At 45.6% G+C, this 144,179-nt stretch overlaps 4 protein-coding genes across 6 annotated transcripts; 1 reads left to right on the forward strand and 3 right to left on the reverse strand.

The window, feature by feature from the left end:
- The first annotated feature begins 2,276 nt into the window (after window positions 1-2,276).
- LOC123068742 (glyoxysomal fatty acid beta-oxidation multifunctional protein MFP-a) lies at window positions 2,277-10,528 on the forward strand. 2 transcript variants are annotated; one of them, XM_044491369.1, is made up of 18 exons: window positions 2,277-2,388; window positions 4,882-4,953; window positions 5,126-5,191; window positions 5,291-5,347; window positions 5,442-5,509; window positions 5,590-5,671; window positions 6,975-7,030; window positions 7,125-7,427; window positions 7,530-7,616; window positions 7,689-7,863; window positions 7,973-8,094; window positions 8,178-8,341; window positions 8,417-8,671; window positions 8,810-8,931; window positions 9,048-9,169; window positions 9,644-9,792; window positions 9,909-10,047; window positions 10,249-10,528. In XM_044491369.1, exons 1-18 carry the CDS (start codon window positions 2,292-2,294, stop codon window positions 10,285-10,287), a joined length of 2,175 nt encoding a protein of 724 aa, XP_044347304.1. In that variant the 5' UTR covers window positions 2,277-2,291; the 3' UTR covers window positions 10,288-10,528. The 2 variants fall into 2 exon arrangements, with proteins under 2 accessions (XP_044347304.1, XP_044347303.1); XM_044491368.1 differs by lacking the exon at window positions 2,277-2,388 and adding an exon at window positions 3,734-4,024.
- A 1,237-nt stretch (window positions 10,529-11,765) lies between these two features.
- On the reverse strand, window positions 11,766-15,977 carry LOC123068743 (protein AATF). Of its 2 annotated transcripts, none has more exons than XM_044491370.1 (14): window positions 15,776-15,977; window positions 14,773-14,974; window positions 14,580-14,683; window positions 14,403-14,475; window positions 14,205-14,279; window positions 13,991-14,101; window positions 13,717-13,756; window positions 13,580-13,643; window positions 13,132-13,234; window positions 12,933-13,028; window positions 12,817-12,846; window positions 12,484-12,583; window positions 12,310-12,394; window positions 11,766-12,233 (listed from the first exon to the last, which is right to left on the reverse strand). In XM_044491370.1, the coding sequence occupies exons 2-14, from the start codon at window positions 14,944-14,946 to the stop codon at window positions 12,107-12,109; spliced, it is 1,182 nt and encodes a 393-aa protein (XP_044347305.1). In that variant the 5' UTR covers window positions 14,947-14,974; window positions 15,776-15,977; the 3' UTR covers window positions 11,766-12,106. The 2 variants fall into 2 exon arrangements, with proteins under 2 accessions (XP_044347305.1, XP_044347306.1); XM_044491371.1 differs by having other exon boundaries at window positions 14,773-14,965; window positions 15,773-15,961.
- Window positions 15,978-29,750: 13,773 nt separating this feature from the next.
- Window positions 29,751-41,025, reverse strand: LOC123067342 (uncharacterized). Its single transcript, XM_044490177.1, has 14 exons — window positions 40,468-41,025; window positions 40,033-40,131; window positions 39,136-39,239; window positions 36,690-37,489; window positions 36,475-36,597; window positions 35,939-36,027; window positions 35,647-35,847; window positions 34,941-35,348; window positions 34,479-34,562; window positions 34,361-34,381; window positions 34,211-34,269; window positions 34,105-34,127; window positions 31,880-32,856; window positions 29,751-30,198 (listed from the first exon to the last, which is right to left on the reverse strand). Exons 1-14 carry the CDS (start codon window positions 40,645-40,647, stop codon window positions 29,902-29,904), a joined length of 3,465 nt encoding a protein of 1,154 aa, XP_044346112.1. The 5' UTR covers window positions 40,648-41,025; the 3' UTR covers window positions 29,751-29,901.
- A 339-nt stretch (window positions 41,026-41,364) lies between these two features.
- LOC123068744 (cysteine synthase) lies at window positions 41,365-44,931 on the reverse strand. The gene is made up of 10 exons (XM_044491373.1): window positions 44,587-44,931; window positions 44,181-44,290; window positions 44,022-44,079; window positions 43,486-43,749; window positions 43,247-43,384; window positions 43,107-43,158; window positions 42,912-42,991; window positions 42,469-42,528; window positions 41,858-41,938; window positions 41,365-41,739 (listed from the first exon to the last, which is right to left on the reverse strand). Exons 1-10 carry the CDS (start codon window positions 44,827-44,829, stop codon window positions 41,647-41,649), a joined length of 1,179 nt encoding a protein of 392 aa, XP_044347308.1. The 5' UTR covers window positions 44,830-44,931; the 3' UTR covers window positions 41,365-41,646.
- Between the last annotated feature and the right edge of the window lie 99,248 nt (window positions 44,932-144,179).

Consider the following 144,179-nt stretch of genomic DNA (forward strand, 5'->3'; position numbering starts at 1 on the left):
TGGTTTTTTCTGTCATGGACGGCCCAAAGAATGTCATGCAGCTGCGTCTCCGGCCCGCCTAGGACGAAAAGCCCATTTCCTGTCATGATTTTTTATCATAGAAGTAGGAGCCCACCACATCTATGATGATACCGGGTTTTGTCACAATTATCGTCATAGAAGTGTCATATGTATGACAGAAATTTTTTTCGTTCAGCCCAAAATGTCACGGATGTGTCTTTTTTTGTAGTGTATGTTTAAGTTTGTTGCTGTTATAATAATATACATGATGCTTGTATGTCCATATTTTGTTTTTATCGACACCGGCATGTTTTTCGATTTCAGTTTTAGTTTGAGGACAAGCGAGGTCTAAGCTTGGGGGAGTTGATACGTCCATTTTGCATCATGTTTACCTACTGTTATTTATGATGTTTTATGCATAATAATATTTTTGGAGTAATTCTAATGCCTTTTCTCTCATAATATGCAATGTACACACAAAGAGGGAGGATTCCGACAGCTGGAAATCTGGACCTGGAAAAGCTACGTCAGGCCACCTATTTTGCACAACTCCAAATGAGATGAAACTTCACGGGAATTTTTTATGGAATAAATAAGAAATACTGGAGCAAATAGCCACCGGAGGGGGCCACCTAGTGAGCACAAGACACCAGGGCGCGCCTGGCCCCCCAGGCGCACCTTGGTGGGTTGTGCTCAGCCCAGCCCACCACCAGTGCCCGTCTTCTGGTATATAAGTCATTTTGACCTAGAAAAAATAAGGAGAGGGCTTTCGAGATGGACCGCCACTGTCTTGAGGCGGAACTTGGGCAGGAGCACTTTTGCCCTCCGGCGGAGTGATTCCGCCGGGGGAACTTCCCTCCCGGAGGGGGAAATCATCGTCATCATCATCACCAACAACTCTCCCATCTTGGGGAGGGCAATCTCCATCAACATCTTCAACAACATCATCTCCTCTCAAACCCTAGTTCATCTCTTGTGTTCAATCTTTGTACCGGAACTATAGATTGGTGCTTGTGGGTGACTAGTAGTGTTGATTACATCTTGTAGTTGATTACTATGTGGTTTATTTTGTGGAAGATTATATGTTCAGATCTAATATGCTATTTAATACCCCTCTGATCTTGAGCATGTTTATCACTTGTGAGTAGTTACTTTTGTTCTTGAGGTCACAGGAGAAATCATGTTGCAAGTAATCATGTGAACTTGATATGTGTACGATATTTTGATAGTGTGTATGTTGTGATTTCCTTAGTGGTGTCATGTGAACGTAGACTACATGACACTTCACCATATTTAGGCCTAAGGGAATGCATTGTGGAGTAGTAATTAGATGATGGGTTGCGAGAGTGACAGAAGTTTAAACCCTAGTTTATGCGCTATTCCGTAAGGGACAGATTGGATCCAAAAGTTTAATGCTATGGTTAGAATTTATTATTAATAATTTTCTCGTACTTGCGGATGCTTGCGAGGGGTTAATCATAAGTAGGAGGTTTGGTCAAGTAAGAACAACTCCTAAGCATCGGTCCACCCACATATCAAATTATCAAAGTAGCGAACACGAATCGAACCAACATGATGAAAGTGACTAGATGAAATTCCCGTGTACTCTCAAGAACGCTTTGCTTATTATAAGAGACCATTTTGGCCTGTCCATTGCCTCAAAAGGATTGGGCTACCTTGCTGCACTTTTGTTACTACCATCGTTACTTGCTCGTTACAAATTATCTTGCTATGAAACTACTCTGTTACTTACAATTTCAACACCTGCAGACATTACCTTGTTGAAAACCACTTGTCATTTCCTTCTGCTCCTCGTTGGGTTAGACACTCTTACTTATCGAAAAGGCTACACTTGATCTCATATACTTGTAGGTCATCACCGCGGGCCTCTTAAATTTGTACGTAGACATGAAATGGGTCGCTTGCGTTGGACGCACGGCCAATCCAAAAAGAAAATAGGGCGGACGCCGAGCGGACGGCCGACCCAAACGGACGAAAAGTGGACAAAATCGTCGTTTGTTTGGGTCGGCGCATTGGAGTTGCTCTAAGTGAGATGAGATGGAGCGGATCGGCCTCCGCAACCGCACTCCAAAGCTTGCAAGGGAGGGAGGTTTGATGGCGCCAGTGCAGCGCAACAGCCTCTACAGTAGGCCACTATAAATGAATTTCGGAGGATAGTAGATAAATCCTGCAACCGCAAGCTCCCAACTCCCCCAAGCAACCTCAGTGAGACCTGCAAGAAACAAATACCAGGTGGCAGGCGGGATGTATCTTGGGAACCAGCGGAGTCGATGGCGGCCAAGGGGAGGACCGAGATGGAGGTGGGCGGCGATGGCGTTGCCGTCATCACCATCTGCAACCCGCCAGTCAACTCCCTCTCCATCGATGGTACCATACCAGCAGCATCCATCCTCATCCTGTACCCCATCCCAATCTGTTGCTCCGCCTGTTTTATTTCTCTTTTCTGTTGAATTCTCCGTGCGTATGATGGGGAGCAACTACAGTGGATAGCCCCACCACTAAAATAGGCTGGTTTACTAAAGAAACTAAAATAGATTGGTTATAGCCTCACTATCTCGATCTTGTAGGCCTATTAGCTGGAATACAAGCTGTCACAACGGTATGGAAAGAATTTTTTTGATTGCTAGCTCAATGTATTATTAACCGTCAATGCATTCTTTCAAATCCTGAGCAGTATTTCTTTTGGACAGATCACTCTTTTTAACCAAAATTGATCCCAAAAGTCACGTCAATCATTTTTTTACTAAATTTAAAGAGGTTATATAGAGAGGGGAAAGATTTGATACGAACTAATGAATTCTTTCCAAAAAAAAAGAAATTCTATTTTTAGCCATTTGTTGGCAAAGCAGCTAGGCCTAGAGCAATATAAATGCCCCTAATCGTCATGTGTTATTTCCCCCAAGCAAATACAACTTGCACCTTACAGATACAGACTTGCAATACTTAGCACCAAGGCGTCATCCCAAGCCAAAACCATGGGAAATAGCCTCCTATTTGCTGCGGCCATCGTAGCCATTTGCGCCATAGCGGTTCTTGGTGCAGGTCCACCAGTGGACATCAACAATCCACACATTCAATGGCTTGGCAGGTGGGCGGTGGAAGAGCACGTCAGGCTGGTACAGGACGAGATCAAATTCAACAAAGTGGTGAGAGCCGAGAGTGACGATGAGTCGGAACTAGGCGTGCTCCTCCATCTCTTCATCGATGCAACCAACAGAGATGGCAAGGACGCCAAGTACGAGGCGGTGGTGGACCAGATTTGCGGGATATATAAACCCGGTCTCTTGGAATTTAAGTCGGCTAACTGAGCAAAAAAAAAAGCATGATGATCATGTTGATGCAATAATTAATTATTTGACGCAATAAGCAATGTCTAGGTGCATTTCGTATAGTACGAATGTTTGTGGACTCGGTTTTGTATCTTTGATGTTTCACAGTCATATAACAAATTTCTCCACGGTCGTGTTTCTCTCTTCTAGACTACCTTTTCTAGATTACCTAGTACTCCCTTTGTATAAAGAAATATAAGAACGCTCTTATATTTCTTTACGGAGGAAGTACTTATTTTACTCATTTACTCATTAGCAATTCATCATAGAGAGGATCATGTTACTCAAAATCCAATGTCCCTGCCAGATCTGATCGTCACGTTTAAGTGAGATGAGGTGGAACGGATCGGCCTCCGCAACCGCACTCCAAAGCTTACAAGGGAGGTTTGATGGCGCCAGCGCAGCGCAACAGCCTCTACAGTAGGGCGCCATAAATAAATTTTGGAGGATAGCAGATAAATCCTGCAACTGCAAGCTCCCCAACTCCTCCAAGCAACCTGAGCGAGACCTGCAAGAAACAAACACCGGGCGGCAGGCGGGCGGGCGGGATCGATCTTGGGAACCAGCGGAGCGCGCGATGGCGGCCAAGGGGGCGACCGAGGTGGAGGTGGACGGCGACGGCGTCGCCGTCATCACCATCTGCAACCCGCCAGTCAACTCCCTCTCCATCGATGGTACCGTACCAGCAGCATCCATCCTCGTCCTGGATCCCATCCCAATCCGTTGCTCTGCCTGTTTTATTATCTCTTTTTCTGTTGAATTCTCCTTTGTATTTGATTGGAAGAGCCTTCTTGGCGTGATTCGCTACCAAGAATTGTGCTTTTTAGCTGTCGCTAGGCTTAATTTTTCACTCCTTGAGGTTGAGGGAGGGTGCCTGGTTCAACAGGATTGAGGGTCTATGTGATATTGGGGCAACTTTCTGGTGGAGGCGCGCACACACAGCCACAGTTATTCAACTCCGGCGTCCGGGCGGCGAGATTCCAGGTCGGAGACGCACACGTACACAGCCAAGACAAGGATTTGGTCCTTCAACGTTGGGGATTTTTTTCTCCTCTCAGCTCACTCTGCTTTGCTGGGGCAGAGGGCCTTAGTAGTAGTACAACTTAGCGCTTTACAAAATCAGAAATTCAGTACTATCTCCTTTGCGCGTGTGTGCGCCCGCGCGTTGCTTTTAGCGTGATCTAACTGCCGCCTCTATAGCCAAAGCTGTTGCTGTCACCTGTTAGGCTGCTGTTACAACAACTATGCAATGAGTAACATTTAAACCCGACTGTTTTGCCAATTTTTTTGTACCAAAATCACATGGCGTTCTACAAGCCGTAAGCACTGCGTTTGTATCTGATGACCACATGTTTATGCACCAAACAATTGGCCAACATTAGTGCAAGTTCTTCTCCTCCTAACATAAGCATGTGTAGGATAATCAGATGGAATGTAATTAGAAGCTATTGCCTCTGAAGATTATGTAAAACATTACTTTCAAATCTTTTGGCGATAGTTCTTTTTTTCACCATGACTTTTTTTCTTTCAGTACTGCTAAGCTTAAAGGAAAGCTATGAAGAAGCTCTTCAGAGGAAGGATGTCAAAGCTATTGTTGTTACAGGTATTTGCCAGTTCAGTTTTTTAGCCAATATAAATGCCACAGCTGGGGGCGCAGGCCCCTCCCACCTTCTCCATGTCCGGGCGTGCTAGCCGTCCCCATGTTTGTGCATTTCAAGTACAAAACACTATTTGTTCCAGTGAGGAAACCGTTTCTTATTTCAAGCCTTTGACAGGGAAAGGGGGGAAATTTTCTGGAGGATTCGATATTAGTTCCTTTGGTGATCTTCACAGTGGAAAAAGTATGTTATACTCGTCTCATTGTGCAATTCTTGTCGTTTCATTACTATTTGAATATTAATTCTGTAAATCTCATCATTTTATATATATGTTTCTAACAGTTGAGCAACCAAAGGTTGGTTACATATCAATAGACATTCTCACTGAACTTCTGGAAGGTATATGATTAGTCTGCCTTGTCTCTTGATTTATTACTGCCATTATGTTAAATATTTTTGTTGAATATTTTCCTGTACTTATTGTATTAAACAGGAGCAACAAAGCCATCGGTGGCTGCAATTGATGGTCTTTGTCTTGGCGGAGGATTAGAAGTTTCCATGGTACTTTTCTTTTTTATCCTTCCCTAGATCAGTTAAATCAAGAGGTTTATCTTATATGATTTTTCCCCATGTTATATTAGGCATGCCATGCACGTATTTCAACTCCCACTGCTCAATTAGGTCTTCCAGAACTTCAACTTGGGATCATTCCAGGATTTGGAGGTAAAATTATATCTTTTAATATCTCATTTATGTGACATTTTGTTTATGTTATAGGTAGCAGCAATTCATTATTTGAACCCTTTTATGCATAAAGTGAAGTGGCTCTTAAACCATGCACTTTCCTGTTAGTTTTGTAGCATAGAAACTGCTTGATGTAATGTTTGTGTTCTTTTAACACTCAGAAATATATTAGGGGCTAACCAACATTCATAATTGCTAACAGCCAATTCTTCCAATTACAAAAATTTGGCAATAGCATTAGCAGCCCCATTAGCATCCCACTTACTCTTCACCAGCTTATGATTTGAAGACACCACCTAAGTCCAAGAACCTCCTTTGAATCAGAAAAAGGTGATATGTTCATTGTTGGCAGAGAAAGGAGACAATGCACATAGAGGAAATCAGTTTCTAGGATTATTGGAAGGTGCAAATCAAGTGCCAACTGAAGACACCCCCATCCCCACTTGCAGAATTCAGCGACACATTACATCCTGCATTAACGATCCCAGAGCCCAGCTCCATGGTGGGGGATTCCATCTCTCCTTGACCAAATATCCTAGAGCCTTATGATTAGCAATCCCCATGGGTGAAACAAACAAAGGAGCTTTTCATTCCGGTTGGAAAAAAAGAGAGCCTTTCGTTTGCCGCCACTATAATAGCCATCCCTACTCGACAAACCGAAGAATGAAGAAACATTGCTCTCAAGAGAAAGAACCGATGCTGAGATTGAAGCCTTTCCTGTCTGAAAATCACATCATTTTGAAGGTGCCAAGCTCTCTAGAAGAGGAAGAATAACTTACAGCCAGTGCATGTGTTTTCATTCATCTATACATTAAGGAACCAGTCTGGGCCAGAATTAAAGAAAAAATTCTCACCTTGAAGCTCCTATGCTGAACTGAGCGTGTATCTGAGCGCAGGAGACTTCGTATAATTGATCAAAGGATGGAAACCATCCTAATCTTCACTTCTTCAGTACCACAAGACTTGTCTGTGGCCACTTTCCAAGCAACCATTTTAATCTTCCGAGAGACATTTGTTAGTCAGATTGTATTCCAATTTTTTCTATCTCCATTGGTTGCCCCACTGTTTTGCCCAGGATCATCACTTCTCATAATACGAGACGAGTACTGAGCACCACATCCGCATCATGAATGTTTTGCTTTTCATCCCTAATTTATTTAAATATGAACTCCACTGTTGTTTGTATCTTTTCTGTCATATGCTTACCCCCCAATATGAACTGGATTATATTCGGCCTTTTTTTTGGCTTTTCAATGTGATGACCCATATACATAATTTATAGGAACGCAGCGACTCCCACGTCTTGTTGGATTGACAAAGTCACTGGAAATGATGTTGGTAAATACTGCTTTCGAGCCTATGGTTTTCTTTTCTGTGACTTAACTGGTTTAATTCAACTACTTCACTTAACTAAACAACCCGTTTGCATCAGCTATCCAAGCCAATTAAGGGCGAAGAGGCACACCAACTGGGTCTTGTTGATTCCGTAGTTTCTCCTAATGATTTGGTGAATACTGCTCGTCGTTGGGCTTTGGATATCTGCGAGCTCAGAAAGCCATGGATCAAAAGCCTTTACAAGACTGACAAACTGGAACCCCTTGGTGAGGCTAGGGAGATTCTCAAGTTTGCAAGGGCTCAAGCTCGAAAGCAGGCTGCAAATCTTGAACACCCACTTATTTGTATTGATGTCATTGAAGAAGGTATAGTTTCAGGACCTCGAGCTGGGCTCTGGAAGGTACTTGATGCTACTTATGCTGTTACTGCTAGTCTGCTACTTTATTTAATTTTCCTGTTGTGGATACAGAATTTTGGATTCACTTCTGTAATGTAAATGCAGGAAGCAAACGCATTCCAGGGCCTTCTTTTCTCAGATACATGTAAAAGCTTACTTCATGTATTCTTCTCTCAGCGTGCAACATCAAAGGTATGAAGGACATTTTTTCTAATTGTTACTATCAAATTACACCATGTCTTAATCCTCTAAAATATGTGTCAGGTTCCTGGTGCTACAGACTTGGGTTTGATGCCTAGGAAAATAACGAAAGTCGCCATTCTAGGTGGTGGGCTTATGGGTTCTGGAATTGCTACCGCAATGATACTGAGTAACTATCCTGTGCTGCTGAAAGAAGTAAATGAGAAATTTTTGATTGCTGGAATTGACAGGATCAAAGGTACTACAAACAGGATTAAGCCTCGTCATATCTATTTTTTCCTGGGAATCTTTTACGCTGCATCTTTGTAATAAAAAGACAAAATTATCTCACTGGTTCGCTTCACCAGCCAATTTGCAGAGTCGTGTGATTAAAGGAAAAATGACAGAGGAGAGATACGAGAAGGCTATGTCTCTTCTCAGTGGTGCCCTTGGTTATGAAAAGTTCAAAGAAGTGGACTTAGTTATCGAGGCAATTCTTAAATCTTATTAATGACCCGCAATTAATTGCAGTTAGCCATTTATGCTTAATTCTGTTATTTCTCACAATTGCAGGCGGTTATTGAGAATGTGAAGTTGAAGCAGCAAATATTTGCCGACTTGGAGAAGTACTGCCCTTCCCATTGCATCCTTGCTACCAACACATCTACAATTGATCTTAATCTAATTGGAGAGAAAACAAAGTCCCAAGACCGTATTGTTGGTGCACACTTCTTTAGGTAATGCAGCGTATATTGATTGATGCACAGTAATTCTGGATGTACATCCATTAATTGATTGCACTACTTATGCAGTCCTGCGCATGTGATGCCGCTCCTGGAAATAGTTCGTACCCAGCACACTTCAGCACAGGTTGTTGTTGACTTGCTGGATGTCGGGAAGAGGATCAAGAAGACACCAATAGTGGTTGGGAATTGTACTGGTTTTGCCGTCAACAGGATGTTCTTTCCTTACACCCAGTCAGCACTCCTGTTTGTTGATTATGGTATGGATGTTTACAAGATCGATCGTGCATGTACCAAATTTGGAATGCCCATGGGTCCATTCAGGTCAGATATATAATTCTGTATTGTTTTCCTGAATATATATAAGCTCCTGTGGCATTCTTAACGTTTCGTATGATAGTTTTCGTGCGATGCTAGATGGACTCAGTCTAGCTGCTAACTATTTTATGTATATATATGCAGGCTTGCAGATCTTGTTGGTTTTGGTGTTGCTGTGGCTACTGGTATGCAGTACCTTGAAAATTTCCCGGAGAGAGTCTACAAGTCCATGTTAATCCCTATTATGATGGAGGACAAAAGAGCAGGTAAAATTATCAAACATCACCAGTATATCATGCATATTTGTTCTTTTTCAGTTAATGTTTGTACATTGTACTGGTTTCTGAAATGTGTTACCATGATTGACCAACCATTCATGTAGGCGAAGCCAGTCGGAAGGGATTTTACAAGTACGAGGATAGGAGGAAGGCAACTCCTGATCCTGAAATTATGACGTATATTCAGAAATCTAGGAGCATGGCAGGAGTTACTCCCGACGCTGAGGTTTGGTTTGGTTCATCTTTTGATTTTTGGCTAATCTCTGTTGTATTTTCCTAGAGAATTCCGCAGCTTTCCGGTGAAAGCATGTGCAGTAATAGAATGACTATAGTGGTTCATGCTTGGCATATTTGCTTTTCTGATCTGCTCTTATGATTCTAGCATTGAGAAGGGGACATTAATTAGGAACAATTTCTCAAAAAAAAATGCCGTTACATTTTTTTAAACAATGTTGCTGTTTATGTTTGTATTATGGATGGCAATTGTGTTTTGTGGAAGAAGCAAACCAGAAGTAGATGTTTATAGTATCTCATGTACTAGATGAGCGAATATAGCTTGGTTTATATTGAATGGATGGTTATATGTATTGGTAAAAATATCCAGACTAAATCGACAAGATCCTTGTAGTGGTTAAAGTAGCATTTCTTGCAAAAGAAACAAGTTGCTCTAGTGCTGAAACTTTCTGCATAAACATGCCAGTTGATGAAGCTAAGTGACAAGGACATAGTCGAGATGGTGTTCTTCCCGGTCATAAACGAAGCATGCCGTGTCCTTGATGAGGGCATTGCGGTCAAGGCGTCGGATCTTGATATCGCCTCAATCTTCGGCATGGGTTTCCCACCTTACAGGTCTGTTTTTAAGATCCCTGGTCAAATTTGCCTCTTATTATGAACCTTACAGGCCCTGATGTAGAGATTTACTAGCAACTACTTACTCGCCCGTCAATTGTTGCAACGTATTGTAGGGGAGGGGTCATGTTATGGGGAGATTCAATCGGCGCAAAATACATCCACGGCAAGTTGCAGGAGTGGGCGAAGCGGTACGGCAGCTTCTTCGAGCCTTGCTCCTACCTCGCCGAAAGAGCAGCGAAGGGGATTCCTCTGGTGAGCATGAGTGGCATTTCGTTTCAGCTGAAAACTTTAACGCCTAGCTATTTCCTTCACTAGTAGAAGTACTAGTAGTTTCTATTTGTTTCAGCCAGAATGAAAGCATGTACCTCAATATTAGACCACCAAGTAATTCATCTTGTTCTGATACAGTGAAATGTGATACAGTATATGATACCACTTAATTTTCATGCGCAGAGTGCACCAGCAGCAAGTCAAGTCAAGGCCCGGCTATAGGTGATGGTAGGCCTGGTATTTCTGTCAGCTGAAGGAAATTATGTCACCGGGTAATAATGCGTGATGAAGGTGGTGATTAGTGGAAGGGGCTGAATAATAATAACAACACGTGAGCTGTATATTAGGAAGCAAAGGAAACCGTAACTAATTGCGGTTGGACCCTTGGAAGAGTTTTATGTAATATGTGCAATGATTGTTATATAATATTGCAAATATGCTCTGTCAATTCTTTTGTTACACACCGAATCTGTCCCGTAACAGCGTGAATGTCTAAACCTGAATTTCTGAAACAATGTGTGCTCAATGTGCTGGTGTGATGAACCTGAACTGCACAACCTAAACCTGAACTCCTTTTTTTTTATATTAGACAATCCTGCGAAGCTTTGTTTATCCAGTCATGATGTTTACAGGAACTAACATAGGATCACAAGAATGGCCTAACTAGACATGGCGGCCAATACAAGAGAAAGAGCTTGCGGCGACTCGTTGTGAGCTTCAAAATTGAAGTTTCTAAGCTCATGAATAAAACTACAGAGAAGGAACATATCACTGCCCGCGACCACCAGGCCACGCTGAGAGGCCCGTCCCTTTGCATTGAGTTGCGACCCTAGGCGACTAGGGTTTCTCTACCTGTCGGCTCTGAGGTTCGGATGATCACGTGTGGAAGGGAAAATGACAACTGACCGTGCCATGCGCTCCTTTCCTGAAAATTTGCATTTCTCAATCTCCCCGTTTGGATTTGATGAGGAGGGTGTATTGGGGAAAGGAAAGCCTAGAACGTTTTCTTCCCATCGCCCATGGCCAATAAGATTATCTCTTGATCTGACCCTTTTGGCCTACAATGCTTTCTTTTCATCGCCCACGGCAGAATATACTTCCTTTGTTTTTATTAGCAAAAGAGCCCGTGCGTTGCAACGGGAGAGAAAACATAACATACACTCTTAACTCAACAACCATCACTCAAGACCACAATAGGTTCATCTTCTTTATTTTTGCGAGGCATCATATTTGTGTTGCCACTTATCCTCCTTCTCATCCTCGCCAGCGATGGCCTCGATGTTCACACAAAATAATAAAAAAACATGTGTTGAATATGGTTAATTCTAAGGCGTCTCTCTCTCCCCCCTCTCTCGCTCGCTTTCTCTCACTCTCGCGATGAGCAAACTGTTGTTTTCTCTTGCGACATTTTTCAGAGGTATGCACGTGTAGTTATCGATGTTTTCTATAAAATTGGTCAAAATTTATAAAATTTGATTGAAGACAAAGAATAAGTAAAAACGGAGGACATAATAATCCCCATGATGTTGTTATGTCAAAATTAGTTGCTTAGACAAGAGACTTGCACCATCAAAGCTATACTTGTTAATCTACAATTTTTATGGTTAACATTACACAACTCAGATAAGAGGGCGTTGATGTTTATTGCTTTGCAGAAGCAATGCTATGACCTTGCTTCCATACCCAAGCACAAAAAAAGGGGCAAAAAGAAACTTGGCTTCATAGTCCACAGTTGAAGAATACAGCGACAATTCTCTTGCTAATTCTCTGTTATGTTTAACAGATGAAGAATTCGAAGGCATCTTACTAATCAGATCAGCAACTACTTCCTCCGTCCCATAATGTAAGACGTTTTTTGACACTAGCATAGTGTCCAGAAACGTCCTATATTATGGGACGGAGGGAGTAATATTCATGACACTCATCCTCATACATAGGCCAGGCATGTCTGGGTACAAGTTTTGTGGTATTACTTCCGTTTCACATATTACCACCCATCACGTGAAACTAGCTTTAACAACATTTCAGACATCTCTTAAAATCAGACCGCGGCTGACTTCTGCAGGTTGCCCATTCCAAACAAATTCTCGAACAATTTCGAAGCCATTGGAGGAACCGTCATAGGCACCGGGGCCATGAAATTAGCAATCTTCTCGTGAACGCTGTACCTGAAAACTCACATAATAAACAAGTTAATACACAATTGCCTGCAAGGAAAACCAACTGTACCGAAAGTAACTCTACCTTATCTTTCTGCTCTTTGAAGCGCGGCGATCGACGAGTTTCCTCTTCTTGTTCTGCTTCTTCCTTAGAGCATAAAATGCAGACTCTGCAACAATTGCAGCAGCATGGCTCATATATGCATTCAGGGCTTAAAAAAAAACAGCGCAGATACACAATTGTTGGATATGAACTAACCAGATGCTCCATTATCACATGACTCGAGAAACTCCTTGAGAAGTTGATGGTAAAATTCAGAATCATCAATAAGTTCAGGATCACCTTCCACATCCTTCCCCTGTGTTGAAACAAGGGGTGAGCATATGAGACCAGCAAGTGCACTACACATACAGTATATATATAATTCGATTGGTGGTGGAAATATCCCCAAAATTAGTCTAACTTAATTAATCGGTTAGGTTGATAACCGAGTCTAACTGGTCTACATAACGAAATTCGAATAGAACAAAATGAGAGACAGGCAGGCAAGCTTGAAATTATTCCAAGTAAAGAATGAAGTATTGCTCAAACCTCAACGGTAGTAGCAGGCTCTGCTGCACTCTGCAAATTGAATGAGAAGACACAAATTATTCACTATAAAGCAGAAATATGACTGGTGGCCCTCATAACAGATGCATATAAAATACCTCCCCGAATACACCAACATCAGATTTCCGCAAGTACATCCGGTGAATCATCCTGCTTGGGTCTCTCATGTAACCAGCAACTTGGTCACTTATGTTCTGTTCTCATACAACATGGAAAGCAAGGGTCTTAGCTTTTTAAATCCAGGCCTGTTTCACAATAAAAAATTACTAGAAGTAGTTAAATAGGCATTCAACCAACCTGATTAAATGCGTGCAACTTTCCTTTCAGTGCAGCAGCTCCAGTTGTGACGTGTGTTTTCCTCTGCCATTTATCTATCTCGGTATTTCTGAAAGGGGTTATTCTGTACAAAAATCATGGTACGTAGCAAATTAGCAATATAGAAAACAAAGGTCTTGTAAAGATGAAACCAATTTTTTATTACTTATAAAGAGCCAAACAAACAATTCACTAACTCAAAGACATTTAAGAGATTATTATAATGAAGGACCAGGGAAGAGTTTAAATCATTAGATGGTCCGTATTAAAGCACAAAACACATTCTACTAACAGGATATGGTAAGCATACAAGGGCAGAACTGCATAGCGCTGATTAACAAAAGATCTTCTGCTACGCAAGACATTGTAACACATCGAAGAATATATCCCGCAGTACTTCATCAGAGTTTCTGTTGCTGCAAAAGGTTACCTTGTATGCAATTTCTGTACTTGCAACCACTCGTCACTCTCTCCATTCGAGTCAGGCAATGTATCTGTCATTAAGTCAGGATTAACGAATGTTTCAAGGCATCTTCCAGAATGAGAAAGACTGGATAGCAGTTTTACCGTTCGCACCCTTTGCAGCCTGATTCTGCTCCAGTAAAGCCTACAGGTAGTTTTGAAAAAGCATATTGCGCACAGTAAGAAAACCTGGAACAACTACAGTATAGCGGTAGCATAGCAGCAGCAACAACAACAACAACAAAGCCTTTAGTCCCAAACAAGTTGGGGTAGGCTAGAGGTGAAACCCATAAGATCTCGTGACCAACTCATGGTTCTGGCACATGGATAGCAGTGGTAGCATAGCACTGAAGCAAAAAACATGAGCAGGTAAGTGAACCTTCTGCAGCTCCAGCATGCAACCGAGAGTCTGTTTCGATGAGTCCAACAGATCAACATATGCTTGCTCTATCTCCTGATCATGACTGCAGAACCTTGACTTGGATGGATCCTGCAAGAACAGAATAAAATATATGTTTCTTCAGAAGTAAAATCAATGAAGATGAAGAAACGAAGGTGCATGTTCTGGCAGTCATATGAGAGAAACAACAGACCTTGGGAAGCTTGTTTGAAGTGGAGAATGCCTTTTGCAGCAAGAATCTCATTTCCAGGGTCTTATCCCATAGCGCCTTCAGTAAGCAGCAATTGGATGTAGAGGTTAATAGTTTGAAAGCTTAAACACTGAATGTAAAGGATGCAATTGAACATATCATGGTGAGTAGATGTTATGCAAAGCACATATAAGAAAATACCTTTTGGTTTTTGATTGCCTGGCCTCTTGAGACATCATCATCCCTGTGTTGTTTCAGGGTTTGAAGAATGCTTCTGCAAGGTAGAAGAGAAGAATATAAGTGAGATGATGAAGCAGATTCTATAGTAAACCGTGTGAAAGGGAGGCATGGCGAAGAAGGGCCGAAAGGAGACATTACTGTTGATTGGCCTGGAGGGTGCGATACTGCTGCTCGAGCTCTCCCATCTCACCATCATCCTCCTCCTCATGGAGGCTCTCCTCATCGTCCTCCTCCTCGTCACTCTAACAAGAGAGAGAGAGAGATAGGCACAAAACAGCTAAGCAACCTATACCCCTCAGAGGAAAAGGAAAATGAGAGGGGAGGGCGGTACGGTGGAGGATTCCTGGACGTCGTCATCGGCGGCGCTCCTTGTGGAGAAGAAGCTGTCCTCTGGGTCGGAGTGGTCATCAAGGTGGAGTTCAGAGTCGCTGCCTGAATTGGAAGAAGCCTCCGAGGGGGAGGGGGAAGGTGATGCCTTGCGGTGCTTACGTGCTAGTGGCGCCATCTTGTATCGTCAACTAGGCCTGAGTGTTCAGTATAAACCGGAAATTTGGTTAGTACATTTTGGTTTTGTTTTTTTGGACAGATTTGGTTATTGACTAAAGCTAACAAAAAATGTCAGTCAAAATCGCAAAGTCAGTATTTCGGTTAATCTAGAAAATCGGTTCAGTGGTCGGTCAATACCAAAATTGAAAAGCTTCCAGAAATTCAGGTTCAGCGCACCAGTACACTGAGCACACACTGTTTCAGAAATTCAGGTATAGGCAATCACATGTTTCAGGACAGGTTAGGGTTTAACAAAAAAATTGACAGAGTATATTTGCAATATAATTTCAGGGGTTATTTACAACTTAACAATCCCCAACTTAATGCTATTGTGTTTTGCCAAGCATCGTACTGAGTGGCACAAACAGTACGTCCCTCAAGTTTACTGAAAGTCGACCTCCAATCCATGGACTTGTTTTGGGCGACAATTTGTCCCTCGTGCTCAAAACCGGACGAATTTCGTCCAAAACCAGAGTAGATGACAAAACCGGTCACGTGTAGGCGGGTTTTCCCTCTCTCCTCACTTGCCACCTCATCTTCTTCTTCCTTCTCATTCTCTCTGTGCAGTGGGCATTTTATCAAGCAGTTGGCGTGCTCGCCTGCAACTGCAAGCGCCATCCATCTATGTACGTACCATCTACGCACGGAACCAGTGCAAGCGCTACTGCTAGAGTCTCCACAGAAGGCATATGAGCAAGCATCCACGTATGGCCTACATACGGAACTAGTGCAGGAGCAGCTGAACAAGGATTTGAGGTGGAGGATGAGAGGAGCTGCGGACTCACGTTGCCTGATTGCTGAGTGCCTGCCGCGGTTGAATACGTGGGGGAGAAGAACGCCGAGGTGCACCGCCGGTCGCCGGAGTGGAGGGCTGGGGCGCTGTCGTCGGCGGCGGGGAGCACGCTAGGTTTGCGGGGCGACGATGCTGAGAAAGGAGAGGGCACTTCCGGTTCCGCGTATAGAGTTCCAATCGGCCTTCCGCGCGTACATGGGCCGGCCCAATCGGCCTTCCTGTGTTGTTTTCTTGACGGTTTGTTTCGTTCCGTTTTTCTTTTGGGAACCGCTACGCGTCTGCCGGCGGATGTGTTAGAATCATCCGCCGTCCGGAGAGCCGTTGGATTAGCCACCTAACAGCCGTCGGATGACTGCCCGCAACTGACCGGGTCTTTATTTCCTGCAACAGCCGTTCTGTTTCAGAAACAGAATCTCATGTCCGCCGTCCACCAGCCAAAGCTCCGCCCCAGCGCGGCGGCAGTCGCCACCACCACAAACATTGCTGCCGCCGGCGCGCGGAGGCACCTAGTCCTTCAGCGCAAAATTCCTGCAACAACATGGCGCACCACATCGCGCGGCAGATGCTGGGATCCGACACAGATCGAGCTCGCCGGGGGCCGCCTCTTGGAGAACAGCCGCGGCCATCGTTCTCAGCTCCGACCGCGGCCGCGGGGCTTCCTCCGTGAGCTGGAGTATCATCCTGGTTCACGAACCCTCCGGTTGTGTTTCCTGAAACAACTTCTACCAGATCAAATCAGGGCAGCTGGGTGAGTTTCCTGACTCTGAAAAAACATGAACACTTGTGTGTCTCTGAAACTCATGGAAAACCTATGTATCAGAAACATAGCTAGAATTTCCTATTTGTTTTCATGTGTGTGGAAGCTCAAAATTCAAATTTGTTTCATGTGTGTGAGTCTCTGAAAAAACATGAACATTTATGTGTCTCTGACTCTCAAAAACATGAAGACTTGTGTGTCTCTGAAACTCATGGAAAACCCTATGTATTAGAAACATAGGTAGTATTTTCTATTTGTTTTATGTGTGTGGCAGCTAGAAATTCAAATTTATCGACAGATATATGTGTGTGTGTGTGAGTGGAACCAAGGCAAATACCCACACACATCTGTGCTTGCTCTATCTCTGCAAAACATGATCCTCTCTATTAGTGGTTATTTATCAACCTATGATACGATTTTGAATGTGTGTGCCTATGTGAGAAAAGGCCATTGACTGAAAATTTGTGTGCAAATGAAGCTAAAACACCGTTGATAAATGTATCTGTGTACCTGAATTTCTGAAACAACAAATAGAACTGTTTATAGCAACTATAGGAAAAAAATACTTTCAACCAAGACCTCTCTATTTACATGAAAAAACATGTGCCTTATTTCAGGGAGCTGGTGCTGAAGGGGAAGAGAGTTATGTCCAAAAGAACTTTTCTGTCGATAATCATGAAGATTCGGAGGGATTGTTGCATGCTAATGATGTGATGCAAGATGATTCAGATGATGGAGATGTTTCATCACAGCCATTATCGCCCTATGTTGCATTGGTGTTTGACACATTTGAGGATGCCCAGAAATTCTGCAATGACTATGCCTTCAAGTTGGGATTCGACACACATATATCTTCTACAAAGTACAGCCAAAAGAGAGGACAGAAGCAAGAGGATGCAATAATGATCAAGAGGGTCTTTGGGTGTGTGCACGCTAGAAAGCCCGATAAACCGGAAACAAGTAGCACCTTAGAGAGCATTGCAACAGAAACAAGCAACTCCAGCAGGCGCCCTGGTGCCGAAATGGATGTGACAAGAACGCGTCAGAAAAACAGGATTCTCCGTCATGATTGTAAGGCACACATGATTGTTGGGCTTAGGGATGGGAGATTGACAGTCACTTGCTTTGTTGCAGAGCATACATATCCACTGATGCAACAACCAGAGTGTGTTAGATACTACCGCTCGCACCGCAAAATACCTGCTTAAGATTACGAACTCTTGTTGACATTGCATGATATTAACCTGTCAAATTCAGATTGCATGAGTTTTCTTGGCAGGATACATGGAGGTGACCCTAGGATACTGACGTACGTGAAGAGGGATGTTGCGAATGAACGTGCAAAGCTTCGGGAAGCGATAACACAACATGACATGGATATGACAGTGAAGTACTTTGAGAGGAGGAAGGCCGAGAATCCAGAGTTTTTCTTTGCGAAGCAAAAAGATCCTGCCACGAACTCTGTCACTGCATTGTTTTGGGTTGATGGGAGGACAAGGGCGTTGTACCCGAAATATAAAGATTGCGTGTTCTTTGACACAACTTTCTGCACTAACAGATACAACATGCCCTTTGGTCCTATAGTTGGTATCAACAATCACCTCCAAACCATTTCACTCGGGTGTGCTCTTTGTTGCCGGATGAGACTATTGAAACGTTCAAGTGGGTCTTTGAGCAATGGATGGTTGCAATGGACAATGAGCATCCAAAGAACATAATGACTGACCAGGACCAAGCAATGGCGACAGCTATAGAGCAGGTGCTCCCAAATACTTGCCATAGGTGTTGCAAGTTTCATGTGTTTAGCAACACGCGTTCTAAGTTGGGGAGGCTGCTGAGCAGAAATGAGGCGTTTGCAGATGTGTTTTACACTTGTATCAACAACTCTGAAACGGTTGAAGAATTTGAGGAAACATGGCAGCACATGTTGGAGTGTTTTGAAGTTGCTGAAAACAAACACTTGAAGAACATGCGGCGAAGAAGACATATGTGGGCTCCAGCGTACTTCAAGAACAATTTCTTCCCGTTCACAAGTACGACAGGCAGGTCCGAGGGGCTGAACTCATATTTCAAGACAATGATTCGTCCAACTGATTCTGTATGGAGGTTTGTGCAACAGTATGAACTGTGCCAGGAAACTGTGCTTGATCGCGAGGACAATGCTGGGTTCACTGGTGAAATGACTGCTCCTCCACTATACTCTCAGTAGGCCAGCTTCACTATACCAAAGAAAAAAATCCAAAAAAATGTTTTTTCATGCTTTGTTTTGAGAACTTTGCTTCCTTTTGTGATGTTTCAGATACAACATTGAGCGCCAAGCTGCTGATTACTACACACGCAACGTCTTTGGCAAGTTCTAGAAACAAGTGACTGCGTCTATGGGCTACATTATCAACCAAGACGCTGAGTACCAAGGGTGAGGCCTCATGTTCAATCTAACATCAAGCTTATATGAGAACCCAAAGCTCTTCTCTGTGCGTGTTATGATGGATGAAGGGGTGTTCCAGTGTAGATGCCACTACTTTGAGATGAATGGCCTGGTTTGCGCCCACATAATAAGGGTGATGGTGCACCTCAATGTGCAAGTTATTCCACAACAATACTTGTTGGAAAGGTGGTCTGAAGCAGCAACAACAAGCATGGCCAGAACTGGGCGATTGCTGGAATTTGAGCACCCCTCGACAAACACGCTCAAATACAACTCCTTGTGCCGAAGGTTGACATGGCTCGCCTCTGATGCATGTTGCAATGATGATGCATACAAGATATTAGATGAAGCAATAAAAGTTCTTGAGCCTGCCATTGCTGCGGTGAAAAGAGGGGTACTGCCAGAATAACAAGCAACGCAACGCAGTGAATCCCCAACGCAACCTGCTGCTACAATGGGAGCGTTGAATGATGACCTACCACAGCCTCAAAGCACAGAGATGCTACGAAACCCAGCTCGTGTCCCAAAGAAAGTCTGGCCAACTGAAAGAGAGAAGAGGAAGAAGACTCTGGTGGAGCAGCTAGATGATAAGCACAAGAAGTCAAAACAAGAAGAGAAGAAGCCAATGGCAGCAGTGAAGCCAAAATCTGAAAAAAGAAGTATTCGCTAGAAGTTCTGCAAAGAAGAAGGTCATAACATGCAGACATGTGGACCCCTATAAGCTGCAACAGAGGCGGCGACAGCACCGCCTACATGTCAATTCTGCTTCGAGGTGGGGCATACTGTACCAACTTGTGCATACTGGAGAGCCATGATGACAAATGATCCAAGAAATGCCCAAGCAATGCAACTCAACCTCTAGGAAGAAAAAAAATGAGAGAAAAGACATGAGAAAGTTCTTGGTCCTGTTGGAGGATGTTTTGCATTTTCTTTTCAGACTCACTACATGTGCTTGAGCAAAAAACACATAAAATACTCTTTTTTGCAACCTTGATGATGTATTTAGGTTTTATTCCAATTTGAGACATACAAAAAGATAGCTCACATTTTTGTTACAAGATATGTTATGTGTGTCCTGGATTTGAGACATACAAGATATCTCTCACTTTGTGCCGTAGTTTTGAGGTCTTTTCCATATTTCCCGTAATGCTTTGTTTCGTGAATGTACCATTTGTATATACATGAATGTACCATTTGTTTCGAGTTGCGACATCATGTTTCCGGTGGTTGCAAAAAAAGCTATTGTATACATGGATGCTTGTATATGGCATGTGTTGTTATGGGTAGGACACCTTATTTCAGAAAACCAGTAAGCAAAAAAAAACTGCAACATGGATAGTTGACATATCTGCATGGATAGTTCAAAAACCCTAGTCATTTTCATTCATCTTTGCATCCGTCTCTAGTTCACATTGATAGCACTCAAGTTTACATTGACAGCACAACATGGGTGATGCTCCAATATTTCAAAATAAAAAAGAGGAAAAAAGGGACATGCCCCAGCATGATACATGCTCCAGCTTGGGTTCCACAAAAGATAAAGTAGATGGTTAACAACATCTTGTTGTTTCTGGTTACACAAAAAGGATGTAGCGCATACACTTGTCCACAAAAAAGCAGCCTAAAACTATCTAGGAAATACTTTGCTCCGATTGACATCTTCTACGAGCTACTCAACAGTTTCTGGAACTCTTTGGCTGAGTTGAGTGTGTTTTGAGGGTGCTTAAAAAGCTTCGCTGCAACAAATGATCGGAATTTGAGCAATGACCTCGTGTCCTGGGCATACAACAAGGGAGCTTTGTAAGTTAGTTAGGAGAAAAATTCAAAAAACATGATTACCATTAGAAAACTAGCAAAAATGGAAACAACAAGTGCTCCGAAAACAACAAGTTATTTAGTTAGTAGTGTTGCATAGCAAAAAGGGCATACCGTGCTGAATGGTCTCATCCCCCTGCCAGTTAGATTCTCCATGTATAGAATAGCAAACAACCCACAATCAAACCTGTCAAAAATAAAAAAAAGTCACAAATACATATAAAATTTGCTCACTTGACAACAAAACATAAAAAAGTTGTGGATAGACACATGAAAAAAAGGAAAATGGTCAGAGAACAATATGTTGTTGACTGCTGCGGGTACCCATTCGGGCTGAGACGATCAAACTTGTCAAAGTCAAGGTTCCATGGGTTTTGTTCTCTGACCAAAGTCTTGAAGTTGGCTATCTACAAAATTTGATATTGCGAAAAGATGGATTACACAGTTGTATCTTGTATGATTGGTACCACAAGAACAAATTTTATATAGAGAAAAAATGAAAAAAAGAGAAAGGAAAGAGGTGTAGCGTCCATACCAGATTGCAACATGGCTTCTCGGGGATGTTGACATAGTCAGGGTCATCACCCCTTGAGTCGAAGGCGTTGAATTGTTTGTGCATCAAGTTTACAACCACAACTTCCCAGTGTCCGTCCTTGACAATGGTGAAGAACAACTGCAAAATTAAGAAACAAAAAAATAACTTCAGAAAAACAGAGCATGTTGTGCTAGGATAGCTTTGATGCAAGAACATTTTCTTTACTTGATTAGATTTCATGATGTTGTTTCTTTCACAGGCCCTCTCAAGATCTTTGCTGCAAGAACGTGTCTGAAATGAGCTTGGGTCCACGGCAAGCTTGGACTGATGCAAAGAAGAAGGTATTGGTTAGAAAGATATGGAAGTTGTGGGGAGAAACTCTATTGTGAAAAAATAAAAAATGGGTAGTTGACTCACGGCTGTATGCGGTGAGAACGCAAACTTCCTAGGTTTTCTTTTGCTATACATGTGCTCGATGTTGAAGCTTTCAACATAAAGCGACATGACCTCATTGTTCAAATGTGCTCGCTTTTTTAGCCCATTGCTGAAATGCTTGAACGAAACATCAAACCCACCTATCCTAATGAATGGAGGTATGCATGTTGCAAAAAAATAGTGGCTCGGTTAGTGGCAAACAAGATGGATGGAACGAACAATTTATCAGCACAAAAAAGGGCTAAAACACACTTACAAGGGCTTGCCTTCAGGAGGGTCCTTTATGTGGTAATTTGTGCAACAATACTGCTTATATATGGCATCGTCGGAAGCATTAACTATGATCTTCTTCATCCTCTTTAGCTTCGGTGCGTTCTCTGGCGATTTTGCAACTCTCTTGAGTGTGGGCTTCTTCGCATCACGTTTCCCCCCGCTGCTTGCTTCAATCACCACCTCCTCACTTGTCTCAGCTACTCCTGCTTCTGCCCCACAAATGAAAATGAAAAAGAAAATAGAAACAAGATGAGAAAAAGTAATGGTTTGGAGCATGGAAATGCTGAGTTTCTGTAAACAAAACAAAACATGGGTTTGAGCACAAAGTAGTTGGGGAGAGATGAGTGCAAATAACCTGCAGGGCCTGCCGAAATTGGAGGACGTGTTGCGATGGGAGTCACATCGTAAACTGGCCCAGCTGAGGTAGCCGGAGATTCACCAAACAAAGGGCTCCTCATACGGATCGACAAGGAGTCCAAATCTGCAACAAAAGTTTTTGCAGGGGATGTACGAACTTGAGGAAACTCCTGAAATAGTAGATCATCATCACTCCCCGGTTCAAACAATCCAAAAGAAGGTCCATCTTCAAGCGTGCCTGGCCTCCTCGTCAGATTCACATGTGCGAAGCTTGGGCTGCGAGGAGGCTTAAATTCAGTGTCGTTTGCCTTGCTGCATGAGTCTTCTCCCCTGCCATTGCTCTGATCATTGTCGTTGCTTTGATCATTTTTGGTGTTGTCATCGCTCATCCTGGGTGGGGCATCATTGTTTTGACCTACTTCCGCTGCTGGTTTCTTGGGCTGTTGCGGAGATGGTACAGTGGCAGTGGCTGGTTGCTTGGGCTGTTGCGGAGATGGTACAGTGGCAGTGGCTGGTTGCTTGGGCTGTTGCGGAGATGGTACAGTGGCAGTGGCTGGTTGCTTGGGCTGTTGCGGAGGCGGTACAGTGACATGGTGAATGTTGGGCTGCTCCGGATGCTTGGGCTGTTGCGCAACAGGTTCAGTTGCAGCCCCATCAGACATGCCTGCAGCAGAAGTCCCCCCTGGTACACTGAAAGTGATGCCTTCACCTTCGGCTCTCTATCCATGAATGCTGCACTCAGCTTTGTGTGCCTCAGACAACATTAGGCCCATTCGCTTGCAGTGCATGCCTTGCAAGACCCTCCCAAATGAGCTGAATGCAACATTAAGTTCTCTGGCATGGAGCTCTTTGTGCTTGTTAAATATGACTTGCATCTGTGGGGGCAACTGTGATGCACGGAAACAATGGCGCTAGATTGGTAGGGACAGTAGTTTGTAACATGCCAGTGAAATTAAGGTGCAAAAAATATGAAAAAGGAAAAAAAGGAAAAAATGAGTTGCGAGAAAAAAAACCACCTCTAACTCCTCGATTGTTGGCAATGCATGGAGCCACTCCTCCAAAGAGCCGCACACGTCGTCACCACTCTCCATGTTAGATGGATGCGGCTCATGCACATGCTCTGCGCTACCATTGGTACCCCCTGTACTGGCGTGAGGTGGGCTTTGAGAACCTGCATCTGCTCCCACATGTACATTTGCTTGCATGTGTGAGCTCTTAGGCACATCTGGAGTGTGTGTTGCGCCCCCAACAGCACCCCCTTGCTCGCTGATTTCCGATAATTCCTCTGTGACATGTTCACTTGCAGCTCCTTGGTGATGTTGATCTACATATGAGATGAACTCAACTACTGCGTACGGTGTACTGGTCCTGAACTGCATTACAAAGACGAGAAAAATAGTTAAGAATTGCAACAGACAAATGGCTTCTATATAAAAACAGAAAAAGCAAGGTCTTTCAGTTTCAATCACTTACTGGACGCTTCCCAAACCCATCATCTAGGGTGTCCACTGCGACAATAGCATAAAAGTCCATTTCATGAACAAAACAAGCTCTAGGAAGCGAGTAGTTGATGGTGTGATCAACTAAGCATCCTCTTGGCACATCAAGATGGTCCATGTAAATTATCTGCAAAAAAGACACAAAAAAGAAAAGAAAACATCAGCGCCTCAATAAAAAGATTTGTTGTTGCGGGATAAAAGGAGTGGGATGTTACAGGAATCAAGGGTGTACCGGAAGCATTGGTAGACATCCACCGATGAGAAATTTCCCTCTACCCTCATTCCTCCAATCCTGGTATTTTTTAACTTCTCTCATCACATCACACATGATATGCTCATCCCACTCAAACTCATGGACCATACTCATATCTCGCAGGGTGTAAAGATAATCTAGGGGGACCATGTTTCCTGTCCCAGGAGTTAGGACCAAAGCCAGGCACAGTAATACCCATGACCTCTCGATGGTGTCATCATCATCTGTTTTTGATAAGACGGAAACTGCGCTGGCTATCAGAGCCCTATCCCCGCCGTGCAGATAAACTTCACGGAAATCAGCTTTGCCCCTCTTCCCAAACTCTATCGGTCTGCTACCAGATGGGACATTGAATATCTTCTTAACCATGTCTTTTGAAAAGTGGATCTCCTTGTGGTCATTAATCCTGCAATTCACAAAAAAAATCAGTAGATGTTGCGAGAATAAAGAAAACAAAAGGTGTTATGCAACAGAAAAGAAATACAAGAAAAAGGCTAAGATTACATACTTCAGCACACGATTCTTAGGGTCAATGTTCATAATAATGAAATCAAGAAGCTCTTCAGGAGGAGGGACCAAAGGAGATATAAACAGCAAATCCTCGAAGCTGGACTTGCTTATTACATCTCTCTTTTTCCCTTTGATGTCATTGGCTATTTCGCGCAGCCGCTTTGCTGACCAACGAGTTTGGAAGATAGGCATTCTGCAAAACAAGGTTTGAAAGAAAATTAGCTAATCCAACTAATTTCAGATAAACATGAGCTAAAAAATCATGGAGAAGTATTGGGACAATAGTTAAAATTTCAGAGAAAGGATATATGTAGTTTCAGAAGCAAAAATTGAGTTCCCTGTGCTATAAGCTAGCAGTACAAACATTCCATGTAGTTTCACAAAACATAAGCTACAGACATAACCTACTAAATAGTTTCAGAAACGTAAGTTTCTCTAAAATATAGCTACTGTTTCTGAAATTACATATATGTTTCTCTGAAACTACAAACTGGATAACTGCATGAGCTACAGAAGCTTTGAACTAAAAAGAAATTACATATATGTTTCTCTAAAAAAACAAAATGGATAACTGCATGAGTATTGGAAAAAGTACTGAAACACAGATATGTTTCAGAGAAAACAAAATGGATAACTGCATGAGTAGTTTCAGAGAAAAGTATTGAAACATGACCTACAATAACTAAATTTCAGAGAAAACATATCTGTAGTTTCAGAAGCAAAAACTAAGTTTCCTGTGCTATAAGCTAGCAGTAAAAAATTCCTGAAGCATAACCTACACTAATGCATCACTAATTCCTACAGAAACTTCTATCTGAACATCAAATTGGCTACAGAAACTTCTCTCTGAACATCAAAATAATGTATCACTAATATTCAAGCCAGAAAGCTACAAAAAACTTTGAGCTGCAAAAATTCAAAGATTACCTACTAGCCAATTTGAGCTATAACAACCTAGAACATCAAAGGACAGGAGAACCTAGAACATTCAAAGATTACCTAATAGCACAACAAACGAATAGCATACACGGAGCACCTACAGCCAAATTTGGGCTACAAAAATTCCTACAACACATCACTATAACGAGCCAATTTTAGCTACAAAGGAATCAGAAGTTTCTGCAACAAAAACAGATATGAGAAATCCCAATCCCCTGCTACAACTACACATCTACAGTCCAACACCTAAATCAGTGGCGCCGACAAGGGTGCCTCACTACAACAGAGCACCACTGCGATGAGCCCGCGTAGCCGCCGAGGAGGAGCTGCCGAGCAGAGGAGAACCATCTGAGAGCCGACCAGAAATGAGGGGAAGGAGCACGTGGCTGTACCTGCTTGTGTCGTCGTCGCCACCGTGTTGGATGCGCCCGCGTCACCGAGCGCCGTCGCCGCCCGCCGTTGCCCTACCAGATCCCACCGCCGCCGCCCTAACAGACACAACGGAGCTGCGGGAGCGGGAGCACTACGAGAGCGTTACGGCTGCATAAATGATTCCTGAAACAGCCGCCCAGTTTCAGAAACGTTTGCGCGTGACGCGGAAGCGAGGAACGCTCTCGTCCGTCTGATCAACACACGATCCGACGGACGCGGAGCCGGCGGACGCGCGAGCGTTATCGGTCGGTTGAAGGTAAGCTTTTTCCTTTTCTTTTCCCTTTTTTAATTTTCTCTATATCTATCGGTTTTCTTTTGCGTTTTTCATTTCCCTTTCTCCTTCTGTTCGTATTTTTCCTTTCTCCTTTTTAAGTTTTATTAAATGTTTAAAAAATTGTAGACACCCTCTTAATTCATAAAACATTTTTTCAAGTTCGTGACCATTTTTAAAAATTCATGCACCTATTTTAAAAGAGCGAATGTTTTCTAAATTCGGGAATATATTTTTAAATATTCGAGAATTTTTTAACTTCGTGATCACCTTAAATTAGTAAATTTCTATTGAATATGTAAACTTTATAAATTCATGAATACATTTTAAAATAATTGTATTTTAAAAAATCACAAGTTGTAGCTTTTCATGTTTATGCCCTGCAGGTGATAAAGCCGACACAATGGCAATCGATAGCGCTCTCGTAGTAGGTGATATGTGTCCTCGAGTTGACACAAGCCTCGTCGCGGCATTGAGTCTCCATCCTAGTTCAACCACAATTTTCCTCCGACGTTGCGACTGTAGCTCAGAGAAGCCGCTAGAACACTTCATGAAGGTGAAGATCGATGGATCTTTAAGCGAATAGTTGGTTTTGGTTGTGGAGCTTATAAAAGGCATACTGGTGCACCCCTGCAGGGATAAATATATTCTAATAATAATGTCCGCTGTTATGGACGACTTGGAGCTCGGTGACTTCATCATAGCACAAGTTCAAGTTGTAATCTCCAAAACTTGCCAACCCTTAATACTATTGTTAGTAATAGAGTTTGCACAACTTTTAACTATTTAATAAAACTTTCCAACTAAACGCCTTGGGGATTCTTCTTTGTGTGGGTGGTGCAAAGGAGAATGCAAGGCTCTGTTATGTTTGTGATAGGATAGATGCTCAGCGTGGGCGCAACCATGGGGTTGCGTTGCACAACGTTTAGCGTAGATGGTTCTCATACACTCTCTTTTCCTTATCTCTGATAGCATAAGTTGTAGCGTGTCTCTGTAGGTGCTAGTGCTTGCTGCCGCTAAACCCCTAGCCCCCGTTTGATACCTGATCCATAAATAATGTAGGGCTCCGGTAAGTCTTGCAGAGTATGTCATGTACTCACCTTGCTATAACAAATATTTACAGGCATGGTGTTGGACGTCGTTAGCCAGTTACCCTCCCCATAACAGTAGTTCAGGCAGGCATTTGCTCTTGTTTTAGTCTTCGTAACGCATTTTGTATGGGCGACCCTGCGCGTCTGCCGGCCGATTTTTTGATTTTATCCGTCACCTTCACGGTCGTTGGATGCCCGACCTGATAGCCGCCCGATCTACTACCTGTGCCCTGCATATACTAGTTATTTTCCGCAACAACCGCTCTATTGCAGAAATAATAGCACTCTTGCCCCTGGCCCCCTATAGATCTGCGCCACGCGCGGTTTCTCAACAAGAACAATTCCTGTAACAATGCTCTTGTTGCAAGATCTGGTCTTCTCTTATTTCCTGCAACAAGACCTTTGTTGTGAAACCTCATCTTCTACAATTTTCTGCAACAAGACTCATCTTGCAAAACCTCTTCTTCTTTAGTTTTCTGCAACAAGACCCTTAGAAAAATTGCAACAACATCTTTCGCCGCGTCTAATTTTCTGCAACAAGATTTTTTACGCGTCTAATTTTCTGTAACATCTTCCACGCGTCTAATTTTCTGCAATAAGATCCTTATTGCAAAAATTGCAACAACATCTTTCATTGCGTCTAATTTCCTGCAACAAGACCCTTGTTGCAAAAATTAAAACAACATCTCCGCCACATCTAATTTTCTGCAATAGGACCCATATTGCAAAAACTACATGACCTTGTTAAAACATGAGCCCTCCAGTCGGCTACGCGTCCGCCAGCTGATCTTTTCAAAAGATCGGCCGGGGCGCGAGCCGTCCGATTGTACAACATGAGCCTTCCAGTCGTTTCTCTTTCTTATTTTTCTGAAACAAGACACCTGTTGTGAGACCTCTGTTGTAACATGACCTTTCTTGCAAAAGCATCTCTGACCTCCTTTTGTATTTATGCAACAAGACACTTGTTGCAAAATTTGCAACAACATCTTCAGCTTTTACTCTGTATTTCTGCCAAAAAAACCTTTGTTTCAAAAAAATTACAACATAAATCATGTTGCAGAATCTCGTCGCCGCGTCGTATTCCTGCAACAAAACATTTGTTGCAATTCTTTTTTGCAACAGAGACTACATTGCGGAAACTCATAACTGCGTCGTATTTGCACTAGCTTCGCCGCATCACAACAACGCCGCTGTTGCAGAAACTCAGTCTGTGCAGTAGCAGCTCCTAGCAACCGCGAACAGCTCGACCGCATATCCATAGATTGGCAGCTTGGGGCGCCATGGCTTGCTGCAAAAAGGTGCTGGAAGGAATGAGGAAAAATCCATGGCTGCTTGACTGCAAGGCACTTCGTGTGTGAGCAACAAAAAGATATGTGCGGTGACCTGAGAGATAGAGGAGAGCGACGTGAGATATTTTGACCTTGATTTCTCTGGAAAAGATAAGATTGCGAGGAAGACGTGGGCCAAGGTAGCACGTGGCAGATGGAAGAGGCGGTTGATGTTTGCGTGAGATCCGCCGGCGGAAAGGAAGCTTTTCCCAATTTGTATTCTTACATTTGTAAGGTTTATTCGCTTTTGTCTTGATGGAAAGGCCCCCGTCGTATGAATTGTATCTTAATCCAAAGGCCCCTGTTATATGAAAAAAAAATGATCAGTCCTAATTTTTTTTACTCTCGTATGAATTTGTGGTACCGCCGTCGCCCTTTGATCCGCCGTGGCGAGTTCACCTCATGGAATGCGCCCGCGCCCGAGCTGACGAGTGACGATGAGCGGCAGACCACGCGCAGGCACAGCAGGGTGCTTCAGTTTAACCGTGCTCATTACTCTTTTTCTTTCGTCTTTAATGCTCTTTTCGTTCTTGCGAGTTTTCTTTTCTTGATTTCCTGATGTAAGCGCCTGATGAATAAATGTTATCAGTGATTTATTTTCCCAGTCGTCGATTGAATTATCAAACTGCCTTCTGCGGTGGTATAAAAATTCAGACAAACAGAGAGAACTGAATGAGCAGTTTTATCTTCTGCTCCCTCCGTTCGTGTTCCAGTCCATATTGAAATCTCTAAAAGGGTTCTTATATTTAGGAACGGACGGGGTACTATGTTTTCAGGTCATTCGTGCATATAACATGTCGACATTTCGATCTTACCAAAGGTCAGTTTTTGGCGGAGTCTGCAGACGATGAGCACAATATGCACCAGAATCTCCTGACAAAGAGAGGTGGATGTTTGGGCTTGAGGGATCAATATTGCCAAAACCATTGGGTGCCAGAATTTATTTTGTACTAAGAAATAAAACAACAATACCTGATGCACACTCAAAAAAAGAAGGAAAGTGGGAATGCGATGCAGATGCTCACCCCTACATCTAGACAAAGAATATATAACAATAACAACTCTACAATAATAAAACGGCAATAGGTCAACATGCTGTAAACTGTCCTCAAAAGAAAAGAGAAAAACAGCGTTCATGCTCTAGATTAAATTACACCCGAGACACCAACGTCCAGTTCTTTAGTCTGCTTATGAAGGTTTAGTCGAACCCTGGTACTTCGCCGGGCATCGGAGCGAGCTCGTTCCTCTCGAACCTTCCCTCATCGAAGAAGGTGGCGTGCACTATGCGTCCGCCAAAGTAGCGCCCTTCCAGTTCGACCAACGCCTTGGTTGAATCTTCTGTCCTCTCGAACAGCACGAAGATCCTCACTGCTTCGTCTGCGGGGAAGTTTGCCTGGGTGATCTCGAATATCAGCACGCGCAACACAGCCCCAAACTTGGAGCACTCCGAGGCAATCTCGTCTTCCAGCTCGTCGTCAACCTCGCCCGGACCAATCTGCACATGTTTCATGGTGATGATTAAAAACATGTTGCACTAGACAAAAACTCACACCTTAACTAGAAACAAATCATGTACATGTATTATGAAGCAACACTAAAAAATTATGGTATCATCACTATGTCCCAGCATAAGGCCCCAGTTTAAGCAGTCAAAAACAAACATATAGTCAAACAACACAGTAGATCAGTGGGCAAACCCTGATCCCACAGAAAACAACTCTTCATCATGTAAGATCAAATACCACTTGACAGATAAAACTATAATGATGCCTCATCAGAAAACTCACAAAGCTGAATGCATTCTGTGATAAAAAAAACCCAACCTGTTTGACCTATATTTTTGTATCACAACCCTCAGTGGTCAAAACTGGGTAACGCCATTGTAGTACCCAAATTCGACAAATTCATCAGGTTCTATGCCCATCAAGTACTCCCTCCGTTCCTAAATATAAGTCTTTTTAGACATTTCAAATGGATTACAACATACGAATGTATATAGACATATTTTAGAGTGTAGATTCACACATTTTGCTCTGTATGTAGTCGCTTGTTGGAATCTCTAGAAAGACTTATATTTGGGAACGGAGGGAGTACTATTCAAGATTATACTAATAAAATAGAACAGAACTGTTTTCTGGAAGTACGCCTTCCAGAATAACACAACATTCAAGTTCAGTGATTATATTGCAGAGCTCATATAAACCCACTGGTACAGAATCAATCATACACTGAACTTTCTTTACATGGAATTTGACCTTAAGTTACACGTTTTATATTGAACTAAAAAGCAACCAGCTTATATTGAATAAGCCAACAGCAACCTGTAAAGACTACAATTCCCAGCTGCCTATTAACCAAAATTATCATGTATGAGCTGTCTATGCTATACAGTGGTTAGATTTGGAAGCTAACGCAGTCAGCAAACTATTTAGTTGCGATTTTGCACTACCTTGTCCACCCCAAGTTCTCTTGTAGAAAATAACCAACAGCATAGATATAAATTACAATTACACAAATAGATTCTCACACTCTATATATTGCTAATCACCCTTCAAAATTTTAAGTCTTTAGTCTTTACAGTTCATGTGTGTATCAGTATCATCTGAAAATAGATCAAACAATAGCCTGTGCACTTCAACCATAACAGAAACAAAAAATTCTGAAATACATATGCCACCTGATACCTGTCTATGTGTTGACTGGACGTTCTACTGTAAATTATCACATATCAGTCAGGACCAGCAAGGCAATTATGTCACATAGGTAACTACTAACTACATTTTGCTAGATGGTATTAGGCTACCAGCACACAAGTAGAGACAATACTAAAAACTATATGCTCAGAATTGGATGATGATATTCTAGAATAGATGTTGTCTATGTATGAGAAACCAGTAATAATAATAAATCAACAACAGCAGCAGATGTACGGTTGGCGGTTGCTAAGGTGATATCTAAATTAGACAACCAACTAACTTCAGCTTAGATATTCGCATAACAGCATAATACATGTCAGCGTATATGAACACACAAGGATGCATTTTGCAACTCAGTGCCTAAGAGGGGAAATCAGGGATAACCCATGAACCACTACTTTGTCCTTATTCATACAAACCTGAAAATGTTGACAAAATGTGGTACTCTTATTATGCAGAAGTCATGGGAAAAATATTTACCATGTTACGCAGCAGCACTACTCTGGTGGGCTGGCCTTCAAAGTTGGCTGATCTGGGCCTCCTGGAACTGCTCTCATCGACAATAACCCCTGCCCTCCGATCAGTCTTCCTAGCAACCAGAGGCGCTGTGATTCCCTGCTCTTGCTTGCCGAGCCCCTGGCCTTCCTTCCACCCCATCTTGGCCATCATTCTCTGGGCAGCGGTCATCTGGCCGCCGGCGCCCACGCCCAAGCCAGAGGAGGAGGAGCCTGGGATGGAGAAGCCACTGGCATCGCCGTGGGGCGGAGACGAGACCCTCTGAGGAGTAGCGCCGCCGCCAGCGCCGCTCATGGCGGCCCTCCTCTTCCAGGCTTCCTCGCCGGATATGTTGAGGGAGGAGGCCCTGGACTGCTCCTCCCGCAGGCGTGCCTCGGCCTCCCTCAGCTCGCGCTCCCTCTCCCGCTCCTGGTCCTCGCGGCGCCTCCGGTCGAGCTCCTTCTTCATCTCGGCGTCCTTGGCCCGCTTGAGCTTCTCCTTGCGGTAGTCCTCGTAGTCGTTGGGCCTGGCGGGGTCGTACTCCTCGAGCACGGTGGACTGCACGGCGACGAGGGCGGGGTGGAAGGACGCTGCGGTGGTGGTGGTGACGGCGGAGGCGAGGGGGAGGGGGTGCGGCGGCTGCTGCTGCTGCTGCTGGTGGACGGCGCTGGCCTTGGGAGCGGCGGCGGGGCGGGGGTGCTGGTTCCTGAGGAGGGACGTGGGAGGGGCGAAGGTCGCGGAGGGCTTGCGGAGGGTGGGCGGCGCCATCTTGGTGGCGCTCGACCAGACGGAGGCGGTCGGCTTGTCGTCGTCGCCGGCCGCCGAGGTGGGCGGCGGGAGGTCGCCGTAAAGTCCGCCCAGCATCTTCGGCAAAACAGAGGCAGCACCGGCGGGGGAAATTAAGTCGATCGAGTGGTTGATTCTACCGGAATCCGACGAACAAGGCAGATGTAGCAACCCGCCTCACGATCGGAGAGGCAAACCCTAACCCTAATCGAGTCCACTGGAGCGGATCTCGGTCGGAGCAGGGAGGAAGAAGAAGACTCGCTCTATCTTCTTCTCGAGGGAGACAGCCGGCCTTCTCTTGTATGGGCCGCGGCTGCTGATTGGGCCATTATCGATGTTTTCTCTCTTATTAAGCCCTTTGTCCCATAGCCATGATGACCTTTCCTCAAAAAAAAAAAGCCCATTGTCCCAAGTCAAGAAATAATAATTTCTCAAAAAAAAAGTCAAGAAATCATTCCCTCAAAAAGAAGTCAAGAAATAATACCCTTATAGTTCCTAAAAAATATCAATTTACCAAAAGAACCTACTAGTATTAATTTTACAAATGTTAACGATCCGACGTTAGCTTAGAGACGTTTTTCGAGCGAATGTGATGTGACACATTCGTACGAATCTCAAAGCAAGACACGTGGCAATTTGAGCGAATAAATCCACGACGGTACATTATGTTTTTAAAGCATGGCCATTTGTCACCGGTTCTCCTCGACGCAAGCATGGCAATTTTTTGCTGGTAGCATGGCAAATTCTGATTAAGTTGGAAATTTTCTTTTTAGGCTAGCAATTCTCCATGTTACGAATCCTCGAAAACGTATGAGAATTACTCTACTGCAGCATGGCAAAATCCTGACAATGTTTTTGCTAGTGTGGCAATTTTTCTTTACAAGATAGCAATCTTTATACAAAATAGCATGACAAATATATCTATTTTAGCATAACAACTCTCTGAGCATTTATTGGGAGTGGTATTTTGATGATATGCTCTCAGACTGCGGCATTCACTCGGATAACCTCCCACGGAACAATAGTTTGCTAGGGTGACCTCATGAATATCAACATAATATTGAGGCCCATTAATTTCTACACCAGTATTTAACATCTAGAAAAATATAAAATCCTTTTCCTCCTTCAAACAAAGCATTTTCTTTTCACTTCTAGAAAAGCATAACACCGCGTACGCGACAACCAGGCTCTTTGTATTATTCTTCTATATTGAATCCACTGGAATCGATTACAGATTGATTTATACACATCATCCATTCCTCTCTTTTTTCGACGCCATAAACGGTTGCTCGAGAATCATAAATAACTTAATCATCATGATTATTGTACAACAGGAACAATGACAGCATCAAACATTGTGGGGTCCTTTTTCTTTACTTTCCCTTTCAACCCCTGATTCAACTACTACTGTTTCCAGGTATTACCATCCTCATATGTACAATTTATCCTGTAAAACAAGGAATGCAAAATTCTGTCAATCATCTGCAGCCAACTCCATAGGCAAAGATATTTGCCTGATAATTTATATACCTAACCTCGCAACAGAAAATCCTGGAGATGCTTAGGACTGCTGCTCCGACGCCGTCCTCCTTTGGAGATCAAATTTATGGTTGAATATAATTATGGAATTTTTTCTAAGGGGAAACATGAATTCTTCAATTTCCTTATTTTTTTTCATCACTCTGAACCTCCTTTTAGTGACTGCACAAGAACAAAGCTCAAAACCCCAACCATGTAGTGGATGATGCTCATGCCCACAAGGAACTCAAATATCCAATGTGATCGTATCAGAACTTACCTTGTACTGGTACTTCTTCCTCAGCCTGACAGCCAGGCGCACACATCTTTTTACATTGATTTTCAGTATATTGTCGTTGAACATCTGAAGACAAACGGACCAGCTCAGTTCCAAGGAAAATGAAGAGTACATGTATACAGATGCAGTTACAGTAGATATAAACTTGACGAAATTGACATGCCATGATCCATCCAATTTCAGCTTGAGAGCAACTTATATACACATATCATGCTATACATAGAATTACTAGCAGCTGTCCTGGCTTGCAAGTGTTAAACTATCAAAACTGAAACGTGCAATCCTACCCATAAACTGGAATGCACAAAAGTCTGCCGCAAATAAATAAATTTTACTAGTTATTTCATGCACCCAAGGCTTTAAATAACATGGGTGGGGGGGGGGGGGGGGGGGGGGAGAACAGTGACTGAAAATTCGAAAAGAGAAGGTAGTGACCCAACTTGCCTTGATAGCATCATCTATTGAGTGAGTATCTCTAATAATCTTGTGCCGATTTATTATCAAGATTGCTGCTACACAGAATATAGGCAGTTCGTCGTCTCCATTCTTTGTCAAGACATTTGTACTCAAATGAGGCATATGTTGATGCCTTGCCCAGATAGTAGCACCTGACAAGCCACACAGGGGATTTCTTGTACTAGATTTCACTCCAGGGTTGCAAGACACGCGGATTTCACCATTTCTACGATGGGATCTCCTGCTTTTGGATTTTCTTCTCGTGTACTTGTTCACCCGGGGCTCTTCTTTGGCCTCACATGAAAAATCATTCTTCACATCTAGTAGCAATTGTTCTAGGCAGTTCGCTTCCAAATTCCTGATTGCATCTTCATCAAAATCAGCAGCCCACATCATCTGAAGACAGAAAGCACAGTTAGTTAACCGAACAAATGAAGAGCCTTTAAAATATAATTGTTGATTTATGTGGGTACTTCCCCTTGGCTAGTGTAATGCCAAATAAAAAAAATAGTTAGTAGATTCTGCTATGCATGTACACTAACTTAACCATCTTGTCACAAACATCAACTATTTCAAAGAATTCTCGTATAAATTTCATGGAACACTAACGACTAAATACCCAAGAAAAAAATCTCTATACAAATTAGGAACCGTCCAAACTAAACCACAAATATCTTTGAAGTGCCTGACAGACCTCCCACATGCTCAGCGACTCCTCAAAAGATAGCTCTCGACGAAAAAGCACTAGCAGCATCCGGAAAGCGAAATGGAGGCTTTCAGCACCAATTGCTGATAAATGCTCAAATAATTCTGTATCTGTCAATTCCATGATCTTCCACAATGCTTCCAACTGCTTCATAACTCCTGTAGGTCCCTCGAGCTGGAAATTTTCACGCTGAGATGCAACAAAATTTGTATCATGTATTAAGTCACGCAAAATACCAACCTAACATAAGCCAGTATAGTTTGACATAGATGCAAATTACCATCCTTCTCAGTAGCATCTCAAAACACCAAAAGGCATCTGCATCATCCTCGTATAGAACAACAAAAGGGGAAAGAAGATCGCTCATACCTACAGTCAACTTATACCATTTAGGCAGCTTAAATAATTGAAGCAAAACTCCGCCTATGTCTTCTAGGCATAGCCGGTCCCAAGCCCGGGTAAAGGAGGAGGGTTGTGACAGGCTTGGCGAGCCAACGTAAAAACTAGCCAGTCCCATAGGTATGAAACCCATTTGAGCGAGAATAGTACTAGGATGGGTGACCTCCTAGGAAGTCCTCGTGAAAGGGTTTCATATCTAAGGGTTGTGATAGGCTTGGCGAGCCAACGTAAAAACTAGCCAGTCTTTTGGGTATGAAACCCATTTGGGCGAGAGTAGTACTAGGGTGGGTGACCTCCTGGGAAGTCCTCGTGAAAGGGTTTCATATCTAGCCTACCCCAACTTGTTTGGGATAAAAGGCTTCGTAAGTAAGTAAATAATTGAAGCAAAACGATGTAATGCTCCATCAAAATGCAAACCTTGACAGTATCCAGTGGAAGGATCAACCCATGCATAAACTGCAAGTATATCTGACATTCTCGCCATATTTCTTGATTCTCCATAGAAATCGAGATGGCTATCTGTTCTGACAACATCGACCACTGCATAACCATTTCTGGCAATTAGAACACAATATGACAATAATAAGAGGCCATTGTAATTGTGTGGTGTGAGGGGAAAAGAGTAAGTATACCAATTCTATGCAATGTCCATAGCCACTCGGCGACTCTGTCTTTGTTTGCAACCGGACTGTCGGATTTGGTTCCGTCAACAAAATCTGCTTCTGGCGCATCAGATATCTTCAAAGAATCTACTATTTCCCTGTTGTAGCCAGTGTCATCCAACCATCTACCCTGTTTGAACGCATCAGAGTGAAAGATGGCTGAGTCACTGTTGCTAGCCCGAAACAGATCACTGGAATTGGACTCCATAATGAGATCTATGTTATTATTGATCTGGAAGCTGTGCATGCGTTCGTCACGTTGTCTTAACCTATCTTCAGGAACTGAGAAACTACAAAGACTTTCGTCAACCCCATTGACATCCCCACCATCATTTGCAAACAAGTTTGTACCAGGCAGGGAGGGATACTCCATGAACGTCTCACTGTCATATCTTGGTTCACCCATGTCATTGTAATCCCCAGAATCTGACAAGCAACTATTCACCACTGTGGAGGACACCATAAATTTGGATGAATTATATACAGAGCTATCATTATGTGCGTTGAAACCAGCTACTTCAGCTGATTTGCTACAGCTTTGTGACTCTGGTGTTCCAGCAGAGTCATAATTTAAGTTCGAGTTTTCTACTGTACTGCCAGGTGCATTTTCTGAGGCTCGTTGACTTGTGCTGACTTCTTCTCTACTGTCATTTTCTTTTGGCATAGTCCTGACATCCATCAGCTTTGAGCCAACAGCATACGCAAGCTCACCTGTACCAATGCTTGGGTGCATACTCTTGCATTGCCTAACTAAACATTGATATTTCTCCCTTCATATAAATAAAAAAAATTCACTAGGTTAGATGCTTCTGAAAATGCTCTACAGCTAACATGTGTAAAATTATAAGAGGGAAGACATCACGGTAAATTGCAAAAGTAGGAATTTGGTCACCCTGCTTGCAACATAGGAATACATAACAAATGCAAAACAAACATTCCAGTCTCCTAGGTATGAGGAAATATTACTATATGACCGATCAGGGTATAATGTTTGAATGAAAAATCATATGTAGAGATACCATATAGATATAAACTAGGATCCTTGTACCACTACTAGGAATATATAACCATTGGTCAGTAATGGTTCAGACCTTCAGTTATTATACATTGGTGGTTCGATAACTGAACGTTCAGTTGTCACATACTAGTGGCCACGAAGCAAGAAAATTAGCTATATTGACCCAAGCTACCTACGAATCATGTTACTTAGATTCTCTGTATTTCATTTACCTACTCTCTAGTATAAGTGCAAAATATCTTGAGTCATCAAGGGAATGAAGGGGCCTAATGGAAGTGCAGAATACAAGGTTAAACCACAAAACTGCAGGTGAGGTGGACTACCAAAGTAAATACAGTTATCGAGCCAATTATGTTTGTCTCAGTGCTGCGTAGGCGTAAAAGCAGTCACGGTAGATAACCAGAGGCCATGGAAGTCTGTACATGCATGGCGAGGAGCTCGGTGGTCACCATGACTGGGTGGTGTTCGTCGCTTGGGGATTTAAGTGTCTGTCTGTCAGTGTGTGTGTGTGTGTGTGTGTGTGAGGGAGGGAGGGAGAGGGACAGAGAGAGAGAGAGAGAGAGAGTATGCTCCCGCCAACGGGCTTCCGCCCACTCCCTTCCTGGGCGGCTGTCTCTAGTTCTGCAGCATTGCCTTGCTCCGCCTGTGCTCCACTTCCGTTCCACTTTTCCCCCTTCTCAGTTATCCGTTTCTCCCTCCGTCCCTTCTGTTATCTGCTCTTCACCATTCTTTTGTTTTCCCCCACTGCCTCTGCCTGTGATCCACTGCTATGATCTCCCCAGCCTCTGCTATGCCTATGCTCTACTGCTATGATCTCCCCAACCTCCTCTGCGAATGCTCCACTGCCATTATCTCCTCAACCTTCTCTAGCTTTATTCTACTGCTAGGATCTCCCCACTTGCTTATCTGCTTTTCTCTACTATAGAAGTGTAGAAGTAGAAGTACTTCTCTCCCTTATTGGTGTTGACCTCTCTAATTTATTGTTCAAGACAGCTATTTATGGTCACCTTATGCCACCCAAGGAACAGTCAGGTAGCATGATTGCCTAGTCCGCCATGAAAGCCATGGAGCCAATTACATCAAATGTATCAGACATTGTCTCCCATGTTCTTCAACGCACAGATCAAACATAAGGACAACTGTAGCCTGCGGCAGTGGTTTTAATGCTTCATATATAGAAGACAACAAGGAAAGGATGTGGAGATTTAGCTACAAAGGTTCCAATTTCAGTATAATAGGATGTGGAGATTTAGCTACAGAGGTTCCAATTTCAGTATAATGCATAGATGACCGAATCGAAGCCTGCTACAGCCTATTATTCAAGATAATAAAATGGAAAACAATCATGTTTCTAAACATAAGGTAGCATCGTATGAAAAACAAAAAAAGGGATCAAACCTTCGAGCGGCTCTTAGTTTCCTCCTATACTCTGTTGTGCTACTTAAGGCATAGCACCCAAGAAGAAACTCCCAAACTTCTGCTCGAATAGAGGGATCCATGCCCTGCACATCAATAATGGAGGTAAATAGCTGCTTTAAGAGCAGAAAACCAGTCTGTTCTGTGCTTAAATTATTGACAGTTTGGTTATTTATGAAAAAAAAAATCATACTACACAAAGATTAATAGCAGTGCATTACATGAGTTGCTTTGAAGGAACATGATTCCTTTTCCCCCACTGTTTACATCAAAGGACAGCACTAACCCAAGAAAGCAATCTGATTCATTCATCTCACGGTGCAAAATTTCACAATCAGCTAGAGTAATCAGATCGAAGGAGAGCCTTGGCACAGTGGTAAAGCTGCTGCCTTGTGACCATGAGGTCACGGGTTCAAGTCCTGGAAACAGCCTCTTACAGAAATGTAGGGAAAGGCTGCGTACAATAGACCCAAAGTGGTCGGACCCTTCCCCGGACCCTGCGCCAAGCCGGAGCTACATGCACCGGGCTGCCCTTTTTTTCTAGAGTAATCAGATTGGCATTTTAAGGGAAAATTACTACAATGAGCGTAGCTAATCTAAATTTCCAAGGAGATGGGTGGTGCATCTAATGTCAAATGAACTGTGTAAGGTGTGGTCAACATATGATGTAACTGATATTTCCTGGGTTCTGATATAGAATACAGCATAAACATAATTTTCCTAGGGCATGATAAGGCATTGCAATACGTTTCTCATCATGCTTTGAAGGTGATGCCTGAAGGCCGGAAAAAAACATAGCAGACATGTCTACAAACATAGGCACAAGGAGATGAAAACCAAGCCTCTGAAGCACTAAAGGAATACTAATAGTCCACTCACCCCTAAGACAATGAATTTGAGGGCCTTACGGAAGCCGATGACCTTCCCATCGGCATCGAAACACGCGTTCCATTTCTCCGGCCTGAGCATTTTGCCCCCCTGTAGAATCGAATCGCAGATATAGTTAGAAAGAAAGAACGCAAAATGTGAGTAGTGCGGGCAAAAGAGGTGAACATGAATCAAGCTGCGCACAGCTGACAATGCCATGGAGACTCTGGTTCTGGTGCGGCAGGTATCGATACAGAGTCTATGCTGTATGTATGCTAAATATAAACATTGTGCCGGCTGACAAGACGAGTGCCTAAGCTATATTTAGAGGGGTGACGATGCCGAGGTGTTGACAATGAGGACTGGTTATCCATCCTGATGGCATTGGCGTATAGACTAGAGAGGGAGATGTGTGGTTGAAGGAGGAGGAGGCGGCGGAAGGGGGACCTTGAGGTAGTAGGGGTCCGGGCTGAGGCCGCAGGGCTCGCGGACGAGGGAGCCGAAGCCGCGCTGCAGGTTGCCGCACATGATCCATGACTTGATGTAGTCCCCGCCCCCGCCCCCGCCGGCGCCGGAGCCCGCGCCGCCGTTGCCGTTCCCGGTGCTGCGCCTGTGGGGCTGGGACATGGATCCTCCCCTCCCGTCCCCGGTACGGCGGCGCGGCGGGGGCGAGGGGAGTCCAGATCTCCGGCGCGCGCGAGTCGGCGGGGGGATCCGAATCGCGCGAGGGGCCTGCTGCCTGCTGGCTGCTCGAGCGGCAGGAGTCGAGCCGGCGGCTCCTCTCCCCCCTGCTGCTCTGGCGGCGAGCTCCTGGTCCTGGAGGGGGTGGGCGGGGTTCTCTCTGCGTCTCGTCGGCGGGGCCGGGATCCGCCGCCTATGGCTTGCTGGCTGGCTTGGTCTCCGTCCGTCGGTCTGGGGCGCCGCGGTTGCTTGGCTTGGTTCGAGGAGTCGTGGGTGGGAGAGGGGGAGGGGGTGGAAGCAACGAACCAACCTAACTGCAACTGCTCATCATTCGTCTCCTCACTTGCTTCCTCGCTTTCCTACCTTCTCTACGTGCCAACGACCCAACAAAACGAGTCGAGTACACCAGGAACAAAAAATGGAAACTGAGTTTCTCCATGATAATAGTGCCAGTTCATCTCACTTATTTTTTTAAATTTTCTTAGTAGTAATTCATTTTATTTATTACTAGTAATTCGTTTTATTTATTACGAATTACACTGCAAACTGAACAAAAAAACGCTTATATTATTTTTTTCCTTACTATTATTACGACATCGAACCTACCAACAACAAGACAATGAAACTACAAACACCGTCGAACCTTGAGATAAACCAAGCTCAGAAAAAACATCAAACACAAACATTTTCAAATTTCAACGTATACAAGTGCCTGATTTCTGCTTTGAGTGAGTGAGTGAGCGAGCGTTGCTCCTCCAAAAAAGTGATGTAATTGTTTCCTTACAACCATGTGTATCATCATATATCAATCAATCAATACCAACAAAATGTGAGCGGCAGGTGTAGGTCAAGCGTTCGTTTCCATGTATGCCGCCTTATTCTTATTCGGTTCGACGGAAGAGGAAGATGCAGAAAAAGCTTCTTTGCAAAGCGTGGAAATGGTCCTCACGCTTCGGCCTCCATCTTCTCGCACTCTTCTCTGATGGACTGGAACAGCACCGACGACAGGTACCTCTCGCCGAAGCTCGGGAACACCACCTGTTTGTCGCGCACACAAAACAAACAGCAATGTCGATGTCGATCGTCATTGGATGTTTTCAAGAGAAGAGTTCTATGGGCTAGAAATATGACATGTTGTAAGATCAGCGGTGTTTACCACTATCAGCTTCCCGGCGTTCTCGGGTCTCTGGGCGACCTTTATGGCAGCGGCCGCGGCTGCCCCAGACGAGATCCCGACCTGCACAACATACATTCATATATTGGTTCAGGGTTGCTGACCTCTGATTCATAGACGACTGACTGACATGAGAAACAAAAAATGCAAGCTTCCTACTATACTTATTAACCACTACATATGAGGAACAGAACAGACATACATATGAACAAGTGGTTCATGATTTTTTGCAACAATGAGATTATGTGGTGGTCTCCTACGCCCTGGCCCCACATGAGATTATGTGGATATGATGCAACAACAACTGTCCTTCTGAGGTACCACCTGCCCACCGACTAACCTCCTCCTCCTCGTGCATAGTAGTACTAAGAAAAGACCCACTATTTCTAGTCTAGATCCACAGAGAAGACCGCCAGGTGCTTACACTTACATAGCAAGCCAAGGGAAAAAACTGACTAGCATGATGTGTGTCATGATTCCCCAGCTTCTTTAAGCATATAAACATTTGCAACTAAAGGACGATATCTCAAAAAGAACGCCGCATCAATGTATGGAACACACAAAAATTGCATCAACATGTGAAATTACAATACCAGCAATCCTTCCTGAAGAGCCAACTGCTTTGCTGTTTCAACGGCCTCATCGCTTGATATCTAGAACATAAGCAGAACGTGGTTAGATATAACTATAAGAAAAGAAAGCTCTGCAGTAATAGTCCTAAGAAAGTAGTACCACACAACCCTATCATTTGCATTGTACCAAGCAGAGCAAAAGGAGGGATGATCTACTCATGCAAGGACAACATCCACATGACTGAAGACGTACCACAATAGAACTAGCATATGCAATTGTGCTTGTATAACTACGTAGAACTAGCATAATAGAACTATCAGCCTATGGTGAGACGTTAAGAAAATACAGTGAAATGGAATAACTGGCACAGTTCAGCTGAATTCAAGAAAGAAACTACAACCTTCATGTCTTGCTTTTATTCTAAAAAAGGTGAAATATACTGACGGATAGCAAAAACTCTGACCTCAATTACTTCATTGAGAACATCACTGTCCAAATTCCTAGGAACAAATCCTGCTCCAATGCCTTGAATCTTATGTGGGCCTACACAAGCGGATAACAGTTGTAAGGCAAAGAACATAAGTTTGACAAGCCCAAAGGTAGTATGTCTTCTTTTAAAGGAAAACTCAAAGGAAGTCTTTTCTGATAGCAAACATACCGGGTTTACCACCAGAGAGTATGTTACTTTCAGTAGGTTCAACACCAATAACCTAGAAAAAGATAACAGTATGAGCACTATAGAGTAGTTTTTTTAGAATATAACAGAGTACATCTTATTTGGGTGGAATTTGAAGGAACCTTGACATCGGGATTTTTCTCCTTCAGGAAACGACCAGCACCAGATATTGTTCCGCCCGTTCCGATTCCACCAATGAATATATCTACCTTCCCTTTTGAATCCTCCCAGATTTCTGGCCCAGTAGTCTCATAATGTACCTGATTGAAAATCAATAAAGATAAACATCAGACTCAAGTAGGTTAGAAGTAATAGGCACACTTACATAGAGTAGAGACACATGACTACTTCTCTTTGTTACCTTTGGGTTGGCAGGGTTGTCAAACTGCTCAAGCATGTATGAATTGGGTGTCTTATTCAAGATCTCTGTAGCTTTATCTAGGGCCCCTTTCATCCCTTTTGCAGCATCTGTGAGCACAAGTTCAGCGCCAAAAGCCTTGAGTAGGACTCTCCTCTCCATGCTCATTGATGTGGGCATTGTCAGTATCAACTTATATCCCCTGGAAGCAGCAATGAAAGCAAGACCAATTCCTGTGTTTCCACTTGTTGCTTCCACCAAAACACTCTGAGCAGAGAACAGGAATTAATATGCATTTATTGTTATCAAATAACTTCATCTCTTCATACAAATTATTACTCCCTCCGTTCCTAAATATAAGACCTTCTAGAGATTTCAATATAGACTACATACGGAGCAAAATGAGTGAATCTACACTCTAAAATATGTCTATAAACATCCGTATGTAGTTCTATTGAAATCTCTAAAAGGGCTTATATTTAGAAAAGGAAGGAGTACAAAAGAGAAGGAACATGAAAAGAAGTCAGCAAGTATCTCACCTTTCCGGGTGTTATCAAGCCCTTCTCTTCAGCGTCGGAAATCATACTGATTCCTATCCTGAATCATAAATCGGTTGGGAGCTGCTTAGCTGGTCGGTCCATCAGGGGAAGAAAACGAAACACTGAAAGGAGGAGGCAGATGAGAAGTTGTTATGTAACCTGTCCTTGACACTACAGCAGGGCTCCATAATCTCAAGCTTGGCGGCGACGTTGGCGACACAGCCCTTGACAATCTTGTTGAGATACACCATGGGCGTCTTGCCGATGAGCTGCGATCAAATTCAACAACAAACAAAAAAATCCTGAGACGGGTGCTTAAACTCTGAGATGGATGATGTTTTGTTTAATTACTGATGAAGAATTTGTCCGTGTGAAACTAGGATGATTTGAGATATGATGAAAGAAGGATGCCGCAGGGTCAAACTAGATATTTACTAGTTCAGGCTTTGTGGCATCAGCAAGCTCTAGGCAGCAGAAATCCTACCAACCCCGCTACTCCTGACCGGGCACACACTGGAAATGGAGTGATTGAACTGGAGGCAGTGGACAGACGGTGGTTGGTTACCTGCGTGACGTCGTCGGCGATGTTGAGGCCCTCGACCTCGGTGGCGAGGGCATGGCGCCTCCACGAGGGGGAGGGGGCGGGGGCGTTGACGGCGAGGAGGGAGGAGCCGGGGAACCTGCGGGCGAGAGGCGGCAGGACGGCGGCCTGCCGCGCCTGCGCCGGGCGGGCGGCCGAGAAGCCGAGCTGGGCCTGGGAGGCGGCGGCGGCGGTGGCGGCGACGGGCGATGGTGTCCACGGCGCCATCCTTCCTTCCTTCCTTTCCCCTCGGATTCTTGCTTCGCTGGGTGTGATGGCGCCGTCTGCCTTCTGGGTCTCGGAGGGGATGGAAATGGATGGATGGATGGATGTTGGATCGAATATGGGCCTCTTTTCGTTGCGATGGAGGGATGGATGTATTCGGACCTGGAGATGGTGTTAGTACATTCGTTCATCGGCCATCACACACCAGATATCTCTTCTCCACTAATAATTCCAAAACACACACTTTTTTTGTCTTACATTTTAAGCACAAAAAAAGTATGGTCCGAGGATGATCAGCCACAGTGGGACCGAGACACGACCCTGCTCCGGGTTTTTTTTTTGGCGAGAAAAACTTTCAATCTATTCATCAACCGGCAAGGTAGTACAGAGAATTTGAAGTGTGGGCATTCATATTCGATGCTAGAGTTTACAAAAACCGTTTATTTTTTAAACCTGGCCAGGTTTTGAATAGTGGTTTTGCCTCTCTTTTTTTGCAGGTTCTAAAAATATGTGCCGGCATTTGTGGATTTAGGACATGTTTGGAGTTTATAACATGCAAATTTTCATCACAAGAGTATGAGTATTTGTTTCATGCGCAACGGTGGAAAATGATAAATATTCTTGTACCGAAAATTAAGTTTAGGGTTTGAGATCAATTCTCCCTGTTCTTATACCGAAGATAAATTGCAATGTTTTCTTGATGAATGCGTATGATTCTCAATTAATAGAATCCATGTGTTTGTGCTTTTCTCTATTTATTTTCAAATTTTTGAAATTGCAGTTTCCCTATATGACTGGGATTTTTGTTCCTTTGTTTCAAACAATGAAAAGGCTAGTTCACATGTGTCGAGATTGTTGGTGCAGTCACGTGTGCTCCATAAATAACACAAAAGATAAGAGAACTCTGTTATTGCTTTTTAAACGTGGTATAAATGGTCACATGTGGGAATGAACTGTGGGCTACATTTCATCAAGTTTGCTAAAGTTTTAAATTTTATAATTTCTTGAAACATAAAAAAAATCACCTTTTGAAAATGGTTAGGGTTTTAATTTATATGATTTTACAAAGTTTTGGTTTGATTTAGAGAGTTACATTGTTCAAGGCTCAAGCCGCACCAAGCACTGTAGATCGGGATTTAAAAAAACTCTTGTTTTTAAGGCACTCACTTTTTTATGGTCAAAGGTTGAACTTGTTACCTGATCAATTACTACCAAAATGATAGTATATTCATCTATTACATAGAGAGTATGAAAATATGTAAGAAAAATATATCTCCCTAAAAAGCAAGGTTGTTAATATATCAATAATTTTTTTTCAAACAGGAAAAGGCACACAAGGTGCCCAAATGCATTCACCTCAAATAGTAGTACAAGGTCATGTTTAAAGAGACAAGAGTTGAGAACAAGAGTAGTGCCTAACATCATTTGATGAAGAAAGCCACTCGAAGCAAGGATCTAAAAAAGATCATGATGAACATCTAGGCAGCAAAAGGTGCTAGAGCAGAATTAGAAGAAATAGTTGTAGCTAGGAAGTAATACACTAGATCGCGTAAGTAAAACTCTTGTGAGCATCCTGGTCACTTCAAGACATGATTCCTTTGACTTGCAAATTTCCCTAAATGCTGAAATTATCTCCCAATAGATTATCCCTTCAACATACTTCAAATCACAGCGGTGAAGAGAACCTTATGGTGTGTTTGGTTGAGGAACCAAACGGAACGGAATGGAGTGGTTCCATTCCACAGGAACGAGTCCATTCCATTCATGTGTTTGGTACCAACAAAAAAGCGGAACGGGTTGGTTCCGTTCTCGTGTTTGGTTAGCGAGATGAAACGAAAAATGGAATGTCAGGACCCCGATTCTATGCCACACCGATCTAGCATGTAACACCTCATATCACTTTGCGGCCTCACGCACGGTATTCCCACGGGTGTCGCCTTACCATGCCCGGGACCGTTTGCGCCTTTTGGCACACGTATATGACAGTGTCGCTAGCATCCATATGACAAAGAACCCGGGCTGACATGGCTAGTCGTGAACCCAAAGTGGCACTAACTTACAGGGACAGGCATACATGACCCAGCATCAAACGTGTCGGTCATCAGCGAGTGAATCCGGGCTGTAGCAACTGGACTAGCAGGACTCCGGTAGACACCGCGTGACATTTCCTCGAAGGGACAGACACAGGAACGAAGAAGGACACATGCCGGCCAGCCTAAGTGTTCCGGAGCAGTAGCACGCTACCATGGCTCAGTGGAAGCACTAGGAGACATTTCCCGATAAGAGAGGCTACTAAGGATAAACAACTAGATAGTCAGATCCCACACATAGCAATACACATTACACGTACGCATAACATGCAAGTATGTGTTGTACAACATGGTATCACAGCATAACTCAACAACTCATATAGATAAGGCTCAAAGAGCCATCATAGCATTTATTGCAAACAGGGGTCACAAGACCCATCATACAGAGCATACAAGCAACAAGCGGAAGCATTACATGTCTGAGTACAGACATCTACAAATGAAAAAGGCTAAAGAGCCTGACTATCTACAACATCCGATCAAGATCGTAGCTGAGGTACAAGCTACTCGTCGAAGTCCACGAGAACACTAGTAAGACCGAAGTCTCCGCTGCAAAAACATAAATAAAGCAACATGAGTACAAAGGTACTCAACAAGACTTACATCAGATCCTATCATACATGCATTTGTATCAAGAGGGTAATGTGGGGCTTAGTTGCAGCAAGCCAGCTTTGACTCTGTGGCTATCCTATTCTACGACTACCAGAACTTCTTTGAGGTGTGATATGGCGCACACGAGTCCACTAGTCACCACACAAATACACTACTATGGATTCATCCCCGTCTCCCTACGAGGAGGCCATCCATAGCACTCACACTTTGTTTGAGCATTTTAGAGTATCCACTTCAAGTTGTCTATGTACCATGTAAGCATCCAAGAAGTCCATAACCGCGGACCCGGTAATTCGAATAGATCATGTTAACCCTGCAGGGGTGTACTTCTTCACACACACTCTCGCCACTTACCGCCGTGTGCATGTCATGTATCTCGGCAACCTTCAAGCGGAAGCCTGGCGAGGGTGTCGGCCACGACCTGACTAACCACACAAGACTCTAGTCCAGATTTATCGCCTATTCGGGTTCCATCCGCAAGGAGATCCGGCCGGGGTTTCGCTCACGGCCCCAAACGATGTGTGCAGGGTTCCCGAGCCCACCATCCGGGTGCCACTCGGTACACCAGGCCACGTGTGCCTAGTCTGTCCCAAGCCCACCCTGCCGGGTGCCACTTGGTAGAAAAATAGCACTACCTACAAACACCAGAAACTAGTTGCGACTCCTGGACAGAGATCAAGTCGGTTAATAAGTCGAGAGGGGCACTTAAGCATTCCAATGTGTGGTAGTAGCTAGTCATTGGACAACATACACAGAACTCAGTGCTTAAGGACGGTTCCAGTGAGACAACCCACCATGTACTCCTACATGGCCTCTCACCGCTACCTTTACCAAATCGTGTTCACACACTTCACTCTCAGCATCAGAACATAGGACTGCACTCCAATTCATTCCCAATGAATCAGACCTGACACAACTCTAAGCAATAGCAGGCATAGCATGGTAGGAACACAACAGTGGCTTCAATCAACTCCTACACATGCTAGTGGGTTTCAACTATTTACTGTGGCAATGACAGGTCATGCAAAGGAATGGGTTCAACTACCGCAGCACAAAGTAGCAGATGAATCGTTGTTGTCCTAATGCAATAACTGAGAGCAGGAGCGAGAGAGTAGGATTGTATCGGAATGAACAAGGGGGTTTGCTTGCCTGGTAGATCAACAAGGGGGCACTGCTTCACAGACAGGTACTCTGGAACGGTCTCCGGAGCAGGACCTATCGAGAAGGAACGGTGCCAACAATCAAAACACAAGCATATGCAACAAAATGATGCATGAACATGGCATGAAGATGTGATGCTGATTGTGCTAATGCAGCTAGCATTATATTTGGATGAAGTCCATTTGAATCAAGGATTCAAATGCAACTCCAAGTAAGCTCTTTATAAATGCCCTTTTTAGTGTTTCACTTATACAGTAGGTATAAGTTGTTTTGTCATGCATGAAACTAGTACAGGTGGATAGATTACATTTTTCTGATAATTTTTCATATATAAATTATTTCAATCTGAGCTACGGTTGAATTTCTATGAATTTTTGAAGTTTAAATCATTTTCTGAAATTTTCTGAGTTATTTTAAATCCAGAAAATGGATAACTACGTCAGCATTGAGTAGGCATGACGTCAGCAAGTCAACTACGGCTGACTGGGGTCAAACCTGACGTGTGGGGTCCACACGTCAGTGACACGGGGTTAAACAGGGGGTTATTTGCTTAATTAAAAGTATTAGGGGGCCGGGGCCCACTGGTCAGTGTCAGTGGTTAATTAGGCGGTGATTAGCACTAAGCTAATCACCTGGCCAATAGGGCCCACCCATCAGGCCGGCGAGGTCGTCGGCGGCGACCTCAGGACGCGGCGGCGTCCGCGCTACAGGCCACGGGGCGGCGGCTAAGGGCACCGGGGCGTAGCCCGGGCTCGTCCGCATCCAGGGGAGCAGACGGGAAGCCGCGGGGACACCGGAGCTCGCCGAAGCAGAGCTCGCGGCGTCGGCCGGAGCTCGGGCTCGAGCGGCTGCGGGCTACAGAGCACGGGGAGGCAGGAGAGGAGGGGGAACCGACGCGGGGGGACTCACAGGGGGTCGGAAGAGCAGCTGGGCGGCCTCGGGGGCGTGCTGACGGCGGCGAGCGGCGACGAAGATCCACGGCAGCCGGAGGTTGAAGAAGGCGTCGAGGACGGCGTTGCAGGGCGCTCCAGCTTGTTTGGCTCGTCGGAGAGGACGAGGGAGACGTAGCGGAGCTTCTGGGCACGACGAAGGGGCGAGGGGATGGCGATGGCCGCGGCGGTGCTCGTTGGCGGCGACGGGTGGCTCTCGGGTGGCTGTGAGAACGCGAGGGGGAGGAGGGAAAAACAACCAGAGAGAGAGGGGAGAGCAAGAGGGGGCTCGTATGTGTCTCCTGGCGTCTCGAGAAGGGTCGGGGAAGGAGAGGAAGCAAGCAGGGAGGTGGCCACGGCGATTGCTCGCGCGTCGACACGCCTCTGCCTACTGGCAGAGGTTGAGGACGACCGCCTCGCCCTGGTGGGCTGGGCCTTTGCTACAGTAGCAGGCCGCAGGTAAGTCAGGTGGGCTTCTCTTTCTCCTTTCTGTTTTGTTTCCTTTTTTTTATTTTTCTGACATTTGTTTTGATTTAATAAAAATACTAAATCATTTTATTTACTTATGCCAATTTTTGTAGGAACTAGTGGTATTATTCCAGAGCTCCTCAACAAATGGCATAATTTTTGGACATATATTTTATATATATAACAATATATATCCAAAGCAAATAATTACTGCATTAATTCCAAATGCCCAAAATAAATACTTATGAGATCCTAAAAATATTGGTTTGATTTTTTTTATCTCTGTCCAATATTTTCAGAGAGCAACATGAGCATTTTCTTGGACCTTTTTGGAACAATTTTTATTTGGGTCATTTTCAGAGATGATCCTGAGGGTTTCACAAATCCTCATTTCAAATTTAAATGGAATTTAAACATGATGCACACATGACTAGCTAGTCTAGGTCATACCAGAACTAGGGATGTGACAACTCGCCCCCACTTGAAAGAATCTCGTCCTGAGATTCAGGGGTCGACGGAAAGAAAGTGGGGTACTCCAGTCGAAGACGATCTTCTCGCTCCCAAGTAGCTTCTCTCTTGGAATGATGAGACCACTGAACCTTGAGAAACTTGATGTTCTGACGTCGAGTAACACGCTCTGCTTGATCAAGAATGCGAACCGGGTACTCTCGGTATGTGAGGTTATCTTGGAGATCAAGCGTTTCGTGGTCCACTTCGCGAATAGGATCCGAGAAGAAACGCTTGAGTTGAGAGACGTGGAAGACATCATGGACTCGAGAAAAATGTGGGGGTAGTTCCAACTGGTAGGCAACCTCTCCTCGTTTAGCGAGAATGCGAAAAGGACCAATTTAACGAGGAGCTAACTTGCCCTTGATACCGAAGCGATGGGTACCCTTCAAAGGAGTGACCCGAAGGTAAGCTTGGTCGCCAATTTCATAAGTCATATCCTTATGATGGCGGTCATACTGACTCTTCTGATGAGACTTGGCTGTTTTCAAATTCTCACGAATGATGCGAACTTGCTCTTCTGCCTCCTGGATCATGTCCGGTCCAAAGAATTGTCTTTCGCCGGTTTCTGACCAGTTCAAAGGTGTTCGACATCTTCGTCCATAGAGAACCTCAAAAGGAGCTTTCTTGAGGCTGGATTGATAGCTATTGTTATAAGCAAACTCGGCGAAAGGAAGACATTTCTCCCAATCCATACCGAATGAGATAACGCAAGCTCTAAGCATGTCTTCGAGAATTTGATTGACCCTTTCCACCTGACCACTCGACTGAGGGTGGAAAGCAGTACTGAAGGAAAGATGGGTTCCCATGGAAGTTTGGAAACTCTCCCAGAAATGAGAAGTGAAAAGACTGCCACGGTCTGAATTGATCTCTAGTGGAACACCATGAAGTGACACTATTCGAGAAATGTATAAGTCAGCGAGCTGACTAGTAGTGATACTCTCTCGAACAGGTAGGAAGTGCGCCACTTTGGAGAGACGATCAATAACTACGAAGATAGCATTATTCCCTTTCTTGGTCCTGGGAAAGCCGGTGATGAAATCCATACCAACTTTATCCCATTTCCACTCAGGAATAGCTAAAGGCTGAAGGGTGCCAGCAGGTCTTTGATGCTCTGCCTTAACGCGATGACAAATGTCACAGTTGGCAATGAACTGAGCAATTTCTCTCTTCATCCTAGTCCACCAGAACCTCTGGCGTAGGTCCTGATACATCTTAGTACTACCGGGATGAATCGTGAGAGGAGATTCATGCGCCTCCTTAAGAATCAATTATCGCAGATGTTGACTCTTGGGAACCACCAAACGATTCACAAAGAAGACAACACCTCGATCATCCATAGAGAAACATCCACCAACTCCCTTCTTAATGTTTCTCTTGATGTGGATAACACCCCTATCAAACTTCTGGTCAGTAATCATTTGTGGATTTAGGACATGTTTGGAGTTTATAACATGCAAATTTTCATCACAAGAGTATGAGTATTTGTTTCATGCGCAACGGTGGAAAATGATAAATATTCTTGTACCGAAAATTAAGTTTAGGGTTTGAGATCAATTCTCCCTGTTCTTATACCGAAGATAAATTGCAATGTTTTCTTGATGAATGCGTATGATTCTCAATTAATAGAATCCATGTGTTTGTGCTTTTCTCTATTTATTTTCAAATTTTTGAAATTGCAGTTTCCCTATATGACTGGGATTTTTGTTCCTTTGTTTCAAACAATGAAAAGGCTAGTTCACATGTGTCGAGATTGTTGGTGCAGTCACGTGTGCTCCATAAATAACACAAAAGATAAGAGAACTCTGTTATTGCTTTTTAAACGTGGTATAAATGGTCACATGTGGGAATGAACTATGGGCTACATTTCATCAAGTTTGCTAAAGTTTTAAATTTTATAATTTCTTGAAACATAAAAAAAATCACCTTTTGAAAATGGTTAGGGTTTTAATTTATATGATTTTACAAAGTTTTGGTTTGATTTAGAGAGTTACATTGTTCAAGGCTCAAGCCGCACCAAGCACTGTAGATCGGGATTTAAAAAAACTCTTGTTTTTAAGGCACTCACTTTTTTATGGTCAAAGGTTGAACTTGTTACCTGATCAATTACTACCAAAATGATAGTATATTCATCTATTACATAGAGAGTATGAAAATATGTAAGAAAAATATATCTCCCTAAAAAGCAAGGTTGTTAATATATCAATAATTTTTTTTCAAACAGGAAAAGGCACACAAGGTGCCCAAATGCATTCACCTCAAATAGTAGTACAAGGTCATGTTTAAAGAGACAAGAGTTGAGAACAAGAGTAGTGCCTAACATCATTTGATGAAGAAAGCCACTCGAAGCAAGGATCTAAAAAAGATCATGATGAACATCTAGGCAGCAAAAGGTGCTAGAGCAGAATTAGAAGAAATAGTTGTAGCTAGGAAGTAATACACTAGATCGCGTAAGTAAAACTCTTGTGAGCATCCTGGTCACTTCAAGACATGATTCCTTTGACTTGCAAATTTCCCTAAATGCTGAAATTATCTCCCAATAGATTATCCCTTCAACATACTTCAAATCACAGCGGTGAAGAGAACCTTATGGTGTGTTTGGTTGAGGAACCAAACGGAACGGAATGGAGTGGTTCCATTCCACAGGAACGAGTCCATTCCATTCATGTGTTTGGTACCAACAAAAAAGCGGAACGGGTTGGTTCCGTTCTCGTGTTTGGTTAGCGAGATGAAACGAAAAATGGAATGTCAGGACCCCGATTCTATGCCACACCGATCTAGCATGTAACACCTCATATCACTTTGCGGCCTCACGCACGGTATTCCCACGGGTGTCGCCTTACCATGCCCGGGACCGTTTGCGCCTTTTGGCACACGTATATGACAGTGTCGCTAGCATCCATATGACAAAGAACCCGGGCTGACATGGCTAGTCGTGAACCCAAAGTGGCACTAACTTACAGGGACAGGCATACATGACCCAGCATCAAACGTGTCGGTCATCAGCGAGTGAATCCGGGCTGTAGCAACTGGACTAGCAGGACTCCGGTAGACACCGCGTGACATTTCCTCGAAGGGACAGACACAGGAACGAAGAAGGACACATGCCGGCCAGCCTAAGTGTTCCGGAGCAGTAGCACGCTACCATGGCTCAGTGGAAGCACTAGGAGACATTTCCCGATAAGAGAGGCTACTAAGGATAAACAACTAGATAGTCAGATCCCACACATAGCAATACACATTACACGTACGCATAACATGCAAGTATGTGTTGTACAACATGGCATCACAGCATAACTCAACAACTCATATAGATAAGGCTCAAAGAGCCATCATAGCATTTATTGCAAACAGGGGTCACAAGACCCATCATACAGAGCATACAAGCAACAAGCGGAAGCATTACATGTCTGAGTATAGACATCTACAAATGAAAAAGGCTAAAGAGCCTGACTATCTACAACATCCGATCAAGATCGTAGCTGAGGTACAAGCTACTCGTCGAAGTCCATGAGAACACTAGTAAGACCGAAGTCTCCGCTGCAAAAACATAAATAAAGCAACATGAGTACAAAGGTACTCAACAAGACTTACATCAGATCCTATCATACATGCATTTGTATCAAGAGGGTAATGTGGGGCTTAGTTGCAGCAAGCCAGCTTTGACTCTGTGGCTATCCTATTCTACGACTACCAGAACTTCTTTGAGGTGATATGGCGCACACGAGTCCACTAGTCACCACACAAATACACTACTATGGATTCATCCCCGTCTCCCTACGAGGAGGCCATCCATAGCACTCACACTTCGTTTGAGCATTTTAGAGTATCCACTTCAAGTTGTCTATGTACCATGTAAGCATCCAAGAAGTCCATAACCGCGGACCCGGCAATTCGAATAGATCATGTTAACCCTGCAGGGGTGTACTTCTTCACACACACTCTCGCCACTTACCGCCGTGTACATGTCATGTATCTCGGCAACCTTCAAGCGGAAGCCTGGCGAGGGTGTCGGCCACGACCTGACTAACCACACAAGACTCTAGTCCAGATTTATCGCCTATTCGGGTTCCATCCGCAAGGAGATCCGACCGGGGTTTCGCTCATGGCCCCAAACGATGTGTGCAGGGTTCCCGAGCCCACCATCCGGGTGCCACTCGGTACACCAGGCCACGTGTGCCTAGTCTGTCCCAAGCCCACCCTGCCGGGTGCCACTTGGTAGAAAAATAGCACTACCTACAAACACCAGAAACTAGTTGCGACTCCTGGACAGAGATCAAGTCGGTTAATAAGTCGAGAGGGGCACTTAAGCATTCCAATGTGTGGTAGTAGCTAGTCATTGGACAACATACACAGAACTCAGTGCTTAAGGACGGTTCCAGTGAGACAACCCACCATGTACTCCTACATGGCCTCTCACCGCTACCTTTACCAAATCGTGTTCACACACTTCACTCTCAGCATCAGAACATAGGACTGCACTCCAATTCATTCCCAATGAATCAGACCTGACACAACTCTAAGCAATAGCAGGCATAGCATGGTAGGAACACAACAGTGGCTTCAATCAACTCCTACACATGCTAGTGGGTTTCAACTATTTACTGTGGCAATGACAGGTCATGCAAAGGAATGGGTTCAACTACCGCAGCACAAAGTAGCAGATGAATCGTTGTTGTCCTAATGCAATAACTGAGAGCAGGAGCGAGAGAGTAGGATTGTATCGGAATGAACAAGGGGGTTTGCTTGCCTGGTAGATCAACAAGGGGGCACTGCTTCACAGACAGGTACTCTGGAACGGTCTCCAGAGCAGGACCTATCGAGAAGGAACGGTGCCAACAATCAAAACACAAGCATATGCAACAAAATGATGCATGAACATGGCATGAAGATGTGATGCTGATTGTGCTAATGCAGCTAGCATTATATTTGGATGAAGTCCATTTGAATCAAGGATTCAAATGCAACTCCAAGTAAGCTCTTTATAAATGCCCTTTTTAGTGTTTCACTTATACAGTAGGTATAAGTTGTTTTGTCATGCATGAAACTAGTACAGGTGGATAGATTACATTTTTCTGATAATTTTTCATATATAAATTATTTCAATCTGAGCTACGGTTGAATTTCTATGAATTTTTGAAGTTTAAATCATTTTCTGGAATTTTCTGAGTTATTTTAAATCCAGAAAATGGATAACTGCGTCAGCATTGAGTAGGCATGACGTCAGCAAGTCAACTACGGCTGACTGGGGTCAAACCTGACGTGTGGGGTCCACACATCAGTGACACAGGGTTAAACAGGGGGTTATTTGCTTAATTAAAAGTATTAGGGGGCCGGGGCCCACTGGTCAGTGTCAGTGGTTAATTAGGCGGTGATTAGCACTAAGCTAATCACCTGGCCGATAGGGCCCACCCGTCAGGCCGGCGAGGTCGTCGGCGGCGACCTCAGGACGCGGCGGCGTCCGTGCTACAGGCCACGGGGGCGGCGGCTAAGGGCACCGGGGCGTAGCCCGGGCTCGTCCGCATCCAGGGGAGCAGACGGGAAGCCGCGGGGGCGCCGGAGCTCGCCGAAGCAGAGCTCGCGGCGGCGGCCGGAGCTCGGGCTCGGGCGGCTGTGGGCTACAGAGCGCGGGGAGGCAGGAGAGGAGGGGGAACCGACGCGGGAGGACTCACAGGGGGTCGAAAGAGCAGCTTGGCGGCCTCGGGGGCGTGCTGACGGCGGCGAGCGGCGACGGAGATCCACGGCAGCCGGAGGTTGAAGAAGGCGTCGAGGACGGCGTTGCAGGGCGCTCCAGCTTGTTTGGCTCGTCGGAGAGGACGAGGGAGACGTAGCGGAGCTTCTGGGCACGACGGAGGGGCGAGGGGATGGCGATGGCCGCGGCGGTGCTCGTTGGCGGCGACGGGTGGCTCTCGGGTGGCTGTGAGAACGCGAGGGGGAGGAGGGAAAAACAACCAGAGAGAGAGGGGAGAGCAAGAGGGGGCTCGTATGTGTCTCCTGGCGTCTCGAGAAGGGTCGGGGAAGGAGAGGAAGCAAGCAGGGAGGTGGCCACGGCGATTGCTCGCGCGTCGACACGCCTCTGCCTACTGGCAGAGGTTGAGGACGACCGCCTCGCCCTGGTGGGCTGGGCCTTTGCTACAGTAGCAGGCCGCAGGTAAGTCAGGTGGGCTTCTCTTTCTCCTTTCTGTTTTGTTTCCTTTTTTTTATTTTTCTGACATTTGTTTTGATTTAATAAAAATACTAAATCATTTTATTTACTTATGCCAATTTTTGTAGGAACTAGTGGTATTATTCCAGAGCTCCTCAACAAATGGCATAGTTTTTGGACATATATTTTATATATATAACAATATATATCCAAAGCAAATAATTACTGCATTAATTCCAAATGCCCAAAATAAATACTTATGAGATCCTAAAAATATTGGTTTGATTTTTTTTATCTCTGTCCAATATTTTCAGAGAGCAACATGAGCATTTTCTTGGACCTTTTTGGAACAATTTTTATTTGGTTCATTTTCAGAGATGATCCTGAGGGTTTCACAAATCCTCATTTCAAATTTAAATGGAATTTAAACATGATGCACACATGACTAGCTAGTCTAGGTCATACCAGAACTAGGGATGTGACAACTCGCCCCCACTTGAAAGAATCTCGTCCCGAGATTCAGGGGTCGACGGAAAGAAAGTGGGGTACTCCAGTCGAAGACGATCTTCTCGCTCCCAAGTAGCTTCTCTCTTGGAATGATGAGACCACTGAACCTTGAGAAACTTGATGTTCTGATGTCGAGTAACACGCTCTGCTTGATCAAGAATGCGAACCGGGTACTCTCGGTATGTGAGGTTATCTTGGAGATCAAGCGTTTCGTGGTCCGCTTTGCGAATAGGATCCGAGAAGAAACGCCTGAGTTGAGAGACGTGGAAGACATCATGGACTCAAGAAAAATGTGGGGGTAGTTCCAACTGGTAGGCAACCTCTCCTCGTTTAGGGAGAATGCGAAAAGGACCAATTTAACGAGGAGCTAACTTGCCCTTGATACCGAAGCGATGGGTACCCTTCAAAGGAGTGACCCGAAGGTAAGCTTGGTCGCCAATTTCATAAGTCATATCCTTATGATGGCGGTCATACTGACTCTTCTGACGAGACTTGGCTGTTTTCAAATTCTCACGAATGATGCGAACTTGCTCTTCTGCCTCCTGGATCATGTCCGGTCCAAAGAATTGTCTTTCGCCGGTTTCTGACCAGTTCAAAGGTGTTCGACATCTTCGTCCATAGAGAACCTCAAAAGGAGCTTTCTTGAGGCTGGATTGATAGCTATTGTTATAAGCAAACTCGACAAAAGGAAGACATTTCTCCCAATCCATACCGAATGAGATAACGCAAGCTCTAAGCATGTCTTCGAGAATTTGATTGACCCTTTCCACCTAACCACTCGACTGAGGGTGGAAAGCAGTACTGAAGGAAAGATGGGTTCCCATGGCAGTTTGGAAACTCTCCCAGAAATGAGAAGTGAAAAGACTGCCACGGTCTGAATTGATCTCTAGTGGAACACCATGAAGTGACACTATTCGAGAAATGTATAAGTCAGCGAGCTGACTAGTAGTGATACTCTCTCGAACAGGTAGGAAGTGCGCCACTTTGGAGAGACGATCAATAACTACGAAGATAGCATTATTCCCTTTCTTGGTCCTGGGAAAGCCGGTGATGAAATCCATACCAACTTTATCCCATTTCCACTCAGGAATAGCTAAAGGCTGAAGGGTGCCAGCAGGTCTTTGATGCTCTGCCTTAACGCGATGACAAATGTCACAGTTGGCAATGAACTGAGCAATTTCTCTCTTCATCCTAGTCCACCAGAACCTCTGGCGTAGGTCCTGATACATCTTAGTACTACCGGGATGAATCGTGAGAGGAGATTCATGCGCCTCCTTAAGAATCAATTGTCGCAGATGTTGACTCTTGGGAACCACCAAACGATTCACAAAGAAGACAACACCTCGATCGTCCATAGAGAAACATCCACCAACTCCCTTCTTAATGTTTCTCTTGATGTGGATAACACCCCTATCAAACTTCTGGTCAGTAATGATCTGATCCTCGAGGGTAGGTTTCGCCACCAAGGTAGAAAGGAATCCGTAAGGAGCAATGTGAAGGTTAAGCTTACAGAATTCCTCATGGAGAAGTGGTTGGCCCTGCTGCAACATGAGATTGTTGCAATAGGATTTACGACTTAGCGCATCAGCCATGACATTGGCTTTGCCTGGAGTGTAGGCAATCCCTAGATCATAATCTGTGATTAACTCCAACCAACGTCTTTGCCTAAGGTTCAAATCTGGTTGTGTGAAGATATACTTGAGACTTTGGTGATCGGTGTAGATCTCGCAATGTTTATCAAGAAGGTAATGTCGCCAGGTCTTGATTGCATAGACTACGGCTGCAAGCTCTAGATCATGTGTAGGATAATTATCCTCATGTGGATGCAACTGTCGAGATGCATAGGCAATCACATGACGATCCTGCATAAGAATGCAACCTAGTCCCTGTCGTGAGGCATCGCAATAGATAACAAAGTCTTTAGTGAAATCCGGTGGCACAAGTATGGGAGCAGAAGTCAGGCGTCTTTTCAGTTCCTCAAAACTGTACTCACACTGTGGGGACCACTCAAACTTTTATCTTTCTTGAGAAGTTCCGTGAGGGGTTTGGCTACTTTGGAGAAGTTTTCAACAAAGCGGCGACAATAGCTGGCTAGACCAAGGAAACTCCTAACTTGTTTAACGGTCTCAGGTGGAGTCCAATCGAGAACGGCCTTAACTCTCTCGGGATTGACAGCAATGCCCTTACCAGAGATTACGTGGCCTAGGTAGGTCACTTCTGGCAACCAAAATTCACACTTGGAGAACTTGGCATAAAGGCGGTGCTCTCTGAGTTTTTCTAACACAAGTCTAAGATGTTCGGCATGCTCTTCCTCGTTCTTCGAGTAAATAAGAATATCATCGAGGTAAACCACGACGAACTTATCTAAGTACTCCATGAAGATCGAGTTCATCAAGCGGGAGAAAGTGGCTGGGGCGTTGGTTAGACCGAAGGACATGACGGTGTACTCGTACTGGCCATAACGAGTGACAAAAGCCGTTTTAGGGATGTCCCCGTTTCTGATCTTGATTTGGTGGTAGCCTAACCTCAAATCCATCTTGGAGAAGACTGAGGATCCAGCGAGCTGATCATACAGGTCATTGATCCTGGGGAGCGGATACTTGTTCTTTATTGTGACCAAATTAACGGGACGATAATCTACAACCATCCGGTCCTTACCATCCTTCTTCTTGACGAAGAGGACGGGGCAAGCCCAAATTAACGGGACGATAATCTACAACCATCCGGTCCGTACCATCCTTCTTCTTGACGAAGAGGACGAGGCAAGCCCAAGGAGAAGAACTAGGACGGATGAAACCCTTTTGCAAGGACTCATCAAGTTGTTTCTTAAGCTCGACTAGTTCTAAGGGTGCCATCTTGTAAGGTCTTCTAGAGATTGGAGCTGTTCCTGGGATAAGATCTATGACAAACTCTACATCTCTGTCAGGTGGAACACCAGGCAGTTCCTCTGGAAAGACATCCGGAAAGTCACGGACTACCGGGATATCTTCAAGGTCTGGAAGAGGGCTGGCATTAAGAGAATAGAGCTGACGCTTTGCAACTCTAGTGGAGACAGTGACTATCTTGCCGGATGGGTGTGTAAGCTGAACAGATCTTGTGTAACAATCAATCTTGGCATGATGAGCTGTCATCCAGTCCATACCCAAGATGATGTTAATATCTGAGGACTTGAGGGCTACAAGTGATGCAAGGAATACAAGTCTATCAACAAGGATTTCATTACCATGGCTGATTCTGGTGGTTTGCCATCTAGACCCCGGGGTTTGGATTTCAAGCGGAGTTGGCATATCACAAAATGACATGTCGTGCAAATGAGCATAGCTTTCAGAAATGAAGGAGTGAGATGCTCTAGTATCAAACAAAACCGATGCTGGATGACAATTGACAAGGAGTGTACCAAGAACGACATCCGGATCATCATGAGCGTCTTTAGCTGAGACGTGATGCACACGTCCACGTTCGGTGGGGGCTGACTTGACACTGATCATCTTGCGTGATGGCTTAACACATCCAACAGTCTTCTCGGGCTGGGGTGGAGCATAACTAGTCTGAGAGCAGTCACATGCATAATGTCCTGGCTTCCCGCATGTGAAGCAAGTCCCTGAGGTTGGACATGGACCCACACTGACAAGCGGTCTACCAGTAGGCCTGGGTGGAACACACGACTGAGCTGGGGGAGGCACCACATAGGATGGCCTCGGTGCATATCCGGAAGGAAGAGCGGAGTTTGGAATCCAAATCCGGCGCTTCTGAGGACCAGAACCGGAAGAAGATCCCAAATCACGGGCGTGCTTACGAGACTCCTTGTAAGTGAGCTGAGCCGTTTCTGCGTTGATGGCCTTGTTCACAAGAGCTTGGAATATATCACAATGATGCAGGTGGAGATCACGACGCAACCTGGGGTTGAGACCCTTCTGAAACCTAGCCTGCTTCTTGGCGTCCATGGACACCTCTTCTGTGGCATAGCGGGCAAGGTTCTCAAACTCTCTACTGTAAGCATCAATAGCCATCTTACTCTGGGTGAAACTACATAACTCTTCTCTCCTGTGATCGATGAGGGCTTCAGGAATGTGATGCTCGCGAAAAGCCTCAGTGAAATCCCTCCAGGTAGGAATCTGGCCAGCTGGAAGCATAGCCTCATAGTTCTGCCACCAAAGACTAGCAGGACCTTCCAGGTGGTATGTGGCATAGGTGACCTTGTCATCTTCAGCTATGTTCGCGGAACGCAGCTTATGAGTGATGCTACGGAGCCAGTCATCTGCATCGAGTGGCTCGATGGAATGATGAAAGGTAGGTGGGTGCAAGCGGATGAAGTCATGAATGGTTATAGACCCTTTGAACTGATGGGCGGTGTCCTCCTCGATACGTGCCAACAAGCGGTTAGACTCACGCTTGTTCCTCTCCATTTCTAACATGAACTCTATCAACGAAGGCGGGTCGGGAGGATCCTCACTCCTACCATCTTCGTGGTTCTGGCTACGAACAATAGAACTTGATGACATCCTGAGAAACAAAACCAGGGACGGAATCAGCATCAATTATAGGTTATAGAATGTAGGACAAGGAAATTAGTATCTCTCAAACTCCTAGGGAAATTCCGGTAGCATAACGACAGTAAAATGCTCAAAATGAGACATCCTGCTAAAAATGGAGTAGTAACATACTCATCATCATCACTCAAGGTTCTGAGATAGTACTAAACAGACTACACCGGAAGTACTCGAAGATGGGGTATGACTCTGATCAACCAATCCTATGGGACTACGAAGTAGTAACACGTGATCCTGATAGACGGAAGAGAAGCCTAGTTTCTTAACCCCGCAGGAAAGATAGGATGACTCAGATCAGAAGGCCATGAGGTAAAGGAGTAAAAAGAGCCTTACGTTCCTTCCCACAATCAATTCCCTTATATAACTAAAGAATTTCTAGACTCAACTTTGACCAGTTTGGCTTGGTAATCCTACAGGCAGTCAGGCTCTGATACCTAAGCTGTCAGGACCCCGATTCTATGCCACACCGATCTAGCATGTAACACCTCATATCACTTTGCGGCCTCACGCACGGTATTCCCACGGGTGTCGCGTTACCATGCCCGGGACCGTTTGTGCCTTTTGGCACACGTATATGACAGTGTCACTAGCATCCATATGACAAAGAACCCGGGCTGACATGGCTAGTCGTGAACCCAAAGTGGCACTAACTTACAGGGACAGGCATACATGACCCAGCATCGAACGTGTCGGTCATCAGCGAGTGAATCCGGGCTGTAGCAACTGGGCTAGCAGGACTCCGGTAAACCGAGCTGTAGCAGGCTAGCAGGACTCCGGTAGACACCGCGTGACATTTCCCCGAAGGGACAGACACAGGAACGAAGAAGGACACATGCCGGCCAGCCTAAGTGTTCCGGAGCAGTAGCACGCTACCATGGCTCAGTGGAAGCACTAGGAGACATTTCCCGATAAGAGAGGCTACTAAGGATAAACAACTAGATAGTCAGATCCCACACATAGCAATACACATTACACGTACGCATAACATGCAAGTATGTGTTGTACAACATGGCATCACAGCATAACTCAACAACTCATATAGATAAGGCTCAAAGAGCCATCATAGCATTTATTACAAACAGGGGTCACAAGACCCATCATACAGAGCATACAAGCAACAAGCGGAAGCATTACATGTCTGAGTACAGACATCTACAAATGAAAAAGGCTAAAGAGCCTGACTATCTACAACATCCGATCAAGATCGTAGCTGAGGTACAAGCTACTCGTCGAAGTCCACGAGAACACTAGTAAGACCGAAGTCTCCGCTGCAAAAACATAAATAAAGCAACATGAGTACAAAGGTACTCAGCAAGACTTACATCAGATCCTATCATACATGCATTTGTATCAAGAGGGTAATGTGGGGCTTAGTTGCAGCAAGCCAGCTTTGACTCTGTGGCTATCCTGTTCTACGACTACCAGAACTTCTTTGAGGTGATATGGCGCACACGAGTCCACTAGTCACCACACAAATACACTACTATGGATTCATCCCCGTCTGCCTACGAGGAGGCCATCCATAGCACTCACACTTCGTCTTGAGCATTTTAGAGTATCCACTTCAAGTTGTCTATGTACCATGTAAGCATCCAAGAAGTCCATAACCGCGGACCCGGCTATTCGAATAGATCATGTTAACCCTGCAGGGGTGTACTTGTTCACACACGCTCTCGCCACTTACCGCCATGTACACGTCATGTATCTCGGCAACCTTCAAGCGGAAGCCTGGCGAGGGTGTCGGCCACGACCTGACTAACCACACAAGACTCTAGTCCAGGTTTATCGCCTATTCAGGTTCCATCCGCAAGGAGATCCGGCCGGGGTTTCGCTCACGGCCCCAAACGATGTGTGCAGGGTTCCCGAGCCCACCATCCGGGTGCCAATCGGTACACCAGGCCACGTGTGCCTAGTCTGTCCCAAGCCCACCCTGCCGGGTGCCACTTGGTAGAAAAATAGCACTACCTACAAACACCAGAAACTAGTTGCGACTCCTGGACAGAGATCAAGTCGGTTAATAAGTCGAGAGGGGGACTTAAGCATTCCAATGTGTGGTAGTAGATAGTCATTGGACAACATACACAGAACTCAGTGCTTAAGGACGGTTCCAGTGAGACAACCCACCATGTACTCCTACATGTCCTCTCACCGCTACCTTTACCAAATCGTGTTCACACACTTCACTCTCAGCATCAGAACATAGGACTGCACTCCAATTCATTCCCAATGAATCAGACCTGACACAACTCTAAGCAATAGCAGGCATAGCATGGTAGGAACACAACAGTGGCTTCAATCAACTCCTACACATGCTAGTGGGTTTCAACTATTTACTGTGGCAATGACAGGTCATGCAAAGGAATGGGTTCAACTACCGCAGCACAAAGTAGCAGATGAATCGTTGTTGTCCTAGTACAGACGGATAGATTACATTTTTCTGATAATTTTTCATATATAAATTATTTCAATCTGAGCTACGGTTGAATTTCTATGAATTTTTGAAGTTTAAATCATTTTCTGGAATTTTCTGAGTTATTTTAAATCCAGAAAATGGATAACTGCGTCATCATTGAATAAGCATGATGTCAGCAAGTCAACTGCAGCTGATTGGGGTCAAACCTGACGTGTGGGGTCCACACGTCAGTGACACGGGGTTAAACAGGGGGTTATTTGCTTAATTAAAAGGATTAGGGGGCCGGGGACCACTGGTCAGTGTCAGTGGTTAATTAGGCAGTGATTAGCACTAAGCTAATCACCTGGCCGATAGGGCCCACCCGTCAGGCCGGCGAGGTCGTCGTCAGCGACCTCAGGACGCGGCGGCGTCCGCGCTACAGGCCACCGGGGCGGCGGCTAAGGGCACCGGGGCGTAGCCCGGGCTCGTCCGCATCCAGGGGAGCAGACGGGAAGCCGCGAGGGCGCCGGAGCTCGCCGGAGCAGAGCTCGCAGCGGCGGCCGGAGCTCGGGCTTGAGCGGCTGCGGGCTACAGAGCACGGGGAGGCAGGAGAGGAGGGGGAACCGACGCGGGGGGGCTCACAGGGGGTCGGAAGAGCAGCTTGGCGGCCTCGGGGGCGTGCTGACAGCGGCGAGCGGTGACGGAGATCCACGGCGGCCGGAGGTTGAAGAAGGCGTCGAGGACGGCGTTGCAGGGCGCTCTAGCTTGTTTGGCTCGTCGGAGAGGATGAGGGAGATGTAGCGGAGCTTCTGGGCACGGCGGAGGGGCGAGGGGATGGTGATGACCGCGGCGGTGCTCGTTGGCGGCGACGGGTGGCTCTCGGTTGGCTGTGAGAACGCGAGGGGGAGGAGGGAAAAACAACCAGAGAGAGGGGAGAGCAAGAGGGGGCTCGTATGTGCCTCCTGGCGTCTCGAGAAGGGTCGGGGAAGGAGAGGAAGCAAGCAGGGAGGTGGCCACGGCGATTGCTCGCGCGTCGACACGCCTCTGCCTACTGGCAGAGGTTGAGGACGACCGCCTCGCCCTGGTGGGCTGGGCCTTTGCTACAGTAGGAGGCCGCAGGTAAGTCAGGTGGGCTACTCTTTCTCCTTTCTGTTTTGTTTCCTTTTTTTATTTTTCTAACATTTGTTTTGATTTAATAAAAATACTAAATCATTTTATTTACTTATGCCAATTTTTGTAGGAACTAGTGGTATTATTCCAGAGCTCCTCAACAAATGGCATAATTTTTGGACATATATTTTACATATATAACAATATATATCCAAAGCAAATAATTACTGCATTAATTCCAAATGCCCAAAATAAATACTTATGAGATCCTAAAAATATTGGTTTGATTTTTTTTATCTCTGTTCAATATTTTCAGAGAGCAACATGAGCATTTTCTTGGACCTTTTTGGAACAATTTTTATTTGGGTCATTTTCAGAGATGATCCTGAGGGTTTCACAAATCCTCATTTCAAATTTAAATGGAATTTAAACATGATGCACACATGACTAGCTAGTCTTGGTCATACCAGAACTAGGGATGTGACAAAACTTCTAAAAATCATAGTAAATCAACCGTAACTCCAAATTAAATAATTTATATATGAAAAATGATCAGAAAAATCCAATCTATCCATCTGTACCATTTTCATGCATGTTAGAACAACTTATGACTGCTGTTTAGTACAAATCATATAATGGCATTTAAACCTTCACATATGGAGTTTGGATTTGAATTTTGGATTCAAACCAACTTCATTTAACTTGTTGCTAGTTGCATTAGCTCAAATCACAGCATATTGCCATGTCATGATCATGCATCATATTGTGCATTGCATTGATTGTGTTCTTCCTTGTTTGCCGGTTTTTGTCCCCTCTCGGTAGACGATGTTCCGACGTTGTGATCATTGACACTGATGAAGACTCAATGCTATCTTCAGAAGTGCCAGCCAAGCAAAACCCCCTTGTTCATTCCGATACAATCCCACTCTCTCGCTCCTGCTCTATTTTACTGCATTAGGACAACAACAATACAACTGTTATTTGCTGCGGTAGTTGAACCCCTTTATCCTCTGCATGACCTGTCATTGCCACAGTAAATAGATGAAACCCACTAGCATGAGTAGGAGTTGTTTGAGCCCTGTTGTGCCTACTCATTCATGCTTGTTTGTCATGCCTGCTACTGCTTAGAGTTGAGTCAGGTCTGATTCATAGGGGATGAATCAGAGGTGTGTGAACATGTCCTACTGTTGAGAGCTAAGTGTGTGAACACGATTTGGTAAAGGTAGTGGTGAGAGGCCATGTAGGAGTACATGGTGGGTTGTCTCATTGCAGCCGTCCTCAGGAACTGAGTTTTGTGTTTGTGATCCATGACCAGTTACTACCATGCATTGGAATGCTTAAGTGCCCCTCTCGACTTATTAATCAACTTGATCTCTGTCCAGGAGTTGCAACTAGTTTCTGGTGTTTGTAGGTAGTGTTAGTAGTCTACCAAGTGGCACCCGGTACAGGTGGGCTTGGGACAGACTAGGCACAGTGGCCTGGTGTACCAAGTAGCACCCGGAAATCGGGCTTGGGAACCCTGCACACATCGTTTGGGGCCGTGAGCGACACCCCGGCCGGATCTCCCTGCGGATGGAACCCGAATAGGCGATAAACCTGGACGAGAGACTTGTGTGGTTAGTCAGGTCGTGGCCGACACCCTCGCTGGGCTTCCGCTTGAAGGTTGCTGAGTACATGTCGTGTAAACGGCGGTAAGTGGTGAGAGCGTGTGTGAAGAAGTACACCCCTGCAGGGTTAATATGATCTATTCGAATAGCCGTGTCTGCGGAAAAGGACTTCTGGGTTGCCTATACAGTTCATAGACAAGTGAAAGTGGATACCCTAAAATACGCAAGATAAGCGTGAGTGCTATGGATGGCGTTCTCGTAGGGAGACGGGAGCGGATCCATAATGGTGTATTGATATGGTGAATATGTGGACTCGTGTGCGCCACCTCAAAAGAGTTACTTGCAGTCGTAGTTCAGGATAGCCACCGAGTCAAAGCTGGCTTGCTGCAGTCAAACTCCACCATCCCCTTTGTTGATAATGATGCATATGTAGTTAGATCTGATATAAGTCTTGCTGGGTACATTTGTACTCACGTTGCTTAATTTATGTTTTTGCAGAGAGACTTCAGTCTCGCTAGTAGTACCGCGTGGACTTCGACGTTTAGCTTGTTACCTCAGCTACGATCTTGTGCCCTCGGCAGGATCTGATAGACAGTCAGGCTTCTCAGCCTTTTTCATTTGTAGATGTCTGTACTCAGACATGCTAAGCTTCCGCATGTGCTTTGACTTGTATGCTCTGATTGTTGGGTCATGAGACCCATGTTTGTAATATCTCGCTCCTTGGAGCCTATTGAATAAATACTTGAGTCATAGAGTCATGTTGTGATGCCATGTTGTATTTGCACATATCGAGCATATTGTGTGTATGTTATTGAAATGCTTGGTATGTGTGGGATCTGACTATCTAGTTGTTTATCCTTAGTAGCCTCTCTTACTGGGAAATGTCTCCTAGTGCTTCCACTGAGCCATGGTAGCCTGCTACTGCTCCGGAACACTTAGGCTGGCCGGCATGTGTCCTTCTTCGTTCCTGTGTCTGTCCCTTCGGGGAAATGTCATGAATACCGGAGTCCTGTTAGCCCGCTACAGCCCGGTTCACCGGAGTCCTGCTAGCCCAGTGCTACAGCCTGGATTCACTCGCTGATGACCGACACGTTCGATGATGGGTCATGGATGCCTGTCCCTGTAAGTTTGTGCCACTTTGGGTTTACGACTAGCCATGTCAGCCTGGGCTCCTTATCATATGGATGCTAGCAACACTATCATATATGTGTGCCAAAAGGCGCAAACGGTCCCGGGCAAAGGTAAGGCGACACCCGTGGGGATACCGTGCGTGAGGCTGCAAAGTGATATGAGGTGTTACATGCTAGATCGATGTGGCATTGAGTCGGGGTCCTGACAGCTTTTTTATACCAACGCTGTCAGGACCCCGACTCGATGCCACATCGATCTAGCATGTAACACCTCATATCACTTTGCGGCCTCACGCACAGTATTCCCATGGGTGTCGTCTTACATTTCCCCGGGACCGTTTGCGCCTTTTGGCACACGTATATGATAGTGTCGCTAGCATCCATATGGTAAAGAGCCCGGGCTGACATGGCTAGTCGTAAACCCAAAGTGGCACAGACTTACAGGGACAGGCATCCATGACCCATCATCGAACGTGTCGGTCATCAGCAAGTGAATCCGGGCTGTAGCACTGGGCTAGCAGGACTCCGGTAAACCGGGCTGTAGCGGGCTAACAGGACTCCGGTATCCATCGCGTGACATTTCCCTGAAGGGACAGACACAGGAATGAAGAAGGACACATGCCGGCCAGCCTAAGTGTTCCGGAGCAGTAGCAAGCTACCAAGGCTCAGTGGAAACACTAGGAGACATTTCCCGGTAAGAGAGGTTACTAAGGATAAACAACTAGATAGTCAGATCCCACACATACCAAGCATTTCAATCATACACACAATATGCTCGATATGTGCAAATACAACAAGGCATCACAACATGACTCTACAACACAAGTACTTTATTTAAGGCTCAGAGAGCCATACATAGCATACACACAAGTACGGGTCACACGACCCAACATTCAAGTCATACAGACATACAAGCCAACAGCGGAAGTAACTTGTCTGAGTACAGACAACTAGTAAAATAAAAGAGGCTTGGGAAAGCCTGGCTATACTACGTGGTCCTTCACAAGCTCAGGGTCACCACCTGGGCCTTAGTCTACTCATCGATGTCAATGTCTACGAAGAACCCATCAGAAGGGGTTGCAGCGTCTTCTGAAAATGTAAATTAAAGCAACATGAGTACAAAGGTACTCAGCAAGACTTACATCAGATCCTACATACATGCACATTATCAAGAAGGGTTGGTGGGGTTATTGCAGCAAGCCAGCTTTGACTCTTGGCTAAGCTATCCTACGATACACCAACTTGAAATGGTTTTGCGCACACGAGTCCACTACTCACCATTCCAATACACCACCGAGGATCCACCTCCGTCATCCTACGGAGGAGCCATCCTCGGCACTCACGCTTATCTTGAGATTTTTAGTAGTATCCATTTACTTGTCTATGAACTGTATAAGCAACCAAGTAGTCCTTTACCGCGGACGCGGCTATTCGAATAGATCATGTTAACCCTGCAGGGGTGTACTTCTTCATACATGTTTCCACCACTTAGCATCTGCACACGACATGTGCTTGGCAGACTTCAAGCGAAAGCCGACGTGGGTGTAGACCACGACCTACCTAAACACCTAAGTCTCTAGTCCAGGTTTATCGCCTATCCAGGTTCCATCCGCAGGGAGTCCGGCCGAGGTTTCCCATACGGCCCCGAACGATGTGTATAGGGTTCCGTGACACCTAACGGGTGCCCGGTATTCCCGGCCACGTACCTACCACATCACAGCCCACCCCTACGGTCAGCGCTGTCCACGGCCTCCAGTAGGCTACAAACACTAGAAACTACTTGCAACTCCTGGACAGAGGACTAGGGTGAATAAGAAGTCGAGCGGGGTCATATTTCAGGGCCCAATGCATGGTAGTAGCTATATCTTAAATCACACATACAGATCTCAGTGCTTAAGGTCGGCTTCAATGAAACAACCCACCATGTACTCCTACATGGCCTTTCATCGATACCTTTACCAAATCGTGTTCACCACATCACTCTCATTACCGGCACGATCATTTCACTCTAGCCCATCACCCAGATGAACCAGACCTAACACGACTCTAAGCATAGCAGGCATAGCAAGGTAGGAACAACACATACATATGGCTCAAACAACTCCTACACATGCTAGTGGGTTTCATCTAGTTACTGTGGCAATGACAGGTCATGCAGAGGAAATGGGTTCAACTACCGTAGCACACAGCAGTTTGAAACGCGTTGTCTTAATGCAGTAAAAGAGAGCAGGAGCGAGAACATGGGATTGTATCGATATGATCAAGAGGTTGGTTGCTTGCCTGATGGTTCGATGCATTGATATGGTTCTTCGTTGGGGTAGTCACGATATTCCTCAGGGGGCAGGACCTGCCGCAGAGAGCACCGACACACAAACATCACCAAACAATATGCAACAATATGATGCATGCATGAAACATGGCAATATGAGTGTGTTGGGTTAATGCAACTAAAACCAGATGGGTTTGAACCATTTTGAATCAAAGATTCAAGTTTCAAACTCATACATGGCCCTTATAAGTGCTTTATCTAGTTCTGCTCTAAATATCAGGTTAGCTTGCTTAAACATGCATGAAACCAGTACAGATGGATAGATTGGATTTTTCTGATCATTTTTCATATATAAAACTTTGCATTTGGAGTTATGGTTGATTTACTATGAATTTTTGAAGTTTGGGGTATTTTTTGAAATTTATAAATCATTCTGGATTTATTTTAATTCCAGAAAAGGATTACTACATCAGCATGATGTCATGCTGACCTCAGCAGGTCAACAGGACGGTCCAGGTCAAACTGACCAGTGGGCCCTGCATGTCAGTAGGTAATTATACTAACTTAATTTAGTTTAAACTGATCTGGGTTAATTAGCAGAGGGGGCCCCACTTGTCATAGACTCAGGGGAGTCAACCTGGACCCACCCTAGTCAAATCAGGGTCAAACACGCCGGCGTCTAGCCGCCGGCGAGGCCGAACGCGGCGGCGAGAGTGGTTTTGTGCACTCCGGCGACCAAATGGGCGGCGGAGAGCATCTACAGGTAGCTGGGACCGAGCCGCAGCTCTTGGTGGTGGTGGTTGAGCTCGGGGTGGCCGGAGACGTCGCCGGCGACGACTTTGGCGGTCGCCGGAGTCGGGTGAGGACGAGCCCGAGGCTACAGGGCACGGTGAGGCACGTGGTGAGGTGCGTTGGGCCCCTGGGAACGCGGTGAGTGCGTTAGACAGGGTGGGGTGGCCGGTGGTTAGCCGGAGACACGTCGGCGACGAGCTCCGCGGTGGCGCGTGCGGGTGAGCTACGTGTGCTCGCGGTGGTGCACGAGAGCGAGAAAGGGAAGGGGGAGAGGGTAGCCAGGCTCACAGCGGTCTTGAGGAAGCAGACGACGCGGTTGGAGATGAGCTGGTGCGGCGGCGACGACGAAGGGGATCTCCGGCGATGGCGGTTCGGTCGAGGTCAGTGCGGTGGCTCCGGGGCATGCGAGCGCTCGGGGCTCGACTAGCTCGAAGGAGAGGAGGGTGGCGAAGCTCCTGGACACGGTGGCGCAGCGTGGGTTTGACGGAGAGCGCGACTACGGCGAGGGTGCGGCGGTGGTGGCGTCGGCCATGGCGCGGGAGAGCGAGGGAGAGGAGCTGGGGGAGAATGGATGTGTCCTGGGGGTTCAAGGCACGACGTGGAGTTCATCCAGGCCAGCAGCGAGGCGAGGGGGTGGAGCAGGGCGGCGGGCAGCTGCGTGGCGCGTGCTGGCGTCGCCGTCGAGCAGCTGCCTGCCTGCGTGGCCAAGCCAAGTAGCTTGCTGGAGCGGTGGCTGGGCTGGGCCGACAGGTGGGCCTGCTAGGTGGCGCCAGGTAAGTTTTTCCTATTTTCCTATTTTTTTATTTATTCTGTAGGTTTGTGGACTTATTAAAAATACCTAGACAACTCCTAAATTTCCCAAACTGCTCATGGCCACTAACTGGAATATATACAGCATGGAACATTTTAGTTTGGAAATATTTGAGCATTTTAAATAATTTATATAATTTAAATGCCCAAACTCATATACTTATGATTTAATTCAAAGACCTTAGGATGACCTAGAAAACTATGCATCACCTTTGGCAGAGGTTCTGAACCAAGACAAAAATGATGGACATTTTGGAAGGGCATTTCAGGTTCATTGAAAATATTTTTAGTAAACCCTAGTTGGTCTCAGAGGGGGCTGGGGGTTCTGTCATCCCCATTTCAAGTTTCTGTTGAGAAAAATAAACATGATGCAACACTCTAATGCATGAACTAGCTAGGGTGTGACAACTCACCCCCACTCAAAATCTCGTCCCGAGATTTAGGTTCCTCCAAAAAGAAGGCGGGGTACTCAAGTCGAAGACGATCCTCCCTTTCCCAAGTTGCTTCCTTCTCAGAATGGTGCGACCATTGAACCTTGAGAAACTTGATATTATGACGTCGAGTGGTACGCTCGGCTTGATCGAGGATACGAACGGGGTACTCTTGATACGTGAGATTATCTTGAAGATCAAGCGTTTCATGGTCCACTCCACGGATAGGATCCGAGAAGCAACGCCTGAGTTGAGAAACGTGGAAGACGTCATGGACTCTAGAGAGATGCGGAGGTAGTTCCAATTGGTAGGCAACTTCTCCTCGTTTAGCGAGAATGCGAAAGGGTCCAATGTAACGAGGAGCCAATTTGCCTTTGATACCGAAACGATGGGTTCCCTTCAGAGGAGTAACCCGAAGGTAAGCTTTCTCGTCAACCTCAAAAGTCATAGCCTTATGTTTTCAGTCGTATTGACTCTTTTGACGAGATTGGGCTGTTTTCAACTTTTCACGAACAATGCGAACTTGCTCTTCTGCTTCCTGGATCATGTCCGGGCCAAAGAATTGTCTTTCCCCGGTTTCTGACCAGTTAAGAGGCGTTCGACACCTTCGTCCATAGAGAACTTCAAAAGGGGCTTTACCCAAGCTAGATTGATAGCTGTTGTTATAAGCAAATTCGGCAAATGGAAGGCATTTCTCCCAATCCATTCTGAATGAGATAACAGAAGCTCGAAGCATGTCTTCTAGAATCTGGTTGACACGTTCTACTTGACCACTTGATTGAGGGTGAAAAGCAGTGCTAAAGGAAAGGCGGGTTCCCATAGCATTTTGGAAACTTTCCCAAAATCGAGAGGTAAAGAGACTTCCTCGATCCGAGTTAATTTCCAGTGGAACACCATGGAGAGACACTATTCGGGAGATGTACAAGTCTGCTAATTGACTAGCGGTTATACTCTCGCGAACAGGTAAGAAATGGGCTACTTTGGAAAGACGATCGACAATGATGAAGATAGCGTTATTCCCTCTCTTGGTCCTGGGAAAACCGGTAATGAAATCCATACCAATTTTGTGCCATTTCCATTCAGGAATAGCTAAGGGTTGAAGGGTGCCAGCAGGCCGTTGATGCTCTGCTTTTACACGACAACAGACGTCGCAACTAGCAACAAACTGAGCAATGTCTCTCTTCATCCTAGTCCACCAGAACCTCTGGCGTAGATCCTGATACATCTTGGTACTACCGGGATGAATGGTGAGAGGAGATTCATGAGCCTCCTTAAGGATCAACTGCCGTAGATGCTGGTTCTTGGGAACCACTAAACGGTTCTCAAAGTACACAACACCATGATCATTTGTGGAGAAACACCTAGCACCTCCGCTAGCAATGTTCTCCTTGATCAAGTGGGGGCGAGTTGTCACTGATCATCTTGCGTGATGGCTTAACACATCCAACAGTCTTCTCGGGCTGGGGTGGAGCATAACTAGTCTGAGAGCAGTCACGTGCATAGTGTCCTGGCTTCCCGGATGTGAAGCAAGTCCCTGAGGTTGGACATGGACCCGCACTGGCAAGCGGTCTACCAGTAGGCCTGGGTGGAACACACGACTGAGCTGGGGGAGGCACCACATAGGATGGCCTCGGTGCATATCCGGAAGGAAGAGCGGAGTTTGGAATCCAAATCCGGCGCTTCTGAGGACCAGAACCGGAAGAAGATCCCAAATCATGGGCGTGCTTACGAGACTCCTCGTAAGTGAGCTGAGCTGTTTCTGCGTTGATGGCCTTGTTCACAAGAGCTTGGAATGTATCACAATGATGCAGGTGGAGATGACGACGCAACCTGGGGTTGAGACCCTTCCGAAACCTAGCCTGCTTCTTGGCGTCCGTGGACACCTCTTCTGTGGCATAGCGGGCGAGGTTCTCAAACTCTCTACTGTAAGCATCAACAGCCATCTTACTCTAGGTGAAACTACAGAACTCTTCTCTCTTGCGATCGATGAGGGCTTCAGGAATGTGATGATCGCGAAAAGCCTCAGTGAAATCCCTCTAGGTAGGAATCTGGCCAGCTGGAAGCATAGCCTCATAGTTCTGCCACCAAAGACTAGCAGGACCTTCCAGGTGGTATGTGGCATAGGTGACCTTGTCATCTTCAGCTACGTTCGCGGAATGCAGCTTATGAGTGATGCTACGGAGCCAGTCATCTGCATCGAGTGGCTCGATGGAATGATGAAAGGTAGGTGGGTGCAAGCGGATGAAGTCATGAATGGTTACAGACCCTTTGAACTGATGGGCGGTGTTCTCCTCGATACGTGCCAACAAGCGGTTAGACTCACGCTTGTTCCTCTCCATTTCTAACATGAACTCTATCAACGAAGGCGGGTTGGGAGGATCCTCATTCCTACCATCTTCTTGGTTCTGGCTACGAACAATAGAACTTGATGACATCCTGAGAAACGAAACCAGGGACGGAATCAGCATCAATTATAGGCTATAGAATGTAGGATAAGGAAATTAGTATCTCTCAAACTCGTAGGGAAATTCCGGCAGCATAACGACAGTAAAATGCTCAAAATGAGACATCCTGCTAAAAATGGAGTAGTAACATACTCATCATCATCACTCAAGGTTCTGAGATAGTACTAAACAGACTACACCGGAAGTACTCGAAACTGGGGTATGACTCTGATCAACCAATCCTATGGGACTACGAAGTAGTAACACGTGATCCTGATAGACGGAAGAGAAGCCTAGTTTCTTAACCCCGCAGGAAAGATAGGATGACTCAGATCAGAAGGCCATGAGGTAAAGGAGTAAAAAGAGCCTTACGTTCCTTCCCACAATCAATTCCCTTATATAACTAAAGAATTTCTAGACTCAACTTCGACCAGTTTGGCTTGGTAATCCTACAGGCAGTCAGGCTCTGATACCAAAGCTGTCAGGACCCCGATTCTATGCCACACCGATCTAGCATGTAACACCTCATATCACTTTGCGGCCTCACGCACGGTATTCCCACGGGTGTCGCCTTACCATGCCCGGGACCGTTTGCGCCTTTTGGCACACGTATATGACAGTGTCACTAGCATCCATATGAAAAAGAACCCAGGCTGACATGGCTAGTCGTGAACCCAAAGTGGCACTAACTTATAGGGACAAACATACATGACCCAACATCGAACATGTCGGTCATCAGCGAGTGAATCCAGGCTGTAGCAACTGGGCTAGCAGGACTCCGATAGACACCGCGTGACATTTCCCCGAAGGGACAGACACAGGAACGAAAAAGGACACATGCCGGCCAGCCTAAGTGTTCCGGAGCAGTAGCACGCTACCATGGCTCAGTGGAAGCACTAGGAGACATTTCCCGATAAGAGAGGCTACTAAGGATAAACAACTAGATAGTCAGATCCCACACATAGCAATACACATTACACGTACGCATAACATGCAAGTATGTGTTGTACAACATGGCATCACAACATAACTCAACAACTCATATAGATAAGGCTCAAAGAGCCATCATAGCATTTATTGCAAACAGGGGTCACAAGACCCATCATACAGAGCATACAAGCAACAAGCGGAAGCATTACATGTCTGAGTACAGACATCTACAAATGAAAAAGGCTAAAGAGCCTGACTATCTACAACATCCGATCAAGATCGTAGCTGAGGTACAAGCTACTCGTCGAAGTCCACGAGAACACTAGTAAGACCGAAGTCTCCGCTGCAAAAACATAAATAAAGCAACATGAGTACAAAGGTACTCAGCAAGACTTACATCAGATCCTATCATACATGCATTTGTATCAAGAGGGTAATGTGGGGCTTAGTTGCAGCAAGCCAGCTTTGACTCTGTGGCTATCCTGTTCTACGACTACCAGAACTTCTTTGAGGTGATATGGCACACACGAGTCCACTAGTCACCACACAAATACACTACTATGGATTCATCCCCGTCTCCCTACGAGGAGGCCATCCATAGCACTCACACTTCGTCTTGAGAGTTTTAGAGTATCCACTTCAAGTTGTCTATGTACCATGTAAGCATCCAAGAAGTCCATAACCGCGGACCCGGCTATTCGAATAGATCATGTTAACCCTGCAGGGGTGTACTTCTTCACACACGCTCTCGCCACTTACCGCCATGTACACGTCATGTATCTCGGCAAGCTTCAAGCGGAAGCCTGGCGAGGGTTTCGGCCACGACCTGACTAACCACACAAGACTCTAGTCCAGGTTTATCGCCTATTCGGGTTCCATCCGCAAGGAGATCCGGCCGGGGTTTCGCTCACGGCCCCAAACGATGTGTGCAGGGTTCCCGAGCCCACCATCCGGGTGCCACTCGGTACACCAGGCCACGTGTGCCTAGTCTGTCCCAAGCCCACCCTGCCGGGTGCCACTTGGTAGAAAAATAGCACTACCTACAAACACCAGAAACTAGTTGCGACTCCTGGACAGAGATCAAGTCGGTTAATAAGTCGACAGGGGCACTTCAGCGTTCCAATGTGTGGTAGTAGCTAGTCATTGGACAACATACACAGAACTCAGTGCTTAAGGACGGTTCCAGTGAGACAACCCACCATGTACTCCTACATGGCCTCTCACCGCTACCTTTACCAAATCGTGTTCACACACTTCACTCTCAGCATCAGAACATAGGACTGCACTCCAATTCATTCCCAATGAATCAAACCTGACACAACTCTAAGCAATAGCAGGCATAGCATGGTAGGAACACAACAGTGGCTTCAATCAACTCCTACACATGCTAGTGGGTTTCAACTATTTACTGTGGCAATGACAGGTCATGCAAAGGAATGGGTTCAACTACCGCAGCACAAAGTAGCAGATGAATCGTTGTTGTCCTAATGCAATAACTAAGATGACAACATATATACTAACAAGAATCACACATATATGACATAAACCAAACACAAACTGAGGAGGAACATATATATTAACAAGAAGAGCTTTTTGTTTCCCCGTCCATGCTGAGAAAGGCGGCGCCAGGGAGGGATGGGGAAGGAAAATCGAGAGAGAGGGAGATGCGGGAGGGTGGCGGCGCTAGTGCAGGGAGTTGCGAGAGGATAGGGTGCGGGTGCGGGGCGAGGGGGCGAGGGCTCATTCCCTATCGTCCGGTCGATTTGAGGTATGCCTCGGTTCCGCATAATGAGGGAACATTCCGTTCCATGGGACGGGTGGGTTCTGATTTGTTCGACTAAGCAAACACGGGAATGGGCCATGACGTTCTACCCGGTGACAGCAACCAAACACACTCTTAGAATGCCTGCATGAAGAGAATGAAAGTGGCATAAATTTTGAAGCACATGTCTGATACGTCTCCAATGTATCTATATTTTTTTATTATTCCATGCTGTTTTATTATCAATCTTGGATGTTTTATAATCATTATATAGTCATTTTATATCATTTTTTGGTACTAACCTATTGACATAGTGCCAAGTGCCAAGTGTTGTTTTCTGCATGTTTTTTACATCACAGGAAATCAATATCAGACGGAGTCCAAATGCCACGCCAATTTACGATGTTTTTTATGGACCAGAAGGAAGAAGTTGGGCCCTGATTGCACCTGGGGGGGGGGGAGTCCCGAGGAGGGGAAAACCCACCAAGGCGCGCCAGGAGGCCCAGGCGCGCCCTGGTGGGTTGTGTCCACCTTGGGTGCCCCTTGGACCGACTCTTTGCTCTATAAATACCCCAAGATTCCAGAAACCCTAGGGGAGTCGGCGAAATTTTCATCCAGTCACTTCAGAGTTCAGAACCACGAGATCCAATCTAGACACCATCACGGAGGGGTTCACCACTTCCATTGGTGCCTCTGTGATGATGCGTGAGTAGTTCTTTGCAGACCTTCAGGTCCGTAGTTAGTACGTAGATGTCTTCCTCTCTCTCTCTCTCTCTCTCTTGATTATCAATACAATGGTCTCTTAGAGATCCATATGATGTAAGTCTTTTGGCAGTGTGTCTGTTGGGATCTGATGAACTTCGAGTTTATGATTATTATTTTTATCCATGAAAGTTATTTGAGTTCTTTGGTCTCTTATATGCGTGATCTCTTATAGCCTCGCATTTCTTCTTTGATATTTGGGTTTTGTTTGGCCAACTTGATCTATTTATCTTGCAATGGGAAGAGGTGCCTGGTAGTGAGTTCGATCTTACGTTGCTTGATCCCAGTGATAGAAAGGAAACCGACACGTATGTATCGTCGCTACTAAGGATAAAAAGATGGGATCCATATATGCCGCAATAGATAAACGGATCTTGTCTACATCATGTCATCGTTCTTATTGCATTACTCCATTTTTCCATGAACTTAATACACTAGATGCATGCTGGATAGCGGTCGATGTGTGGAGTAATAGTAGTAGATGCAGGCAGGAGTCGGTCTACTAATCTTGGATGTGATGCCTATGCAATGATCATTGCCTGGATATCATCATGATTATTTGAAGTTCTATCAATTTCCCAACAATAATTTGTTTACCCACCATTTGCTATTTTTCTCAAGAGAAGCCACTAGTGAAACCTACGGCCCCTGGGTCTTCTTTCTCATATATTTGCCTTACGATCTACTTTTTCCTTGCATTTATTTTCAGATCTATTAAACCAAAAAATACAAAAATACCTTGCTGCAATTTATTTGTTTTGTGATCTATTTATCCTATCTACAAATTTACCTCACGTCTTTTGCCTATCTTGAGGCGCCGTACCCCAAAAGGGATTGACAATCCCTTTAACACGTCGGGTTGCGAGGTGTTGTTATTTGCGTGTAGGGGCTGTTTACGTTGTGTTGCTTGGTTCTCCTACTGGTTCGATAACCTTGGTTTCATATCTGAGAGAAATACCTACCACCGTTGTGCTGCATCATCCCTTCCTCTTTGGGGAAATACCGACGTAGCTTCAAGCGACATCAAAAGGAATTGCTGGCGCCGTTGCCGGGGAGGATCTTCAACATAACCAGGTTCCTAATCACAAACCTCATCTCCTTGCAATTTACATTATTTGCCTCTCGTTTTCCTCTCCCCCACTTCACAAAAGTTTGCCGTTTTATTCGCCTCTCTTTTTCCGTTCGCCTTTTCTTGCCGGATTTGTTTTTGCGTGCTTCCTTGCTTGCCGGTATGGATAGGTCTTCCTCTATTACTTGCACTCCTGAGGGCGAGGTCCTCAACTTTAAACAAAGGGGAGGAGAAAATTTAAAAGATGCTTGGTATAGAATTTGCAATGCTCATAATAGATCTATCCGTAAGCAATCTACAGTTGTGCTTCTGCGTTGTTTTTATGTTGGCATTACCACTTGGTATAGATTCATCCTTGATACGATCACCAGTGGAAATTTCTTAATGAGTCCTCCTTTTGATGCTCTTAATGCTATGGGAAATTTAGTAGGCTCACCACCTCTTATGGTTAATGAAACAATTTTGACTCTTGAGCATGTTATGGAAAGACTAGATGTTATTGAAAAGAAAATACTCACCGAAGATCATATGGAAATTATATACAAAAAGATGCATAATTTTGCTACTAATCTTGGGTCAAAAGCGGGCGATATTTTTAAGTTGTTAAAAGAGAGGGGTACCTTAATCCATGAAAGAATAGAAGAAAGTCCGTCTAGGATTGATAAATTGGAAGAAATCTTTAGTAATCTAAGCACGACTTTTACTACCACTAAAATTATTGAAGAAACTCCCGTGAAGAGTAGGAGATCTAGGAACAAGGGTGCATCTTCTAGTAATAATGATAAAGGAGACCTTAAGATGATTAGCATCCATCCGGATTGTGTTGAAGTGATAAGAGATCCTTTTTGTAAGAATGAAATATTTAAATTTACTCCGAGGAGTATTGCTATTGAATGTCTTTATGCTAAATCTTTGAAGGACTCTAAGTGTTTGATTGAAGAGTTGGACAAGGATGACAAAACTTAGATCCTTGCTTTATGCCTAGCTAAGAGCGTAAAACTATAGTGCTTGTTGGGAGGCAACCCAATGAATAAATTTATTTTTGCCTTTTGCTTTCTGTTCTTGAGTGTTAGCATATTTATGCTACTGTTATGATTGTGTTTTTTGTGTTTTAGTTAGTGTTTGTGCCAAGTAAAGCCTCTAGGATCTTCTGGGGTGATAGTTGTTTGATCTTGCTGAAAAAGACAGAAATTTTGCGCTCACGAAAATAATTATCATAAATCACAGGAAAGAGATTTTTCCCTGATTCTTTTTGCAGAATATTAATATACAAATATTCTGGTCTTCCTAATTTGGTAGAATTTTTGGAGTTACAGAAGTATTAGAAAGTTCCAGATTACTACAGACTGTTCTGTTTTGACAGATTCTGTTTTCTTTGTGTTGTGTGCTTATTTTGATGGCTCTATGGTTTTCTTTGATGAGTTTTTGCCATAGGAAAGTTGGAATACAATATATATCATACAAAAGCAAAATAAGAATTGGTTTTACACATCACTTATAGTAGTGGTTTGCTTTCTTTTACTAACGGATCTCACAAGGGTTTTGTTGAGTTTTGTTTGATTGAAGTTTTCAAGTTTTGGGTTATCTTACGATGGATGAAAGAAGGATAGAAGAGCCTAAGCTTGGGGATGCCCCGGCATCCCAAGCTATTATCCAAGAATGAGCAACCAACTAAGCTTGGGGATGCCCCCCGAGTGGCATCCCCTCTTTCTTCTAACGACCATCGGTATTTTACTCGAGACTATATTTTTATTCGTCACATGATATGTGTTTTGCTTGGAGCATCTTGTATGATATGTGTATTTGCTTGTTTTATTTTGTGTTTTAAGTCATCAATCCTTGCTGGACACACTGATACGTCTCCAACGTATCTATAATTTTTTTATGTATTCATGCCATGTTTATAATATTTTTACATTCTTTTGGTATGATTTGGTGTCATGTCAACGAAGATTTTTTTGGAAAATATAAAAAAGCATGCTTTTGGTATGATTTTGTGTTTTGCATGTTTATAATATTATGTATTCATGTCATGTCAACGGAGATTTTTTTTGGAAAATATAGAAAATACTGGAACTAGAAGTTATCAGAGAGGAGGCCCTCCTATAAATACCCAAACCTTCAGAAAATAACCTAGACCGGGAGTTCCGCGGCCGCAAGCCTCTGTAGCCACCAAAAACCTCTTGGAAGCCCGTTCTGGTACCCTGCCGGAGGGGGTATCCATCACTGGTGGCCATCTTCATCATCCCGGCGCTCTCCATGACGAGGAGGGAGTAGTTCACCCTCAGGGCTGAGGGTATGTACCAGTAGCTATGTGTTTGATCTCTCTCTCTCTCTCGTGTTCTTGATTTGGCACGATCTTGATGTATCGCGAGCTTTGCTATTATAGTTGGATCTTATGATGTTTCTCCCCCTCTACTCTCTTGTAATGGATTGAGTTTTCCCTTTGGAGTTATCTTATCTGAATGAGTCTTTAAGGATTTTTTTGAAAGGAAAACATAGTATTCCATTACTATACCTCACTGGCCATATCGCCAGCAACAGCATCTAATACAAACTGTGGAAAGTGGCCAATCCAGGTCTCATAACAGCCACTATCCAAACAGGCTTCCCTCGCAGCTAGCATGTGTGCTGCTTTATTACACACACAGTTACAGTATTCCACACTTACAACATTTAAGCCCACACACATCTGAAACTTTACATCTTTAAATAAAGTTCCTAAAGCTGAAAGATCATAGTTTTTACTTGTGATTGCTTCCTTTAGGATTGTAGAATCTGTTTCAAAAATCACCTGTTGGCAGCCAATTTGTGTAGCAATGATAGTTGCTTGTTGTATGGCCAAAGCTTCAGCATGTAGAGGACTAGAGACATGGTACATGTTTCCTGCCTCTGCTGCCAGTAAAGTTCCTTGATCATTTCTAATGGTGAAACCCCAACCTCCTGAGTGTGATTTCTCTGTAAAAGCTCCGTCCATGTTGATCTTGAGAATTTCTTTTGGAGGTGCCTTCCATTTATGTGGTTCTTGCTTGCCTATCCCTTCCTTTTTTGGCTTGCCCTTCATGCACATATTCAAATGATAATCAATTGAAGATGAAATTTCATATATACTTCTTATGGATTCACCATTATTAGCTTTGTTTCTTTCATGCCACCATAACCATAACAGCCAGCAGACTTTTAAACATTCATTTTCACTTAAGATGAAAATATCTTCTAAAACTCTCTTTGGTTCAGGGCACTGAACTAACTTTAGCCTGATGTGTTCCAGTAGGGATGATCTCCACAGACTTCTAACTTTTTTGCATTTAAAGAAAAGGTGGCCACCATCCTCATCCATTTTATAACAGAGAGGGCATCGAGTATCAATAGGAATACCTTTTCCATGAAGTTTCGTTCGCAGGGGGAGGCTATAGGTCGCAATTCTCCATAAGAAATGCAACACTTTGTTTGGTAGCGGGAGTGCCCATAGCTTCTTCCAGTTGAAACTTGAGTTTTCCCCTTCTGCAATAGAAGTTGAAGTTAGTCCTGATAAAGATTCTCTACCTGCACTATCTACAGCCACCTTATAAGCCGATTTTACAGAAAAAGCTCCTCTTTTATCATAATGCCAAGCTATGCAATCACATGTATCTTCTTGAATCGGTATTCGCAGGATGAGGCTTGCGTCCTCGGCCCAGAAGGTCTGATTCACCAACTGGATGTCCCATTGATTTGTTATGGGGTTGATCAAATCATCAACTTTCTCCATGACCTGATTACCTTTTGGAGTAATGGGCCTCCGTGTCGTCCCTCTAGGTATCCATGGGTCGGTCCAGATTTTGATCGTTTCCCCATTTCCTACTCTCCATATTATTCCCTTTTTCAACAATTGAATTCCTTTCAGTAAGCTTCGCCATGTATAGGAGATACCTGCACATGGAGTAGCCTCAAGCATTGATCCATTTGGGAAATATCTAGCAGCCAACACTTGGGAGCATAAGGATTGGGGGTTCTGTAGGATTCTCCATGCCTGTCTAGCCAACATGGCCATGTTAAACAAATGCAGATTTCGAAATCCCAGACCCCCATCTTTTTTTGGTTTTGATAGATTTTCCCAACTGACCCAATGGATTTTATTTGTTTTGTCCATTTGGCTCCACCAGTATCGTCCAATGAGAGCACTCAAGTCCTCGCAAAAAGTTTTGGTCAGGTCCAAACATGCCATAGCACACACACTGGAATTGCCTGTGATGCTGCTTTGATTAGTATTTCCTTCCCTGCTTTTGACAATAATTTCTCCTTCCATCCTTGTATCTTTTTCCAGACCTTCTCTCGAATATAGTTGAAGATCTTTACTTTTCCTTTCCCAATGTATGTAGGAAGACCCAAGTATTTTCTGGTTAGGCCCTCTACATTGATGCCCATGATCCTCTTCATATCGTTTTTCAGACCTTCATCCATATTTTTGCTGAAAAATATTGATGATTTGTCTTTGTTTATCATTTGTCCAGAGCATTGTTCATATGTGCTTAGTATCATGTTTACTTCTTGTGCTGCACCCTCGTTAGCCTCCATTAGCAATAGTGAATCATCCGCAAAAAGGAGGTGACTTACACTAGGAGAATTTCTGCAAATTCTTATGCCTTTGAGCCTTCCATTTGCTTCAGCTTCATTCAACATTGCAGAGAAACCTTCAGCACAGATTAAAAAAAGGTATGGGGATAATGGATCTCCTTGGCGTAATCCCCTCTGAGGTACAATTACATCAGTTTTGCCCCTATTTACCTTAATTTGGTATTTGACAGTAGTTATGCACTTCATTACCAGTTGGACCCAATCCCTTCTAAACCCAAACTTTATCATCATGTCTTCGAGAAATTTCCATTCCACTCTGTCATATGCTTTGCTCATATCCAGCTTTAAAGCAGCAACACCTTTTGCACCGGATCTTCTTCTCTTGATAAAATGTGTTAGCTCATAAGCAAGCAAAATGTTATCTGAAATCATGTGGCCAGGTACAAATGCACTTTGGCTTGGAGAGATGATGTCAGGTAAAAGTAGTTTGAGTCTGTTTGTAATTACCTTTGATACCACTTTATATAGAACATTGCAAAGACTTATGGGTCTTAGCTCTTTTACCTTTTCTGGTCTTGTTATTTTGGGGATCAACACAATCATTGTATTGTTCCAGTCCTCTGGCATTTCTCCTCCATTTAGAACATGTAGTACCTCTCTTTTTACTTCGTTCCCCACGATACTCCAGAATCTTTTGAAAAAAATTGCAGGCATACCGTCAAGCCCCGGCGCTTTTAGGTCTCTAATACTGAAGAGTGCTCTTTTTATTTCCTCCTCTGTGTATTCTGCACATAGTGCTTCATTCATGCCTTGGTGAACTTTCGGAGTGATCGCTTGCAGGATGGCATCATTATTCTGAACTGCCGTCGAGGTGAATAAGCTGTGGAAATAGCACGCAATATGATCCTTTATACGCTCTTCGCCCTCCACCCAACTGCCATCTTCTCTTTTTAATCTTCTTATAGTGTTTTTCCTTTTTCTTTCAGAAGCGAAGGCGTGGAAAAAAGTAGTGTTTTTATCCCCCGACTCAAGCCATTTGACATGAGCTCGCTGCCTCCAATATATATCCTTCTAGTTCTCTAATCTTTCTAATTTCTCTTTTAGGAAATGCTCCTGAGACACCTTTTCTTGATTTATATCTCCTATTCTTACTACTTCCAAATCAGTTTTAAGCTCTTTGATCCTTTTATCTAGGTCACCAAGTACATTATTGTCCCAGTCTTTTAATTCGCGAGCCACTGCTTGCAATCTGTCTGATATTTTATTTTCTGCTTGCAAGCCTGCAGTAACCCATGCGTTATTTATCACTGCCTCACAATCCTCTTCTTCTATCCACTGAGCTTCAAATCTGAAACCCTCCCCATAATCTCTTGCCATAGTTTTAGTATTTTTACCTTCTAACCAGATGGTGATTGGCCTATGATCTGAATGTCTCGGATCCCCATTTTCAATTTTGTATGTAGTGAACCTGTTGCACCAACTCTGATTGCCAACTGCCCTATCCAATCTTTCCTTGATGTATTTGTTTGCTATGTGACTATGATTTCGCCACGTGAATTTATCTCCTGTGTATCCTAGATCTCTAAGCCCACAATCAGCTAGGGTCAATCTGAATCTCTCCATTGCTGCTTGTGGTCTGTTAGGTCCACCCCTTTTCTCATGGGCATATAAAATTTTATTGAAATCTCCGGCACATAGCCACGGTAGACTCAGCTGCTGGTTCAAGATGTTTAGCAATTTCCACGTCACATTTCTCCTTTCCTTTGCTGGTTCCCCATAAATCCCGGTAAACCTCCATCTAAAACCATCTTCCTCAATAACTTCCACGTCTATGTGATATCTTGAGAAGTTATGGAGCCTGATATTGATTTCCTTCTTCCACAATAAAGCTAGACCTCCACTTTTCCCTTCGCAACTTCTAGCAATCATATTGTTCATCCCTAGCTTCCACTTATATTTCTCCATTCGCTTCCCATCTAATTTGGTTTCCGACAGGAAGAGAATGTCGGGGTGCTCCCGCTTCTGGAGATCCAGAAGCCCTCTCACTGCCGGGCCGTTCCCCAACCCCCGACAGTTCCAAGCCGTTATCCTCATTGGGTCTCGCGGGATTGGTCCACCAATCCCGCTATCACATCAAGTTTAGGCTCTTCAACCCTACTTTCTTTTTCTGTTTCACCGTTAATTGTTTCAGAGACTACCGTCTCCACACATTTCTTTTTCTCTGGTTCTGGTACATCATCTATTTCCATATAGTCTATACCACGCTTCCTTGAATCTGGTATCAGCTTGGTTTGTTCTTGGGCATTCTTTGGTCGGTCTTGCCTCTTAATGGTGACCTTCTTGCTCTTCTTCGTACTCTCATGAGCATTACCCTCACTTACATATTTTTAATTCTTTGCTTCACCCCTGCTTCTCTTTCCACCTCTGTGGTTATATCTTTACCTTGCACCTCAGTTATGTCCTGTTCTGCGTTCTCTCCCTTTAGTTGTCCTATGCCATTTTCTTCAGCATTCACGGCCTGCATTTTTGTTACTCTTTTGTCCACAACCATCAGTTCGTGATTGTTTTCTTCATTTTCTCGCTTGCCCACTGTAGTTTCTGTTTTCTGCTTCTGAAGTTGATCCTGCGTTTGGTCGTTAAAAACAAGTTTCTTTCCTTCTATTTGTTTCGTAACTTCATTTCCAGTTTTCATGGAGATGCTATCATCCTTTCCATCACTTACTCTTATCACCAGCTCTCTTTCTTGGCTTGTAGAGCTTTTTCTCCATGAGATAGCATCACTGCCTTGTTTACTTTCCCGGCTCCTACCACTGTTGTTTGTCCAAAAGCGTGCCCTGTCACCTGAAATTTTACTTTTCTCCTCATCGCTCGGGTTCCGCTTAAAAATCTCAGCTTTCATCCACGGCCCATAATCTCCTTTCCTTGCTTTGCCTGGAGTTGTGCAGTTCCTGTCTTGGTGGCCAATCACTCCACATGCATAGCAGAAATCAGGTAGGAATTCGTACTTAAAAGATACCACACGCTCCCTTTCCTTCTTCCTTTGCAATTCATCTGCATCCTCTATCATTTCTTTGTCATCAACTTCCTCTTCCTCGTCGTCATCTATTATAATTGTTATCCCTCTTAATAGGGGTTTAGTAATATCTAGTTTCACCTTTATTCTCATAAATTCCCCGGTCGTCATCTCATTCTCATCCACATCCACATCCACATCCATGACCTCACCAATTTCCCTCCCGATGGCCTCTCCATTTTCCCTGTCCATCATGCCCATTGGGATTCCATCCACTCTAACCCATATTGGGATAAATATGAATTGGTACTCCTCCAGAGTTTTGCTTGGTTTGAAATCTTCTAAAACCAATAGGGATTTATTAAACATCCAGGGGCCACTAGTTAGAGCTTTCATCTTTCCCTCTTCTTCTCTGAAGGTGAACAGGAATCTGTTCATACCCAGATCTTTACACTCTATCCCTTTGAAAGGGCACCAAATCCAACCCAGGTACTTACCAGGGAATCCACTCTAGCTGGTCTATTTGACATCAGTTTTCCAATAGCTTGTAGTTTCTGGCTGAATGAGGAACCCACACCTCGTTTGTTGATCTTTACCCCTCTTCTTTCAGATTCAGATAGTTGAAAATCTTTAGCTTCCTCTCAATTCCTTCCATCTTGAAACTAGACTTCTTTCCCTTGGGAGGTGCCTCTCGTACAAATCTGAGTCTACTGGGCGCCGCCTCCTGCTGCACCCTCCTCCGCCCGCCTCGCCTCCTGCTGCACCCTCCTCCGCCAACCCTCAGGTACCAACCTCGCCTTCTGCAGCGCCCTCCTCCGCCAACCCTCAACCTCAAACCTCCTTCCCACTAGAGATTCAGAAGAGTTCAATCACGTCCCCTTGATAGAGCGTGAAAGATTTGTTGGTGGGTAAACAGGGGAAAGGGGAAGAGAGCTTCGTGAGAGCTCTGTCAATGGTGGTGAGCGGAGCGCTCGTCTTCTGATTTTGAGAAGGGGGATCAGGCGGAAGTTTGTTGATTCGATCCAAAACAGATCTGGTGAGTGCACGATTGAGATTGGGAGTGGGATGATGTATGCGTGTGTGAGAAAGATCGAAGTTGGAAACTGGAAAGATTGAATCTCATCTGGACTAGCCAGAACCTAGACCTCAGTCGCTGCCTCGCTGGAGGGACCTGGAACCGTCACAAAATGGACAGACTAGATAATGAGTCTTTAAGGATTTGAGAACACTTGATGTATGTCTTGCCGTGCTTATCTGCGGTGACAATGGGATATTCACGTGATCCACTTGATGTATGTTTTGGTGATCAACTTGCGGGTCAAGTGACCTTGTGAACTTATGCATATAGGTTGGCACACGTTTTCATCTTGACTCTTCGGTAGAAACTTTGGAGCACTCTTTGAAGTTCTTTGTGTTGGTTGAAGAGATGAATCTGAGATTGTGTGATGCATATCTATAATCATACCCACGGATACTTGAGGTGACATTGGAGTATCTAGGTGACATTAGGGTTTTGGTTGATGTGTGTCTTACGCTGTTATTTTACTACGAACTTTAGGGCTGTTTGTGACACTTATAGGAATAGCCCAATGGATTGATCGGAAAGAATAACTTTGAGGTGGTTTCGTACCCTACAATAATCTCTTCGTTTGTTCTCCGCTATTAGTGAATTTGGAGCGACTCTTTGTTGCATGTTGAGGGATAGTTATATGATTCAATTATGTTATTATTGTTGAGAGAACTTGCACTAGTGAAAGTATGAACCCTAGGCCTTGTTTCGAAGCATTGCAATACTGTTTCCACTCACTTTTATGTTTAGTTACCTTGCTGTTTTTACAATTTTAGATTACAAAAACCTATATCTACCATCCATATTACGCTTGTATCACCATCTCTTTGCTGAACTAGTGCACCTATACGATTTACCATTGTATTGGGTGTGTTGGGGACACAAGAGACTCTTTGTTATTTGGTTGCAGGGTTGTTTGAGAGAGACCATCTTCATCCTACGCCTCCCACAGATTGATAACCTTAGGTCATCCACTTGAGGGAAATTTGCTATTGTCCTACAAACCTTTGCACTTGGAGGCCCAACAACGTCTACAAGAAGAAGGTTGCATAGTAGACATCAAGCTCTTTTCTAGCGCCGTTGCCGGGGAGATTAGTGCTTGAAGGTATATCTTTAGATCTTGCAATTGAATCTTTTAGTTTCTTGTTTTATCACTAGTTTAGTTTATAAAAGAAAAATACAAAAAAATCGAATTGTAGATGCCTCATATGCTTCATCTTTTTAACGTCTTTCATGAAAATAAGTATTCCGATAATTGTGCCAAAGTGTTAGAAGAAGAATGCATTCAAATGTTTGGTACTGAATTTTTGAATGATGAGAATGATTGCAATGTTGTTAGTATGAATTCCTTGAATATCCATGATGCTAATTACATGCAAAGCCACAAGCTTGGGGATTCTATGTTTGATGAAGATAATATTTTTTTGTCCCCCAAGTTTTGATGAGCAAATTTGTTATGATAAAAGCATGCCTCCTATCTATGATAGTTATTGTGATGACATTTATGCTATAAAGAGTAATGATATACATGAAACTTTTCAACATGATTTTAATGCTCAAATTGATTATATGAATAAAGTATCACATGATAGTTATTTCGTTGAGTTTGCTCCCACTACTATTCATGAGAAGAAATTTGCTTATGTAGAGAGTAATAAAAATTCTATGCTTGTGCATCATGAAAATAATGCTTTATGTGATGGTTATATTGTTGAATTCATTCATGATGCTACTGAAAATTACTACGAGGGAGGAACATATGCTTCTACATATTGCAAGAATATCGAGTTTCCTCTCTATGTGTTGAAAATCTTGAAGCTATGCTTGTTTTGCCTTCCTATGCTAGTTGATTATTGTTTCCATAAGTTGTTTGCTCACAAAATCCCTATGCATAGGGAGTGGGTTAGGCTTAAATGTGCTAGTCATATTCTTCATGATGCTCCCATTATGTTTCAATTCTTTTCTTTCATGTGAGCATCATTGAAATCATCATGCCTAGCTAAAAGGCATTAAAGAAAAGTGCTTGTTGGGAGACAACCCAATATTTACCCCTACTGTTTTTGTGTGTTCACATGATTAAGCTACTATAGTAATCATGTTTTATAGCTTGTGTTTCAATAAAGTGCCTAGTAAGACCTTTGGGATAGCTTAAGGTGATAGTTGTGTCGATCCTGCTGAAAATCAGAAACTTTTGTGCTTAGTAATTTAGTTTTAGAAATTCACAGAAACGTGATGTTGATCTGATTCAATTTTATATGGATTGGTACACAAATTTCTCAGGTTTTCCTAATTTGGTAGGATTTTTAGAGTTACATAAGTATTCGAGTGTTACAGATTACTATAGACTGTTCTATTTTTGACAGATTCTATTTTCTTTGTGTTGTTTGCTTATTTTGATGAATCTATGAGTAGTATCGGAGGGTATGAACCATAGAGAAGTTGAAATACAGTAGATATTACACCAATATGAATTTAGAATGAGTTAACAACAGTACCAAAAGTGGTGATTTATTTTCTTATACTAACGGAGCTCATGAGTTTTCTGTTGAGTTTTGTGTTGGGAAGTTTTCAAGTTTTGGGTAAAGATTCGATGGACTATGGAATAAGGAGTGGCAAGAGCCTAAGCTTGGGGATGCCCAAGGCACCCCAAGGTAATATTCAAGGACAACCAAGAGACTAAGCTTGGGGATGCCCTGTCGTGGTTCTAAGACTGACAATAGAAAGGGGGGTAGGTATGGAGAGGCAAGATCTCAGCTATGGCGAAGGTGTACACATAGGATTTACGAGTTCGGGCCCTTCATGGAGGAAGTAATAGCCCTACCTCTCGGTGCCCGGAGGCGGTCGACTGGATTATATGTGTGTGGTGTTACAGGGGGTGCAAACCCTTGTCCTAGAGGAGGGGGGTGGCTTATATAGAGTGTGCCAGGACCCCAGCCATCCTCCATTACAAGGGACTTAATGTACATAAAGTAGGGGCGTTATTGATAACGCCAGCATTAAGTGTTATTAATGATCTTAAAGACTACGTGGTGAATGTCCGACCATTGCAATGCTGAGTGACTCCTGGCCTTCAGTAGGTCGGGTGATTCCTCATATGGTCAAGTGACAACAGGCAGGGGGACACCTGAGTGATATGACTGGTCGAGTGGATTGCACTCGACATCTCTAACTGGGGGTTCTTCGTTGCCTCTTGGACTTCTTATCTTCTAGGGTAATGACCTTGGGTAAGACGTATAGGCCAGGCCTATGACCCTAACCCAGGTTTGTATCCTCATCAATAGCCCTCGAATGGATTGAGGTTCGAATGGAAAGTAGGCTGAAGTTAATCTTGTTCCGAGCTTCGAGTCTCGCGAGTGTTTTATGCAGTACGGAAGGCTCATGTTGGTACTCCAGCATTGATTCACTTGCCTTGATCCATTCAGAGAGTTGCCGACTGAACTTGTTGCATCATCTGCCAAGTGTTGTCTTGGGGTGTAGAATCTTTGGCGCGATTGATTGCAGTGTATCCCAGATTTCATGGGATACGAAATTTCGGGGAAGCACGCGGGACAGGGCGCGCCGAAGTAAGCGGGGCGGATAAATAGTAGTGCCTCGATTTTTGCACCACCTTTTTCACCATGTACGTTGTGCGCGACTATTGCGGGATTTGACAGGATTGCCTGGTCCCACGCATTAGCCACTCGGAAGCAGCCCTTTATAAGGCGATGGGGCCGAGGTGTCTGCACTGTGCATGCTCGTTTCTCTTTCTTCTTCCTCTGCTTCTTCACCGCATCTAGTTCTTCTGCTCTCGACGCTGCTGCTCTGCTGCCATGGTGAAGGACAAGACGGGGGCACTGGAGCGCGCGAAGAAGGCGACGGGGGCGGTGAAAGGCAAGTAGTAGAACCGCGGGTCGTCATCGCATGCGGGGCTGCCACCAGGATGGATCCAGGGCAATTGGATCCGGTCTTTGCTCCGGCAAGAAGATCTGGATGAGCTGGCGGAGTCCGGGCTGATCGCCAAGGGTGCAGCAAGGCTGCCTGAGGGGGAGACGGAGCCGCAGCCTCGACCGGGTGAGTGTGTACTACTCGCCACCCACGTCGATCGGGGTTTTTCGCTTCCTCCGCATCCCTTCTTCCGGGGCTTCCTGAACTTCTTTGGTGCCCAACTCCACCATTTTTCTCCCAATACCATCATGTACCTTGTCGCGTTCGTGTCGATGTGTGAAAACTTTTTGGGGTGTCGACCGCACTGGGGCCTTTCCAAACATATTTTCACCATCTGTTCCCAATCGATGAAAAAAGCGAAAACGAGTGACTAGAAGACCCATGTCATCCAGATGTGTGGGGGTTTGGGTATCCAAAAGAGGCATAGGAGTTCTTTCCCTGCCATGACTCTCCCTGAATCGGTTAGAGGTTGGCAGTCGACCTGGTTCTACTGCCAGGACCTCCCAACTCTAGGTCAGTCGACTGGCCTTCCCCACTTCACTTTTGACCGTGTCCAGACTCCTTCTCCACTGAAAGTGACTGCTGCTAAGAACGTGGAGACGAAGATGTTGGTTGAGAAAGTGGTCCAGCTAATTAATGAGGGTGTCACTGGCATGGACCTGTTGGAAGTATTCCTCAGTCGATGCATCCAGCCTCTTCAGGCCCGTGACCATCCCATGTGGCTGTAGTCTGGGTCCGACGACACCGCTCGTGTTCATCCAGAGGAAGTGCCATCCAAGACCGTGGCCATGTGGTTGAAGAGCATTACATGCAACCAGGACAACCCAGAGGAGCTAGGCGAGTCATCCCCTTCAGTGATGACAATCAGCCCGACAAGGTATGTTCTTTATTCCGATTGTCTTTGCATACACATTCCGACTGTACTTGATCTCGACTGACTTTTACTCGACTTCTTGTCTTGTAGGTTTTCACTGACATGTATTCGATGCCCAATGGTGAAGAAGCTCTGGAGCAGGACCAGGAGGGAGAGGCCAGCGCGGAGGAGAGTGGTGAATGGGAATCTTCGGATGAAGACGATGAGGAGGAGAGCGAGGAGTCAGACGACGAGGAAGAAGTCGACTCACCGCCGTGCTCCGAACGCTGATCCAAGCAACACCATGACCCGGCGGGCGGGCACGGAAAGAACGTGGCTCCAAGTACCCACACGCAGAAGCGCACTCGGACGTCGACTCCGGAGTCGACAGAGAAGGTTGCCAAGCAGCCCAAGGTTGCTCCTCCAAAGACTAGGAAGACTTTGCCGCGGATCAAGATGGACGTCCGTGTTGCTTCGGGGTGAGTATCTTGCTTACATTTATCTAGGCCGACTGAAGTTTTTGTTCTGACCAAACGGATCATGTATCTTTCTAGCCCAACCTATGCTGCAACTGACATGGATATCGACAAAGCTCCAGGAGACAAGGAGACCGATGATGCGGCCACTTCCCGAGCTGGTAAGTCCATTCGACCAGGCTTCATTTAGTCAAGTGGGTTGTCAGTCGGCTGAATTTCCAATGTTTCTCTCTCTCTGTAGTTCCGCGAGAGGTCGTCATGCTTCCTGATGATGATGAAGAAGAAGTGCCTCTACAGGAGAGGAGGAGGAGAGGTGTGGGATCGAGCAAGAGAAATCTTGAAGTTCAAGTCCCTCAGTCGACGCCGACGCTTGAGGTGGTGGTCGAGCGTTCCGGAGATCCCGTTCGGACCAACGTCACATTTGCCAGCCCGTTGATGACTGATCGTCCGTGGGGGTCGACTGCTCCAATTACTGCTGCTCCAGTGCAACTCCACTCGTCTGACCCAGTAGCTGCTTCGGCCGCCTTGGAGACATCACTCTTCGCTGCATATCAGACCCCAGACGATTCGCCAAGTGCTGCTAGGGAGGCTCTTCGCCAGGTGAACCTTGTCATGGAGCAGGTGAAGGTGGTGCACGAGGCCAGTCAGGTGGCTTATAACGCCAGCACCGCCCTGCAAACCAATGTTAAGGTCAACAAACTCTGACTGAACTTTTGAATGCTGTTTTATATCCGATCACCCACTGGGGTGTGCCTGTGTTTAGAGTTTAGGAAATCTTCCACTTCACTCGACTCGTGCTGAGTCTTAGTAATCTGTCCGGACCAGTGGGGGCACGCCGAGTGCACCCACTTGGTGTAGTCCCCGAGACCACGGTCGACTGCTGGCAGTCGGCTGAGGTCTTATAATCTTCTCTCTCTTTTTTGACTCACGCTAGGCAGACCATGCCGAGTGTTGATCTAAATCAGCGGGGGCACGCTAAGTGCACCCACTGGGTGTAGTCCCCGAGACTACTGTTGAATATTTGATTCGGCAGTAGTCTTAGAGTAACTTTTCACTGTCATTGTTTCTTATTTCTGTCGACTGACATATCTCTCTCGCTGACTGCAGAGGTCTTGTGATCTTGGAGCTCGGCTTTCCGAGTTAAAGAAGAAGCATATCAGCGTTGAACTTGATCTTGAACTCGCAAAGAAGAACCTCAAGACTGCTCAAGAAGAAACGTTCATCATGGGAGGTAACCAATCAACACTTGCCCACCTAGTAGCTCGCATCTTTCACTATTTTTTCTTTCGGTCTCTTTGAACCGAGTGACTTCACACAAACATATGTGCATAGTGAAAACCGTCAACTTCAGGCTCGTCTCAAGAGTGTTGTTTCTTTAGAGAGAATGAAGGAAGCTTTGGAGAAGAAGGACCAGGACCTTGCTGCTTCTCAGAAGGAAGCACGTGAGAAGACAATGCTTGCGGACAAGAAGCTTGCTTCAGTCGGCAAGCTGGAAGAGGAGAACACGAAGTTGAAGACTGCCATGTCGAAAGCCAATCGGGAGGTCGAGCAACTGAAGAAGGACAAGGAGAACCTGACCACTGAAGTTGGAGGCCTTAGAGCCAAGACAGGCAAGCTAGAGTCCTATCTGGGACAACTTGCCGCAAAACTAGTTCTGAAGCTTGAAGGTACAGCCGCTCGACTGGTTAATTGTCGTTGATTGAAGTATGTTGTAATATTGTCGACTTACTATCTATCATGATGGAACAGAACTTTGTTAGGATTTTGAAGCTGAAACCGGGCGGGTTGAGACAGGTCTCGACCCCATCAATTGTCCTGTGAAAGATGACATTGTGATGAACTTGCTGCTGTTGGAATCACGCTTGGACGGCGTCGTTGCCTATCTGGCTCGACTGAAGGCGGCGATGACCCGGGTGGACGCCGAACTCTGGCCTCATGCGGAACTTTATCAAGAACTCGAGTCGCTCATGACTCGACTCAATCAGATTCCTGGTCGAGTGCAAGAGTGGAAGAAGTCATCCGCTTGCTGTGGCGCTGACGTCGCCCTGTCACTGGTTCGAGTGCACTGCAAGGACGCCAAAGAAGACAAGTTGGTGCCTCTCAAGGTTGTGAATACTAAGAAGCACACTTTCCAGTCCTTCATGGACACCTTCCTTGAGGCTACCACTCATATTGCGGATAGCATTGACCTTGACAGCTTCTGCAATCCAGCCAACCCTTCTCCCGCCGAGTGATCGAAAAAACATTATGCTTCACCCTCATTTGCCTTGGAATGCTGAGTGATTTTGTAATCGTTGAAACTCCTTTGGGCCTGATGTCCGAGTACTTTTAATTCGCGGTTAGAAACCTTTGGATTTATCTGAACTCAGCTTATCTTTGAATATGTTGTGTTTGTCTTCAAGCGAAACTCGTTCTTCACTCGGATTGGATTTTTGTACTCTCGATGCAGCTTCTGAGGAAGAGGCCGCAGTCGGCCTGTTGGACGAGCCTTGACCAGCATTGATCAGCTCATCAGCGAGGCACTCAGCAATGGCCTTGACATTCCTGAAAGCAGTTCGCCTTGGCACTAGGTGTTGGATGAGCCTTTGGCAGCATTGATCAACTCATCAACGAGTCATTCAGCAATGGTCTTGATGTTCCTGAAAGCAGCTTGCCTTGGCGTCGGCTGTTGGATGAGCCTTTGGCAGTGCATACAATCTCGTCCTTCTTCTTGATGGTGCAGCCCCAGGGGGAGGGGTCGTGGTCGACCCGTATCACTCGGTTGGGTTTTTCAAACTTAGGCGAGTACTGGACTGCAACTAAGCCCCCGAGTGAGAGGATGGCTCGCCACTCGGTAGGATTTTTTACACTTAGGCGAGTACTGGACTGCAGCTAAGCCCTCGAGTGAGAGGGTTGCCTGCCACTCAGTAGGATTTTTTACACTTAGGCGAGTACTGGACTGCAGCTAAGCCCCCGAGTGAGAGGATTTCCCACCACTCGGTAGGATTTTTTACACTTAGGCGAGTACTGGACTGCAGCTAAGCCCCCGAGTGAGAGGGTTGCCTGCCACTCAGTAGGATTTTTTACACTTAGGCGAGTACTGGACTGCAGCTAAGCCCCTGAGTGAGAGGATTTCCCACCACTCGGTAGGATTTTTTACACTTAGGCGAGTACTGGACTGCAGCTAAGCCCCCGAGTGAGAGTATTGCTCGCCACTCGGTAGGATTTTTTACACTTAGGCGAGTACTGGACTGCAGCTAAGCCTCCGAGTGAGAGGATTTCTCACCACTGGGTAGGATTTTTCAAACTTAGGCAAGTACTGGACTGCAGCTAAGCCCTCAAGTGAGAGGATCGCTCGCACAATCTCGTCCTTCTTCTTGACGGTGCAACCCCGGGGGGAGGGGTCATGGTCGACCCGTACCGCTCGGTTGGGTTTTTCAAACTTAGGCGAGTACTAGACTGCAGCTAAGCCCCCGAGTGAGAGGCTGGCTCACCACTCGGTAGGATTTTTTAACACTTAGGCAAGTACTGGACTGCAGCTAAGCCTCCGAGTGAGAGGTTGACTCTCCACTCAGTAGGATTTTTCAAACTTAGGCGAAACGGATTCGAAGGTAAGCCTCCGAGTGAGAGGCTGGCTCTCCACCCGGTAGGATTTTTCAAACTTAGGCGAAACGGATTCGCAGCTAAGCCTCCGAGTGAGAGGCTGGCTCACCACTTGATCGGTAGGATTTTTCTTTTCAACTTAGGCGAAAGGGATTCGCAGCTAAGGCACCCACTGGGGGATTTTAGAACATGTAAAAATGAACAACAATCATTCAGAAAATTGTAAAATTATGTCTTTGATAATCAACCTAAAATGTATTTGTTATTACATCTCAACAGTCTGAATGCTTAAGAGTAAAAGGGGCGGAGCCGCTCCGCATTCCAAGTGCGTGGCTCATCTTTATTGTGCTCGATGTTGAAAAGACGATATGCTCCATTGTGGAGCACTTTGGTGACGACGAAGGGGCCTTCCCGAGCAGGAGCGAGCTTATGTGGTTTCTACTGGTCCACTCGAAGAACCAAGTCTCCCTCCTGAAATGCCTGACCCCTTACGTTTCTGGCGTGGAATCGACGCAGGTCTTGTTGATAGATGGTCGACCGAATCAAGGCCATCTCTCTTTCTTCTTCCAGGAGATCAACTGCATCTTGCCGAGCCTGTTCTGCTTCCTCTTCTGAGAAGAGCTCGACCCGGGGTGTCACACCCTAGCTAGTCATGCATTAGAGTGTTGCATCATGTTTACTCTTTCATCAGAAACTTGAAATGGGGATGACAGAACCCCCAGTCCCCTCTGAAACCAACTAGGGTTACTAAAATAATTTTTCAATGAACCTGAAATGCCCTTCTAAAATGTCCATCATTTTAGCCTTGGTTCAGAACCTCTGATAAAAGTGGTGCACATTTTTCTAGGCCATCCTAGGGTTTTTGAATTAAATCATAACTATTTGAATTTGGGCATTTAAAATAATATAAAATATTTAAATGCTCAAATATCTCCAAACTAAAATGTTTCATGTTGGAAATAATCCAACTATGGACCAGGAGTAGTTTGGTGAATTTTGGAGTTGCCTAGGTATTTTAATTAATTCAACACAGTTGCAGAAGTATTAAATAAAACAGAAAACAGAAAATAAATAGAAGGGGGGAAAAACCTACCTGGGCTCCTCCACTGTGCGGCCCAGCCAGCTGGCTGGCCCAGCCAGCCCAGCCCACCTCCCTCCTCTGTCGTCTTCGTCCAGACAGAGGGAGGGGAGTGTGGCCGGCGCGCGCGCGCGCCACCGCGCCACGCCACCTGCTCGCCTGCTTGCCTGGCCTCCCCTCCTCGCTCGACGCCCTGGACGACGCCACGCCTCTCCCCCTGCTCTCGCTCACTCTCCCCCGTTTCTCCCTCGCTCTCTCTCGCTCTCGGCCGAAGCACACCGTCGCCGCCGTTCGCCGTAGCCACTGTCTCCGGCCACCCCTCGCTCCCCCGAGTAGCTCAGAAGCTCCGCCACAACTCCCTCTTCCTCCCCACCGCTCCACGAGTCCCCGGAAGCCCTGCATCGCCGCCACGTCGCCGTTCCCCTCTTCGGGCTCCGACCACCGTCGTCAACGAATTCGCCGTCTCCAGCGCGTCCCCGAGCCCGCTTCGACGCCCACTGCAACCGCGGTGAGCTACGCCACCGTTTCCCCCTCTTCTCCCCCTCGTTCCCTCACCGTAGCCTCCTTCCCACCACGGCCGAACCTCCGCCGTCGCCGAGCTCGCCGTCGACGCAGCTCCGGTGACCATTTGGTCACCCCGGCGAGTCCAACGCGTTCACAGAACCCAGTAGAGCATCCCTAGCGCCTCACTTTGCTCGACTTCGAGCTCCAGCACCGTTCCCGTGCACGACCGAACCCCGGCGGCCGCAACCGAGCTCACCGCCGTCAACTCCGGCCACCCCGACCCCAACGGACTCCGCCAAGAGCCGCGGGTCGTCCTCAGCTTCACTCCGGTGATCTCCGCGGTCCATTTGGTGGCCGAAACGACCAAAACCACTATCGCCGCCGCACTGTTGGTCGCCGCCGGCCAGAACTCCGGCGAGCTGACGTGGCCTAGTTAATTAGCCACTAAACCACCACCTACAGACGCTGACAAGTGGGCCCAGGGCTTAGTCAAAGCTAACCAGCCCGGGGTCAACGCGGGATTAGCCCCTGTGACACTGACGTGTGGACCCCACACGTCAGGTTTGACCCGAGCCAGCTCTGTTGACCTGCTGATGTCACTGTGATGTCAGGCTGACGCAGTAAATGATATTTCTGGATTTAAATTAAATCAGGAAATTCAGAATATTATTTAAACTTCAAAAATTCATAACTTTTATTCTGTAACTCCAAATTGGACAAATTATATATGAAAAATGATCAGAAAAATCCAATCTATCCATCTGTACTATTTTCATGCATGATCAAACAAGTTAAATTGATGTTTTAATCAGAATAAGAAAAGGCACTTTAAAAGGCCATATTTGAATTTGAAATTTGAATCTTTGATTCAAATTTGCTCAAACCCTACTGGCTTTAGTTGCATTAGCCCAACACACTCATATTGCCATGTTCCATGCATGCATCATATTGTTGCATATTGTTTGGTAATGTTGTGTATCGGTATCCTTTGCGACAGGATCTGTTCCCGAGGAGTACCGTGATTACCCTAGCGAAGAACCGTATCCGTGCAACGAACCATCAGGCAAGCAACCAACCATTTGATCATATCGATACAATCCCATGTTCTCGCTCCTGCTCTCTTTTACTGCATTAAGACAACGCGATTCAAACTGCTGTGTGCTACGGTAGTTGAACCCATTTCCTCTGCATGACCTGTCATTGCCACAGTAACTAGATGAAACCCACTAGCATGTGTAGGAGTTGATTGAGCCCTATGTATGTGTTGTTCCTACCTTGCTATGCCTGCTATGCTTAGAGTCGTGTCAGGTCTGGTTCATCTGGGTGATGGGCTAGAGTGAAATGATTATGTCGGTAATGAGAGTGGTGTGGTGAACACGATTTGGTAAAGGTATCGATGAGAGGCCATGTAGGAGTACATGGTGGGTTGTTTCATTGAAGCCGACCTTAGGCACTGAGATCTGTATGTGTGATTTAAGAATCAGCTACTACCATACATTGGGCCCTGAAATATGACCCCGCTCGACTTCTTATTCACCTTAGCTCTCTGTCCAGGAGTTGCAAGTAGTTTCTGGTGTTTGTAGCCTACTGGAGGCCGTGGACAGCGCTGACCGTAGGGGTGGGCTGTGATGCGGTAGGTACGTGGCACGGTGTACCGAATACCCGTTAGGTATCTCGGGAACCCTGTTCACATCGTTCGGGGCCGTATGGGAAACCTCGGCCGGACTCCCTGCGGATGGAACCTGAATAGGCGATAAACCTGGACTAGAGGCTTAAGTGTTTAGGTAGGTCGTGGTCTACACCCACGTCGGCTTTCGCTTGAAGTCTGCCGAGCACATGTCGTGTGCAGACGCTAAGTGGTGGAAACATGTATGAAGAAGTACACCCCTGCAGGGTTAACATGATCTATTCGAATAGCCGCGTCCGCGGTAAAGGACTACTTGGTTGCCTATACAGTTCATAGACAAGTAAATGGAAACTGTTAAAAGCCTCAAGACAAGTGTGAGTGCCGAGGATGGCTCTTCCGTAGGAAGACGGAGGTGGATCCTCGGTAGTGTATTGAAGTGGTGAATAGTGGACTCGTGTGCGCAAAACTATTTCAAATGGAGTATCGTAGGATAGTCTAGCCAAGAGTCAAAGCTGGCTTACTGCAATAACTCCACCGACCCTTCTTGATACTATGCATGTATGTAGGATCTGATGTAAGTCTTGCTGAGTACCTTTGTACTCATGTTGCTATAATCTACATTTTTACAGAAGACGCTGCAACCCCTTCTGATGGGTTCTATGTAGACGTTGACATCAACGAGTAGGCTAAAGACCCAGGTGGTGACCCTGAGCTTGTGATGGACCACATAGTATAGTTAGGCTTCCAAGCCTCTTTTATTTTACTAGTTGTCTGTACTCAGACAAATTACTTCCGCTGTTGGCTTGTATGACTGTATGACTTGTATGTTGGGTCGTGAGACCCGTACCTGTGTGTATGATATGTATGGCTCCCTGAGCCTTAAATAAAGTACTTGTGTCATAGAGTCATGTTGTGATGCTCCGTTGTATTTACACATATCGAGCATATTGTGTGTATGATTGAAATGCTTGGTATGTGTGGGATCTGACTATCTAGTTGTTTATCTTTAGTAGCCTCTCTTACCGGGAAATGTCTCCTAGTGTTACCGCTGAGCCATGGTAGCTTGCTACTGCTCTGGAACACTTAGGCTGGCCGGCATGTGTCCTTCTTCGTTCCTGTGTCTGTCCCTTCGGGGAAATGTCACGCTTTGAGTACCGGAGTCCTGTTAGCCCGCTACAGCCCGGTTTACCGGAGTCCTGCTAGCCCAGTGCTACAGCCCGGACCCACTTGCTGATGACCGACACGTTCGAAGCTGGGTCATGGATGCCTGTCCCTGTAAGTCTGTGCCACTTTGGGTTTACGACTAGTCATGTCAGCCCGGGCTCTTTATCATATGGATGCTAGCGACACTATCATATACGTGAGCCAAAAGGCGCAAACGGTCCCGGGCAAAGGTAAGGCGACACCCGTGGGAATACCGTGCGTGAGGCCGCAAAGTGATATGAAGTGTTACCGGCTAGATCGATGTGACATCGAGTCGGGGTCCTGACAGCGTTGGCATCAGAGCCGGACTGCCTGTAGGTTCTCCAAGCCAAACTGGTCGATGTTGAGTCTAGAAATTCTTTAGTTATATGTAGGGGAATTGCTTGTGGGATGGAACGTAAGGCTCTTTTTACTCCTTATACCTTATGACTTTCTGATCTGAGTCAGTCCATTCTTCCACCGGGGGTTAAGGAATTAGGATCTGTTCTCTCTATCAGGTTCACGTGTTACTAATCAGTAGTACCTTATAAGTTTGATGGTTATCAGCCTAGCTCAGTTCTTCTACCACATTATGTTGTAGGAATGGTTTCAAGACTTGATATGATGATGTTGAGTGTGTACGAAATCCTTTGTCAAATGTCTCAATATCCTTTTTGAGCATTTACAGCTGTTATGCTGCCGAAATTTTGCTAGAAATTCTAATGCCTTTGCATTATGATTATGCTTTCAGATGGCCACTCGCGACCTCAATCAAGTGGTTCGCCTGACTCGATGCCTAGATGTACCCGGCCATACTGCTAAGTTGGTCAGGGTAATGACTGAGGCTGGATACCGCTGGTATCCTGAGTACACGGTCGAAGAGCAATTCCGAGATTTTAATCAAAGCCAGTATCTCTGCACTGTCAGGATATTTCCATCTTATCCTGGATCCACTGAGCCTCTTCACTGCTCCTATGGACTCGGGGTTACTATCGAGATGGCTGTGCAGGATGCCGCCTACTCTATGATGACCATTATGCGAGTCAGATCTGGGTTATTTCGGGACTCTGACTTCCGGTATATGCCAGGATCACTTCCGGGAGCACAAGGGTATCTCCAGGCTATCTATGCTGACTCCACTCAGGAGGATTCACGGACTCGCACCACTGCTGAGATGCTCGAGGATAAGGACCGTGAAAATCGGGCCTTAAGGTTAGAGCTCTTCAATACCCGTGCTGACCACTGGGCCACTTTGACTCGGTTCGCACCGGCGGTGCAAGCTGGATATTCAGATATGCGCGATCTCTATCCTGTGAGATCTGCTCTGCCAGACGTGATGGTTTGGCGTGATGTAGGAGGCATCACCCCACCTCGCGGTCCCCGCAGGCCACCGTTTGTTGGTCCAAGGCCTCATCCTAGCCCCTATGGTCCACAAGCTCCGCGAGACCGTCTGTTTCCGGATGATCATGTTGAACTTCCAGGCTATGGAGGTGACTTCTACGAGGACTACTACGGATCGGTCTGAGTTAGTAGTAGTACCACTAGTTTGTACTCTTCCGGAGATGTAGAAAAATAATGTATAGGAGCTTGGAATGCCTCCGATGAGATGTAATCCTCTTTTCACCGTATTAGTACTTTGCTTGGCTTGTACTAAACCTTGTATGGTGTGTATGACGATGGAATAAAGAAGCAGTTTCTGTATCTACCATGTCATACGGATGATCATCTTGCATTCCGAGTTATTTCTTACATTATGTATCCCATGTCGGAATCTCAACATTCTGACTAAATCATTGTCTTGTTTACCTAGGATGGTCAACACACGCGCTAATCCTGCTTCCCAAGAGCAGGCCGAAGGCAGTGAAGCCAGGAATGAAAATCTGCCTCATCCTCCTTCACTAGCCGAGGTGATGATGGAAGCTGAGAGAAACAAGCGGGAGACAAACCGTTTGTTGGAGCGTATTGAACAGAATACAGCACACCATCAGAGGGCTAACGTGGTGTCACTCAGCGATTTTATCAAATTGCATCCACCCACGTTCCACCACTCCGTCGAGCCTCTCGACGCTGATGACTGGCTTCGCAGTATTTCTCACAAGCTGCGTTCCGCGCTGGTAGCGGAGGCTGACAAGGTCACCTTTGCCGCATATCATCTTGAAGGCCCCGCCAGTCTTTGGTGGGAGAATTATGGAGCTATGCGCCCAGCGGGCCATGTCACTACTTGGGCTGAGTTCAGCGAGGCTTTCCGTGAACATCACATTCCGGAGGGTCTCATGGACCGTAAGCGTGAAGAATTTTGCAATTTCACCCAAGGCCGACTTTCTGTGGATGCCTATAGCAGAGAGTTTGGTAAGCTCGCCCGATATGCAACTGAGGAAGTGTCTACTGACGCCAAGAAGCAAGCAAGGTTCCGCAAGGGCCTTAGTCCTGAGCTTCGCCGCGACCTCCGTCTGCATGAGTGCACATCTTTTCCGAAACTTGTCAACAAAGCCATCAGTGCTGAAACTGGTCAGACAGACTATGACGCAACACGCAAGCATGGACGTGACATGGGTTCCTCATCCGGTGCTGGTCCTCAGAAGCGCCGCGTGTGGGTACCCAACACCGCCTTGCCACCCAGGTTCACACCGAGGCCATCTTTCCAGGCGCCTCGCCCCGCTCAACAGTCTGCTCCAGCTAAGCCCTATGGGGGTCCAACCAATAATGCTCCTCCACGTACCAGTTCCGTGACTTGTTTCAAGTGTGGGGAATCTGGTCATTATATGCGTGAGTGTCCCCAGACCAACCCCAATCAATCTGCTAAAGCTGTTGGCCGTGGCAAGCCGACAGGGAAAGTATTCCATGCTAAACCGGTCACCGCTTCACGTGGCCATGTCAACTGTGTCTCTGCCGAAGAAGCTCAAGAAGATCCCAACGTCGTTCTCGGTACGCTTCTTGTTAATTGCCACCCGGCATCTGTTCTTTTCGATACCGGAGCCTCTCATTCTTTTATATCTGAAAATTATGCTCGTTTGCATAACGTTGCATTCTGTGACTTGCCATCCTCTATGGTAATTCAAACTCCGGGATCCAAATGGCAAACTTCTAGAGTAAGCCATGGAAATGAAATCCAAGTCGACAGACTTGTTTTTCTCGCATCTTTGATAGCCCTTAAATCTTCAGATATTAATATCATTTTGGGTATGGACTGGATGTCAGCTCATCAAGCCAAAATTGATTGCTTCTCTAGGACTGTTCAACTCACCCATCCTTCGGGAAAGATAGTCAATGTCTTGACCCGAATAGCCAAGCGACAATTATATTCTCTTAACGCCAGCCCTTTACCAGACCTTGAGGACGTTCCGGTAGTCCGTGACTTCCCGGATGTCTTTCCAGAGGAATTGCCAGGTGTTCCACCTGACAGGGATGTTGAGTTCGTAATAGACCTCATTCCCAGGAACCGTTCCGATTGCTAGAAGGCCTTATAAGATGGCACCCCTAGAACTAGCCGAGCTTAAGAAGCAACTCGATGAATCCTTGAAAAAGGGTTTCATCCGCCCTAGTTCATCTCCGTGGGCTTGCCCCGTCCTATTCGTTAAGAAAAAGGATGGTACGGACCGGATGGTTGTAGATTACCGACCTGTCAATTTGGTCACGATCAAGAACAAATATCCACTTCCCAGGATCAACGACCTGTATGATCAGCTCGCTGGATCTTCAGTCTTCTCTAAGATGGATTTGAGGTTGGGCTACCATCAAATCAAAATCAGAAACGGGGACATTCCTAAAACGGCCTTTGTTACTCGTTACGGCCAATACGAGTACACCGTCATGTCTTTCGGTTTAACCAACGCTCCAGCCACCTTTTCTCGGTTAATGAACTCAATTTTCATGGAGTATTTGGATAAATTCGTCGTAGTTTATCTCGATGATATACTCATCTACTCCAAGAACGAGGAAGAACATGCCGAACATCTAAGACTAGTGTTGCAGAAACTTCGAGAGCATCGCCTTTATGCCAAATTTTCTAAATGTGAATTCTGGTTGCCAGAAGTGACCTATCTGGGTCATGTAATATCTGGTAAAGGTATTGCGGTTAACCCTGAGCGAGTTCAAGCCGTCCTTGATTGGACTCCACCCGAATCGGTCAAGCAAGTTCGGAGTTTTCTAGGCTTAGCGAGCTATTGCCGTCGCTTTGTCGAGAACTTCTCCAAAGTTGCTAAACCTCTAACCGAACTCCTCAAGAAAGATAAGAAGTTCGAATGGACTCCACAATGTGAGCACAGTTTTCAGGAACTGAAAAGACGCCTGACCTCTGCTCCCGTACTGGTACCGCCAGACTTCTCCAAGGACTTCGTTATCTACTGCGACGCCTCGCGACAAGGACTAGGTTGCATTCTTATGCAAGATCGACACGTAATTGCTTACGCTTCACGGCAATTGCACCCACATGAGGAGAATTATCCTACTCATGATCTAGAACTTGCAGCCGTAGTCTATGCACTTAAGACCTGGCGACATTACCTCCTCGGTAATCGTTGCGAAATATTCACTGATCACCAAAGTCTGAAGTACATTTTCACCCAGCCGGATTTGAATCTCAGACAGAGACGTTGGGTTGAATTGATCACAGACTTCGACTTAGGAATAACCTATACCCCAGGGAAAGCCAACGTCATGGCTGATGCGCTAAGTCGTAAATCTTATTGTAACAACCTGATGTTACAACAAAGTCAACCGTTTCTCCATGAGGAATTTCGAAAGCTTAACCTTCACATTGTTCCTCAAGGTTTTCTCTCCACCTTGGTGGCAAAACCTACTCTTACGGATCAAATCATCGCTGCCCAAAAGCGAGATAAGGGAATATCTAAAATCAAAGAGAACATTGCTAGCGGAGGTGCTAGTTGTTTCTCCACAAATGATCATGGTGTTGTGTACTTTGAGAATCGTCTAGTGGTTCCCAAGAACCAGCATCTGCGGCAGTTGATCCTTAAGGAGGCCCATGAATCTCCTCTCACTATTCATCCCGGTAGTACTAAGATGTATCAGGACCTACGCCAGAGGTTCTGGTGGACTAGGATGAAGAGAGAAATTGCTCAGTATATTGCAAATTGCGACGTCTGTCGTCGTGTAAAAGCAGAGCATCAACGACCTGCTGGCACCCTTCAACCCTTAGCTATTCCTGAATGGAAATGGGATAAAATTAGTATGGATTTCATTACCGGTTTTCCCAGGACCAAGAGAGGGAATAATGCTATTTTCGTCGTGGTCGATCGTCTTTCCAAAGTAGCTCATTTCCTACCTGTTCGTGAGAGTATAACCGCTAGCCAACTGGCAGATTTATACATCTCCCGGATAGTGTCTCTCCATGGTGTTCCTTTGGAAATCAATTCGGATCGAGGAAGTCTTTTCACCTCTCGATTTTGGGAAAGTTTCCAAAATGCTATGGGAACCCGTCTCTCCTTTAGCACCGCTTTCCACCCTCAGTCAAGTGGTCAAGTGGAACGCGTCAACCAAATTCTAGAAGACATGCTTCGAGCCTCCGTTATCTCTTTCGGAATGGACTGGGAGAAGTGCCTTCCATTTGCCGAATTCGCTTACAACAACAGCTATCAATCTAGCTTGGGTAAAGCCCCTTTTGAAGTTCTCTATGGACGACGATGTCGAACACCCCTTAACTGGTCAGAGACCGGGGAAAGACAATTCTTTGGCCCGGATATGATTCAGGAAGCAGAAGAACAAGTTCGTATCGTTCGTGAAAAGTTGAAAACAGCCCAATCCCGTCAAAAGAGTCAATATGACCGAAAACATAAGGCTATGACTTTCGAGGTTGACGAGAAGGCTTACCTTCGGGTCACCCCTCTGAAGGGAACCCATCGTTTCGGTATCAAAGGCAAATTGGCTCCTCGTTACATTGGACCTTTTCGCATTCTTGCCAAACGAGGAGAAGTTGCCTACCAATTGGAACTACCTCCGCACCTCTCCAGAGTTCACGATGTCTTCCACGTTTCTCAACTCAGACGTTGCTTCTCGGATCCTATCCGTGAAGTGGACCACGAAACGCTTGATCTCCAAGATAATCTTACATATCGAGAGTACCCCATTCGCATCCTCGATCAAACCGAACGTACCACGCGACGTCATAATATCAAGTTTCTCAAGGTTCAATGGTCGCATCACTCTGAAGATGAAGCAACTTGGGAAAGGGAGGATCGTCTTCGACTCGAATATCCCGCCTTCTTCTCGGAGGAACCCAAATCTCGGGACGAGATTCTTTTGAGTGGGGGTGAGTTGTCACACCCTAGCTAGTCATGCATTAGAGTGTTGCATCATGTTTACTCTTTCATCAGAAACTTGAAATGGGGATGACAGAACCCCCAGTCCCCTCTGAAACCAACTAGGGTTACTAAAATAATTTTTCAATGAACCTGAAATGCCCTTCTAAAATGTCCATCATTTTAGCCTTGGTTCAGAACCTCTGATAAAAGTGGTGCACATTTTTCTAGGCCATCCTAGGGTTTTTGAATTAAATCATAACTATTTGAATTTGGGCATTTAAAATAATATAAAATATTTAAATGCTCAAATATCTCCAAACTAAAATGTTTCATGTTGGAAATAATCCAACTATGGACCAGGAGTAGTTTGGTGAATTTTGGAGTTGCCTAGGTATTTTAATTAATTCAACACAGTTGCAGAAGTATTAAATAAAACAGAAAACAGAAAATAAATAGAAGGGGGGAAAAACCTACCTGGGCTCCTCCACTGTGCGGCCCAGCCAGCTGGCTGGCCCAGCCAGCCCAGCCCACCTCCCTCCTCTGTCGTCTTCGTCCAGACAGAGGGAGGGGAGTGTGGCCGGCGCGCGCGCGCGCCACCGCGCCACGCCACCTGCTCGCCTGCTTGCCTGGCCTCCCCTCCTCGCTCGACGCCCTGGACGACGCCACGCCTCTCCCCCTGCTCTCGCTCACTCTCCCCCGTTTCTCCCTCGCTCTCTCTCGCTCTCGGCCGAAGCACACCGTCGCCGCCGTTCGCCGTAGCCACTGTCTCCGGCCACCCCTCGCTCCCCCGAGTAGCTCAGAAGCTCCGCCACAACTCCCTCTTCCTCCCCACCGCTCCACGAGTCCCCGGAAGCCCTGCATCGCCGCCACGTCGCCGTTCCCCTCTTCGGGCTCCGACCACCGTCGTCGACGAATTCGCCGTCTCCAGCGCGTCCCCGAGCCCGCTTCGACGCCCACTGCAACCGCGGTGAGCTACGCCACCGTTTCCCCCTCTTCTCCCCCTCGTTCCCTCACCGTAGCCTCCTTCCCACCACGGCCGAACCTCCGCCGTCGCCGAGCTCGCCGTCGACGCAGCTCCGGTGACCATTTGGTCACCCCGGCGAGTCCAACGCGTTCACAGAACCCAGTAGAGCATCCCTAGCGCCTCACTTTGCTCGACTTCGAGCTCCAGCACCGTTCCCGTGCACGACCGAACCCCGGCGGCCGCAACCGAGCTCACCGCCGTCAACTCCGGCCACCCCGACCCCAACGGACTCCGCCAAGAGCCGCGGGTCGTCCTCAGCTTCACTCCGGTGATCTCCGCGGTCCATTTGGTGGCCGAAACGACCAAAACCACTATCGCCGCCGCACTGTTGGTCGCCGCCGGCCAGAACTCCGGCGAGCTGACGTGGCCTAGTTAATTAGCCACTAAACCACCACCTACAGACGCTGACAAGTGGGCCCAGGGCTTAGTCAAAGCTAACCAGCCCGGGGTCAACGCGGGATTAGCCCCTGTGACACTGACGTGTGGACCCCACACGTCAGGTTTGACCCGAGCCAGCTCTGTTGACCTGCTGATGTCACTGTGATGTCAGGCTGACGCAGTAAATGATATTTCTGGATTTAAATTAAATCAGGAAATTCAGAATATTATTTAAACTTCAAAAATTCATAACTTTTATTCTGTAACTCCAAATTGGACAAATTATATATGAAAAATGATCAGAAAAATCCAATCTATCCATCTGTACTATTTTCATGCATGATCAAACAAGTTAAATTGATGTTTTAATCAGAATAAGAAAAGGCACTTTAAAAGGCCATATTTGAATTTGAAATTTGAATCTTTGATTCAAATTTGCTCAAACCCTACTGGCTTTAGTTGCATTAGCCCAACACACTCATATTGCCATGTTCCATGCATGCATCATATTGTTGCATATTGTTTGGTAATGTTGTGTATCGGTATCCTTTGCGACAGGATCTGTTCCCGAGGAGTACCGTGATTACCCTAGCGAAGAACCGTATCCGTGCAACGAACCATCAGGCAAGCAACCAACCATTTGATCATATCGATACAATCCCATGTTCTCGCTCCTGCTCTCTTTTACTGCATTAAGACAACGCGATTCAAACTGCTGTGTGCTACGGTAGTTGAACCCATTTCCTCTGCATGACCTGTCATTGCCACAGTAACTAGATGAAACCCACTAGCATGTGTAGGAGTTGATTGAGCCCTATGTATGTGTTGTTCCTACCTTGCTATGCCTGCTATGCTTAGAGTCGTGTCAGGTCTGGTTCATCTGGGTGATGGGCTAGAGTGAAATGATTATGTCGGTAATGAGAGTGGTGTGGTGAACACGATTTGGTAAAGGTATCGATGAGAGGCCATGTAGGAGTACATGGTGGGTTGTTTCATTGAAGCCGACCTTAGGCACTGAGATCTGTATGTGTGATTTAAGAATCAGCTACTACCATACATTGGGCCCTGAAATATGACCCCGCTCGACTTCTTATTCACCTTAGCTCTCTGTCCAGGAGTTGCAAGTAGTTTCTGGTGTTTGTAGCCTACTGGAGGCCGTGGACAGCGCTGACCGTAGGGGTGGGCTGTGATGCGGTAGGTACGTGGCACGGTGTACCGAATACCCGTTAGGTATCTCGGGAACCCTGTTCACATCGTTCGGGGCCGTATGGGAAACCTCGGCCGGACTCCCTGCGGATGGAACCTGAATAGGCGATAAACCTGGACTAGAGGCTTAAGTGTTTAGGTAGGTCGTGGTCTACACCCACGTCGGCTTTCGCTTGAAGTCTGCCGAGCACATGTCGTGTGCAGACGCTAAGTGGTGGAAACATGTATGAAGAAGTACACCCCTGCAGGGTTAACATGATCTATTCGAATAGCCGCGTCCGCGGTAAAGGACTACTTGGTTGCCTATACAGTTCATAGACAAGTAAATGGAAACTGTTAAAAGCCTCAAGACAAGTGTGAGTGCCGAGGATGGCTCTTCCGTAGGAAGACGGAGGTGGATCCTCGGTAGTGTATTGAAGTGGTGAATAGTGGACTCGTGTGCGCAAAACTATTTCAAATGGAGTATCGTAGGATAGTCTAGCCAAGAGTCAAAGCTGGCTTACTGCAATAACTCCACCGACCCTTCTTGATACTATGCATGTATGTAGGATCTGATGTAAGTCTTGCTGAGTACCTTTGTACTCATGTTGCTATAATCTACATTTTTACAGAAGACGCTGCAACCCCTTCTGATGGGTTCTATGTAGACGTTGACATCAACGAGTAGGCTAAAGACCCAGGTGGTGACCCTGAGCTTGTGATGGACCACATAGTATAGTTAGGCTTCCAAGCCTCTTTTATTTTACTAGTTGTCTGTACTCAGACAAATTACTTCCGCTGTTGGCTTGTATGACTGTATGACTTGTATGTTGGGTCGTGAGACCCGTACCTGTGTGTATGATATGTATGGCTCCCTGAGCCTTAAATAAAGTACTTGTGTCATAGAGTCATGTTGTGATGCTCCGTTGTATTTACACATATCGAGCATATTGTGTGTATGATTGAAATGCTTGGTATGTGTGGGATCTGACTATCTAGTTGTTTATCTTTAGTAGCCTCTCTTACCGGGAAATGTCTCCTAGTGTTACCGCTGAGCCATGGTAGCTTGCTACTGCTCTGGAACACTTAGGCTGGCCGGCATGTGTCCTTCTTCATTCCTGTGTCTGTCCCTTCGGGGAAATGTCACGCTTTGAGTACCGGAGTCCTGTTAGCCCGCTACAGCCCGGTTTACCGGAGTCCTGCTAGCCCAGTGCTACAGCCCGGACCCACTTGCTGATGACCGACACGTTCGAAGCTGGGTCATGGATGCCTGTCCCTGTAAGTCTGTGCCACTTTGGGTTTACGACTAGTCATGTCAGCCCGGGCTCTTTATCATATGGATGCTAGCGACACTATCATATACGTGAGCCAAAAGGCGCAAACGGTCCCGGGCAAAGGTAAGGCGACACCCGTGGGAATACCGTGCGTGAGGCCGCAAAGTGATATGAAGTGCTACCGGCTAGATCGATGTGACATCGAGTCGGGGTGCTGACACGGGGCGCATTGTGAAGCAAATCACTCAGGAGAACAACTTCGGCTCCATAGACTAAGAAGAATGGAGTCCGTCCAGTCAACCGATTAAGAGTTGTCCTGAATCCCCAAAGTACTGATGAAAGTTCGTCGACCCAGGATCCTGTTGCATGCTTGAGGTCACGCATCAATCGGGGTTTCAGTCCTTTGAGAATCAATCCATTTGCTCTTTCAGCCTGCCCATTCGACTGAGGATGGGCGACTAAAGCGTAATCCACCCTTGTGCCTTGGGAAGCACAAAAGGCCCTAAACTCGTCGGAGTCGAAGTTTGACCCATTATCCGTGATGATGATGTGTGGAACACCATATCTGAATGTCAATTCTCTGATGAAGCTTACAGTTGTACTCGCTTCAAGGTTTTTAATGGGCTTGGCTTCAATCCATTTGCTAAACTTGTCGACTGCTACCAGCACATGGGTAAATCCACTCTTGCCAGTCCTCAGAGGTCCAACCATATCCAATCCCCAGACAGCGAAAGGCCAGATGAGTGGAATAGTCTTCAGAGCTGACGCAGGCTTATGGGACATGTTGGAGTAGAACTGACAGCCTTCACATTTGTCTACTATTTCTTTTGCCATCTCGTTGGCATGTGGCCAGTAAAATCCGTCTCAGTATGCTTTGGCCACGATGGTCCGAGAGGACGCATGGTGACCACAGGTCCCCGAGTGAATATCATTGAGGATCATTCGGCCTTCTTCTGGCGTGATGCATTCTGGCAGACTCCAGTTACACTTTCTCTGAACAACTGACCTTTTATCACAGTAAAGGCTTTAGATCACCGGACAATCTGTCGAGCCTCTTCTTCATCATGTGGAAGTTCTTTCCTAAGAATGTACGCGATGGATGCCACTATCTAGTTGGGAGTGATGACCAAAACCTCCATGACTAAGTCGAGCACGACTGGGATTTCGACTTCAGTCGCATCTGTGGCGCTCTTAGGCTGTGGGGACTCTTCAGTGAAAGGATCTTCCTGAACTGAAGGTGAATGAATATGCTCCAAAAACACATTGCTGGGAATGGCCTCTCTCTTAGATCCTATCTTTGCCAATTCATCTGCGGCTTGATTTTCCAGTCGGGGTATATGGTGAAGCTCCAACCCTTCAAACTTCTTTTCCAGTTTTCTTACTGCATTGCAATAACCAGTCATGGCTGGGCTCCTGACATCCCATTCTGTCATCACTTGATTAACCACTAAATCCGAGTCACCGTAGAACATAAGGCAATGGACGTCGAGTGAAATGGCCATACGCAACCTGTAAAAAGTGCTTCATATTCAGCTTCATTGTTGGAAGAGTCAAAATGAATCTGGAGAACATAGCTAAGCTTGTCTCCACGGGGGGATACCAACACTACCCCAGCACCGGAGCCGTTCAGCATCTTGGAGCCATTGAAGAACATGGTCCAATGTTTCAAGTGAACTTGAGTCGGCAGTTGCTGCTCAATCCACTCGGCAAGGAAATCTGCGATTGCTTGGGACTTGATAGCTTTCTTTGCCTAAAAACTTGATATCCAATGGAAGGAGTTCAATCGCCCATTTTGCCACTCGACCAGTTGCATCTCTGTTGTTCAGAATTTCAGATAAGGGAGCTTCGCTGACGACTGTAATGGAGTGATCAGAGAAATAGTGTGCAACCTTCTTCATGGTCATGTAGATTCCATAGACAAGCTTCTGATAATGTGGATACCCTTGCTTGGATGGAGTCAAAACTTTAGAGAGATAATACACAGGGCGCTGAACTTTGTAAGCCTTTCCTTCTTCCCGCTCGACCGTGAGTAATGTACTGACAACTTGTCCAGTGGCTGCAATATAAAGTAGTAAAGGCTCTTTGCTAATTGGTGCAACAAGCACCGGTTGGGTGGAAAGCAGGGTTTTAAGCTCTGCAAACGTAGCGTCAGCTTCATCAGTTCACTCGAACTTATCGAATTTCTTCATCAATCGGTAAAGAGGTAAGGCCTTTTCACCGAGACGAGAAATGAATCGACTCAAGGCGGCCAAACAACTAGTAAGGTTCTGAACGTCATGCACACGCACATGGCGTTTCATTCGGAGGATGGTATCAACTTTTTCCGGATTTGCGTCGATCCCCCATTCGGAAACAAGGAAACCGAGTAACTTTCCACCTGGAACTCCGAATGTGCACTTTGACAGATTAAGCTTGATATCATACCTTCTTAGGTTGGCAAAAGTTTCTACAAGGTCAGTCAGTAGGTCGGAACCTTTACGTGACTTGACCACAATGTCATCCATGTATGCTTCCACATTCCGACTGATTTGAGTGAGCAGGCACTTCTGAATCATCCTCATGAATGTGGCCCCGACATTTTTAAGACCAAATGGCATGGTGACATAGCAAAAGCACCCGAATGGGGTGATGAAAGTTATTTTTATTTCACCAGGACCATACAATCGGATCTGATGATACCCGGAGTATGCATCTAAAAAAGACAAGCGCTCACACCCCGCAGTCGAGTCAACAATCTGATCGATGCGGGGGAGGGGGAAATGATCTTTCGGGCAGGCCCGATTGATATGCTTGAAATCGATGCACATACGAAGTGAATCATCCTTCTTAGGGACCATGACCACATTGGCAAGCCACTCGGAGTGGTAGATCTCTCGGATGAACTCTGCTCCTAGGAGCCGAGCCACTTCCTTGCCAATTGCTTTTCTCTTCTGTACGGCGGACCGCCGAAGATGCTCTTTGACGGGTTTTACCTTGGGATCGACACGCAAACGGTGCTTAACCAGTCCTCTGGGTACACCGGGCATGTCAGAAGGTTTCCATGCAAAGATGTCCCAGTTCTCACGGAGGAACTGGATGAGCGCTTCTTCCTATTTGCTGTCGAGTGTTGTTGAGATATGAGTCGGTGCAGCATTGGGATCGGTCGGGTGGATATGAATCGGCTTCGTCTCTCCAGACGACTGAAATGCAGAATCCGTGGCAGGCTTCTTAGCTCGGAGCAAGTCACTCGGATCTGCATTCTTCTGATACTCTTGAAATTCAACTACTGCCATTTGCGCATCGGCAATTTTGGAACCCTTCTGGAAGCATTCTTCTGCCTTCTGCTGATTACCAGTGATTGTGATCACTCCTCTGGGACCGGGCATCTTCAGCTTGAGGTGCACGTAACATGGTCGAGCCATAAAACGCGCATAGGCTGGCCTACCCAGAATAGCATGATAAGCACTCTGGAAATCCACTACTTCAAATGTCAACTTTTCCTTACGGTAATTCTTGGAATCACCGAAAACCGCGTCAAGGGCGATCTGGCCGAGTGACTCGTCTTTCTTTCCAGGTATAACACCATGAAAGCTCATATTGCTCTTGCTAATTTTAGACATCGAAATGCCCATCCCCTTCAAGGTTTCAGCATAAAGGATATTTAGGCTTCTACCACCATCCATCAGCACTTTGGTCAGTCGAGTGCCTTCAACCACTATGTCGACCACCAACGCTCGCCTCCCAGGAGTGGCTATACACGCCGGGTAATCAGACTGGTCAAATGTGATGGTTGTTTGCGACCATTTCAGGTATGTGGTCGTTGTCGCCGGAGCGACCATATTCACTTCTCTGTTGATAAATTTCAACCGACTCTTGCTCTCAACATCAGCAAAAATCATCAGGGTGGAATTGACTTTGGGATAACCGTCGTCTTCCTCTTCGTCCTCGTCTTTGTCCGACTCTTTTTCCTTCTCACTGGGCTATTTCTCTCAGAATTGCCGGATCAGGAGTCGACATTGTCGAGTGGTGTGCTTAGGGTAAATCAGATTACCCTCTTCATCTTTCTTCATATGGATGTGACATGGTAAATCCAACACATCGTTTCCTGCTTGATCCTTTACCTTCTTAGGGGTCCAGGCCCCTTAGGTTTTCCTTTAAACTTTCCTTGAACCACTGCTGTGATCTCACCGGGTGCTGCAGGCCCGGCCTTACGTTTCTGTTTCCGATTGGAATTACCACCACCGGCATCTTGGCCGACTGGTTTACCCTTTCTGCTGCTGAGTCGATCCTCTTCTTCTCTGTTAGCGTACCGGGTGGCTATTTCCATCATCTGAGTCAGAGTCGATCTCCAGTCCGACCGAACTTCAGGACCAGCTCTCGGTATTTAACGCCTTCCTTGAAGGCACACACTGCTTGATGCTCTGATACATTTTCCACGGTGTGATGCAAAGTGGCCCACCTCTGAATGAAATCCCTTAAAGTCTCACTCGGTTTCTGCACACAATGCTACAACTCTGTCAACCCTGCTGGCCGCTTGCAAGTGCCCTCAAAAGTACCGACGAACACTCGAGCAAGCTCTTCCCAACTGTATATACTGCCTGGGGCTAACTGAGTCAAGCACGCTCTGGCCGACCCTTCTAACATCAGAGGAAGATGCTTCATTGCCACTTCATCATTCCCGCCACCAATCTACACAGCCACTCGGTAATCCTCAAGCCAAGTTTCAGGCTTGGACTCTCCAGTGAACTTACTGACTCCAGTCGCCAACCTGAAGTTGGGAGGAATCACTGCAGCCCTGATTGCTCTGCTGAAACACTCTGGACCCGAAACATGAACTCTGCTGCCAGTCGGACGATCTCTACTAGGGTCTTCTCTATGCGCTCTGTTCCGGTCAACTAGACCTTGAATGAGGATAGATCTTGCATCAAAGCCTGGCTCTCTTGGGTCGACTGGTGCTCTGCGCTCGCCACTGTGACGGTGTCTATCATTGTACTGTCGAGGCACATATGATGCACTCCTTGGAGGAGGTGTGGGCACTCAACGATGATTGTCGCGGTCGATTCGGTGATCATACTGCCCACAGCCTTCATGCCACAGGGGCGATCTTGGATTGTGGGCTGACTGAACTGTATCCGCTACCACGGATTTGCTATGAATCCTATTCCGCGACTGAGACACTACTATGTTGTGTTCTGCTGCTGCCCGGAGTAAGGCCCGGATCTGCATCAAACCTCTGCCAGCCTCCGACTGGGAAGGTTGAATTGACTCTGCTATTTGGGCCGTAGCTGTGAGATTTTGAATCGGAGTGCGGTATACCTTAGGTGGAGGCGGGAAAATCTGTTGTCGACTAGACTCAGGGATCCGCTCCCGAGCATGCTCATCGAGAGCGTGCTGAAGGTTCTCCAGTCGAGTGTGCTCAGCCAAATTAGCCAAGCACACCTCTTCCAAGGCCCGAGCCTCAGGGGTTTCTCCAACGATGGGTGTGTGGAGTGCATCCATGTTGCGGCGACGAAGTTCTTCCCTCTACTGTGAAGAGAGGGGTTCGGGATGGTACTCCTCGTGGACGCGCGATGGATCGCCGCCACCATCCCCGCTGTCTTCACGGCGGAAACTAGGCGGACTACATGGTCCATTGACCATCAAGACTTCAGCAGCAGGGTCACTGCTATCGCACTCGGATGCGGTCTCGGCGGAGCCAGTCGACAGATCGAACATGCCGTGGAGAGTTTCGTCGGGCTCGATTGCCGTGACTTGATGGGTGGCCGAATGTCGAGCCACCACGTGTTTCACCCACCGCTGAAGCCGCGACTGACCGGATCGCTTGCGGCGGCGAAAAGTGGGGAGAGAAGACACCATCGGAGTCGACCGATACTAGGTCGACGGCTGCTGGAGAAGGACACCGCGAACGCACGCGTGAAAGTGCGTCGCCCCTCGGACGGGGAGCGCCTCGACGTCAAGGGGAGCTTCCTGAAGCCAAGCGGAGTCGTCAGCGATGAAAACGAGCACGCCGAGACGGATCTCACGGCCCTCAGCCAATCCACCGCCGGAAATCATGATGATGGGGATCAGAAAAATTGCAACTTCACCAACAAGTCGCTAAGACACCTGCCCCATAGTGGGCGCCAACTGTCGTGGTTCTAAGACTGACAGTAGAAAGGGGGGTAGGTATGAAGAGGCAAGATCTCCGCTATGGCGAAGGTGTACACACAAGATTTACGAGTTCAGGCCCTTCGCGGAGGAAGTAATAGCCCTACGTCTCGGTGCCCGGAGGCGGTCGACTGGATTATATGTGTGTGGTGTTATAGAGGGTGCGAACCCTTGTCCCAGAGGAGGGGGTGGCTTATATAGAGTGTGCCAGGACCCCAGCCATCCTCCATTACAAAGGACTTAATGTACATAAAGTAGGGGCATTACTGATAACGCCAGCCTTAAGTGTTATTAATGATCTTAAAGCCTACGTAGTGAATGTCCGACCATTGCAATGCTGAGTGACTCCTGGCCTTCAGTAGGTTGAGTGATTCCTCATATGGTCGAGTGACAACAGGCAGGGGGACGCCCGGGTGATATGACTGGTCGAGTGGATTGCACTCAACATCTCTGACTGGGGGTTCTTCGTTGCCTCTTGGACTTCTTATCTTCTAGGGTAGTGACCTTGGGTAAGACGTATATGCCAAGCCTATGACCCTACCCCAGGTCTGTATCCTCATCATGCCCTGGATGGCACCCCCTCTTTCGTCTTCGTTCATCGATAACTTTACTTGGAGCTATATTTTTATTCACGACATGATATGTGTTTTGCTTGGAGCGTCATTTTGTTTTATTTTGTTTTGCTTGTTGTTTGAATAATGTCCCAAGATCTGAAATTCTTAAATTTTGGAGAGTCTTCACATAGTTACATAATTATTTGACTACTCATTGATCTTCACTTATATCTTTTGGAGTAGTTTTTTTTGCTCTAGTGCTTCACTTATATCTTTTTAGAGCATGATGGTAGTTTTATTTTTGAAGAAAGAGATGAACTCTCTTGCTTCACTTATATTATTTTGATAGTCTTAAAGAGCACGTTAATTTGCTTTGATTATGAATTTAGTCCTAATATGATAGACATCCAAGAGGGATATAATAAAAACTTTCATATAAAGTGCATTGAATACTAAGAGAAGTTTGATTCCTTATGATTGTTTTGAGATATGAAGATGGTGATATTAGAGTCATGCTAGTAGAGTAGTTGTGAATTTGAGAGATACTTGTGTTAAAGTTTGTGATTCCCGTAGCATGCACGTATGGTGAACCATTATCTGATGAAGTTGGGGCATGATTTATTTATTGATTGTCTGCCTTATGAGTGGCGGTCGAGGACGAGCGATGGTCTTTCCCTACCAATCTACCCCCCTAGGAGCATGCGCGTAGTACTTCGTTTCGATAAGTAATAGATGTTTGCAATAAGTATGTGAGTTCTTTATGACTAATGTTGAGTCCATGGATTATACGCACTCTCACCCTTCCACCATTGTTAGCCTCTCTAGTACCATACACCCACCATGTACCTTCCTCAAAACAGCCACCATACCTACCTATTATGGCATTTCCATAGCCATTCTGAGATATATTGCCATGCAACTTTCCACCGTTCTGTTTATTATGACACGCTTCATCATTGTCATATTGCTTTGCATGATCATGTAGTTGACATCGTATTTGTGGCAAAGCCACCATTCATATTTTATTCATACATGTCACTCTTGATTCATTGCACATCCCGGTACACCGCCGGAGGCATTCATATAGAGTCATATTTTGTTCTAAGTATCGAGTTGTAATTCTTGAGTTGTAAAGTAAATAAAAGTGTGATGATCTTCATTATTAGAGCATTGCCCCATTGAGTAAAGGATGATGGATACTATGATTTCCCCACAAGTCGGGATGAGACTCCAGATGAAAAAAAAGAGGCAAAAAAAAGAGAGAAGGCCCAAAAAACAAAAAAAAGAGAAAAGGAGAGAAGGGGCAATGCCACTATCCTTTTACCACACCTGTGCTTCAAATTAGCATCATGATCTTCATGATAGAGAGTCTCCTATGTTGTCGCTTTCATATACTAGTGGGCATTTTATTCATTATAGAACTTGGCTTGTATATTCCAATGATGGGCTTCCTCAAAGTGCCCTAGGTCTTCGTGAGCAAGCAAGTTGGATGCACACCCACTTAGTTTCTTTTTGAGCTTTCATACATTTATAGCTCTAGTGCATCCGTTGCATGGCAATCCCTACTCACTCACATTGTTATCTATTGATGGGCATCTCCATAGTCCGTTGATACGCCTAGTTGACGTGAGACTATCTTCTCCTTTTTGTCTTCTCCACAACCACCATTCTATTCCACCTATAGTGCTATATCCATGGCTCACGCTCATGTATTGCGTGAACATTGAAAAAGTTTGAGAGCATCAAAAGAATGAAACAATTGCTTGGCTTGTCATCGGGGTTGTGCATGATTTAAATACTTTGTGTGATGAAGATAGAGCATAGCCAGACTATATGATTTTGTAGGGATAGCTTGCTTTGGCCATGTTATTTTGAGAAGACATGATTTTATTAGTATGCTTGAAGTATTATCGTTCTTATGTCAATTACACTTTTGTTTTGATCTTATGGATCTGAATATTCTTGCCACAATAGAGAAGATTACATTGATAAATATGTTAGGTAGCATTCCACATCAAAAATTCTGTTTTTATCGTTTACCTACTCGAGGACGAGCATGAATTAAGCTTGGGGATGCTGATACGTCTCCAACGTATCTATAATTTTTGATGTATTCATGCCATGTTTATAATATTTTTACATGCTTTTGGTATGATTTGGTTAGAACTAACCCGGACTGATGCTGTTTTCAGCACAACTACCGTGGTGTTGTTTTTGTGCAGAAATAAAAGTTCTCGAAATGCACTAAAAATCGACGGAGATTTTTTTGGAAAATATAAAAAATACTGGAACTAAAAGTTATCGGAGAGGAGGCCCTCCTATAAATACCCAAACATCCAGAAAATAACCTAGATCGGGAGTTCCACCGCCGCAAGCCTCTATAGCCACCAAAAACCTCTCGGGAGCCCGTTCCGGCACCCTGCCGGAGGGGGGATCCATCACCGGTGGCCATCTTCATCATCCTGACGCTCTCCATGACGAGGAGGGAGTAGTTTACCCTCGGGGCTGAGGGTATGTACCAGTAGCTATGTGTTTGATCTCTCTCTCTCTCTCTCTCTCTCGTGTTCTTGATTTGGCACGATCTTGATGTATCGCGAGCTTTGCTATTATAGTTGGATCTTATGATGTTTCTCCCCCTCTACTCTCTTGTAATGGATTGAGTTTTCCCTTTGGAGTTATCTTATTGGAATGAGTCTTTAAGGATTTGAGAACACTTGATGTATGTCTTGCTGTGCTTATTTGTGGTGACAATGGGATATTCACGTGATCCACTTGATGTATGTTTTGGTGATCAACTTGCAGGTTCAGTGACCTTGTGAACTTATGCATAGGGTTGGCACACGTTTTCGTCTTGACTCTCTGGTAGAAACTTTGGGGCACTCTTTGAAGTTCTTTGTGTTGGTTGAATAGATGAATCTGAGATTGTGTGATGCATATCGTATAATCATACCCACGGATACTTGAGGTGACATTGGAGTATCTAGGTGACATTAGGGTTTTGGTTGATGTGTGTCTTAAGGTGTTATTTTACTACAAACTCTAGGGCTGTTTGTGACACTTATAGGAATAGCCCAATGGATTGATCGGAAAGAATAACTTTGAGGTGGTTTCGTACCCTACAATAATCTCTTCGTTTGTTCTCTGCTATTAGTGACTTTGGAGTGACTCTTTATTGCATGTTGAGGGATAGTTATATGATTCAATTATGTTTTTATTGTTGAGAGAACTTGTGATACGTCCATTTTGCATCATGCTTTTATACTGATATTTCTTGCATTATGGGTTGTTATTACACGTTAAGTCACAATACTTATGGCTATTCTCTCTTATTTTACAAGGTTTACATAAAGAGAGAGAATGCCGGCAGCCGGGATTCTGGGCTGGAAAAGGAGCAAATATTGGAGACCTATTCTGCACAGCTCCAAAAGTCCTGAAACTCCACGAAAGTCATTTTTGGAATTAATGATAAATATTCAGCATAAGAAATACCTGAGGGGGGGCACCCACCGTCCACGAGGGTGGGGACGCGCCCCCCTGCCTCATGGGCCACCTGACAGCCCTCTGGTGCCCATCTTCTGCTATATGAAGTCTTTTACCCTGGAAAAAAATCACAAGCAAGCTTACGGGACGAAACTCTGCCGCCACATGGCGGAACCTTGGCGGAACCAATCTAGGGCTCCGGCAGAGCTGTTCTGCCGGGGAAACTTCCCTCCGGGAGGGGGAAATCATCACCAACGATCCTCTCATCGGGAGGGGGTCAATCTCCATCAAAATCTTCACCAGCACCATCTCCTCTCAAACCCTAGTTCACCTCTTGTATCCAATCTTTGTACCAAAACCTCAGATTGGTACGTGTGGGTTGCTAGTAGTGTTGATTACTCCTTGTAGTTGATGCTAGTTGGTTTATTTGGTGGAAGATCGTACGTTCAGATCCTTAATGCATATTAATACTCCTCTGATTATGAACATGAATATTCTTTGTGAGTAGTTACGTTTGTTCCTGAGGACATGGAGAAAGTCTTGTTATTAGTAGTCATGTGAATTTGGTATTCGTTCGATATTTTGATGAGATGTATGTTGTCTCTCCTCTAGTGGTGTTATGTGAACGTCGACTACATGACACTTCACCATTGTTTGGGCCTAGAGGAAGGCATTGGGAAGTAATAAGTAGATGATGGGTTGCTAGAGTGACAGAAGCTTAAACCCTAGTTTATAAGTTGCTTCGTAAGGGGCTGATTTGGATCCATATGTTTCATGCTATGGTTAGGTTTACCTTAATATTTCTTTTGTAGTTGCGGATGCTTGCAATAGGGGTTAATCATAAGTGGGATGCTTGTCCAAGAAAGGGCAGTACCCAAGCACCGGTCCACCCACATATCAATTATCAAAATAACGAACGCGAATCATATGAGCGTGATGAAAACTAGCTTAACAATAATTCCCACGTGTCCTCGGGAGCGCTTTTCTCATTATAAGAACTTGTCCATGCTTGTCCTTTGCTACAAAAAGGATTGGGCCACCTTGCTGCACCTTATTTACTTTCATTGCTTGTTACCCGTTACAAATTATCTTATCACAAAACTATCCGTTACCTACAATTTCAGTGCTTGCAGAAAATACCTTATTGAAAACCGCTTGTCATTTCCTTTTGCTCATCGTTGGGTTCGACACTCTTACTTATCGAAAGGACTATGATAGATCCCCTACACTTGTGGGTCATCAAGACTCTTTTCTGGCGCCATTGCCGGGGAGTGAAGCGCCTTTGGTAAGTGGAACTTGGTAAGGAAACATTTGTATAGTGTGCTGAAATTTACTGTTACTTGTCACTATGGAAACTAATCCTTTGAGGGGCTTGTTCGGGGTATCTTCACCTTGACCAGTAGAGCAAAGAGTTCTCCTCAACCTACTGAACCTACTAAAAATGTTTACTTTGAAATTCCTTCGGGTATGGTAGAGAAACTGCTAGCTAATCCCTTTGCAGAAAATGGAACATTGCATCCCGATTTACACCTTATCTATGTGGATGAAGTTTGTGGATTATTTAAGCTGGTAGTTATGCCCGATGATGTTATTAAGAAGAAGGTATTCCCTTTAGCTTTGAAGGGAGACACATTGACATGGTATAGGCTATGTGATGATATGGGATCCTGGGACTATAAACGATTGAAATTGGAATTTCATCAGAAGTTTTATCCTATGCATCTTGCTCATTGTGATCGTAATTATATATATAATTTTTGGCCTCACGAAGGAGAAAGCATCGCTCAATCTTGGAGGAGGCTTAAGTCAATGTTATATTCATGCCCCAATCATGAGCTCTCAAGAGAAATGATTATTCAAAACTTTTATGCTTGGCTTTCTCTCAACAATCGCACCATCACAAAAAAAGACACATCCGTGACATTTTGGGCCGAACGAAAAAAATTTCTGTCATACATATGACACTTCTATGACGATAATTGTGACAAAACCCGGTATCATCATAGATGTGGTGGGCTCCTACTTCTATGACAAAAAATCATGATAGAAAATGGGCTTTTCGTCCTGGGCGGGCCGGAGACGCAGCTGCATGACATTCTTTGGGTCGTCCATGACAGAAAAACTATGGTAGAAGCGAGGGCGAAGAAAATTTCGGGGAGTTCCCGGTTACGGTGGGCGGTCGGGGGCTGAGCGATGCATGTTTCTCTCGTACACGTACGCGCATGTGTGCGAGGCATTGGCTCTAACTGAACCCGAGCGAGGCGTTGGGCTCTAACTGAACCCGAGCGATTGCACTGCAGGCTATGCTTTACTGAACCCGAGCGATCGATCGATGGCTGTTAACTGAACTCGATCGAGCGATTCCTTTGCTACTGCTGCTAACTGAAGCAGACCGATGCTGCCTCTCTTGATGAACAGTGAGCGTTGCGGGGGGGGGGGGGGGGTGGATGAACAGTGAGAGGTGGCGTTGCCTCTGGATGAACAGGCCCCCATGGTGTGGAGGGCTGGATGAACAGTAGACGATGGAGGGGGTGCCCGTGGAGGGGTGGTTGAATAGTAGCCGGTGGAGTAGCGCGTGGTGGAGGCTGGATGAACATGAGCCCATGGAGGCTGGAGGAGGTCGACGGTAGCCCGTGGAGGCTGGAGGAGGTCGATGGTGGAGATGAACAATATCCCGTGGAGTCCCGTTTTGCGGTACGCCACACCCCTCCCGATGAACTGGACCCTCGTTTGACAGTAGCGCTCCAACACAAGTCCGTCTCGTCCGTTTTGCGGTACGCCACACCCCTCCCGATCAACAAGACCCCCGTTTCGATCGTAGCGCTCCAACACAAGTCCGTTTCATCCGTTTTGCGGTACGCCACACCCCTGCCGATCAACATGACCCCCGTTTCGACCGTAGCGCTCCAACACAAGTCCGTTTCGTCCGTTTTGCGGTATGCCACACCCCTCCCGATCAACAGGACCCCCGTTTCGACCGTAGGAGGTCCGTTTCCTCCGTTTTGCGGTACGCCAGACCCCTCCCATCAACAGGATCCCGTTTCGAACGTGGCCGGTCGAACACAAGGTCATTTCCTCCGTTCTGTGGTACGCCAAGCCTCGTTTTTATCGCCTGTTCCGTCCAAGCCCTCCCGATGAACACGACGACGCATTCCGTTTCGATCCAGCCGGTTGGCTCCCCATGAACACGATGACGACGCTGTTTCTCCATTCCAACCCAGCCATGTACACGAGCCCTGGCCGTACGTATGTGCGAGTAGGCGTTCGAGACCCCGCCCATATATACACATATGTGGCTGTATTTTCTTTCTTGCACACTGGCCGATGTATGTATGTGTACATGCTACGTGCGCGCCTCTACTACGACACGTGCGCGCCTCTACATCGACCAGCATATATGTACGTACACGTTCGTGACAAGAATGACAATGCTACGTACGCTTCGACCAGGTGGGTCCCGACTGTCAGGCACTTCCTTGCGTGCAAAGATGTAGCTGGTGGGTCCCAGCAGTCAGGGGGGCGAATCGTTTTGTATTTTTTTTGCCCGGACGCACTTCCTTGCGTGCAAAGGTGTAGCTGGGTCCCAGCAGTCAGGGGGAAATGTTTTTTTCACGAAATACGGTGGCTCGTCCGGTGGGTCCCCGCTGTCAGGTGGAGGAATAATTATTTTGCGCGTAATAAGGAGGCACTTCCTTGCGGCCGTCGTGGACCCAGCGGTCAGCCTCTCCACGCACAGTACTCTTCCGATGGAAGTCGGTCGTTGACCACATTGACCACGCCACGCTGAGAGCACCACGGCGGTAGACGATGGCAAGGCCTAGGAAGGGGACGACGTGGAGCCGGGGAAGACGCAGTAGTGGATGCCCACGAAAAGAGGAGTACGAGGGTTCACTGGTTCGGCTGCGGTGAGAGACTGCCGTTGCCGCAGAATAACAGGGGGTGTGGGTGAGTAGAGGGATGGCCCGGCTAGCGGTCGGAGTAGTAGGGGGCGGTGAGGCCTCCGCGGTATCACAGCCGGCCATAGGAGGCAGGAGCATGCGGCACGACCGGCGCTGCTTTGGGCGGCTGGAGAACAAAGACCAGAGGTTGAAGAAGCACTACGGCCGTTGGATGGACATCGTACGGTCACTGGAGTATTGACTAAGTTGACAAAGCCCTCTGTCCTCATCAACTTAGTAGGCCCACTAGTTAGCCTGCCACTATACTGGCTCCCAGCTAGCAGGGGGAGTATTCTTTTTTTGCGTAATAAGGAGGCACTTCCTTGCGTGCGAAGATATAGCTGGTGGGTCCAAGCTATCAGCGGCGGTAACATTTTTTCGGTGGGTCCCAGATTTCAGGTGGAGGAATCATTATTTTGCGCGTAATAAGGAGGCATTTCCTTGCGTGCGGCCATGGACCCAGCTGCCAGCCTCTCCACGTACAGTCCACTTCAGATGCATGTCGGTCATTGACCACGTTGACCAGGCCACGCCGAGAGCACCAGGGCGGTGGACGACGGCGAGGCCTAGGAAGGGAATGACACAGAGGCAGGGAAGACTCGTCAGTTGTTTCCCACGCGGAGGGGAGTACGACTGTACGAGGGTTTACTAGTTCATCTGTCGTCGCCGGAGAATAACAACAGGTGTGGGTGAGTAGAGGGATGGCTAGGACAGCAATGGGAGTACGGTGGGGTGGTGAGGCCTGCGCGACAGCACACCTGACCGCAGGGAGGAGGGCGCAGGCAGTCCCACCGGTGCTTGTTTGAGTGGCTGGACCAGGAAGAGCAGAGATTGAAGAAGCATGACGGTCGTTGGATGGAAATCTAACAGTCACTTCTTGTGCGTCAACCTTTTTTAGGAAAGCCTCAAATCTGTGGAAAACAGCATACAACCCATCTGCCATTATTTCTAATAATTTACAGCCCATTTGCTAATTCTTAAGGGTTTTTTTGGAGCCCATATTCTTTTTGTTAGCATTACAGCCCATATTGTGGCCACGGTTAAAAATTATACAAAATTTTGCATATTTCGATGCGGTTCGAACTATTTTTAATCCCGAAATTTCGAGTCACATTCAAAATGATTTTAAAAATAAATGTATATCAATATAAAATCCAACAAATTGTCCACGCATAAAAAATAAATGCAATTTAAAATCTCGAAATGAAAAAAAGATATTTGAAACTAATTGCCGGTTTGATGTGTTTTAAAAATGTACATCCCATTTCTCATTACTGATAGGACATTTTCTCGGCCAGTCGAATGAAGCTCTCCTTGTCTTGAAAGATTTGCAGCCCAACAGGCCTGACAAAGCGACTTACTTGGCAAATCACAAAAAAACTGGGCTATGGCCGTGGACCCAGCTGCGTCCATGGACCCAGCTGTCAGTCTCTCCACGTACAGTACTCTTCTGATGGAAGTCGGTCGTTGACCACATTGACCACGCCGCGCCGAGAGCACCAAGGCGGTGGACGACGGCGAAGCCTAGGAAGGGGACGACGCGGAGCCGGGGAAGACGCGGTAGTGGACGCCCACGCAGAGAGGAGTACGAGGGTTCACTAGTTCGGCTGCGACGTCAGGCTGCCGTCGCCACAGAATAACAGGGGGTGTGGGTGAGTAGAGGGATGCCCTGAGCCAGCGGTGGGAGTAGTAGGGGGCGGTGAGGCCTCCGCGGCATCACAGCCGGCCACGAGAGGCAGGAGCACGTGGCACGACCGGCGCTGCTTTGGGCGGCTGGAGCAAGATGACCAGAGGTTGAAGAAGCACTATGGCCGTTGGATGGACATCGTATGGTCACTGGAGCTAGAATCGTTCATATTGACTAAGTTGACAAAGCCCTCCATCCTCGTCAACCTAGTAGGCCCACAAGTCAGCCACCCACTATGGTGGGTCCCAGCTAGCAGGGGGTATTCATTTTTTTTTGTGCGTAATAAGGAGGCACTTCCTTGCGTGCGAAGATATAGCTGGTGGGCCCGACCTGTCAGCGGGGGAACATTTTTTTCGTGAAATACAGAAGCCCTTCCCACGTACAGTCCACGTACAGTGTGTAATAAGGAGGAACTTTCCTTGCGTGCGACCATGGACCTTGTGGGTCCCAGTCGTCAGGCTCTCCACGTACAGTCCTCTTCCGATGACTCTCGTATGTTCACCACGCCGCGCCGAGCGCACCGAGGCGATGGACGACGGCGAGGCCCCAGACTGGAACGACCCGGAGATGGGGAAGACGCGGCAGTGGAGTCGCAGATGGAGAGGAGTGGGAAACTTGACTGGTTCGGGTGTGGGGTGGGCCTACACTCGGCAGAGAATAACAGGAGGTGCGGAGTGGAGGGATGGCTTGGACGTCAGCGGGGTAGCGTTTCGCTGAGGAGCGCAAAACAACGCCGCTGGATGCCGAAGGCTGGAGCAGGGGTTCCGGCAGCGCTGGGGGAAGAAGACGAGAGATTGAAGAAGAATGCCAGCCGTTGGATGTAAATCCAACGCCTTCTTAGGCTTCGACCTACTGTCCCACATGTCAGCCAGTCCATTTGTTTTTTAGTCCATTTGGTGGGCTGGGTGAAACAATGATGTAGCATCTATGCAGCCCGTTTAAATCCCATTTGCATTTTTCTCGAAATCCGCGGACTTGCTGGGCTGGGTGAAAATATCATGTTGGGCTAGACGGAGAAATGTTATAAAAACATAAACACATGATTGCACGTCTATTACTGCATTGGTCAGTAAAATATTTGCAAGCTTATGTACGCAATCACTAGGAGTTAACTTGCCAAGTTATATATAAACAGTTATTATTATTATTTTGTAAGAACTTTCAAATTACAAAATAAAATATCATTTAAATTTGATGAGTTAATAGTACGTGGGGTATTATTATTTTTTAGGCTAGACATGGGACAGTTGAGTTGGTTCTATGGAAAAGTACTGGGAGAAAACTCAGTTTACATCGAAAAAGAAAGTGGGAGAAAATTCAGAGACCTGCTGGGTCCACCTGAGGAGGGGAATATGTTGGGAGGAAGGGGATTCAAAGCACGGCAGCCGAGTGAACTAGTTTTTTTAACGGACAAGTGAACTAGTTACATACATAAGCAAATAGCCACTAAAAAAGCAATCAGGTTAATGGGTTCTTAAAAGAAATATTTCGGAGAAAACAGATAATTATGACACATAGGCTAATGCATGAAACACTCAAATGATAAAGGTGCTTATAAACAGATAAAGTACAACATCTAGACCTTCCTGGCACGCCTGATCATGACGCTGCGACTGTCCGTGTACTCGTCGGTTACAGGAAGCAGGCATGCCCTCATGTCCAAGATCTGCCTGTACATGTCGTAGCACGCGTATGCGTCCTTGGCCGCGTAGGTTATGTAGGCTAGATTCAGAGGTACCTCCCACGTGTTCAGGTCGTCTTCTTTCATGTTGGCGTATCAGGGGTCGATGATGGTCTCAGCGAGGTCAACCACGGAGTCCTTCTCCTGCCCATTGCTGATGATCTTGTATTGCTTCTGGATGTCGACAAGCTTGTTGCACCAGATGGCCGAATCGTCGCGTTCTTCCTTCTCTCCACCGTAGCAAAGATGCAGTCAATGCTGCCGATGAAATGGGCGAATGCTCCAGAACCTGGTGCAGCCATAGGACTGAGGCGAGGCAGAGCTTCACCGAGTCCATATCATTGGTGTACATCACATTCAACTTGGTGCAACCATATGATTAAACAGCGAACTCAAAGGGGAACTCCTTGCTGAAGTCCATATCCAGCAGGCTCACCCCTTAGATCGCCATTCGAGTCTCTTCGAGTGAACGAGTGTGTAGGCGGCGGTAGCAGTTCATTTTTAAGCTCTTGGGGAACTGGATTCAACAGTAAGCTGAGTGTGTACAGGAGACAACAGTTACTACCCCTCCCTCGTCCGCTGCATGCCCCGCAGAAGATGCACCCTCGGCGCATTCAAACGCCTCCATTAAGAAACCTACTCCGGCCACACGTCGGTTCACGGTCTGTATTGGTACTATAATAACATGAATTAGTGGTCACTTTACTTAAATTTAATTAGCTTTAATAAAAGTTATACTTAAAACAAGCAATGCATTGGCTTGTTCTATCAGTGCCACAGGATCAACATGCACAACAATTAGAATTATTATTCTCAGGACGCACATGATCAGCACATTTGTCGCACTTTCACAAAGGTAATACTACCAAGTTTGAACTGTTTGTTATGGTTGTTGTCCTCTGCATCATCATGCCGTGTTTCCCAGCTTGCAAGATTCAGAACCAACAAATAAGATCCAAATAATAAGTACAACAAAGATGCCTACACATCTCATTGATTCCCAGCTTGCAAGATTCAGAACCAACAAATAAGATCCAAATAATAAGTACAACAAAGATGGCTACACATCTCATTGATTCCTAGCTTGCAAGATTCAGAACCAACAAATAAGATTCAAATAATAAGTACAACAAAGATGCCTGCACATCTCATTGATTCCCAGCTTGCAAGATTCAGAACCAACCCATTAGAGCCTTTTGATAAAGTGAATATCGGGATTAAATCCATCTTGGCTAGCCATGTCATACAATCAAAGAACTTGGTGAATGCTCTTGACTGTCACAACATCTGTAGTTGAGTATTCCTGTTTGCACAACACAAATAAGGAGACATGAGAGCATGATTTCACTTTAATAGCGGCCTCCTTGAACTCAACCTACAACTCCACTAGGATGAGGTCTGCCTGGAGTTCCATGATTCAATTCATGCGCCTTTTTCTGCAGTTCACCTAAAATGAAGCAAAGATTGCATCATTCAGCTAGCAAGAAGTACTTGCTCTCGTGAGCTGGCAGGTTCTTCTTTAGTAGTTGCACTAAAATTGAGGAACATTAAGGTTGGCTGTCCAGCTCATGTAAGGTGCAACTATAATTTTCTTATCCTTTTGTGCAGTTCCACTGAAATAAAGTGCCATTGTGGTGACAGTGACGGCTCCATCTTGCAAAGGCTAATAAAATGTTGCACGAGATTACCAGCAGAACTTGACGGAGATTTTGGAAACTCCAATCACCATTTTGTGCAGTTCCACCAAAATTGAGAGATGTTGCCCACGTGACATTTTAGTTGAACTGCACAAGACACTCATTCCAAAAAAAGTGTTTTGTGCAGTTCACCAAAAGGTCACAATAGCAACAAGGTGAAATGGATATCCCTATCTGCACAAAAGATAGAAAGTAAACAGTTGCTGGTCAATAAGAATATACGAAACATATACAAAATGAAAAGAAGCATCTTAATTATGTTCATGGCAATCACGCAAGGACAGTAGAAATTTTAAAACGTCAGCAATGCTTCATGTTACCAGAAGCATTACGATCAACAATGAGATTCCTCAAATATGGGATTACTTTAATGGTGGCATTGCTTGTTTACCAGACACAGTAAATCAACAGCAGCTAAAGAGTTGGTTTAAGGGCATGGGACCGTGGGGACACCAGGACACTCAGCAGCGTAAAGGAGCAACTTACTTATCATACTGGGGAAAACAGCAGGAGTGCCATTTGTAACACAGTTTAATTGCATCTTATCACTGGAGGCATTAGATTAACAATAACACTGGTTAGACATGTCCCTAAGGTAACAGTGTGATCGCTTCATTTTACATGCACCCTTACATTAACGACAGCAAAAGGTTGGTATAAGGACATGCGACAGTGGACGCATCAACACAATGTACCTACAAGGAGGCATAAAGTGGTGATGCCTAGTTTGTTCATGCTATGTGAGGGCAGCAAACCTAATCCTGGAGACCTTGTACTATGTGAGGGCAGCAAATCTAATCCTAGAGACCTTTTACTATGTGAGGGCAGCAAATCTAATCCTGGAGACCTTTTACTATGTGAGGGCAGCAAATCTAATCCTGGAGACCTTTACTATGTGAGGGCAGCAAATCTAATCCTGAGACCTTTTACTATGTGAGGGTAGCAAATCTAATCCTGAGACCTTTTACTATGTGAGGGCAGCAAATCTAATCCTGGAGACCTTTTACTATGTGATGGCAGCAAATCTAATCCTGGACATACTCTGTTGACTTGTCCACCAGCCGCCACTTTCTATCCTTTTTTTAACCAATAATAGATCTGTTCCTTATCCAGTTTGTACTGCGTTTTCCCATTATTTCCCTTTTCAACCAAGGGACCAGTTGGGTATCCGGTCTCTACTACTTTCACCATATTATTTCCTCTTTGAATCAAGTCCTAGATTCATGCTACAACTTTCCCCCTTTCTTCATTGTTTGAACAAAGCCCTAGATTCGAATGCATGAAGTAGCTTTACCTCTAATAATACTAAAAACTTAGGTGGCTTTGGAAGAGCTGATGGGAGTAGAAAAAGATGCACATGCAGACACGTGGGGAGCTGGGGCAGTAGAGCAAGGCTGCTTTCAAAGAACTTATACCTGAGGGTCGCCGAGATGTCGGCGGCGGCAGGTCGGATCTGCGGACAATACGACAGGGATGAAGAAGGGTCGGAGGACCTCCCGAGCCGGCGCTGTGTCGGAGAGAACGACACGGGCAGAGGATTGGGCCCCTCCGGCAGCTGTGAGTTTCCTCCCTCGGCGGCGATGACCGCATGAACGATGCACCTTTTAGTCCTCTACACACACCGGCCGAAGGGATCCGGCCGGATCTGTGACCAGCGGTGAGCAGAGAGAAAATGTCGCTACCGCTGTCTTGTTTATATCTGGAGAGGATGAGAGAATGAAGAGAGCAACCCTAGTAAAGCAAGCGCTCAGGCCTCTGCGTCCATATATAGTGGAGTGATTATCTTTTTTCTCTCCACAACAAGCGTTTCAATTCGTGTACGTGGCATTAAAGAAAAGAAACTCTCTATTTAAGGTGACTACTATACGACTCCTACTTACTACTAGTAGTACTACAGTATTGTTCACTTGTGCTCCCCGCCCCTCCATTCATTGAACTACCCCACGGGTGAATAAACATACAGTAAGTACTGTATCTATATAGAATGAACAAGCTCGAACTATTTTCGTGTAGTTAAAAGTTGAGGGCGGGGCTTTTCCCGGGCAGTACGCACGACAGTTTTCGGGTAGGCAGTTTGACAGAGAGGTGAGGAGGGTGAGCGAGTGGCAGATGCTCAAACATACTGCTGGAAAGGTCAGACTGTGCGATTTGACGATGTGTTACTGCTGGAAAGACTTGTGATATGACCACTCACTATAGTCATGAATTACCGACGCTCCGACTGGGGTGATGCCCCCTTCTGTTCCGTGCTCTAATCTGGTGCATGACACGTCGACCCGGATGCTGGCTCTCCCACATGTCGGAGTAGTAAGAAGGATCAAAGAATGATGCGGCATATACTAGTACTACTACTACTCATGTCGGAGGAGTGCGAACCATGGTAGCCCAGTGAACCAGCAGTGCGAACCATGGAAGCCCAGTGAACCAGCAGTGCGAACCACGGTAGCCCAGTGAACCAGCAGTAGAAAACAATGTGGTGATATGGCCATAAAAAACAATGTGCTACAGTCCACACTGTAGCATGTACAGTAACACTCATCTTTGTTTGGATCCCTGAGTTAGAGCTAGTTTGGGTTGAAATAGCGTCAAATTATCGAAACAAGAGGGGTTAGTTTGAGCTAGTTTGCTCTAACCCAGCTAAAAAAACTAGCCCAATGGAGAGGTTCTAATTGGGTTAGTTATCCTCGGGCCCACTAAAAGAGAACTAAAAAAATCTCCCCTGCCCGCACCAGATTGCTCCCCCCTCTCGCACGACTCCTCTCTGTTCCCCATAGGGCCGCCTGCCCAAGCGCCGCTCGCCCTCTCTCTCCTCCGTCCACCCTCTCCTTCCGGCCTCCGCCGCCCTACTCCGGCCGCCCTCTCCCTCCGGCCTTCGAAGGTCGCCCCGCTCCGTCTTCACCAGTCGTTTTTCTCCCTCTGTCGTGCGCGGCGGCGGCGCATCTACCAGGGAGGACGCGAGAGGGGTGAGTTTGTTTGTTCCTTCTCTGTCTCACGGCCATATCATTGATCTTGCTTGCTCTAGCGCTAATTCTGATTTGGAAAAGTAGATCCTGATCAAACTTGGTATAGATTTGTGGTGCACGCATGGAATTGTTTGATGCTGCTTGAGGAGGTAATAAATCTTTCTAGAGGCCCAAAGATCCAGTTCACCTTTCTAGGTATTTTAATTTCAGGCTTGCATTATTTCTAGAGGCCCAAAGATTCAGTTCACCTTTCTAGATATTTCAATTTCAGGCTTGCATTATTTCCAGAGGCCCAAAGATTCAATCCACCTTTCTAGGTATTTCAGTTTCAGGCTTGCATTATTTCTAGAGGCCCAAAGATTCAGTTCACCTTTCTAGGTATTTCAATTTTAGGCTTGCATTATTTCTAGAGGCCCAAAGATTCAGTTCACCTTTCTAGGTATTTCAGTTTCACGCTTGCATTATTTCTAGAGGCCCAAAGATTCAGTTCACCTTTCTAGGTATTTTAGTTACATGCTTGAATTATTTCTAGAGGCCCAAAGATTCAGTTCACCTTTCTAGGTATTTTAGTTACATGCTTGCATTATTTCTAGAGGCCCAAAGATTAAGCTCCCAGTCGGCGGCAAGCGGCCCTGCTACCCATGCCGGTGTCGACCTCAACTCGCAAGGGCCATCGTCGGAGGGGTTCCCGGGGCTTGGGCTCTACAGAGCCTTCCTCCAAAGCGACGATGGCGAGCTCCTCCCTCGGTGCGTCAGGGGCTCCGGGCTCCCTCCCTATCGTGAATGACTTCCGTGATCAGTTAGCTCATGCTTTGTTTCATGAAGTGTTTTTTTATTTTGTGAAGCTTGATTCACGACTTGTATGTTTAAGTGGGATATCTCATTTGTATGGACAAAGTAAAAATTATCATGTTTTGCATGCTTGATTTGTATAGATGGTTCGTTTATGTCAATTGTGAGCGGGAGGAGGCCACAGAAGAGCCGGCCACACCAAATCCGGCAGGAAATAGGGTCCAAAGTAGTCAAATGATTGAGAAAGAGCATTTATTGTCAATCTGACCCTGCCATCCATACACCTCTTTGGTTTAGAGTTAGTCCAGGTTTAGAATCTAACTCTAACCTCTAACTGAGTTAGAGTTCTCCTTGTCTCGGTTCATCGCCATCATACTTTCTCCATTCCTGTGTTTTCAGTATCCTGCGAATCAAAGAGGCCCTTTTTTTGCGGGAAAAATCAAAGAGGCCCTTAGACTGGTTTAGGTCCGGTCATTTTTTATAAACGTGTTATGTCCAAAATTTAATGAACGTGCTTCGGCTTCCATGAAAATAATCCGGTTTCATGTAGTAATTCATTCATTTATTTATTCTTCTGCGGGGGGTTTGCATGTAATTCATGAGGTCTGAAATGTAAAGTACCCCGGCATATGCTCCGAGTCGTGCATGCACTACGACCCAGATGCACTATGTCCCACATGTCGGCGAATGGGAGCACGTGGGAATAGCCTAGGAGTACATATAGGCGGATAAATGCGTGAAAAAATATGTACTGTGAAGCGTAGCCGTGGTTCAAAAAGGAGACCTAAAGTGATGACAGCTATAGGTTGCACGCACCCAACTAGTGGTACTAGACATACGACTAATTTTTCCATAAAAAAGAGAGGCACGAGTGCTCAGTACTCCTATTCTATAAACACGAGTCCCATCTAACAACAGCGTCCTTGCTACAACTAGCTCTCCTCCCTTGTTTCTCTCTTCTAATTCTAAACTCGGCCAACGCCCGGTGGGTGGGGTGGGTTTGCTCAACTGCGGCCCCACTTCACAGTGAAAACGTTACGACTGGAATAAAAATGCCATATACTCTCTCCGTTCCTAAATATAAGCCTTTTCAGATACTATTTCAAATGGAATTGTCACGACCCAGATTTGGTAAAATCCAAGTCTCTATGCTTACTGTGCTATCCCTGGATCATAGCTAGCACACATAGTAACAAAAATGAACATCAGTAAAACATACATCATTTTACTACAACGGTACATCCAGAATTAAACAAATACATACCATCGGCACAGCTCAATGCTGACACATAATACAACGGAATAATACGTAGTTGCTAAGTTAGGACTCCATCAATGCCACTGGGCTCGCTGAGTGTAGACCATAACCCTATCATCCTTTAATCTGTCAAGATCTGCACATGACAGGTGCAGGTGAGTACGTGGAATGTACTCGCAAGTTGCAAAGGAAAGTTTAACAGAATATATATGCAGGATAGTATTGGTGGAGGTTTCCTTTGCATAAAGCCAATTTTCTCCTATACTAATTCTTGTTAACTTCTTGTGAAACAGAAATAGTTTTTTAGTATAAAAGGTAGGAGTGAGACACATGGATATTTGCACCTGTGCTCATTCTCCAAATTTTGGTAAAACATAAGTATGGTTGAAGTGAAACACATTCACTATGACTTTTAGAAAAGAGAGGGGAGATTCTTCTTCAATCCAAGTCTTCAGTTGCTCAAATTTGCCCGTAACCGGGAGCACGGCTAATCGATTAGGTATAACCCTCTGCAGAGGTCGTACACGTTCCCCACATGACACAACCAACCCCGTTTACCATTACACACTTGGGTGTACGATTAGGAGGAGATTGTGATGAAGCCTTTTCGTAACAGCCCCCTATACCTGACCAAGCCCCCCGCAACTTAGGCAATGAAAGCCCCTCTCCGATGGCGGTCCTGAGGTAAGGGTTTCCCGTTAGTATTAAGCTAAGCCAGAGCCCATAGTAGCATGTGGCTATACTGGAAGCTACATCAAATGGTACTTGGAAAATCTCATTCCCCTGGACGACAGTCCCCACCAAAACCTGTGTGCAAGACCCCAGTCGGGCGCATTCACTGCAAGTCCCCGACGGACGCAATCACTTGTAGACGCTCACATTAATACCATTCCGTCTAGGGAGTAAAAGATCAAATAATATATAGTTTTGTTTTTCAATAGTTTTCACGAAACATTGCCCCAAAAGAGGGCAAGTTTATTTGTTCAAAACTTGTTTGATTTTCAACCCACCCATTTGTGCAAGCACGGCCAAGCATGGTAGTAAGTCTTGAACCTAAGGTTCTAGCTAGTAAAACTACTTTGCAAACTTTTATAAAACATGCATAATATTACATTTAAAGAGATATACATAATTTAAATAATATAGGTCAGGGCATGATCAAATTGCAACTTGCCTGGTTCTTGAAGTTGATATATTCTACTTCGAGTCGTCTCTCCTTCACCATACGATATATCTAACGATACAAGAAAATAATTTAACACACAACAATTGCTAATGAAGATCCAAATAAAAGATACAAATTCACAATAAATACATTCATAGGATAATTAGCACGACATGGCTATGGTTTGAGATAGAATGAAGTTTGGTCTTAAACGAGACATGACCGTCATATCCTAGGGTTGGATCAAGTGATACTAAGTGAAGATCTTGGTTTGATATATAAGATGGGTTGTGAGACAAGTTCTTACAACAAATTCTATCATGAGATTATTCGAAATATTTGACTTGGGTTAAATAAAACTGGCATGGCATAAGTTTCGAGATAAAAGGATTAAATCCTTAATCTTGTAACTTCAAAGTTTTGTGGTGATATCGAATGACCAGAGAGGTCTCATCTATCTAAGGATTTCTACTGAAGAATCAAATTCAATCTAATAAAGTTATTAAATTATGATTAAAGAAAGTGAAATTAAGGTGATGATGCTAAAACAGTGACTAAACATCATTGAAAAATTATTCTATGAGTTCTAACAGAATGGTGAGGTCCTAAGGTCCAACTTTCATATATAAAAACATTTTTATATGATTTACAGAATAAAAGATATTGTGAAAATACTCATCTTACCATTTAAATCAAAACTAAATTTTAAATTGCCCAAAATTGAGATTTTATAATTTCATATAAAATTACAGGTTCCAGTGAATCCGGAGATATCTTATTTGTCAAAATCGGACATACGGTTTAGGAGATACGAATTTCCGAAGTTTGGATATTTTTCTGAATAAAAGAATTATGGGATTTAGAGAGAGCTCACCGGAGTTGGAAAAGAAGGTCGCCGGAGTTGTGGAAGAAGCTCCCTCACGTCAAGTAGAAAGAGGAAGGCGAAGAGGTCGATGAGGGAAGTCCGTTGGGCAATGTCTCGGGCTCGGTCTCGTCCCATGGCGACGTGGGGCGGCCGCCGGAGTTTCCAAACTCCGACGAGCAATTCCTCTCAGAGGAGGGCGAGGAAGAGAGGGGTTTTATCGGGAGGGGGTGAGGACTGGGAGGTGCACCTATGGTACTATTTATAGGAGAGGGGGAGGTCAGAATTCGAGCAGATGGTGATTCTTAATGGTGGCTCTTCCTCTGCCTTGTTATGGCCATTATGGGAGTCTCCTAAGCGCACTGAGGGATGGGAGGGGTCGAGGGAGGCGAGGGGGTTCCGTTCAGGAGGTCAGTGGGTGCGGGGAATGGGAGAGGACGGGAGGAAGAGGTACAGGCATCCATGGAGTTCTCCTTCTGTATGTGTACGTGATTGTGAGGTGGAAGAAGACCGAGCGGGAGATGGGCCAGGTAGGTCGGCCCATGTGGAAGAAAGAGAAATACAGAGAACAGAAACAAAATGTGTGAGGAAGAGATGGGTCAAGCCCAATAGCCTAGGATTAGGACATGTATAGTATTATTTATTTATTTCTAAAAAGTTCAAGAATACTAGAGGAAAATGTCAATAAGAAATGTTGACTACTACAGAACCATTATTTGGAGCTTAATAGAAATACTCACAACAACAATATATTTTGTTGTACATTTATAAACAATGTTTTTATGTCCTTTTTAAGTTTATACATATTTTTTTAGGGTTTATAAATCCCAAATTGATAAACGGGCTGCATTTAAATATTTCCAATAATATTTTGGACAATTCATATTATCTCCACTCATTAATAATATTTGTTTATCGGAAATATTTAAAAATTCAAAATCTTCAATTAGATTCTAAAATGAAACTCCAAAATTAAAAGAACTCCTAATTTCAAATAACTCGTTTATGAAATATCTATCCACCATATTTGAGAAAGTCATTTTGTTCTCACTCCATTTTATTTATGGTTTCAAAATATTTCATAGGAGTGCAAAATAAAATAAAATTCAAACAAGACTCAATTTTTTTTACCCCTAAAGACATGGTAGTTCTCTCAATGATATATTATTATTGACATTCCAAAATTTGGAAAATTTTGGGATGTTACAGGAATACATCATACAGATGTATGTAGACATAGTTTAGAGTGTAGATTCACTCATTTTGCTCTGTATGTAGTAGTCACTTGCTGGAATCTTTAGAAAGACTTATATTTGGGAACAGAGGGAGTATTATACTAATAAAACATTAAGGCCACGAGGCGATGCAGTGCTGGTTACAGGAGGCAAGAAGAAGAGATGCATCCATCGACGACGTCCACCTCCTCGACTCAGGGCGCCGGCCCACCGAACGACGCCTAAGTAGCAGCGACTTTCGTGGCCAGGTCGACGTGCTTCTGAACAATGGCGTCCAAAGATTCCAGCCGCTGGAAGAAGGCCAACGTCTTTCTGTCCTTGCTTGCCTTGTAGTGGCCTATGTAGACAATTTCCTCGTAGACGTGGATGTGCAGGTCAACGGTTTCTTGCATGGTGAGGCGCTGTGCGGCGAGCGTGGCCTCGAGGTGCACATTCTTCGTCGCGACCTCCGGCACCTGCAGGGCCACCAGGGCTTGAAAGAGTTCGTCATCATGGAGGCCGATGAGGGTGGCAGGCAATGAGGAGCTTGGGCGCGCGGGCTGGAGCAGTACGGCAAGGTCGTCCGCGCGCTTCTTGACGGCAGTGAACTTGCGGATGGAGTTGAACATCATGTCGTCCATGCGAGAGGCGAAGCCGGCGTCGGCGAGGGTTACGATGCATGCGGTCGCCAGCACCGTTTGGAAATGCTGCGCGGTGCGGGGCCGCAGGCCGGCGCCTTGGATGATTTGGCACAGCAGACTGCCGCTCGCGTCCATCGCCTCCATAGGTGCTTGTGGCTTCTGGTCACTTGGTATTGGATTGGAGTGAGCTGTGTTGCGCAGAGACTTGGGAGTAGATGGATTGGAGTGGTGGGGCGCCTTTATTATATGAGAGTCCAAACTCTGTTGCATTCACATCATGCTGGCTCTATTCTACTTCTCTAATTAATTCCCTCTGCATGTAATTGAGGATGCATCATTGACCGTTCAACGTCTCGGGAACCGCTACCCTCTCCCTCCTTTGCATTCAAGCACCTATGGACCCGTCAACGACGAGGTGCCTATGGTGACTTCATAAATTTCAAGATGATAGTGTCGTGCGTGTGTGCGTTCATAGGGGTGAGTGTATGCGCGTGTATATGAGCGCTTGCATTTGTACTTTGTCAAAAAAAATGTAAATGCGTGTTAAAAAGAGACTAGTCAGTATACTCAATATTGTGCACCTCGGAGAGGAAAACGATACGTATTTATTTATGGTGCAGATTCACTCATTTTGCTCCATATGTACTCCGTCTCGGTGTAGTCTAGTCACTTGTTGAAATCTCTAGAAGGGAAAATTCTCCTTTCTGGTTTATAGGGCTATACTAGCAAGTAGTTGTACGTACTAGTACAATAGTGGGTTCACATAGAAATTTTGTCTCATGCAAGAGCCTGGCTATATAGGTGTGCTCCAATGTTTGCAACTGCAACGTTCGGTTTGCGCTTGGCTCTTCGCCTCTTCGAGAAGACAAACAATGATGTTACTACTACTGCTTCTACAATGTCAAATCCACTGCTGCATGTCCGTCCGCGAGCGGGACTGATAGCTTGTTGTAGAAGTACTACTAAGCAAAAGACTGCCTTGTTTGTGAGCAACCGCGCGCATGGGCGAGGGAGAAGGCGTGTAGTAGAATCAAGCTTCTCCTCGTTGTACGAGTTGACGCAACACATCATAGCACTGGCCCCACATGCTTGCCTCTAAACTTGGCTGAAAGACCCACAGTATACAATATATTTGCTGCAACCTCTAACATTTACCCACCACAAATTAAAATATATGTGGCCGCAAGCATCGTTCTGATGCAGAAGCCGGGGAGTCCCTCCTTTTCAAAAATAATAATAATTAAAATATATATATTCCTGTCTTGACCAGATGAACGTGCAAACTACAATCACCAGGGTGACAGGTAGGTCCAGAAGACTATTTTTTTAAAAAAACTTCAAGACGGCCACATAGCATGGAGTCGACCCCAACGATTTTAAGCTTACAGGCACGGTACACGCTATCCTAGACTACTCTACACATCAAACTACCAGACGAGCGTCCGGGCTGCGCTTGGCTCTTCGCCTCTTCGGGAAGTCGAACAATGATGGAGTACTATTGCACTGGAGGAGTACTACAGTACGCTTCTGGCCATCTGACAGCGATTGAACTGATGCATGTCCATCGCGTGCGGGAGGGAGAGTGTGTAGCGAAAGCTTCTCCTAGTCTTGCTAGCCACCACGCTCATGGGCGAGGGAGGTACGCTCCTGCCTTTTCGTGTATGATAGGTGGGCCCGACAGGTGTGTGGCCAACCTGTCATACAACCAAAGGCAGGTGCAGTTAAGTCCGCGAGGGAGAGGATAATCAAACTTCTCGTTGATGTACGAGTTGACGTGACTCTCCTTTTGATACTTGCATGTGTTGATTTAATGCACCTTGAAGTAGTATAAAATATGTGATGGCAAAGCTTTGTAATTGTTGGGGAACGTTGCATAAAATAAAGTTTTTCCTACGTTCACCAAGATCAATCTATGAGTTCATCTAGCAACGAGAGAGAGGGGTGCATCTACATACCCTTGTAGATCGCGAGCGGAAGCGTTCAAGAGAACAAGGTTGAGGGAGTCGTACTCGTCGTGATCCAAATAACCGGAGATCCTAGCGCCGAACGGACGGCACCTCCGCGTTCAACACACGTACGGTCAGCGTGACGTCTCCTCCTTCTTGATCCAGCAAGGGGAAGGAGAGGTTGATGAAGATCCAGCAGCACGACGGCGTGGTGGTGGATGCAGCAGGGATCCGGCAGGGCTTCGCCAAGCGTCTGCGGGAGGAAGAGGTGTAGCAAGGGGGAAGGGAGGCACCAGGTGTCAGGGTGCGGCTGCCCTCCCACCCCCCCTCTTTATATAGGGACCCCAGGGGGGCGCCGGCCCTAGGAGATGGGATCTCCTAGGGGGGGCGGCGGCCAAGGGGGGAAACTTGCCCCCCAAGGCAAGTGGAGGCGCCCCCTCCCCTAGGGTTCCCAACCCTAGGCGCAGAGGGGGGCTAAGGGGGGGCGGGGCGCACCAGCCCACCAGGGGCTGGTTCCCCTCCCACTTCAGCCCATGGGGCCCTCCGGGATAGGTGGCCCCACCTGATGGACCCCCAGGACCCTTCCGGTGGTCCCGGTACAATACCGGTGAACCCCGAAACTTTCTCGATGGCCGAAACTCGACTTCCCATATATAATTCTTTACCTCTGGACCATCACGGAACTCCTCGTGATGTCCGGGATCTCATCCGGGACTCCGAACAACTTTCGGTTTGCTGCATACTCATATCTCTACAACCCTAGCGTCACTGAACCTTAAGTGTGTAGACCCTACGGGTTCGGGAGACACGTAGACATGACCGAGACTGCTCTCCGGTCAATAACCAACAGCGGGATCTGGATACCCATGTTGGCTCCCACATGCTCCTTGATGATCTCATCGGATGAACCACGATGTCGAGGATTCAAGCAACCCTGTATACAATTCCATTTGTCAATCGGTACGTTACTTGCCCGAGATTCGATCGTCGGTATCCCAATACCTTGTTCAATCTCGTTACCGGCAAGTCACTTTACTCGTACCATAATGCATGATCCCGTGACCAGACACTTGGTCACTTTGAGCTCATTATGATGATGCATTACCGAGTGGGCCCAGAGATACCTCTCCGTCATACGGAGTGACAAATCCCAGTCTCGATCCGTGTCAACCCAACAGACACTTTCGGAGATACCCGTAGCATACCTTTATAGTCACCCAGTTACGTTGTGACGTTTGGTACACCCAAAGCACCCCTACGGTATCCGGGAGTTACACGATCTCATGGTCTAAGGAAAAGATACTTGACATTGGAAAAGCTCTAGCAAACGAACTACACGATCTTGTGCTATGCTTACGATTGGGTCTTGTCCATCACATCATTCTCCTAATGATGTGATCCCGTTATCATTGACATCCAATGTCCATAGTCAGGAAACCATGACTATCTGTTGATCAACGAGCTAGTCAACTAGAGGCTCACTAGGGACATGTTGTGGTCTATGTATTCGCACGTGTATTACGATTTCCGGATAATACAATTATAGCATGAATAAAGACAATTATCATGAACAAGGAAATATAATAATAATCCTTTTATTATTGCTTCTAGGGCATATTTCCAACAGTCTCCCACTTGCACTAGAGTCAATAATCTAGTTACATTGTGATGAATCAAACACCCATAGAGTTCTGGTGTTGATCATGTTTTGCTCGCGGAAGAGGTTTAGTCAACGGATCTGCAGCATTCAGATTCGTATGTACTTTGCAAATATCTATGTCTTCATCTTGAACATTTTCACGGATGGAGTTGAAACGACGCTTGATGTGCCTGGTCTTCTTGTGAAACCTGGGCTCCTTGGCAAGGGCAATAGCTCTAGTGTTGTCACAGAAGAGAGTGATCGGCCCCGACGCATTGGGTATGACTCCTAGGTCGGTGATGAACTCCTTCATCCATATTGCTTCATGCGCTGCCTCCGAGGCTGCCATGTACTCCGCTTCACATGTAGATCCCTCCACGACACTCTGCTTGCAACTGCACCAGCTTACTGCTCCACGATTCAACATATACACGTATCCGGTTTGTGACTTAGAGTCATCCAGATCTGTGTCGAAGCTAGCGTCGACGTAACCCTTTACGACGAGCTCTTCGTCACCTCCATAGACGAGAAACATGTCCTTTGTCCTTTTCGCGTACTTTAGGATATTCTTGACCGCTGTCCAGTGTTCCTTGCCGGGATTACTTTGGTACCTTCCTACCAAACTTACGGCAAGGTTTACATCAGGTATGGTACACAACATGACATACATAATAGATCCTATGGCTGAGGCATAGGGGATGACACTCATCTCTTCTTTATCTTCTGCCATGGTCGGGCATTGAGCCAAGCTCAATCTCACACCTTGCAATACATGCAAGAACCCTTTCTTGGACTGATCCATATTGAACTTCTTCAATATCTTATCAAGGTATGTGCTTTGTGAAAGACCTATGAGACGTCTCGATATATCCCTATAGATCTTGATGCCTAATATGTAAGCAGCTTCTCCAAGGTCCTTCATTGAAAAACACTTATTCAAGTAGGCCTTAATGCTGTCCAAAAGTTCTATATCATTTCCCATCAAAAGTATGTCATCTACATATAATATGAGAAATGCTACAGAGCTCCCACTCACTTTCTTGTAAACGCAGGCTTCTCCATAAGTCTGCATAAACCCAAACGCTTTGATCATCGCATCAAAGCGAATGTTCCAACTCCGAGATGCTTGCACCAGCCCATAAATGGATCGCTGGAGCTTGCACACCTTGTTAGCATTCTTAGGATCGACAAAACCTTCCGGCTGCATCATATATAGTTCTTCCCTGAGATAGCCGTTAAGGAATGCCGTT

Source organism: Triticum aestivum, chromosome 3B (assembly GCF_018294505.1).
Source record: "Triticum aestivum cultivar Chinese Spring chromosome 3B, IWGSC CS RefSeq v2.1, whole genome shotgun sequence".
Lineage (NCBI taxonomy): Eukaryota > Viridiplantae > Streptophyta > Magnoliopsida > Poales > Poaceae > Triticum > Triticum aestivum.

Coding starts and splice junctions, on each gene's coding strand:
- LOC123068742 (XM_044491369.1), top strand. CDS start 2,292: ATGGCGGCCAAGGGGAGGACCGAGATGGAGGTGGGCGGCGATGGCGTT. Junction 7,031..7,124: donor AGTCACTGGAAATGATGTTG/GTAAATACTGCT, acceptor CGTTTGCATCAG/CTATCCAAGCCAATTAAGGG. Junction 8,932..9,047: donor GATGGAGGACAAAAGAGCAG/GTAAAATTATCA, acceptor CCATTCATGTAG/GCGAAGCCAGTCGGAAGGGA.
- LOC123068743 (XM_044491370.1), bottom strand. CDS start 14,946: ATGGCGCCACTAGCACGTAAGCACCGCAAGGCATCACCTTCCCCCTCC. Junction 13,235..13,579: donor GTACAGAAATTGCATACAAG/GTAACCTTTTGC, acceptor ATTTTTGTACAG/AATAACCCCTTTCAGAAATA. Junction 12,584..12,816: donor AGCCTGCTACTACCGTTGAG/GTTTGAGCAATA, acceptor GTTTCAACACAG/GGGAAGGATGTGGAAGGTGA.
- LOC123067342 (XM_044490177.1), bottom strand. CDS start 40,647: ATGTCCCAGCCCCACAGGCGCAGCACCGGGAACGGCAACGGCGGCGCG. Junction 39,240..40,032: donor TCAAATTCATTGTCTTAGGG/GTGAGTGGACTA, acceptor ATTGATGTGCAG/GGCATGGATCCCTCTATTCG. Junction 35,848..35,938: donor AGATGCTACTGAGAAGGATG/GTAATTTGCATC, acceptor GTTGCATCTCAG/CGTGAAAATTTCCAGCTCGA.
- LOC123068744 (XM_044491373.1), bottom strand. CDS start 44,829: ATGGCGCCGTGGACACCATCGCCCGTCGCCGCCACCGCCGCCGCCGCC. Junction 42,992..43,106: donor ACTCTCTGGTGGTAAACCCG/GTATGTTTGCTA, acceptor CCGCTTGTGTAG/GCCCACATAAGATTCAAGGC. Junction 42,529..42,911: donor TTCTCAATGAAGTAATTGAG/GTCAGAGTTTTT, acceptor CTTATGTTCTAG/ATATCAAGCGATGAGGCCGT.